Below are 139,406 nucleotides of genomic sequence, written 5' to 3' on the forward strand. Positions count from 1 at the left end.
CTTGTAAATGACTCCCTTTCTTCGTCTCACATGATCATTTATTTCCTGGACAGCACAATAAGTGTTGATGCAAACAAGGACTCAGTCTGCCGAGATAATGACCTAGTGCTATATTCATAAAAATGTCACATTTTTCCCAGATGTCCTTCGAAGGGTAAAACAATATGCAAACCAACACACCAAAGCAAACATTTCACTCCTGACGCGCTGGAGTAATTTGTCTCTGCAGTAAGTGACTGTGGGTGGTTCTCTGTACGAGAATCTCTAACACTTCCCTCTTCTGAACAGGCACGATTTTATCTCGATCTGAGTACCATTGTATTCACATGATGATAGCGCAGTGCAATTATTTAATATTTGAGTCACTGCATCCAGCAAGTTGTCTAAATAGAGTGGCTGTAATACATATGTAGATACGATGTAATACAAGAGTACTTAAGGATGCTTAAGGGTGTACTGTAGTGGAAACATTATAAATACAATGTCATTAGGAGCACCTTCTTTAGTTAAACAGGTAATAAAAGCTCTGACAATGCTTTGACTTTATACTCGTTTCCTCTTTGCAAAATAATGTGCAAATCTAATGTAAAGTAGAACAGAATATTAAACTGATTTAAAAAAAACGGCCACCAAACTTGTGCGTTGAGTGAAAACCTGACAGACGGAAAATCAAGGGGTTTATATATCGTCGCAAAGCGCTAACATCGGCTCTTGCTTGGCTGCCACCCCTGAACCCTGGACATTTGCCACTAAAAATCTCTAAATGGCAAGCTAAAAGGCATGCTTTAATTATGTCATCAATAGGCCTAAAAGAGGGTCTATATTCATCTGGAAAAATCAATACTATGTGCTCATGGCATGCATCTGTTTACAGCCCAGTGCAGGTCAGATCTTATCAAGTGTGTGGTGGGTAGCCCAGTATTTCTTCAAGATCTAGTACATTTTTCTTTAGAACAGCATCTTCTAGATGATGAGCTGAATACATTTGCATAAGGGGCAAAGATGTGTAAATGCAGCTTCCTTTCAAATGGTATCTCACGCCTCTGTGATGGTTAAAATCAAGTGGAATCTACCAAAATCCCCACATCCCTTCCTTGTACAGCTAAAAAGTGAGATGCAACATTCAGTACTTTAACCTGGACCATTTTAAAGTGTGTCAAATTCGAGACAATTGTCAGATTAGTGGAGTCTAACAAAAGGTTGGTGGCTGTCTCTTCATTTATTCTCTTGATCTTGCCAGAAGGTCCTGAGCAAAAAAACAATTTAGCCTCAGCTCCAGTGCTTATGTCCAGTTAGCACACCGAAGTTGTTTAGATCTTATAATTTTTTTTGTCTTAAAGATATACCCCAACTATTCCTCTTACTGCAGTCTAGGGGAGAAAATCCCATCCACAATGCAAGAAAACCCTTTCTCTTTACTCACAAGGCTCATACCACACATTTGAACTGGTCTGAAAGTGAAAGTGTGAATACATATCTAACACTAGCCCTACCTATTCCCATATATGGAATACTGGATCAGTTGGTACAACATTTTAATATGATGACATGTTTAGCCCCATCTGTTTTGCTATGAAACAATGATGCTACTGAACTTCTTGTGCTAAACACATGTACACTTGCTCAATAAAGGTCATAAGCTCACCAACTATGCGCAATACAAAACACACCATTGTAAATATAATCATGTGGCATAAAAATTATTACTGGAAATTGTCTTCTACACAACTGACTTGGGTCCATGGAATTATGATATAATACTGTATATGTTTTGTATACTTACTTACTGTATACTTACTTCTGTATAATCACATACTATGAGATATATCAGTATAGGTCATTGTTAGCATTCCAGAAGGCCTGAGTTCATTGTGCTTCAGGTCTTCACTACACCATGACAAGCCCAGAAAGAATTTGTAATTTATAGGTCTATGGAATACGATCATTGTTGCTCGTGCATGTGCTTCAAAAGAAAATGAGGACATAGAAGTGGCGGAGACATGGCTGAGGTCCATTAAAGTTGTTGCAGTATTGAAAGAAATCTCAGTCGCTCGGTGGCTGGCTTCAGGTAGAGAAACTAATCACTACCCTCAAATATGTTGGAAACAAGGACAAAGCACAAGATTGCGTTTGCACTGCCTGAAACACAAAGTCTGAAGAAGTTTCAGTGATGCCAGCTGACTATGCCAGTGCCATCGAGCTTTATTTGACAGAAACTGGTACACTGAGAGTGCACTGGGTTTTTTATCAGGAAAAAAAACTTTGCTAACAATTACTCTTCGCAAAAACCCACTAATTGCAAATTTAATGGAATCACTAACAGAAAACCGGTATTGGAAAAACCTTTGACCATGTTTTCCGAGCAAGAATATGCAGCAAATGAATGCTTCTGTGTGGCCAACTGAATGGTGAGACAACTTCTTCAGGGAAACGACTTCCCAAGCCTCCGTCTAATCGGCTCCGTGTCCGTGCTCTTGGTTCCCTTGTTCAGCCACAATGACCAAGCAATTTACGCTGCTGGCCCTTCCAGTCTCGGTCAAGTGAGCATTAGATCTGGTTAAGTGTCAGTTTGAACACTACCAAAGGGAAGGTCAGGCCTGGCCTGTGTGGCCTAGAGTTACAGAGCGCCCTAAGTGAGTGAATGTAATATTTGTTTCTCCCTCAGACAACACAGCTGCAGAGCAGTCGGAGGCTGATTGCCATAAAAGGGACATCAACAAGGTCCTGACCAGTGCAGGAGGAAAGCATTACAGAGAAACTCCACTCGTACACATTTTTAGTCTTGGCATTACGTCTGAGCAGCAAAAGAAGGTGGCTGTCAAATCGAACTCTTAGTGCTGAAAGTTATACTTTAGTCAGTGCCAATGACAATATTACCAGCATGTGGAAAAAAGAAAGCAAAAGAATGCACTGCTGTCTTTGAAATGAAAGCAGAAATATAACACGCCCACAAGGTGTCCGAATGAAATTTACAGTGACATGTTACAGTGTGCTGGTTTCTTAGAATCAAGTCACTGACATCCATTCTAAAGGAGAGTTATTACAAACAAAATGGATGAAGATTTGGCTACAACTCTTTGAACACGTTGAATACTACTGAGCCTAATTCAAGACAATACTCATGTGAATCTGAGAGGAAGTATGCTTAATTCATCTTAATTCGACGTTAATTATACATCCACCTTATATATACATCACTTTATTAGAAACACCACATTGTTATAAATACCTTGTAGGTGTACAGAGTTTAAAGCCAATGTGATTCTAGACAGCCTCTTGCACACATCTAAGGTCCGGGAGAGTGAAAGTTCAGTGCAATTTGGTGATTTCCCTGATCAAACACAAACCGAACTCAACCCATCAGTTTTACTATCAGGTATATATTGCATTCAGACAGTGTTTGTAAGCTTGTGATGTAATTTAGATTACACTTATTGTAATACAGAAACAGAAGCATCATTGATATAGAACCATCAATTTGGTACATGCATATCTTCTGTGTTTACATGATATCAGAGTACTGGCTGGTGATACAACTCATAAACAAGGATAATATCAGCCTTGTCCGACTTTACCACTGGCATTTATATTCTGGTGGGTTGTTTTGTTGCAGTTTCTTAGTGGTAAACTATGCAAGTTAAAGAGGGTTAACCAAAGGCATCATGGGTAATTGAGTAATCCATGATGCCGAATTAGAAAAACCACGCTGCCCTCTGCACTCCGGGGCCAGAGTTGGACACCCTTACTGCAGACCTTCATCAGCACTGATGCCACAGGGCTGCTGCTTTTGGGTGAGGGACCACTGCCACCCTATCAACACTGCTGTGCTATCTTACTGCCACCACCGTGCCAAGGTTAATGCTGCCAGTTGGCATTGTTCTTCTATTTAAATCCGAGCACTGGCGACTGGGGTAGTGCATGGCTGAGCAGTGTATATTAACACAAATGTGCTACAGTCTATAATTGTACTGTCACAATACGGCTCCTCCTCCCAAACGTCTCGTGTGTGTGTGTGTGTTTGACTCTATGGCCACGCCCTCCTTGTGTCTCACACCTGCTCCTCATGTATCGTTTGTGTGCGTGTATATAAGTCTTTTGTCTCTGTGAATGTGGTCGATGTTTAACTCTGATAGCCTGCATGCTATGTCTCCGTGGTTTTGTGTGAAAACAAACGTGTTTCAGTTTTACGTGGCTCGTCTCCGCTTCCTGCTCTAGCTCCTCATCCTGACATGTACAGACAATTATATTTTGGTGGTCAGTATAACACTGCTGTGTTTAGTCAACGTGAAGTTTGTAGCAATGGGAGGCTTTATATTATAGGTTAGAGACCTTGGGTCTAACCACAATGCACACACTGCTTGTGTTTCGGGCTCCCTTCAAAGACTCAACTGAGCAGGTGGCAAAAACAAAAAAAAAGCTGAGGAGTGTGTTTGCAATGGCTTAGAAAGGGTCAAAATGAAAAGAGACTTTGTGTGCACCCTAAATAACAAAAATATAGAGTTGGTATATACAGCTGTATATATACAACTAATGTGCCTACAGTTTGTTACATAGTCTGGTAGACAACCAGTATTGGTGAAGCAAAATACAAAAGAGAAAAGCTCCTTTCTCACCAGGCAGAGTAGGAAGCGGTTGAAGAGAGACGCTCTGTAATCTTCTCAAAGGTATCGGGATTAAAATATTAAAAACTCCTAACTTATTATTTAGTTACTAACCTTAAAGCACATTATTCAGTAACAGCTTTAAATCATGCAGCAGCTACATCAGCACTAATGATTTTTCAGTTAGCTCAAACAAGCACGTAGAATAAATGAGTGAAATGAGCTCGGAGACGGACATCATCGCGCCACATTTATTTTCACAAGCAGAACTTGTCCACCTCTGGCAAGGACGGAGAATCTAAACCCATTCTCAGGTCCTGAGAGTTGCGGGGGGCTTCAACCAGAGGAAGCGAGGCGAGGCACGTACACGCGGCTGGCAGCCAGAGGTGATTCAGCCTAGAGCGAGGTAGGCAGGTGGGACGGAGCAGGCCATTCAGCCAGGTTCAGCCATCAAGCAGCAGCTTCCCTAAAGCATTCGCTCACTAAAATCCTCTTACATCAACGTCATGACAAGGCTGCCCTGTCTGTACATGCAGAACACTAAGAGACCACAAGGGAAAGAATAGAGAAACCTGGAAAAAACAGGATTCTGATGTAGAAAACAAAATGGTTTTTTTTAAAGAGAGAGAGAATTAGTGTATTTCTAAACACTACATTATAAACACTTAAAAATCAGTTAGTGTAGGTAAAAATGAGGTGTTGAGTTAGTTTGACCAAAACCATTCATACAACCTTAATTGTTAAAAACCACAAGGTTGGTCCAATGGATAATCACCCTAGCAATGTGTTAGATTATTTGTCAGAATTTTTAAAAAGGGGGCGAGAGTGGTGTAATGCACTGCAAAACTCTAAATTCTCCAATGGCTGTCCATGCTGCTCAAGGAAGTAAACCACTTTACTATGACCAATAGCTGAAAACAGTTTCTGTTTCTGGATTGTTTATCTGGGGCAGACTGCATGAGGTTATACACTGAACCACACAGGCCTCAACTCAAGGGATAATTTTACTAACTTGAAACTTAGAATAATTTTGTGGCCGCTTTCATATTTACGCAGACATTTCATCAGGAGAAGTGTTTAGGCTTTAAACAATGACCTTTTGTAGTTACACATCAAAGCCTTGACCTCACCCAGGCATTCTATCTAAAGTAAATGTTGCTGATTTGAAGGCCCCTGGATCGCAGTACAACAGCGTTTAGTCTGATAGCGGAGAAGGGCACGCTTTGACTGAGGCATTGTCCATATTTTATTCATGGGAAAGGGATCTCAGCACAGCAGACAAGTCTCATTAGAATCCAGTCTTGAAAAATGTCACAGAGCTTTTTGACTATTCAAAAACGGGGCGTCGTGGAAGGTGCCACGTCCCAGCAGGCTTAGCACGCGGCAGATTGATTTCCATAGAGGCGAAGTCTCGTTCGGAGTGTCCTCGTTCAAGTAACTACACGAGTCAGTTGATTGGAAGTGTCATATTGGGTTAAGAATTAAGAGTGTGCCGGAAGGCAGTGCCAACAGGGTTATGGCCGTCCATTTCTTCACCAGTGCGTTCTGTTAAAAATCTAATCTCAGAGTGCGGCAGAGGAGGGTAAACAGTGGCTGTTGAGCATATCCAGTAGTACAAAGACAGTTCTTCAGGACAAATATAGGAAAATACATCAACATTGCCCCATAGTCCCCCATGTTTGTTGCTTTTCTCTTCGAGTAACCACCCTAACTCCTCGTAAGTGTAGTGTGTAGATGCAGGCAAAGCACAAGGCAGGACATTGCAGGCACAACTGGATATTTTATTTAAAACCAAAGGAAACAAAGGAACAAGGAATACAAAGGTAATAAAGCAAGAGGAAACAAACTGAAACCAAAGACGATACTTAAAGCTAGACACGAAATACAGAGTAGCACAAGGAACTAACAAGAACACTAAACCACCAGACAAGACAAACAAAAACAGACAATGAAACACAGGGTATAAATAAACATTAATGAGAAGAAACAAGACAAAGCTGGATTCAAATATAGGCGGGATTCAAACCACAGGATGAAGATGGAGACAGAAACTGAAACATAACAAAGAGCACATTGAGCTCACTGCCATGGGAACCACAACGCCAGAGTGGAAAACCCTGATAAAACCATCCCCAGTTAACCCCACCCCCAGATAACACGCGACAATACAATCCAAAGAGAAAAAAACAACAGGGCCAAAATTAGGACTCAAGACAGGAATAGAAACGTAAGCTGAGGCAAGGGCAGGGGCAGACACTGAGAGGAGGTGAGTGCCAGACTAGGATCTGGTAGGGAAGACAGGACACAGGACTGGACTTGGAACTGGTCATCCAACAGAAACTGAACTGAGGTTCTAGAAGGCAAGTTGTACAGGGGACAGGACGGGAGAAAACGACAAGGGCCTGAACCAAATTTAAGGCACGTGATTTCAACAAGTATGACAACAAGTGGTGTCTACCCTGAGGAATAATTTACAATAAAGTGCTGTTACAAACATAAAAAGTAGGCTATTTACATTCTTGATCTTAGAACTGCTAAAAAGCTAGCTAGCAAAACAATGTTTACAGACATCAGGCCCTTTCGGGTGCATATTTTCAAGATCTGCACTTGCTGCATCCGTGTTCTTTCGGTCGGATATTCTACAGCATGTAGATGCAGGCAAAGCAAAAGGCAGAATGTGAGTGCAACTGAACATTTTAGGAAACAAAAGAACAAAGAAACAACAAATGGAAAATGAACAAACTGAAAAGAAACTGAAATCAAATACAAGGCTTAAAGCCCAAAATACACACACACACACACACACACACACACACACACACACACACACACACACACACACACACACACATATACATACATATACACACACACATACACACACACACACACACACACACACACATACATACATATACACACACACATACATACACGCACACACACACACACACACACACACAGGTCAAAGGCAGGAAACAAAACACAGCTGGATCCAATAATAGGGAAGGATTCACACAATAGGATGAGGGTGGAGACACAAACCAAAACATAGAACACATGGTACTTTACTATGACCAATGCCCTTAATGTCTCTTAGCACTGTCAGAATGCTTCGCAACCAATCAGATTGTGAAGTCGGAAGTGTTGTAAGACAGAGTAATGACAATTGTGAGAAAAAGAACTGGATTAGTTGATAAGCCTTATTGTACTCAATATAGCCATTTTTCACATCACAGTAAGGCAAAGCCTAGATGGTAAAAACATAAAAGGTTTTGCTTAATGAATGTATCGATTAAAAAAAAATCAACATATTCTATTACAGAACCTGACAAAAATAGTAACAGGATGACTTGATATTTGCATGCTGGGAAACTCAGTAACCTTTTATCCACACATCACAACATATCACCTGATGAGATGTTCCATTACTCAACCTGGAATTTCTGTAATGCTGAAAACAACTTTTCTTGTTAGTAAAAGCATTCAAAGGTCATTGTCGTCTAACATTTCAGGATGATCTTATCATTAGTACTCTGTTCGAGAGCCATTGCTCAGGTCTCTGCCAAGAAACTCCTGATAAGAGTGAAAAGCAGTGCAGTTTCGGGTGCAACCCCAACCGTCTTTTAGGAAGTAACACGGTGATTTCAACCAAAATCTCGTTGCATTACACTTGACATATTGATGTCATTCCACAGTGACTACACGCTTGTGGGATAAGCCACATGCACTTACAAAAGGCTATGTTTACTAAAAAACACAAGAACCGTCCACACATTGTGCAGTCTGTCGATAGCAGGGCTCCTAAACACACCATCAAGTATTTCCACTGACACAGGTGTTGATTTCACCAGGAAGACACATCCTGTGTTTAACACTGGGGTTGAATCAACACATTCATGTCTATTAGACAAGAAAATATATTTTTCCTAGGGACTGCACACACTCTGCAAAGGAAAAACATGCTGTACTTTGCACAAACACTATATCAGTGGCTTCAGGAAAGTGAGAATCACAATCATTGTCCCTAAAACTGTGATGTAATATGATCCACTGACCTCCTCACCACTCTCAGTGTTCCTTTAACATCTGTTCTATGCAGGAGTGATGAGCTTGTTGCCTTATGAAATATCATGACCATCAACATATAATCTTTTGTTTAGATAATTTTCTTTTTGGTTCCAAACTCTTAAAGTGCTTAGTTTATAGTTTATGATGACAAACGATACAGATTTTTTTTTTTTTTTTTATGGCAATGAGACAATACCAGGAGAGGAAAAAGCAAACCAGTCCACTACGACAAATCAGACTAGCTAAAAAAAAAAAGAAGAAGCTTCACGGTAGCATGCAGAGCTGCTGTTAAGAGCTGAGCTCTGGGCTCTGCTAAAGGGGAGGGACGCGGTCCTGGGAGATTCTTGTGGATGGGAGCCAAACTATGCGGAGCACAGGCAGCCAAGCCATTGCCTCGGATGAGCACGCTTGCAGCATGCATGACGAGATGCCTCACTTGCTCTCTATGTGAGACTGAAGGCCCTAGCCAAAGGCTGTAATCTGAAAACACGGGGAATTGGTGGTGATGCCGAGTGCACCTTAAATAACCCTATACAGTAGGCCTACAAAGCATGCAGATCACACCAAAGTAGTGTTCCAGAAACTCATTCTGAAACAAGACAAATTGCTTCCTGACACGTTTGTCTCTGTAGCCACCACACTGGTGGCACCCACTAGCATGCTGTGAAGCAGTATTGTGTAGGTGTGGGACACATAGGAAGCTGGCACACACACAAAAACTTTCACTCTAACACAGTGTGCTTTTTTTAAAACAAAGGTTTACCAAATTTAAAGTAAACATAATGCACATGATTCAGTATTATCTTATAAAAAGGTAATATTAACAATTGTAATAATACTTTAATTAATTGTATTCAATATAAAAATACATAATTTTCATATTGTGGTGCTAACAATTATCAATAATAAATGGTAGAATACATCATAGTTAGCATAATGAATCTATTTGTCATTTAAAAATGTAAATGAAAATTTAAAATAAGATAATCAATGTGCACAGATTACACATTACTTCAACTGGAATATTGTGATATCTTTCCCTCCATGCAGCCTTTCTTCAGCTGGAGTTTTTACGAATAAAAGCATCATTAAATGCATGTATGCCACAAATGTTGCTATAGCTTCCCATTTTTTCATGATTTCTAATCTATTAACTCCTACATGCAATAACATTCAGGAGTTTCTATATTTATTTCATTGGCGTGTACAAAAAAGGCAGGACTGCAAGCTGTTAGCCAGAGTTGGTTCACCGTCTTAAAATCCACTCCCAACGGCGTCCAACATCTTCTGGGAGTTACTAATTTGTACCTCGCACAGCTGTGGAGGAATTCTCGCCAACTCCTCTGCTCATAACAGTTTCGTCTGTGCAACATTTTGGGAAAGAACTGCTTGTGCCAGGCCCTTCCACTGTTTCTGAACTAGGTTTAAAGCTGGTCACTTAGACGGGCATTTTACAACTTCAAAATTAATCTCAGTCAAACACTCGGACACCTATTAGTGCCTTGGCAAAGGACCCAGCCAAACTTTTATTTCCCATTATGGCTGGATAGATCTGCATTATCCGTAACTCAGGGCAGAATTCACTTTAGTAGTGAGGGTAGTTTTTAATGCAGCTGTTATTGATGGCTAACCCAAGGTTACACTTACAGCTCCCAAGCGTCACAGTTAATTAACAGTCACTTTTCTAGAGACATATATCATGCACACACACTCACAATTTATTGGGTACCCATATCTTTCAGGGGTATTTCAAGGATGTAGCCCATCTGTTCCCATTTGGTGAGTGGACCATTTTCAACAAAGCAATGACACCGATATGGTGGCACAGGTACTGATGGAGTTGTAGGATAGCTAACTCAGACTGTGCATGGCAGCAGGTGAGCTACAGTTTGTAAGTGCACACATAAAAGGTGTTTATAGTCAATAAACGTTTCTAAAAAGTCAGCTGATGATTCCCCAAAGAAGACCAGTTTTCCCCAGTCGGTTTCATATTCAAATGTATTAAAACCAAAGAAGTCAGAAGACTTTGTTTCTTATTTTTTCTGTTCTTGTTTTTGCTAGTGACAGCAGCTAACAAATTCAAGAAAAAATAATAAGCGTGGGAATAATATGCAAGAATGTAGAAAACCAGACTGGGTACATATTTTCTCATGGCACTTTAGAATCTGAGCAGAATCTTGTCAGGACTTTGACAAACTATCAGCGTGGTATAAGGCTGGTGAACCATGTATCTCACACATATACAGGGACCATGATGTATGAAGTCTTCTGTGGCCACTTGACTTTTCAAAGTCTCAAGTGTTTTTGTTTACAAAATGCTTAAAAGGTGCAATAAGTCATTTTTGCCACCAAAAAGTAGCATAAAATATTTATGAAAGTGAAAGTGTTTTTCATTTTGTCTATAAAGTGCAGCTCATATGAGATGAAGAATTCCATGTAGTCCTCAAAGGAATGAGTTTATGTTCAATTGGGCATGTTCCATACATGGAGGCAGCCATATTTAAAATAGATTTAGTATAGAAAAAGGAGCAATAAATCATTTTTTCACTGAACCTTCTTCACATCATGAAACATACATTATATTGACACCTAGTGGCCTGGATGTTTCAGAGATTCTTCATCCCATGTGAGCGGCACATCATGAAAACATTTAAAAATAATAGATAAACTGCTTTCATAAATATTGTTTCCTACTTCTTGGTAGTAAAAATGACTTGTCGCTGCTTTAAAGATGATCTGTGTGTCTCTGACTGAATTCAATGTCTAGGCTCTTGTTTACAGTGTTTTACAGCAGTGTAAGAGCTGAGCTGCTACTTCTCTGTGGCGCTTACAGGTATCACCAGACCCTCAGCATCCCTCACCTTGCAAGAGAAGCTGTGTACAGCGTGTCCAACTGACCAGCACCACTCGCACCACAAACAGGGCACAGACCAATGCCAGAAGAGCTTTGGATGGCACACACATGCACACACACGCACGCACACACGGATAAGTGAGAGATGAATGAGTGTACTCTGTGTGAAGGGGAGAGAGTAGAGCCTCTTCCTCCAGTGCCCTGTAATCAGGCTAGCTGGGGTCCATTCCTAGTCTGCTGTAGGTGTAAAACAAACTGGCCCCATCCCCAGGTCCTCGAGAGGGCAACAGCAGCCTGAGTTGTGGGCTTTGGTGCCAAACATACAAAACAGCATCAAGTATGCATGCATAATATGTGATCAGTATGCACGTGTTCCAGAAATTAGGCAGATATCATGTAGGTTACATAAAAACGAAACTATTAAAAAGTGAAAGAAAAAAAAAAGAAAAGCAAAAAAAGAAGAAGCAACATCTAGTTTTTGAAGCTATGCAGGCCTCTCTCCTTCCACCACATACAGTTGTAACTACTGGCTGCTTGAAAATGACTGAACCACATGTTTTTATGACAAGACTGCTGTGCGCAATTTGCTGTTTCTAGCGCAGCATGTTTTGCCCAACTTTCATTTGACTCACTCATCATATGACTGCATTGTGTGCACAGCAAATAAAACCGCTCATCTAGCAGACAGTTTTGTTTAACATTTTCAGTCTTTGTTGCCTAATTCAGGACTCATATACACAAATAAAACTCATGACATCATGATTACTATACGGTAATCCTGCTGCTCAGGTGAACCCAGTGTGGCCACACCCTCCAGGTGTTCTGCCAGTGAGGCCTACCCACAATCTGCTGTAGGTACACCTGTAAAGATGGCATTCCTACTTGCACCTGCAGGGTCCTAGTGCATGCCTTCATCCAGAGAGAGCATAGATGATTGGCCATATGACCCAAACGCAGTGCTGGTGCTTCTCCGTCACAAAGTTCTCAACAGTGAATCTGCACACACAAAAGTTTGAAATGAAATTACATGCTACACAAATTCAAAAAAAAATAATACATGTCTTTGCAGTCAAAACGGACATTACAAAAAGATTATACATGTATCGGAATGTACTGATCTGACAGGTAACACACCACAATAAAAGGATCCTACCATACTTCCATCATTTCCAAAAGGTGGCGGCAAAGAGAAGCCGTGGCAGTGTGGGTTTGCAACACTGATGCTATATTCAACACGATGAAGTTGAGGAGTGTAGGTAATGTCATCCACGTCACACAGACATAAGTGCCATTCTGGACACGAAACGCACATGGCATTCAGTTCCAATGGCAGCCGAGATCACCTGGCTGGCGCCACTATTCAAACCTGCACACCAAAAGCCAAAACTAAGGCTCTCCATCAGATGCTTCAACACTTTTGGTTTCAATCCTCTTATGAGCCATGCATGATAACAACAAGGGGCCCTGTTCCAGTGTACACTACACGGATCGTCTTTAGCTGGACATAGGCTGCTGCCCACATGCACAAGCACACGGATGAACCAGAGGTCTGCGGGATGGCGATTCCTGAAGCAGGGCCCTGTGCTCCCACAGCCCTGCACAGGAGAAGATGATGGTGAAGATAGCTGGTGAACGCAAGCAGAGAAAGAACTATTGGAGCTGGCATGTTTAATCCTCTGGGAAGGAGACAAAAAAACAACATATCAGATCACCAATAACCTGATATTACTGAAATGAATACTTTACCCAACAACACTAAAGTGCCCCAACAATAAATGACCTTCAGTAGGGACCTGTTAGCATGAATGTAGGTTGTCATTCATATCAAGCCATTCAACTCCTTTTTAGTTTGTTTTTTGAAGTATTCCTGTAACTTTGCACTGAAAAAAAAGCCATGTCTGTCTTAGAGTGCTCATCTATCACAATAAGAATATGACCAAGTGTTTGTATTCCAGCAGGTTCTCCATGCAGACCTAAACTCACTCACGGTCCCACAAAATGAGCCAAACATAGTTCAGAACCACGTTACCCGCCCAGAAGAGGAAAAACCATTAGGCAGAACTACACGACGGGGGCGCATACATCAGATTATTTACAGCAAGCAGTTATTCCTTTATATATATATATATATATATATATATATATATATATATATATATATATATATATATATATATATATATATATATATATATACTGTGCTATATAGTGCTATATATAGTGCTTCTTGTCTCTGCAACCCATCAGATTGGATTTGACATGAAAATAAAACTTTGATATTTAAGAGAATGCCAGATTTAATTCCGAGATGGCGGCGGAGGGTGAACTCGCCTGGCCATGCAGTACCTTTGGCTCCAGCAGTCTTTGCTTCCAAAGCAACAACCGGAAACGCGTCACTGTGCAATTACTCGCGAACTGCACCGTGTGCGTCAGGATCAGGCTGCAAGAAATCCTCCATTGGTAGAACGCACAGGCAATCTTATCCCAAATTTCTTTAGGTACGGGCCAGGCAATGGTTTGATAAAGTGGGGAAAGTCCAACAGGCAATCGCTGTAAATAAACAGGCTTGTGTACGTATTTGTATGGGACATACCTTCTGCAGATTCAAGTAACATTTTATATGTTCATCAAGAAAAGCCAGGTGTAGATAAATCCCCATATGGAGAAGGTCCGTGCAGCAAGGGTGATTTCCGACTCATACGGCCTACTTCGTCAAAATGGACCTACACAACGTCCCGTGTAATGCAGTTTGCCCCTTAACCAGGACGTGCGGTACCAGCTTGCTATACTTGCTATACTTACTTTACCTGAGCCAGGCAGCGCGTTCATTGCCAAAGCCACAACGAGCTACACGAAATACCGTTTGCAACCTAAAGCCAATAATGAAATACCTGTGCTTAGATATTTACCAAAACCTGCGACACAATAATTCATTATTATTCCACGTAATTTATATTGGCGTGGACTATACTACTTATTAAAAAAATCTATATCACAAATTTGTTTATTGACTCTTTTCAAAAGTTACATTAGCTAACAATCTCCGTTTACGTTACTGTGGCCCAGCAAGGAGCACGGGAGACATCTGCCGGTCTCCCCATTTAACATCACGGAACGTTTGCGTCCCTTGATAACTTGGATACGGCATTGAAAAAAAAAATGTAAATGGATGGTCTGCACTCTCCTGTTGCCAAAAATAAGAAAATCCATTTAATAAACGTCGACACTGACTGTTCATTCAGAACTGAAGTCTGTATTGGATTATTTTAATCTCACACAGCGTGCTGGTTTTCCGACTCACTCACACGGTCATATATTTTGGATCTGTTATGTTCTCTGTATCTGGCGCTCCTGTTGGCATTTCAGATCACAAGCTCTGCATTTTCCCTATAATCGCTGTGAAAATGCACGCAAATGTCTTTCTGTAGCATTATATCCATTGATCCTTATCTCTTTTCTCTCGGTCTTCAGACTTTATTTCACACTGGCTTTTGTAAATTCCCCTTTCCCCACGTCTTGGTTTCTCATTAAAGCAGCATAATTTCAGAGGCCCTTGATTATTTTACACATTTTACAAAAACAGGGTGGTACCTGACTTCACCCCTCACTCATGGCACACACCTGAACATAGACAGAAAAAAAGTCACTGGCAGACATCTGGAAAACAGATCTTACTGTCCATTGTACACTCTACTGTCCAGAGCTCTACACTCTGCACACCCTGAAATATCCTGAAACTCTCTTAATTCAGACCACTCCTCTTACTACTCTGCTGTCATAAATAATAGCATTAATAGCATTAAGCTCTTTTTAGGATTATAAATAAACTCCTTCAACCCTCTTCACCAGACACCATCAACAGCCCGGAACAATGCCAAGCTTTTCAACACTTCTTTCAGGGCAAATTTAGTAACCTATTTCAACATTTCCCAACAGTCCCCAAGTCTAACACCTTTTTTCATCAGATACCTGCCCTAGCTCCCCATGAGATGCTCACTAGCTTTACCGTGAACAATCTCCTTCATGTCTCTGAAATAATTAAAAAGTCCACCCCACCTTTTGTCTGCTTGACCCTGCTCCAAGTTCCCTTCTTAAGGTTTGCGCGTCTGTCATCCCTTCTCTTATATTCCACTCAATAAATGTCATAAATCCCATTGAACAAATTCCGATCTGTCATCAGATCGTGTCCCCATGGCCCTTAAGACAGTTACTCCCATTCTCAAGAAAACTGGCAGTGACTCAACCTGCCTGGCAAATTATACACACATTTCAAACCTTTTTTATTTAAAGAGATGGAAACAGTGGTTTCTGCCCAACTTCAAACATTTCTCACAGTACAGTTTTTATGAGCCCTGTAAACAACCTTCTGCTCACTGCAGATATTGGTCATATTAGTATAATTCTTACTCTTGATCCAAGTGCTGCTTTTGGTAAAATAAATTACAATGTATTCCTCTATCATTATCTCTTTCATTTCCTTCATCAGCATATAATGAACAGCATTAGCTTGGTTTTATTCCTACCTCACATCTATATAAGAATATGTTATTATTGGTAAACACAACTAGTCCACCGCACCTGTTGCTCAAAAGGTTCCTCAAGGACCTGTTCTTGGTCCACTCCTTTTCATTATTTATATGATACCTCTTGGTCAGTTTATCCATAGCCATAATATAAATTTCCACTGGTATGCTGATGACATCCAGATTTATTTTATCAAAAAATCATCTCTGAGTTTCCATTACAGTCCCCAATAGCATACATCCATGACTTATAACTGGATGAATGAAAACTTCCTACAATTAAATACAGAAACAAACTGAGGTACTATTAGTTGTGCCCAGAAAACCTGTTGCTGAAATATCTAATTAAACTGCTAGAAATGATGGCATGCAGTTTGATTCTTCATTCAGTTTTGAGGAACACGTAATGTCATTAACTCACTCTTTTTCATCTTCATAAAGTGGCACACCTCCAGCCATTACTGCTGCCATTGGTGCTCTGGTTCATGCCTTCCTATTTTCTCAAATGAATTATTATAGTTTCCTTTTTATTGGGCTTCTAGCCAAAACCATTAGAAAACTTCAACTGATTAAAAACTCAGCTGCCCACATTATCCATATTCGTTGTGAGTTGCACTGGTTACCAGATGGCTCACATATTCAGTATAAAATTCTCCTCATTACCTTCAATTACCTTAATTTGCAAGCCACATATTAACTTGGGGAACTCATCCATCCCTACAACCCTTCATTCCTTCAGTACCATAGCATCTATACTGTGGAATACTCCATCCATCTCTCTATGAAATTATTCTTTGTATTATTAATAATAAATATTCACAATGAATAAAAATATGAAGTATTATTCTATTTATTTGTCTTATCTACCACAACTACAGCACTACAATAAATAGAAAAATAATGTAATAGCACAGACCGATGCCTCCACGCATATAAAAAAGCTTATACCCTCTTAAGATGTGAGCTCAGCCAGCTCCACCATTCATTTCCTCCTGACCGTGCAGCCTGGTTGGGAGGAAAGAGGAAACAGCAGCTTCTGGAGGAGAAGTTACAGTGGTGCAGATCACACTTTGAGCCACATGAACTGCTAGTCTCTACCCTGCAGTCTACTAGAGAAACTTGTAAGTAAAATTATAAAACAGTTATAAATTATAAAAATAAAGGTTAACCACAAATCAATATAACAATAATAATTAGGATATATTTAAAGATTGTTATCCCTTGTTTTAATTTATGATTGTCTTAGGGGCATATGGGCATGGAGACAATTGGTAAGTTAAATGGCATATATGCTCATATTGTTCAATATAAATCAAAGGACCCGTATGTTCCTATAACATATAACACTGCAGTGGACACCATTGGTAGTGTATTTTGTTTTACTTGTCAGTGAGATGATAAATACGTTTGCGGTGTTGTAAGTAAGCTGTAATGGAGAGAGTCTCATAGCAAACACTGAAGGACAGACGGACAGAGCACTGTACAGTTTAGCGCCTTCGTGTCTTGTCCTGATGCGCCTATTCAGGTCAGGAAAGGTCAAGTCGTTAGACGAATGGGGTGCGAGTTAAAAGAAAAACAAGGGGGGTAAATTAAGGAAAGTGCTAAACTTTACAGTTTTGTGTCATTCAATCACCAGGGTGCAAGTCAAACCGACAAAACACTAAAATTATAAACCCTATGAGCTGGAGTATCTTGTGATATACGGGGGGGTTTGTATAAGGTATGTTTGTCCCTTCTGATGTTTCTGCAAATGGATTTGATTAAACTGTATTTATTTTCACCTTAAGGGTCTTTCCAAGGATGGTTTCGGTACTTTTTGTTCACAGTCTGGGTGATGAATGTCGCAATGCTGTTCCTGCTAACACACCTGGAAAAACAGGTGATGGTGATACAAATGCAATGCAAGCAAGCCAAGAGCAATGCTCCCAGAAGCAGATTTGAAGCCAGAGATAGCCATGCGGAGTACGAGCAGATATGAGAGAAACTGCACATGCTTTTGAAATGATGCTGAATCAAAAACAGCTGGTGTGGTTTTCCTATTTGTTTTTTGTTTTTTTCACATTTCAAAGAGATAAAAGAATAAATTATACCCCATAATGTAAACATTGTTGTACTTGAATGAATTAATTTGTAAGTTAAAAAAAATAATGAAAATCATTTTTTTTATCCAATTTGGCTGCTCTTTCAAAGAAGGAAATACTCATAGTTATAATTCAACGCATTCTTATGTGCTGTCATTTGAACCGCTGTACTTCATATTATTTTTAGAATCAGCAGCACAGGATGTGGCTTTGGTTTCCGGGTTTTAAAGCATAAAGACGTGAAGTCCATTTTATAAGTGATGCTTCCTATCAGAAACAAGCACATTTGTACCAAATCAGTTATACATTGATACAGTCTCTTTACACCGCATTCCACATAATTATGCAAACTGGATTTAAGTGTCATTTTTTGTTTTTCAATTAAACTCATGGATGGTATTGTGTCTCAGGGTTCTTTGGATCACTGAAATCAATCTCAGACACCTGTGATAATTAGTTTACCAGGTGAGCCCAATTAAAGGAAAACTACTTAAGAAGGACGTTCCACATTATTAAGCAGGCCATAGGTTTCAAGCAATATGGGAAAGAAAAAGAATCTCCCTGCTGCTGAAAAGTGTCAAATAGTGCAGTGCCTTGGACAAGGTAAGAAAACATTAGATATTTCATGAAAAACTTAAGCATGATCATTATTCTGTAAAGAGATTTATAGCTGATTCAGAGCACAGATGGGTTTGTGCAGATAAAGGCATAATGAGGAAGATTTCTGCCAGACAAATTCATCGGATTAAGAAAGCAGCTGCTAAAACGTCATTACAAAGCAGCAAGCAGGTATTCGGAGCTGCTGGTGCCTCTGGAGTCCCACAAACCTCAACGTGTAGAATCCTCCAGAGGCTTGCAGTTGTACATAAACCTACCATTCGGCCACCCTTAACCAGTGTTCACAAGCAGCAACGCTTGCAGTGGGCCCAGACATGCATGAAGACTAATTTTCAGTCGTTTACTGATGAGTGCCATGCAACCCTGGATGGTCCAGATGGAGTAGTGGATCGTTGGTGGATGGCCACTTGACCTCTTAATGCTGCAAATTCAACAAATGACCACTTTCAGTTTTGAAATTGTTATGCATATTGAATTTATTTTTGAAAAAATAGTTATCAATGTAAGGTTTGTTCAATAAAATTCAACTTACACTCTAACAGCTGATGACTTAAATTATACTGTCATTTGAATTAACCATTCAGGAAAATCAGAGAAAATATCATTTGTATAATTCTGAACATGGTCTATGTATAAAAAGGTTTATTACAAAGGCACAGGCATTTACTAAGCATGTGCTATTTGTTTAGACCCATGTATGGCAAACACAGCTGTAATATTGCTTAATCTTAAATTAGGTTGCAAATATTGGTCATTGTCATGGTGTTCTGTCTGCCATAAAACCAATAATATAAAGTAAATAAAAATCCCCATGATGAGAACCAGAAAAAACACACACACACAGCAAATCAGTATATAACTCAGCTTTATGCTTCATTAACATGTAACAAACAGATAAAAGAACTACACCTCTGGTCTCTGAAAACAGAGATTGCAAGATGATGAACATCTTCAAAAAAGAAACATGGGCTTCCTGTTCCTCACACTTTAAATTGCACAGAGGAACACTGCCCAAGGACACTGGAGCGCAGAAAGTTTTCAAATAAATTAAAAAAACGATTTTTAGCACAGTTGCAGTTTCGATTAACACAGGTCACAGCAGGTCTCTCCAATACTGTAGTTTCCAGGTGCCGTGAAACACAGCAGACGTCCAGACGGCAGACCTGGTGCACGTCCAGCACCTCGTGTACAAAGCTAAGGCACGTGACGGAGATGACGGTGGGAGCAGGCCGTCAGCTCTTTGCTTGCTTGCGCCTCTGAATCAGCTCTGCAAGCAGCTTGTAACGGATCATACACTCCTCCTGAAGAGAGCACAGGGCCAACAAGTAGCAACATTATAAAAAAAATTATAACTGTCAACTACAAAAAGATCTATTAATTTACTAGCCCAACAACTGACCCTTGTGTATTATGAATAAACACAATCAAGAACAACCATGACAAGCATAGGGTACGAATGCAACAGACAGAGATGAGGTTCACCCTAGCCTTCCAAACTCGTCTCTTCTGTACAATAACATTTTCATTTTATCAATATATAAATCACAACACTATACACTCACACACTGTACTTTATTATAGAACATAAATCTTTAGATCCACTGGTGAATTACACTCTCAAAGACTTTGCAACGAAGTGAAATCTGCTGTAAATTAAAAAGGTCATCAGACGATGCCCTGCGCTCAGTCTTGATAACTGCACCCACAGTCCAGTGGTTGGAGTGCATTTGGACAGTGATATCTAGCCTGATCATTTACTGACAGTACCTCACCTCGCTTACCAATAGCTCACCTTGCTTTTCCCAGGGACCACTTTAGCGATTCTGTCCCAGCGCTCGGCCGTACCTCGCGGGTACTGCTGCAGCGCGAGCTCCAGGAGTCTCTGCTGGCTCTGGGTCCAAACATCGTCAGCAACACCGGGCTTCTCCCTGGGTGTCACAGGGGCAGTCGCGGTTCTTCTCTCCTCCTCGCTATCCTCGTCCGCAACCGAGGGGTCAAAGTCTCTCTGCCGCCGCCCCTTGACCCCGTCCTCCTTGGCACCTGTGCCGGATGTCCCGGTCACAGGCTTCCTGGTTCGCCTCCTCAGGCTCCTGCCGTCCTGCTCCTCAGGCATGTCAGGTTCCTCCGCAGGGGGCAATGGCCCCAGCTCCTCCCGCTGGGTCATGAGGCTGTCGGGAACCACGGCCACCCTGGAGCTCTTTCCAACAGCAGCTGAGCCCTTTAGCTCGGAAAGCTTCACCAGCCCTGACAAGGAGTGGGGACAGAGATCGTGGTAAAGCCCCGTTATCAGTTATTAGGATATCCTTCCCGGTAAAGTCGCTTAGCAGGATAAATGCTTTACAGGCCTACCTGATGTGTTAGAGACATTGTCTTTGATTTGTTTTACTTTTGCTGTAACCTATGAAAAAAAAGTTCATAAAACGGTATGTTACATTTTATTCCCAGTTTGCTTTAAGAGCAATTTATGACAGCATCTTATTTTCTCAATTATGCTTTGGAGAGTTTCTACTTCAGTTATGTTACCCTAATAACCGCTCATCTTTTAACATCACCCTAATTATAAACAAAGCCACATTGCTTAAATATTGTTTGCATGGCTCAAACACATACATCAGCAACGGATCGACCCAGCTCGTGAGCGATCTTCTCCCAGCGCCCTGGTGTGCCTCCAGGGAACTTCGCCATACTACGTGTCAGCAGACTGAGGTCCTCCTCTGACCAATCAGGTGTCTGAAATAGAAAGAAGGAGGAAGAAAAAAAGTTAATTGGTTCAAAAAGCTCCAAGCCAAGAGCCCCGTCCATGCCAACTTCAAGTCTGACTCACTAACTATAGACTCACTTTCTTTTTCTGCTGTTTCCTGTCCTCCAGCCAATCATCCATTTGTTCCTCGATGTCCTCGATGGACGTCCCCTGGTCATACGCCGGCATGTACGCTGCCTCGCTGGGCTCGTACACGGGAAACTCCATTTTGGGTTTTTTCACCCTGGGACGTTTCTCTCCTGCACAGGACCACAAACATCACCCATTTTCCAATCACCTCTAACAAATAACAGCTAATTCATTTCCCATGTGCAGATCATGTCTCCAAATTGATCAATTATGACTTGCGGAGTGAACGCAAAAATGTATAAAACAGGAAAGAGCTTGAAAGGCTGGAACTGGAGCTCCAGATGGAGTCACAGAGGAACACGGAGGAAGCAGGTTATTCCTCCAGAGAGAGCAGCCAGCATGGAATAAATTAGCCAGGAGGGCGGCGCTACGGGCATGGACCCCATTAATCTGTAGTTAGGATGGCCGTACATGCAGAAATCCATGTTGATGACGCTAGTGATGAATGAAAGCTGGAGGGAGCCCGCTATGCAAAAGTGTGGCGGTCTGCTTCTCATTATCAACAGCGCGGATCCCTCCAGAACAACGTGAGCGGCTCGGCTTTACTTTGCTGCATTTCCTGCTCTGCGAGCGCTTCCGCTTGCTCCTGCTCCTTCGCCTTCATTTCTTTGTACTCCTTGTAGTACTGCTTCACATCCTAAAACAAACAAACAAACAAAAAAACAAACACGGCAAAAAAGTAAGCAATCCTGAACTCTGAAAAAACAAGTGACCTGTACTCCGCCTTTCTCCACAGGTTACGGCGAGCTGCAGCAAAATTGCGCCGTGCGGCACGATCGCAACACAACTGAAGCTTTGTTGTGGCAGGCAGGTACCTGTATGACATGAGGAAGAGACTTCAAAGAGTGGAAGAGCCAGATGCTGAGTTTGAGGGGCAAAATATCATGCCAGTGCGGTTTGTCTGATCTAAAAGAGAAGTGACGGAAGGGAACAAAATTCTATGAATTCACAAAGGATTCCACGTTAGGAGCGCATATCTAGCATGAGTTATTGTGATCACTAAAGTGTAGAAACCTGATTGCAGTATAGCAAAACCAGGCGATCCACAAACAGTAGCTCATATTTCTTAACTTCGAACCTCTCATTTTTCTCCGGCCCGGTGACTTTCAGCTCCTCAATGAGCTTGCTGCTTTGTTTCTTCTTCTTCTCCTTCTTCTTCTTGCTGAGGAGCTCATCCTGAGGTGCAGGAGAGGGTTAGGGTCAGGGCTACGCCTGCACAGGTGCAGCGATCATCGCACTGCTGTTACTCCGCCGCTCTGCTCATCCGGAAGGACCGTCTGCCGGATTTAGTTCAAAATGACGCACGTGCACAACAGAGGGGCTTACTGCTCACCAGTTGCTTCTCGAGGTAAATGGACCAGATGACAGCATAGTGGCCCACAGTGAGGATGAGGAAGAGGAGGAAGCCCAGTTCTCCATTGCTCATCTTCCTTACGCGCCGGTAATAAAACACAGGCTGTCTCCAGTCTGGGAGCCCATTCACCAGGATGTCATCATACCTGCCAGGGAGATGCCAGTAGATATAACACAGCCAAACCCTTTACACGGCATGCTCTATACATATGGAAATTAAAGGTAGCACACAAGGCAGACCGTATTCATTAGAGGCCCATGCTACACTTAGGGATCTACTGCAGTACCCAGTTCAGCTCTCTAATCTATCCCATCCTGTGAAACACACACATTCTGCAATATCTAGATACTGCATGCTGAATTAAAGATGGAATGAAACATGCCTGAGACAGAGATATAGATATTAGGTGATAATGGAGATAATAACTGTTACTCTACCTTTGTCTTCTTTCTTCATCCTTAAGAACCTCATAGATGGCAACTAGCTGGAAAAGTGCAATAGTTATTTAAATTAGTTATTTATTACGACATCACATGTGTACTATGACAACAACCGTTAGACATGTAAATATAACATGCAGCTCTATATGTGTACAGTACATTTTGTGCAAAAGCCAACGCATCACGGTGCACAGTGTGCTCAACCAGGTGATGTCTGCTTACCTGTCGAAACTGGGTTTCTGCATTTTCGTCTTTGTTTTTATCAGGGTGTAGTACGAGAGAGAGTCTCCTGTATGCTTTCTTGATCTCAGATGATGACGCATCCTATGACAGAGCAATCTTAGATTGGGGTTCCGATTAGGATGACGTGGTGAGTAAGCAGAGACTCAGATTAACTAATGTGACATGGGATGTATGTGACAACACTTTAAATGTAAAGGACACAAGACTGCTTGTTGTAGCACGTACCTCAATAGTGTATTATAACCTCGCCATCTAGTGGTATATTTTTGTTTAAATAAAAACGTTAGTGTATATGGACTACTTTTCCATGATTTCTAAAGCGTTTATGTGTTTAAAACAACAACAACCACCCTTTAGCATACCTAAGACCAATATACGGTCTTGAGGATGAATGACAATATGGTACTACAAAAATCCACATTTGCCAGATTAATAATCAAAGCAGAACATCTGGACAAAGCAGAACATCTAGTACAAACTAAAATAAAACGGACTACTGAAAGCCGTCAAAATGCACTTGGCTACAGAAGCAGCGCTTATTGTACCTGGTGCCTCTACACTAAGCTACAGAAAGACTTGGTTTTTGTCATCTGCCCTAGCGCGTTTGGTGTAGGCCTACAGCCTCGACGTTTCTTAGGGCTGCTAGCGCTAGGCAGGCGGACATGCGGGCGGTCCCCAGCTCCGGAGCCACTGCGACAAGCAGAAATGAGCTATACAGTGTAGCTTAGGTCAACCTGCTTCTTTACAGTACGACCAAATCAAAGTGTTCGTGCAAATTTGCACCACTGAAACGTAAACTTCCGATCAGATGGGCAGATACAAAGTTACTCACTTCGTTTAATATGCTGGACAAGCCGAGATTCTCCGGTTCTGCACTAACGTAGGCCATCGACGGGTTTTTGTTGGGAAACGATCAGCAAATAAACAAGGTAAACTTACTTGGTTAATAGACATGAACTCGTAGAAGCTTTGCGGGATCTCCTCAACCAGGTCGAACAGCTCCAAGTCCATATCCCACGCTGCTGTCGGCATGGGCCGACTACTGAAAAGGCCGGCAACCAAAACAAGCGTAACGACCGCTGTAAAAGTCATCGTTATTTCTATTTCTTCTTCTTCTTCTTCTTCTTCTTCTTCTAACGTAGGCTACTGCTGAAGCCTTCAAATGAACGGTCCGTTCCCGGATAGTCGGTAGGCCATCTGTGGGTTAGCCTTGCGTGCCTTCTCCTCTCCCTGGATCCGCCGCAGACGTGGACCAGCTGTGTCGGACTGCTGACGTCCACGTTTCACACACGGCCGCCACCACGACACCCAATCAAGGCTGAGTCGTGCAAGCTTCGTCGTTGTGCGAAGAACATCCAGGGATGAGTTGCAAGAGTCACCGAGCTATTCCCCAAGGCCGTAGCATTCATCTCGGAATCAAGAATCACAATTTGGGAAAAGAGCCAAACAATTCTAGCCTGGGTGCACTCATGCGCAGTCCATTTGGACCTGTGAAATCTGGTGGATTTAACCCCAAGCCCGAACAAAATGGCACAGGCAAGACAGAAGTCTTCCTCCAGGGTCGGTCAGTCGGTCTGTCTAGCAGAGGGGCGGTCTTGTGTGTTCATTGGTTTTTCATTTTCTTTGTGAATGAACTATCCATGGGTCTGGCGACGTCCGTCCGTCCCCCCCTTGTTCCCGTTTGTCGCTCATGCCATGCACCCAATCGACCGGCACCTCTCCAAGTACTTTAGGCCTGCAACTGTCAACTCGCAAACTGGAAAACCTCTTTTGCGCCATTCACTGGACATTTTGACGTGCAGTCTATATTCTGAGCTGATATCACTGATACTGTCAGCAGAATATATAGACTTAGAATGCTGTTTGCTTCATTTACAAAGCCAAGAAGTATTTTTGTTTGTTTGTTTGCTTTTTGTTTGTGTGTTGTTTCTCTCTTTTTTCGTTTTGGTTTTTAATCACGAAGACACTTTCCAAATAGCTAGGGAATTGCCAAATAACAGATCGCACAGTAAACTTTTAGTTACATCTGGACTCAGAGCTCAGGACATTCCTGACCTGTTAGGAGTGCCAAAATTAATTATGAGCATCGACAGATAATCCTGTCACAGACTGACTATCCGGATCACTAACGTGAGATGGAAAATGATGTTTGCTGTGCATCGCTGACGGTGGAATTTACATTTTCTGAGGTTGAATTGTCAGATTCGCTGCTTACATGAAGAGGAGGTTAAATCGTAGTCATGTAGGAATGAAGCCAGTCATTTTAATAACTCCTCTTAATAACTCCACTTATACTCACAAATGTGGTATTTGTTTGTTGTGTAGCCTACATATATTTTCGTGGCATGACGCTGGAGTCAAATAGTGCTTTGTGATTAAGGCCCAAGGGTTGACCGTCTAGTAGACAGCCACGTCTTCCCTTCTAAGGAAGAAAGTCAGTGCGGACAGCTAGATTATCCAAACTGAGCATAATAAAACATTATCTGACAGATCTACTCTGAGAAGCAGGGATGAAATAGATTGAATCAGTTTCGCCTTATCCGTCCGACGGACTGTTTCACCTTTAATAAGTTGCACGTACAGAATTTTTTTCATTTCCTGTAAGTTATCCTGTGTATTCTGTATGCACGTCTTAATAATACTTCCAATCAATAATGCTATGGCACAGAACCTTTCATATAACATTTAAAGAAAACAATTGTTATTTAAATCGCACGTCCATATTTGAGTAAGAACATGGGGATATTTATTTTAAGGCAGTAGGCCTAATGGTATTTTAAAAATATTATTAAAGGTTGTTTCACAATGCAGCCTATTAACCTACATTATTTCCCACACCTATAGTACATGTTCGGTTTATAAAATTTATGTTAACACAGTAAAACAAGACGAATCCACAAGAACGTTGCTTATATTGTAGACGGTTTTTTTCTGTATTTTTCCACCCCGTAACGACTTTTGTTCATTGTTTTTATTTCTGCATTTAATAAACAGTTGTGGTTAAAATAATTATAACAATACTAACAGCAATATTCTTACTATGAATATTAATCCTAACACTCACCATTACCCAATTACGATGAATGGACAATTAAGCATTTAATTAATTAAAAATATTATTAATAATTGTTCACTGTTCACCGTAATCGATTTGTGTGTTCCAAGCTGCGCGACAGTGTTCTGAAAAATAATCTAAAAAAAGGTTCATACTGCGAGTAAAAATTAGCTCCCGTGTATATGCACCTTGAATGTCGTATACAGAACTCAGGAAAAGTAATCTAATGTAAAAGGGTTTTAAGAACTGCACCGTTTTACCATCAGGAAACACTGATACAGGACGTGAGCCGCTTTGTGATTTTTATCTTTAAGCGATGCAGTGTGGCCTTTATAGACTGCTGCGCACTGCGTTCAAATATCTGAACATGTAGACCAAAAATGAGTTACAGATTTCCAGTTTAGCTCCTTTTCATATTTGTACTAAGGATTTTATTTGTTTGTTTTAAGAGATGAAGCTTAACATAAATAAGCAAACAAAATAAAACAAATAACTAAATATTTGATTTTATAAAATTAGAAGGCGCTTGCAGCATGAAAGAAGTGTGAAAAAAGGTCTCCTTCATATGTCTCATAACTGGTTATAGGTAAGTTAACATAAATCATTTCAGAGTATAAATAATTCGTTAGTGATAAAAGACCATAGTGTTCTTCTTGTTAATGTTTATTTGGGGATTTGTTTATGTGTAAAAGTGTAGGCTAAAGGGACTACGCATGCAAAGTGATTGGCATTCCATCTGTTTCACGTGCCAGTGTTTCTGAGATCTGAAAATTACAAAGCAAAGTCAGCGGCAGAAGTCCTGACCTCCATCTATCATTTAGGCCACAAATCAATCAGTCAATCGATCGCTGAAACCCTTGGTGAGTAAAGAAAACATACAGCCAACAATACATATAGCACCAAAAAAATAAAGAAATACATCGAAGGTGACCATTAATATAATCCTGTCTTGCCCGTTGCAGGATAGGATTATATTAACTGGCATTTCTATTTAGAATTTGCTAGAGGAAAGTTCTCTTTGTGCGTTAGTCTACCAAACGAGCACGGACCGTCGGGTCATTCTGATTAGTTGGCTATAGTCTGTCTATGTAACGAGTATGTAGAAAGACCATCTGTTTCTGACATTCGCGGTGATGTTAGAAAAGTGAAAAACGAAACGCAAAAGCCATCTATTCATTTGGCATACACCAGGCAACCCCTGTGTTTGTTAAGAGTGCTGAAAACGACAGCAAGCTAAAGTGAGGACAAAATGCGCCCTATTTGCGAAGTCGGGTCCGCTGTATGGGTGCCGTGCAGAACGAAATAAAAACCCCGTTAACCTTCGAGTTTTCGTATTTCTGCCCGTACAACTGCTTTCTTTGTTCTCGCTGAGCGAAGCTAGCGCGCGTGACGTCACGGCACGCCGTCGGTCTCGGAGGAAGGCCGTCGTGTTTGCGAAAAGGCCCTCGGACCGTCGACCGGCCGAGCAGTCCACCGGCCAGTTACCGACCACCTTCAGAATCCATGCGGTGATCGACTGTGTTTCACGCAGTAAATCAGGTGCGATAAACCTGTCGCAAGCGCGTTCTTGTTCAAAAGGTAAAAGGCAGGTAATGGCTATTAAAGAGGTTCAGAAAGAATGTTTATTTTTTTATTTTTTTTTTAAATATTAGAACTATGATGGGCGTAATCACACACCAACGCTGCATCCTCACAAAAGCAGCGCCATTATCCTGGGGAAAATCCCAGTATACCAATTAACATGTGCAGACCTGCCAGACATGTATTGTTTAATTAATCACGACTGCAGTAATGAATTACCATCTACAATGATCATATCTAGACACAAACTAACAGCCTATTAACAGTGTTCGATACATTTCAACGTCGGAAATTATGTGGCGAAAACTGCTATTAATATAAGAGTTCACAGATTATTTCACACACACCATAAACACAGGCTCAAACCATCCAAAATTTTGCTAGATACCAACTCATGTATAATTTCCTTAAACCGATGAATAAAATGTACGCTTATAAATTTCATCTCAAGTAAGACATATGTTAGGCTGCCGTAGGAGATCATGCGAGCAGCAACTATGACTATTTGGACTATTTTGAAAATAAAATTTGAGTGGCATGGCCTCGACGCATTGTGAGAAGCATATAACCTGTCCTAAAAAAAAAAAAAAAAAAAAGAATGATAGCAGCATGCAAGCCTATACACACCTAAAGGTAAAAAATCGGAAACTATTGTCTGTGCCTCCACGTCCAAACCGCTAATGAAGATTTCAACCGAATGAGGCTTTGGTCTAAATGCGAGAGTTTTATAGGAGCTGCTTCTTTCACTTTTAATCCGTGCCTCGAGATGGACTGAGAATGATGTTGCCGGTCAGTAACGTGCAGCGGTTATCAAACAACTTGACGTGACCGATACGACGTCTGGGAGCCTTATAACCGACGCAGTTAACTTGAGTAAACGTGCGTTAGCAGCCTTTAAGTCTTCACAAGGCGCCGTTTGAGCTATAATTTGCCGTCTTTTAGTTAGTGGTTCATAAGGCTTATGTCAATAAGACAACTATTTCTTTCGTCTTTTCTTTCTTTATTTTAAATGGCCGTTTTTCTGATAGTCGTCAGTTATGAGAACGGAATAAATTGGGAGACATTCAAAGCTTTTCTGACAAACATGTATCAGTTTTTACTCAATACAACGTCCTGTCATCACTTCGAGGTTACTTAAACCACACATTGGATCTCTCATTAAATAAGGGTGTTTGTTCGAACATTCAGTTACAGTTTAATGACTGCTAATGTTAAACGGTAATAACTAATAATAAATAATTTAATTAGTTTCTCTGTCTATTAAAAAAACGACTTAAAATACACCTGACCATAATCTCGTCCTGGTGTAGGACTTTTTTGTCCTAGACTTTACATTTTAACATAGTGCACTGTCCGCGTTAAAACTGAAACTACAGATTACGCCATATTTATTTATTTATTTGGGCTATTTATGCATTTATATGTTAGAATCCATAGCATATTACCACGAAGCCATTCTCTGTCATAAAAAGAAAGAAAGATTTTTTAAAAAGAAGAAAAAAAACGGTTATCAAAAACAAATAACTTTTTAGCATAGTCCTCAAATCATCACAGCAGGCAAACTAATATTCATCAGCTAAGGGGTTTGCTACGTTTTGTGTGCAATTGATATTATAAGTGAAGTCTTAACAAAGACATGCAGCGAATGGGGTGCCCTATTGATGATACCCCCCAACACTAATTCCCAGGCTACCAGTAAGGAATGAGACCACGTGATGGAGCGGGGCGGTCGAACTAAGCCATTTTGGGGACGGTGTCAGTTTCCGAAGAACCACCAGACGCGGCGTTTTTTTCCCAAAGCGAACACAAACAGGAGCGAGCTACGGGATTTTGTCTAGCGGTTTGTTTTTGCGTTCCTCGTGTTAGGAGTCTGCCCACTCGTCGGCTCTGCGAATCGAACGGTGTTTTGTCTCCGTGTGCCGTGTTTGCAGTTGCGCAAGAACGCTACAATAAGCACGGTGGTGGTGGTGGTAGAGCCATTGCAATTGACAGCGTCTGCAGTTCATTCCAAGATGGCCGCTTGGGTAGCATTCATTTTTTACTGATCGACTCTCAAGTTTCATTGTCTGCCAAAAACGCTGGACAAAGACCGTCGCGAAATAAAACGGGTATGTAGCTTATGCTTGAATGTACAAGAGTACGGGCTCGGTAGCCCTAAATGTGTGTTATCTCTGCCTGAAGCCTATGCACTCTATAACAATGTTGCCTCGTCCTTATGGTTCCGTGTACTTGCGTGCAGAATGTATTTAAATTTGTTAGACTGTATGCTAAATACACGGTTTTGCGATCTGCAAGCAAAAGGTTTGCGTTAGAAACAATTACATTATTACGATCACGTATTCGTTCATGCTTTTCACGTGTTGTGAACTGACTTAGAAATCAGCGCGCACACAAAACCAGAAGAGAGGTGGTGAAATATTCACGTCTACTCAGTTTCTTACATTTGTTCTCGGTAAAATTTCAAAGAATCGTTGTCTTATTTAATACAACACTGTTCTCTAGACAGTGCAGGTTTGGGGAAAATTGGCATAACTGTGTTTTGTCCTAGCCATTTAATTTTGTTAACTTGTCTTCTTAAGGTTGTCTGGTTTCTGCAACCAGCTAACTCAAATATTCGCTATTATGAACTGTGACTTATTGTTGTTCAGCTATACTGTCTTATCTTATTTGGCCTCCAAAAGATTTTTTAAACTCTTTAATGATTACACGATATGATCCAAAATCCAAAATAATTTGAGTAGATTACGCGCTGAAAAGCCTTTATAAAGTAAGAGAAAGAGTGGTGGGCTTGAAGTTGGTGTGTCGTGAGCAACATTTTTGAATCAGTAAAATTGTAAATAGGCAGAAATTTGGCAAACAGTTATCTATATGAAACTTCTCTCCCCCCATCTCTCTCTCTCTCTCTCTCTCACACACACACACACACACACACACACACACACACACACACACACACACACACACACACACAATAAGCAAGAAATAAGTTCCATTCGAGAAAGAAAACGGCGACTAAAATGTATCCTAATTTTCCCTCATATCTCAGTGAGATGTGCCGAAATATGGACGTTCTGGATGTCCACGTAAAAGTGAATTGCTACTTGGAACCTCACTGTATCCTTATCATGGATAATCATATGCACTGGGAAAGCAAATTATAGAAAGGTCTCCCTTAAAAACATAATGGCCATCCAGCTCTGAATAGCGGTGACCTGTTCAATACATCATCTACGTTCTCCTTATTACGACATCTGACACAATTTTTCGGCAAGCGTCACCTGTTCTATCTTAGCTGTTTCGAAATTCACCTGAATTTTCAAATGAAATATATCTGATTCAGCAAATTGCACAACAAGGCACTGAAAAGGTAGCCGACAGCAGCGGGTGTTGCTAACGTCCCCAGGCCCAATTTCAGAATATCCGCTGTCTTTGCATGGAGGTGAAGTTGCCAGTAAATGCGTGAACAGTAACCCATCAGTTATATGTCAGAACGAGAAACAAAATGTCTCAGAATGATAATAAACTCTATGAAGACATTGACACTGAAAGTTCTTATGTCGGGTGAATAAAACCTCTCATGTTAGGATATTGAGAAATTTTTTTTTTTTTTAATTTAAATAAAATAAAAAAATTAAAAAACTACAGAATTAGGCTGGCTCATGTGTTATAGGCTGCAACAAAGCATATGCTATTATTTTCAGCTACTTTGATCCAAGTTACTCCTAGAACCTGGAGAGTGTTAACAGACTTGCAGATTTGACGGACTACGAGAATGCTCTGACATTTTTATGAGCTTTTCATAGGAACCACAGGGACAACTTCTACTTATCGCTGTCGGAGATGGGAGCGCAAACTAGTTTTCTTCTTGCAGTTTCATGGCGTTCCCAAAATACTGTGCCGCCTTCAGATTCCGACATCGCTGCTGAAAGTCGGCGGAATCGCCGACACGAGCTCTTGGACTTCCGTTTACTTGGTTAGACTACTTCTGGGGGGAAACGGTGGGCAGGCAGACACCGCCGCCTTATCTGTGTTTTTTGTTTCCTCTAAAACGATTGTGATCGGCGTTGCATGTAAGCAGATGCCCGTCCGGGATGCCTAAGCGCTCGACGCGCCTTCCCACCAGCGTGCGAGATAAACAATGGAGCGCGTTTCTCAGGTCGCAGCCTCGGCCAACTCGGACGTGAGTGGAGACTGTCTGGCAAAATGGCAGCCAAGTTAACGCCTGCATGCCTTTTAGTCGGGAGACCTCGCATGCGAATATAGAGGAACGCTTCCATCAATGCTCCGTTAATGGTCATATGTCATAAACCGGTAGACCAGTGCATTTATTAGACCATGCGGCTCTGTGCTGACTGGCACAATGCCAAATATAAGCCGTCGCCATAGCAACAGTGAGCATTGGCATTTCAGCGTTCGCTCTCTCTCTCTCTCTCTCGCTCTCTCTCTCTCTCTCTCTCTCTCTCTCTCTCTCTCTCTCTCTCTCTCTCTCTCTCTCTCTCTCTCCTCTCTCCTCTCTCCTCTCTCTCTCTCTCTCACCTATCCTCATCCTTGGCGAATGATGAATGGAGCGACGCGTGTGCTGCGAGTCTTACTGCCCCAGACCATTTCTATTAGCTTATCCTCTGTTGTGCGGGTTTTTCATTTTGTGGTTTTCGTGTTTGGTGCGAAAAAACAAAAACAACCCCCCTCCCCCCAAAAAAACAAAACAAAAAAAAAACCCCGAGGTTTATTTATTTTCCAAAACGTCCCAAAATTTCACCACCGGCCGTATCATCCGACTGCAGAACAGAGTCTTTGCTGATTCAAACTGGTCTAATTATTCAAAGAAAACAAATCTCAGGGTGTCTAATGATTGTTTCTGTCTCCCCGAAGAGGCTTTTGTGTTCCCTATTTCAGCTGAGCTTTTTAATGGCCATACTCTCCCAAAGACCTTTATAAATTATTATACGTTATATAGGTTAGGATGTATGCTTTATTTTATTACCCTATTTATGTTTTTATGGCAGGCTTACGATGGTCAGAGAAGGAAAAACAACTGACATTATTTCTATTAATTTTGATTTACCCAACGTCGAAAGGTCAAGTTGTCAAAGAATACAGGGACCCGCACACCTATTTAAACGCAGCATATAAGTAAACCGATTTATAATATAAACTATTTAAAGTGGTCTAATTAATTGGATATTGGCGTGGTTACAGGAATTTGATTTTAAAGCGTAATCCGACTCTTCAGTAGTTATTAATTAAATGTCTCATATTTCCCATTACTCATGTTTGTTTACTCCTCAGCTTCTCAACCCTCATGACGATGCATCGAACAACAAGGATAAAGATCACGGAGTTAAATCCGCATTTGATGTGCGTTTTATGTGGAGGGTACTTCATCGACGCAACCACTATTGTGGAATGCTTGCATTCATGTAAGTTCCTACATCGTCCATATAATTAGGCTACAGGTACGTCTTAAATACGTTTATCGCTGTGCAGCCGTCGTCTGATACGTTTTTGTCGCTTGCAATTTTCTCCGCAGTCTGTAAAATGTGCATAGTGCGGTACCTAGAGACCAGCAAATACTGTCCGATATGTGACGTCCAAGTTCACAAAACCAAACCGTTGTTGAATATCAGGTAACATTCTTTCCGGATAAACGTATTTAACTTAAATACATGCAACAACTGAACTGAAACTCGAGCGCTCTTGCTCGTATTACGCGCGGACCGATGCGTGTTAATTATTCTTGAAACCTATCTATTTCTACTTGCCTTTTAAAAATATCACAGCAGAGCCTCAAATGTTATGTGAAGGATTAGAACCATTCATTATTTGACTCAGAAGTGTTCACAGAAACCAAGGACTGCGTTTAACCTGTAATTATTGTGCGTTCCAGATCAGATAAAACTCTTCAAGACATTGTATACAAACTGGTGCCTGGTCTGTTCAAAAGTAAGTGTTTAGTATTTTGGTGTTTTGTATGGACAAAAATCACAAGACTACTAATGCATCTTAAATATATTGAGTGTATCCCAAGAGAACATCTGTGCATGAGGGGGGGAAAAAAAACTACTTTTTATATGTTGGGTGTTAATTTATTTTGCATTGCTTCCATATAGTGTTTGGGGGGGGGGGCTATTGCAGCTATTAACGTATGCAGGTTTGTTGATGTACTGATCATACCTTTGGTTCTTAGATGAGATGAAACGAAGACGAGATTTCTACGCAGAACATCCATCAGTTGATGGTAAATGTATTATTAGTGTTGTTATTATTATTTATTATGCCTACTTAATACTACCTTTTTATTTATTATCTGTGGTATGTGAGTGAATCCAGTGGGAAGTACATGCAAATTAAGCAGCTATCATATGTTTTTTTCCCTCTTTGGAACACAGCTGCCAACGGCTCGAACGAGGACAGAGGAGAGGTGGCGGATGAGGATAAGAGAATCATTGCTGATGATGAGATCATCAGCCTGTCTATTGAGTTTTTTGATCAGAACAGGTGCGCCCACACCTGCGTCGTCCTCCTGCGGTCAGGTTGTGACCAGGACGCGGGTGTTCACACCTCCCCCCTAGTGCTGTTGTCGGGTTTAGCAGTATCATCTTATATCACTGTGCATATTAGTTCTTTCTTTTGTTAGTGGAATTATTCAGGTAGAATTGACTCTTTTAGATACTAAGAAGCCATTTATTGAATTTATTAAGACTTATTTTTCTTTTTCGCTTTTATGTATAATTTCAAATTTTTAATATTTATTTTTCAGATTTGAAACTGGTCATGGGGAAGACAAAGAAACCACAAAAGAGGTTACTATTTCACTAGTTCAAGTTTTCTGTTTTAAAGAAATGGTTATAAAAGTGGCAACCATTTGCTACAGTGTGTGCTGAAACTGAGAATCTTTCAACTGGTAATTATTTAATTTGCACAGGCAAATGTGAAACGATATTTACAATGTCCTGCTGCTATGACGGTGATGCATCTCAGAAAATTTCTCCGAAGTAAAATGGATATTCCATGTACCTTTCAGGTAAGAATTTACAATCTCTAACTTTGGCACACTCAACTTTCAGTCTAAATGAATATTTGGACATCTTGAGGTTGTGTTTTACTAACTTGTTAATGGAATTGGAACGTTTTGTAAGAATCATGTTTTTACTCACTGCCTATGGATGAATTCTAATCACACAGATTATGTGTGTGTGGTGTGGGTGGGTGAACAACAACTCTACTAGCACTTGGGAACTGAGATGTGTTTTCTCCCTGTTTTTTCAGATTGAGGTTATGTATGAAGACGAGCCGCTGAAGGATTACTACACGCTAATGGATATTGCTTACATATACACTTGGAGGAGGGTAAGGATGTGCTTCATTCCTTCATTTGCTCTCATTCACTTTTTTTTGTTTGTTTTTTTTTTACTTTACATCAGAGGTACATCAGTGCTTAGTGCCACTGTGCTGAATGCAAATTACTTTTACACCACACAGTAGTCTAATTGAAAATCCAGCTCACTGTTTACTTTAGTCCATGGCTAGGCCCCTATCACTGCCCCACAACGGTGATGCTGTGCACCCCTCCCTGCTGAGAGAGAGTAACGGGCTGACCGATGTTTTACAGAATGGTCCACTGCCGCTGAAGTACAGAGTTCGTCCCGCCTGCAAGAAGTTGAAGCTGAACAGCCCAGGGAGCGCTGTGACCGGAAGCACAAAGCCAGAGACAGAAAGCGACTCCGGTAGTGAGAAGCCCGGCAGCCCGGCCACCCCTGCCCCTGTCTCCGCGCACACCCACACCCCCACCACCTCCTCCTCCTCTGCCTCCTCCTCCTCCTCCTCCCTGGCCAGCCCGAGCACTCCAGCCAAGCCCCCACATCCAGGCTTTCCCCATGCGTCCCCAGTCAACGGAGTCAGCACCAAAGCCGCACCCAATGGCCAGGCCCCTTTCAGCAACAAAGCCAGCAAAGGCACTCTTAATGGCTCTCTGGGGTGAGCTGCGGACTTGAAGCCATCACAATCCAATTCAGAAGAGCTGTGCTGTAGATTATTTCTTTTCCTACCACATTGTTTTTGTATTTTATTTATATATATATATATATATATGTGTGTGTGTGTGTGTGTGTGTGTGTGTGTGTGTGTGTGTGTGTGTGTGTGTGTGTGTGTGTGTATATATATATATACATATATGTATATGCACACATTTTATATATATATATATATATATATATGTATATATACATATATATATATATATATATATATATATATATATATATATATATATGTGTGTGTGTGTGTGTGTGTGTATATATATATATATATATATATATATATATATATATATATATATATATATATATATATATATATATATATATATATATATATATATAATGTATGTATGTTTTGTCACATGTGGAATATTTGAAACATGGAAATTATTTGGTATTTGTGTTAATTACTAAATTTTTCTTGGCTGCAGTAGCCGACATTTTGTGGATGAAGGAGAATCCGTGAGTGAGGGGAGAATTCCACTGTGCGATTTGTATAAATTCCAAATCACTCATTTAGCTTTGAACATAAATCTTTAGAAACCGTTACCATCCTTACATAGAGAACAGCATAAAACATACACATATCAGGGTTCATAAACAGCTACGCTCCGAAGGCTGTGATGAGGGTCGTTGATTTAGTCTGTTCAGATGTTATCAAGGGCTACAGGTTCTGGACAACTGTGACATCTGCAAAGTTTTGCATCGAGCACTGTACTTCAAATGCTAACTTCAACACACACAAAAAAACGTCGTTAGTGTACGCTTAATGAAATATGACCTACAAGTTGTAGCTTCCATTTTTTTTGTCACTGGACATTACAGAATTGCAGATATTTGGTTGAATCTATTTCTCTTGTCAGGATATTTGTGTTTTTTGTCGTTTTGTGTAAAAGAGTGTTAATGTGCGCTGCGCTCCACAACTCTCCAATATCCATGACAATTCTTAGGCCGATTGCTTAAGGCCAATATATCATTTTGTTGTACAATATAAAACAGTTATCAAAATAAACATTTTACATTTTTATTACTAAATGTAGCCTTTTGCAGTTATTTAAACGGTTGGAACCTGGCGTATTCGTTGGCTTTAAGGTCGAATAGTGTTCCATTTCGGCTAGGCCGCTATGTGATGCATGACAAAGCGAGACCGCCTAGACGCTTTTCGGGGTTGCTTCCAAAACTTTCCCCTCGGTTATAGAAGAACCTCGGTTATGGAAGAATCAAAACTATGGATACTGGGCCATTTAGCTATTTAGACTGTTCTTGTTTATTAACCAAGGACAATACGTAAGGTATTAGCTATATTATAGGCCTAATATTACTGTTATGGGAAAATGGAAGTGAAATCAATATTCCAAAAATATGTTTCACGTACTTCCGCGAATTTCAGAATATTATACGAATATTACGCTTCTGTTGTGATAGGTCTGTATAGGTTTCCGCACCGATCTAAATTACCGAATCAATTTGTTATGTTGCATTTCATTAGCGATTTATTAAATTGGTAAATACGCTGCACACGTTCTCGACCAAACCGGCGTCAGTCTGCGAATGACTTCAGCTTTACACTTGGCTCCCTTTTTGCGCATAGTCAAATCATTTTCAAAGCCCTTAATTACCCATCTATTAATATTGTTTATAACCAATTTTTCTCTCAGGAACAGAATAGCACCACTTGGTTTAATCGGGCAGTCATCGGTTTAATTATCGAGGCCTTGCTTACAAGATGTGAAGTAGGCCCAGGTCTCGAAATCAAGCTTATTTCAATTTTATAACACTGGCCATATTCGTCTTACTAAACTATACCTATGTAAGAATAAATAGCGTAGCTTGCTGATGAAGAAAAGCCGACACGGTGTCTGAACGATTTAAAAGTGTTAAAAGTTTATTAAGAACACTTTGAGGCAGACTCGCATGACTGTAGGCTAAATTATTCATATTTAGCGGGTAGTGTTTTATTTTATATAGCCCTATTGTTTGTGATCATTCAAAGATTTAAAGACAGCTTTCATTTTCTCGGAGATAAGACACAGATAGTCTAATCAAAACGAGCGTGGGATTTTCAAATTTAACTAAGATTCTCCAATTTAATACGAAACTGGATTACGCACTGGTCATTCACTTTTCTGTTAATGTAGCATTTCCAGGTAGGCCTAAATAATTTCATATGTTAATACCTTAGGCAATTTAAATATGGTTAAAATAATATTGCTTACCGAACTGATAACATCCGATACAACGGCGCGTGTTTAGGTAGGCTATAAAAACGTTGATTAAAAAGTTTAAAGACATTCTAGGATCATTCACTGTTGTCCAAACGCCACGTAAACGTTTTTCTTGCGCAATGTGTACCAAGCGCCTGTAGCTTAACACCCTTATACACTGTAGTTACACCTGCGGGCAAACGCCGTGATCCGTGCACGGAGCCTAATGACTGAAATGCCTAGAGGCTTAACACCTCACAGATCCTGCCCTGACTAACAAAATGTTGTAACGATTTCCCATTTTGCAGGGCAGCGGAAAACATAGGTTACCTGAATAGCGTGGATGTCAGCCACGCGTAAGTGTCCGTACCCAATGAGCCGGTGCCGGTGCAATCTTTATATTCGTATGCTATCGAAAGTTCGGTCCAAGCGGAGAATCGACTTTCTCAAAATTGTTCTTGTACAGTTTACACAGACCCTATCAACAGGCTACATGCAGAGAGAATTAGACTTCCTGGGCCAAAGCTACACGGCGATGACCTCCTTGAGAGTAAAGACGTAGCCAACTAAAGATAAATTAACATCGAGCAAAGAGAACAGCTCTTCAGACGACCTACATGATGACCGATCATCTAAACGCTAAAGTACGCTTATTATAGGCCCTCCGCAACCATTTGCCAAAGGCCCCTAGGGGTTATGCGCCCTCTCCTGGTTATACACAGTGAAGGACAGGACCTCTGACAGTTATTGGGGGTCTAGATTTAAATATCTAGGCATGTAAATGATTTTCATATGTCAACGAAATAATTACCGAAATTAATGTCTAAGGCTATTGTTCTTTTTAAATTAAACGGTAATTGAAAACATTTAGGCCATAATCAGAATTTTATGCACTCACGTTTAATTAACTGTGCAAAAAGTATTTAGGTTTCATAACATATTTGTGAGTATGAATTATCTTGCGGGGACAAATAATGTTGAATAAATATGCATGCAAATTGGTGTTGCATCAAATAAACAGTTAGGTTGAGCAAAGCATAATTTTATTAAGCAATGCTGATGGAACAGTGCTTTAAAACATCGCTGCACATAGATATGAGAAAACTGTACGCAATCATGATGTAATTAACAACAACTATGACAAGTGAACTAACAGCTGTTCACACCTTATTGTGCATGTTTGACAGGATTCTCTTAAAGGGTTTATTCTGTTCCTGTTTATGAAACACTTCCCCGAATATTAAATTGTCAGTACACCATCATTTCAAGTCCTTCCACTTTAAACACGAGACTGAGAGAAGGTGTACACTTTCAGGAAAGAAGGTTTTTTTTTTTTAATACTTGAGATCTCATGGAAGAAAATGTAGTTGCCTCTATTCTAGCATGTGAGGTTCAGATGCAGTGTACACACGTCAGATTTATTAGGACCATGGGGCACCGGTAGGCGTAACAGTCCATGACGACACACTGCTTTCAGGCTTCAAAAGATCTGCCTTAAAGGTCACCTTCTTCAAAAATAAATGTGATTTATAGTCTGTATCTTTTGTGGTTGATCAATCAGACTCTCTGACAGTGATACAGAATAAATGTCTTAAGTCATTCTCAGAGAGATTTGTTATACTGGTGCTAAACTGCTACACAGCAAAAGCCCCCAGTATCTCTTTCAAAAGCAGAGAAAGAAAACATCTCACCTCAGTTAGAAAGATTATCTGAATTAGCTCTGATGGTGGCAAGTTGTACCTTTAGTAACGCAACATTCAGTCATAAGATCACAAATACTATATATATACACACACACACCACCTGGATTTAACTAAACAAATAGGTAAGAGCCTCCCATTGAATAATTACTGCATGGGTGATTATGTTTCAGCTGGCAACAAGTTATTTAACCCTAACTGATGCAGTGAGTAGCTTTTCATTTGTTAAACAACCACGTCGAAAGACATCCTGTGGTTGTGGAAAAGATGTTAATCTGTTTCAGAAGGGTCAAATTATTGGCATGCATCAAGCAGAGAAAACATCTTAGGAGATTGCTGAAACTACTAAAATCGGGTTAAGAACTGCCCAACGCATTATTAAAAAGTGGAAGGACAGTGGGGAAACATCATCTTCGAGGAAGGAATGTGGTGGGAAAAAATCTTGCATGATCATGATCGGCGATCAAAAATGTGTGGTGAAATCAAATAGTAGAAAAACAACAGTAGAACTCATGGATATGTTTAATAGTGAAAGTAAGAGCATTTCCACATGCACAATGCGAAGGGAACTCAAGGGATTGCAACTAAGCAGCTGTGTAGCCTTAAGAAAACCACTTGTCAGTGAGGCTAACCGGCAAAAACGGCTTCAATTTGCTAGGGAGCATAAAGATTGGACTCTAGAGCAATGGAAGAAGGTCATGTGGTCTGATGAGTCCAGATTTACCCTGTTCCAGAGTGATGGGTGCATCAGGGTAAGAAGAGAGGCGGCTGGAGTGATGCACCCATCATGCCTAGTGCCTACCGTACAAGCCTGTGGGGGCAGTGCTATGATCTGGGGTTGCTGCAGTTGGTCAGGTCTTGGTTCAGCAACATTATGTGCCCAAAGAATGATGTCAGCTGACTACCTGAATATACTGAACGACCAGGTTATTAAATCAATGGATTTTTTGTTCCCTGATAGAACGGGCATATTCCAACATGACAATGCCAGGATTAATCGGGCTCAAATTGTGAAAGAGTAGCTCAGGGAGCATGAGACATCATTTTCACATATGGATTGGTGCTATATATATATATATATATATATATATACATACACACATACACATACACATACATACATACATACATATACACATATATATATATATATACATACATATATATATACACACATACATATATATATACATACACACATACATATATAATGTGTGTGTGTGTGTGTGTGTGTGTGTGTGTGTGTGTGTGTGTGTGTGTGTGTGTGTGTGTGTGGACACACACACACACACACACACACACACACACACACACACACACACACACACACACACACACACAACAGGAACAGCAAAACCACTTTAGGGTTCCTCCCGTTCACCTTTCCCCCTTTTTAGAAAATAACATTTGCGAACTTTATTTAAAAAAAACAAACAAACAAAAAAAAAGATTAAAATACAAAATTAAATAATTCAGAGTAAAAAAAGGCACACCCTTGCACAGTGTAGAGATTGACAATGCGGACACATACAGTCATGTTTCTGGTTACTCTCTGAACAATATCATTTATGAAAAAAAAACCATATCCATTTCCATATAATTACATAATACTTAAGGTCGCTGGAACACATCAAGTTACAAGTTTGAGCGAAAGATAAACATTGACAGCAAAACCAAGAGTTGTAGGCATCTGTCTCCCAATCTTTGTCTGTACAGTGTCAAAATGCCCCACAGAAGTTAGGCATCAACCTCGCTGCACGTCTGCACCCACACCCCAAACCCACATTCCCGCTGGAAGAACGATCCATTTTAAAAGTTACACTGTCGCAAACAAACAGATGTAAAAATATATGCATATTTCCCCTCCCCCCACCATAGAAGGTCCTTTAATCTGAGTAACATAAGAACAAGAATGCTGTGTTCTTTTTCTGAGGATAAAAAAGTGGCAATGCTAATATTAGCTCTAATTTTCCCAATGTCTAATTCACTCTACATGCCTTATTTAACTCTTAACACATCTTAATATACACAGTACTATTGCATGACCCTCTGTTGAGTCAGTGATAAAACTGGTAGAATTTGCATAAATATTTTGGTGTATTAGAACATGTGCAAACAATTTTTGGAGGTTTTCTGTTTATACACTATTGGAGTTGGTGTGCCCAGGTCAACTCCACTACTGTGCAGCTGGTGCTAAACCTACATTTTCAAATAGGAAATTAACTAGATGGGTCTCAAATATCTCCGCAGTCTACATGGACTAGAGTAATGTCAAATCTCTCTATTTCTACTTCCAAATGGTACAAGTGCTTAATTAAAAACCCAGAACAACCCACAGTTACGTGTGTGTGTCCATCAACATGTCTGTCTTGCTGGACGCATGATTTGTAATCACCATTCGAAATGAAATTATACTCCATTTATGAATGTAATGGACTGCTATTTCCAGATGCATATTAAGCCTAGCCTTGGACTAATCTGTGCAGGCAATGGAGATCCTCCACTGAAAATTCCACAGTCCAGGACTAAGGTTAATCCAGGCTCAGGAAAGCAGCGACGTGATGCTTTCTTGCAGTAAACAGACGATAAGATCAAAAAAGCAGCTCTGAGGGTTTCAGTTAAATGCACAACACCACCACTCCATATCCAACTCAACAATACCCAGCACAGAGGTACAGCACAGTATAACACACAAACATACGACATTTGTCCATCCACTGCATGGCACCATAAACCTATTGAGATTTATTGAGAAAAAAAGTCAAGCACAGATAAAGAAAATCAACTGTAAACAAAGAGAGCTGGGTAAAGCTCCCAGGTTCACATCAGAAGCCTTTCTGCGGATACGGAGGCCTTACCCGAAAACCCTGCCCCTAATCCCAGCCTCTAATCCCAGCATCCTGACAAAGCAGCCTCAGGCAGCATTTAGGAGAGAATGGTGGTGATGAAGTCATAAAATCTCTTGGAATATTGCTCCGGATTGACGGTTGAGATCTCTGCTCCAGCCTGTGTTGAAGAGAAAGAAATTTGGAAAATGTTATAAACAGAAACATACATGAAATTTTGTGCCACCAGTGCATACAGAAGCAAACCGATTCAAAATGCTACGTTCTGTCCAGTAGATGGCACTGTGGTTCTGAGTCTCCAGACAAGTTCCAGACATAACACAGGCTCCAGTGTGTTGGCAAATGCCATGATTAAGCCGGTTATGACATTTTACACACAAAGCACCCCCTTGTCCGGCAATGTTTTTGTAGCGGACCTAGCCGAAAGTTGGACTGTAGTAGTTCTGAACTAGGAGCCGCGTTATGAACCTGTATAGGGGTGTGTCATCGTGTTAAAGCTCACCCCGTGCTTTACAGTCTTAGCGGCATGGGCCGCTTTTTTCTTGGCATCGTATGGTGTGAGGATGTCGATTATGGCCATGAAATAGACCTCTTTCTTGGGGGCGTCTGAAAAGAAGAATTAGTTAATTGGTAAACATTTTAATTGCACAGTCATGCTCTACAATGAGCTAGGTGCGGTTTTATTTGGCTCAAACTTTCTGCTACAACTTCCTGAAAAAAACAAACAAACAAAAAAATCCCCTGCTGCTTTGCAAAAAGCAAATCAAAAGCAAACGCATAAACAAATGAACAAACAACACAGCGACGCTGCGAAGGCACGCTCACTGTCATGGCTCCGGATGGCGTAGACGTCGATGCTGGGGTCGAAGTCGCCGGGGCCCAGCGGCCGGTTGCTGGGGCTGTCGGGTGGGCTGGCCGTCACAGCCCCGTCGCTTTCGCACCCCTCTTCATCGGCGCCCTCGTTCTCCTCGCTCTCGTCCTCGGCCGGCTCCTGCTCGCCGCGCTCTATGTCGTGGAGGCCCACCAGCAGGCTGTAGTCCATCAGCTTCAGCTGGGCCAGGAACTGCGCGCAAAGCCCGCGCCATGCAGGGTTGGGTTTCAGCAGAATGGGTCCAGAGGAGGGGGTTGGGGGTTGGGGGATGGAGGGTGGAGCAAAGGGCAAGGCAATATGGAGCGAAAAACATCAAGAAGGATGCAAATGGAGAGTTCAGTGTGGAAACGTGAAGGCCTACTCCCCAGGTATGCATGGAGCTGGAAACTCTGGCTTTGACCCAATCTAAAGATATCCACCATATTTTTAGACTGGCCTTTAGATTGGCCAGGTTACCGAGGGACAGGAATGTCAGATCAGGGTTGGAACTACCTACAGAAAGCCAGCAGACCTCCAGGAGCAGTGACTGTTCTAAAGTTCCTGGTGAAGTGCTCACTAACCTCCACATCATTCTTCAGTTTCTCCAGAAACATCTTCTTGTTCTCTCCGTCTATGAAGATCTTCTGGCCCTCGTTGATGAAGTCATTGTCTTTGTAAGTCGGGAGCTCCTTAGTCTGGACGACCCATTGAAGAAGTGAGAAAAAATGGGAAACTTCAGGAAAATAACGCATACAAGCAATCTACAAGCAAAAGGAACACGTTTTTTGATCTTAGACATTCATCCACCCACCCCCCGCAAGGCCCAACATTTTTACAACCTTTGCAAAGCAAATTACAAAGTGGGACCAGCGTTCACTCTCTGGCTTCAACCAGGGCACTATGTGTGAGGATCTGGTGTGGACACAGTTTTCTTCACAGGTTTTTAAGGATGGGTCTGGGTGCATCACTGTGCGACGGTATGCTTACTGTGCTCTCTGACACTCTTAGTAGTCATAGCAGTCATTTCTGTAACATGCTAATAACACCTGCCAGTGTCAATCATGATATCGCTTTTGTTTTATCCCAAATCTCAGGATTAATGAACTACTTATTGTTTTTATACAACAAATCAACCAACTATAAACCTTAAAATAGGATTATGGATCCAGTTCAGCCAAATATTCTTCCCGAAACAATGACTTCACACATCCCAATCTCTTCCCAGACAGCTGCAATAAGAGATGGCTAGAAATATACAGAAACTTCAGAGGTGACATGCATGTTCTTTCTTTGGTATTTAACAGATTTTCCAGTGTCACTGACTGCAAACCACATCTCCTAAAACACAAATAACCACTTTCCACACATGCACATCAATCATTGCAAAATCTGTCCTAAAAGAGTATTTTAAAACTCTGTGGCACAAAAACAGATCAGAACATGCAGGCAAATGTCAGTGTCTTAGTTTAAAATGTGCTTGTTAAAATTTGGTTAATGAACAGACTGTACACTAATCAGATTACAGGGTCAGGGTTAGAGGAGAACTTCATTCAAAAATGCAAAGTTTCATAAGAAATGATCACCAAAAGCTAGTAGAGGCCATTTCACACTTAGCACAGAAATTTCATGAAGCCTCAGGAAGCTTCATTCATAATCCCCCAAGCAGTACTTCCTTCGCAAACCAGGCTGTCTTTCTTGCCCATAAACACACTGCTCTTTGCGTCTGACATTCCTGTGGAAGAAGACGGCAGCTTAAAGCACGGGCGCTTCCGGGTGCTCAAAACACGAGGGATCCGGCGACGGTCGCGTCCGTCGGCGATGCCAGGCGCCAGGCCGCACGCACTGGGGGAAGACAGGGCAAGTGTGTGACAGCTCTCAGCTGGTGTGTCCTTACATGTCTGATGGCGCAGTAAAAGCGCGTGGCGATCCGGATGGTTTGTAGCTTGTGGCTCATGCGAGACTTGGGCGGAGCACCGTCTTCCGGTGGGCGTGGCTGCTAGACAGAGGGTGAGAGGCAGGCAGCTTCACTCGTGAACACGTCTATTAAACAGCTTTCTGTTACATCACACGACTGTGCAGACCAGATGAATGTCATCACTGTCCTTTAAAACTGAAATGAAATGACAGGTGTCCCAACTTCAGACAAGTGAACACAAAGGTTGGATTCATATTATACATGCAATGACAGGCTAAAAATAATTTAGAATTTAGACAATGACAATTTAGAGATCATTTAACACAATACATTAATAATAAACTCAACCCTGTATATCTCACACATTTACAAATATATGGAAATTCTGCAGAAGAGCATCGCATACAGTCAGACAGATCAGTAAAAATGAAATCTGCATGACAAGGCCCTAACACCATGCCAACGGTGTACATGCACATCAAGACCAGGGAACAGAGATATACATGCAGATAATTCACATGCCCTCATATTTCAATTATGCATGAGACATAACAAAGTAGCCCCTGACCAAATGCCTGATTCCCAACAGCGGACTTCAAACACACCCTTCAGTTTCACTGTGAGGAATTTCACGTGCTCATTAGCACTGGTGTAATGGTATCAGTGAACCGCTCCAACCGTGAAATCTGATGTCTAAAAAGTACGTGGATGGACTTCCCTGTTTTTATAGAAAACAATGTTGACAGTCTGCATATTAACCATCATGTTCGTGACACAACACAAAAGGTGTTAAGGAACAAATATTTGTGGAGCTCACTGTATCCAGAATCCTTTTTATTGTTTACATTGTTGATTATTAAGACAGTCTGCATTATTATCCGACTGGTAGTCAATGTCCCCTCTGCGCTGTTCCGGTTTTCCTAGACGTACATGCGGGTCGTGGCCCACAGTGACGACAATATTGCGCTGCTGGGTTCGCGTTCTCAGGCGAGTGCAAGGAGGGATAAAACAAACGGAATCATCCGGACACTGAGAAGGAGCACGGAACAGGAGCTGCCCAACACCGAGGGTCTCCAAGTGTCCTTTATTTCGGGGAGTCGAACGATGCAGGAACAAGCAGACAGGAAGTCACATTTGTGACAGTGGTACTCAGCTCGCACATGCAATAGCAACGGGTCAAGTGCATGCGGATCTGGAACAAGAACCAAAAAAAAAACCAAACACCCCCCCCCCCCAAGCAACCGGCCCTACAATTCACTGCACATGTATGGAACCTGAATGGTGAAGTTGTACTTCACTGTTCCACAACCCATACTGGCTCCTACATGAAATAAAAAATATTTTACCTTTTCTTTGTCACTAGCCTCTCTGGCCACAGTGGAGCCCTGAAAAAATTATTAGAAAGAACTTTTTGCATTTTTTCTCCATTTTTAAAAACGTTTTCCCACATGCTGTTAACTGATAAAGCAAATGATAAACAGAACACTTTGTTAAACTGAGCACTGGTATATTTATTGCAAGCCCTCCGTTCTGTTGAAGTGTTCCTGAGTTCTCACCTTCAGGTCGTATTTCTTGTGAACAGGTAGGCGGTGGCTGAACACGCTGCGCGTGACGATCATGTAGGTCTCATCTCCGTCCACCGTGAGGCGGTACATGCCTAGGAACTGAGGGAGCAGGGTGTTTCCATGGCACTCTACTATGTACTAAAACCAGAGCAGGGTGCGCAAGTGCACACACACACACACACACACACACACACACACACACACACACACACACACACACACACACACTTGTAAAATGCTAGCAGAGACTCTTTTTAGTATGACTACATTTATTGGACTTCTTTCAATAGTTTATGTACTGCTTTGGCTAAACTAGTATTATAACAAATGCCCCCAAGGCAATAAGCAGCTATCTAGAACCACCCTGTGCCACTGTATCATAGACTCCCACTATGAAGTGTTAGAGGAGCAGGGCCGACTGACCGGGCATGGAGCAATGGGGGCAAGCCCTGGGGACTGCCTCCTACCTGGTGGTACTTCTTCAGGATGTTGTGCATCTCAGCCACGTCCTCGCTGGTGATGATCTTGATGACGTAGCGCTTGTTGTAGGTGGTGTGGAAGCGGGCGCCACTGCGGCCCTGGGCGTCACTCGGGATGGGCGCGCTGCGGGTCAGCGAATTCTGCCGCAGGATGCACGCACAAGGGTTTCAGACGGGCAGCCGCGCGCATGCGCGCTACCGGACACGTGACACGGACACCTGCGTTTCCTGAGTGACGTGTGACTACTGAACCTTCAGACACCGACTATCGATACATGTGGATCAATTTACAATCCAAATGCATTCGTGAACATATGATCATGAAAAGAAAAGTCATATCATTTAAAAGTCTTGTTTACTCAGCATACTGCACCAGTCCTGCTGTTAAACATAATTGCAGTTCAATGTTCAAACGTACTTTCTTCACTGGCAATGTGTTTATTGATTTGGTGGAAGTTATACAGTCCTAAGAAACCCCAATCCCACTATTTCCCGATATAAAATCCATCCTGATATCTAATCATCAATAGTGGAATGGAGGCAATTTGGGAAACTGGCCAAGTCAATCCTGCTTCTTGCCAACAGCTCACCCAAGTTTTCTAAGCTTAAAGATCAAACTACAATCGCATCTACTGGTCCTGTGTTATATATTAATGGTTCATTACAAGCTACGAGCCTTTGTGGATTTATTATTTGCTAACAGTCATAACACTTTTTTTATTACACATTTCCGGTATTCATAACATAACATACAACATTATAAGGCATCAGCATGGAGTTGCATTTCTATTAGAAAATGTTTCTCACTATGCACTCTTTTTTTATGACACTACTGAATGACGACATCATCCTTTCACAGATGAAAGTGCTAATTCATGTTTTCCTTTAAGCAGAACCTTCTTCCACACTGCAAAAACATCAGTTCCTCTTTTAGATCTGCTCTTAGAAGACTATGCATCACCCACTTCAGATGAATCAAATCATATTGTAATCTACGTTCCACTTCACATCTGGTTAAAATTACGAGTAATGAGTAATTATGAAAAAGGAAAACAAATATTATGATATTGTGGGTGGTAGAAAAATATGTTAGTAAAATATCTGACTTGTGAAAGTGCTTCACAGAATGTATGTGAAGCTTTAGCGTGCGGAGTTGAAATAACTGTATTCCTTGATGTTATTTAATTCCAGGTACCTGATATTCCTGATCATCGATGGAAAACCTCTCCCTAAGATTCCGGAAGACAAGAGGACAGTACTCCTTAAACTTGAAATGGCTCGGCATGTTCTCTCTTTAAGGGAGAGAAGAGGGTGTCAGCCTGGGGGAGTGTTGGGCAGAGAGCAAAGCTAAAATAATCAAAACAGGTCTAACAACTCAGCAAGGCCTGGACTGCCAACGCACTCAAAACGACAGCCATACTTGTTGAAGAGGTGATTGTCCACTTTGATCTTGGAGTTTGCTTTGAAGTCATCGGGCATCAGCATAACTGGAATCTGAATGTGACTGAGTTCATTTATCTGTAACCAAACAAACAGAAGCAGGCGTATTGTTTAATACAGACACAAATAACGTAAACCGCAGATACACAGGGGCCTGGACACAGAGCCCCGTGGCTCATCTAAAAGACCAGAACTCTATCGACATTCCATTTCTTGTCAGGTATGCTGTTTGGATGATCGAAGGGGTCTCTAGACCGCCGGCGGCTGCCCGGAGTCACGCGCCCTTTCCCTGATTCACTTACGCCTGCATAATTCGCTCATGCGGCTGCGGATGTCCGCACAGAAGAATGCAGCGCGCAGTGTTTCTACGCAGGATATCGCCAGACAGATGGGTGCATTTTCTCCACCCTTCATTCTGAAATCCTGTCTTTTATGGCCCTTTATCATCTAAACTCTCTCTCTTCTCTCACCCTCTCTCTATGGCGCGGAAGGCTATTTCTGTGCAGTTTCCTCTGTGTTTCCATCTGTCCTTCACTGCGGTAGGGGGTTTTGCCCCGACTGTTAGCAAGCACCTCAGTCGACTCATGTTGTTGCATTCCTGTGATACAAGCTGCCGTTTCAGAAAAAAACCAAACCAAAAAAAAAAAATGTACATTAACGGGTTAGGTGCACACACAGCACATTGCAGACTTAAGATGTCTGCATTTCACAACGTTCCGACGGTTCTTCACCTAAACTTGACAACCCCACGTTTATACTTTCAAGCAAAGCAGAGAAAGGGAGTGATGAGTAAACAGTGCTACTCTGATTCTCCCGCTCTCCAGTGATGCCAGGAAATCTGCTTTGCTTACTAGGATAAAGAGAGAGAGCGAGAGACAGAGGATTTTTTTCTCAGCATCCAGAAGCCAGTCTGTTCCTTTACACACATCTCAGGAGATGTACAGACCAGAACAATTTCCTCCAGAATTTGTGCCAGTATGTCATAGCTCCCGGGACAGTCAGTAACACAGACGCTGGTCCCAACTCCACCCACCTTAACACACCAGACAATCCCTCTAAAAATATGTGGCCCAGTTTTTCAAGCAACAATACATCCTACACGGTCTCTCATCTTGCCATGTTCTTTGCGCTGCGATAAATCAATTTCTTCTTTTTAAAAAAAAAAAAAATCTAAAGTTGCTATCTTATGACATCACTTCCTCCCTTTGATTAAAGAAAGTTTTTTCTTCCATTCAAAACAGAATGGCTAATCACTAGGAGTATTGCAATATTATTATAACTGGACTGCATGTATGATCCTTCATCGGTCATTAACACTGATTCAGAGGAGCTATAAAATACATTAAACATGAACTGCTTAAAATGAACTTTTATTCTGTAGCAGCTTTATACACATCAAAATGATTTTTAATTACACTGATCAAGAGCAGACTTAGGTTTTGGTGCATTTTATATTACAAACGGTTCCAATATATCAATGCCAATTAATCAAAGGCTAGTCAGACATCAGATTAGATCACAAGTCTAACTGGTAAGAAACATGACGATCCAGCAGGTAAATCAGAATTCCTGATAATGGCACTAAACCGCTAAAACATCTTTCATCTCAAATGTTCATCTAAGCTCCAAACAGTACGTGTCTGCTGTAGCCAACACTCACTAGGAACTGACTATCTGCAGGTCACATCTTAAATACAATATAAGCTAATTATATTAATTACCGGCTGTTTCCACGTACATATAGACTTTACCTCACATACATCAAACTTGACGTTGTCAGCTGGTTCAAACAGTGTCATAGTGGAGTAACCTAGATGTCTGGTGTCACACGAGCTCCTCCCAGAATTTTGTCACGTTACTATAATGTTATTTTTCGCTGCACTCGTAAAACGTGTGAACATAGTATCTAGTAAAGATAAAACTAAAACGTTTTAAGTTTAATGTTCGAAAAACACACTTGGTTTTTCATAAGCTCTCTCATGAAAGTAGGTTTGAAATGTCTTTAAATACAGACCTTTGTGGTAATAAAACTGAACTTAATTGATTAGAAATAACTTAAAAACTATGAAAAAAAAAGCCTGAAGATAAACAAGGGCTGTGCAAATTTACATCACATGACCATTTGAAGGAATAAAAACTGTGTATTTAAACACTCATACACAGGGGTACAAATCCCTCACCTCCTCAATATTAAATCTGAATACAATTCCTTTGAAAAGCAATTAAATGTACCATGACATCTCAAAAAAAAGAGACTATTACAATTAAAAATTTATTTTTCACACTGTGAGGATGTTGAATAGCTAAACGTTAGCTGTAATTAATTCCAGCATAGGCTACTGAAGAATTATGTGCATGAAGGCTTTGGTGTTACGTGTTATGACTCATGTGTTATGTCTCATGACTCACAGGCAACTAGGGACTACACGGGGATTAAGTTTACAGTCAGGGTAAAATGAAAATGATACTATGAAGTCATACTATTATTTTATGCTTGAAAATACAAAGAGTGGGACTTATTTAGCAGTATTTTAATTAAGAGGATTTGGACTGGATTGTGTAAAAAAAAAAAAAAGACATATTATTATGTCCTTTACAACATAGCCAGAAACAAGAATTTTGTCATTTGAAATTATTAATACTGCATAATTTGACAAAGGACGAGAAGTAAAAAAAAGAGCTCACTTTGATTTCAGCTCATCTTGATTGGAAGTTTCTACTTGGTACATGAGCCAACTTAATGAAAAATATCTTGGTCATGACCTTGATGACATATGCACCTGTACGCACCGCGCGAAACGCACACGTTGTTACAGCTAGGATAGCACACTGGCAACGGCAGAGTGGAGATGATGAATTCCCTACGCGTCAGCAGTCCGAGAACATGATGACAGGCCTCCTGCCTTAGAGGTCTGCCAAACCCAGCACTGCAACGTGATGCAGAACGCGAAGGGCACGGCTCGTAAATCAGGTGAAATAGCAGGAAAGCGAGAAATAAATAAATAAGGCGTATGAGGTTTGGCATGAGATATGTACAAATAATGCTTCTGTTATTATAAATGTGGGAGGCAAAAAAAAAGTGTTAATTAACGTAGAAGAACCCACGGAGCACTTCCTATGCACGAAACGTAATTTCCATGCATCCTCCATCCACAAAACAAAACACAACAGCAACCTGTGAGTAATGCGCATGGAATTCTTAGTGGGTAGCATGCAGCCAACAATCAAACTCTACCGCATAAAATGTGGTAATAATATGAGCGGTACACAGAAGAATACAATATTACCCTATCACACAGACATGTCCCATTTGGAGGTGGGTTCATGTATTTGCATTCATAAATGATTATAGTGTCTCGAATCTGCTTTCATGGTACTCATGGTTACATTATCAACACTGTCCATATACTGTCCAGAGACACCCTAGGCTTGCTGACCACATTCGTAGGTGCACTTACCTCAAAGGTGTACGTCAGAAACGCACAGCTACAGTACGTAGCCCAGCTGTTTGGCTCACACACATCACCCGCCTTGCTACACCTCGGTCTGTATCTGACCACAGGAGGACTGCTGACCAGACAGTATTTGTGTGGTAGTCCATATTTAGTGCAGCATTAACCCTGACATGAGCTTTGGCTATGGATCTAAACACTGGGCTTGTTTATAAGTGTTGTTTTATGTTTGTGGGTTTTTTGGAGGGGGCAAAACACGCATGGTAACAGTCGGTGTCTCTAATAAAGAGGCTGGTGAATGTACGTGAAGTCCTGACAATGCCCAGACTTACAGTTCACATATACCTGCAAGTGTTTGCTCACAAAATAATTACTCTCCATACTTCCAATGAAAATAATAATTATTATTATTATTGTCACATAATAATTTGCAAAAAGACGATTGCAGAAGGGCTCCAAATAAACTAACAGCACAACACTACTAGATGCTGTGTGTGAACGTGACTCCATTGTTTCTTTGGATTTAGTATTTCTCCTTCTTGCCAGCTAGGAACAAACCTGCCACATGGGAGCCAGGCCTTTTTCATCCATTTCTAATAGGATGTCACTTCGGAAAGCCTTCTGACGCCCCTGCGTCGAACGAAGGATGGAAAAGCTCGTGTGAAAACAGTGGGAGGCAGTGAAGGAGGGTGAAAAAAGAGCAGGAGAGGGGGAGGGCAGAGGCGAGGCAGAAGGGAAAGGGGAGGTATAGCGGGAAAGGCGCGGAAGAGGAAATAAAGGAGGGAGCCTAATGGCTTAATTATGCTCGCAGCAGAGGCAATTAATCAGGATGCAACTTGGACTGCAGTCGGAACAAACCCACAGGCAGCAAGGGCCCTCGCTGATCTTAAGAAGGACTGGGGATTAGAATGTCTCCAGATATCAGTAAGATGGCCACAGTTAAAAATCAGACAAAACCTGGCTGTGCGGTGATGATGGAAGGAAGGCGCACGGCATACTGGGAGCGTGAGCCGCAGCTGCCTCTCGGGTTTCCAGGGCCGGGGAGAGGGTGAGTCAGATGCTCGTCTCCGCCAGCACTCTCAGAGTGGGCCAGGAGAGCCACCTCGAGCAGCCACCCAAGAGAGCAGCACGGGGAGATGGGAGAGGGGAGCGAGGAACCAGGAGCCGCGGTGAACCCCCCGCCCCCCCGACGCCAGGCTTAAAAGGGACCTCTTGTGAAGTGGAGTTCGGATCTTTGGAGCTGCTGAGCTGTTCCGTGCTAGTAAACAAAACAAAGCGCCCGTGCTCCGCCTACACGTCCTCTTCGGATCAGCCGCAGACAACAAACTTCTCAATAGCAATTTCTACTGCTCACTTCACTTAGTATCAGCCGTAGCGGAGCCGAAAACGCTTCAAGTAAAACTGATCGTTTCTTACTAGAGCCAGGAAGAAAGCTGAAGACAGGCTGGCACTTTCCCGACGGATACATGACACGAAGGTTACTACCAAGGGGTCACCTTGGACTGCTGGGTATATAAAAGGACAATGTTAAACAATGCTTAAAAAAAACAAAAACGCTCAGCCTCACCTCTTAAGCACCCAGTTCATTAATTTGTTATATTAATAAAGAAATATTAAGCCATGTTATTCAGCACCTACTGTGACTTAATCAGGAACTACACTGAAAGTAATATGAAAGGTATGAAGATACAGCAGTGAAGAATGAGACACCCAACGCACCGGCGGTAACCGCGAGGGGTTTAGGGGTTAACGGTGGTGGAGCAGAAGGCAGGGCACACACTTAGTCTTCTCCTGCCAAGGGTACCTGAGAACAACTGTCTACACTCTCTGGGGAGGGAGGAAGGGATGCCAGAACAGAGGCAATTCATCAACCAATCCAATCTATGTCAGCCACAGCGTAGGCTGCAGGGGTTAGCTGCAATGTTTAGTCATGGTCTATATATATATAATGTAGAAAGAATCCATAAAAAAGCAGAGTGACAACAAACACAACAACAAACAAATCTGACCCAAGACTTGCAAAACATTATGCTGCATATTACATCACATCCCACCTTGAGAGCCCTAGAAAGACACCAGAAGCAACTGTCTTGACTTTAATGTACATGCAAGTCTACATCCTCAAATAGCGCACTCACCGCTATTTTTAATCATTGCTGTTTGGTACCTGGTAGTGCAGCATATTCAGTACTGGGTCTGGTTTTGCTCCAGTACACATCCTTCACACCCTTTCAACTAAATATATCTCTTGTGTCACTTTTAAATGCAAGTGACTTTCAATCAGTCCAATCCAAGCCAATCCAATTCAAATCAGATTTTTTACCACACGTGTTGTTGTGAGCAGTTTTACGGGCAGGGTCTTTGCAGGGTCCAGATCCAGGGCCCCAGTGAGCAAACCAGTGACAGCGGCAAGGAACAACGTCCTGAGAGGAAGAGGATTCTTCTTTGCGGAAAGGAGCGGATTTGCCTGTTTGACAAGTTGACATTTTTACAATATGTCAAACAATATAAGACCGTAGAGTTTCCAAGAATAACACAAAGGTTTCCTTTGTGTTCGAATAGTAAGCACAATCTAATGTTCTATTCAGTGACATAATACAAAAGTAGTTGGGGATTCGAGCCCAGTGCCGCTTTGCTAGCAGCACTGATAGTAGATTTAGTCACTAAGGAACAATCCTCCTGACAATTTCTAATGAAACACAACCCCTTTGTGACCATGGCTGACCATTTGACACAACTACGATGCCTGGCACCACATGAGGGCAAAGAGAGGCTCTGCCAGTAACTCTGAACCTTTTTAATGACTTTTGTCCGCCATTACAGTACCGAAAACTGTCTGAGTCTTTACACTTTAATCAGTTTTAAAGTTGCTAGTAGCAAGTAGGCTGTAGCACCTGTATAATAGGCTAATTGCTGAACAACCTGCGGTTAGTCCATTTTCATGTCAGTCAAATGGTTTTAAAGTAGGCCATTGGTCAACAGCCCTTTCTCAAAGAGAGTGGGTGGAACCATTTGATTTGAATGCCCGCAAACAAAGTGAAACGTTTGCCGATGGTGCTGGCTAGCTAGCTAAAAGTGTGGACATCTGAAAATGACCTCCATCATAAAATATGGACTTGTTGGACACTACTTCATCATGCCATGGAGTGAGACGAGTCTGTCTGTTCATGCTTAACCTACTGCAATGATACGTTCATACTATTACTTGCAAACTATGTAAACATGTGCAACCAAGATCATAGTTTAGAATTCAGTTCATAAATAAACAATAATTATTTTTTCTTTTCTTCTTTTTTGCAAGTGGTTTTCCAAGAATGTTATCTTAAGCTGCAATTTAATAAATAAAGTTTCAATCACTATGATATAATATAGTACATATGAGAGTGAGAACACCAAAAGCTAAAATTCTAAGACATTTTGTGGGTTTTGTTTGTTTTAGTATTTGTGCTGTCTTTAGCATCCTTCTGCTGCAGTATTTTTTCTCTCTCCGTGTAATTTGGTTCTTCTGCACCATTCATCCCTCCCACTCTCCATTTAAAAAAATATGAAACCATTTCTCCTTTGCCCAGTTCCATTTTCTAAGAGGTCGGAGGGGAAAGAAAAGAACAAGCAGCCCATTGTAGACTTAATACAAAGACTTAGGAAAAATGATTTTTAAACAAGGCCACCAACGACACCTTGGGCAAAATCACAGAGCATTTTCAAACACATGCCTGTCAGACCTGTTTTCATACTGCTGGCAGAAAACTAAAAATTGATTGCTCTTTTTAGGGTCCACATTGGAAAAACGCATCTATCTCTGTTGCTTATGGTCGTGAAATCTCCATCCTGTTGTTTAGCATTGTGCAAAGAGCTAACTTTACTCATAATAATGCCCTGTCCCATGTACCTTCTAATGATTTTCATCTTGGGATCCGCACAAGGCTCACAGGCATTAGTTACCACAGCCTCCGGAGTCCAATTAGCTGGGAAATTTCCATCTCCTTGAGAAGCGCATACTACCTCGGAAAGCTATTAGGCTAAATATGAACAAATGCCTGTTTGAATGACAAAGCTGCTTATCACAAGATAACAAAAATTCTATGAAAACAACAACAACAATATGCCGCTCTCTATGGTATGCCTGTGTTAAGATTTAGCAGCAAATACACAACACACCGCAGCAAAGCACATGAGACCTTCTCTGACAGAATCAGGACTTCACCATATCCGACCCAGTGACCGCATGTATACCCTTATTTGAAATGCTTAACTTACAGTTGGAGGGAGAACATCTGTCAATCATAAGTGCTTGGCCTAAAGGCACAGCAACTGGCGCAAGCCTTGCCCCTAACCAAGCAGTGTACATTATATCCGGTACTATCACGTAATCCCAACATTATGGCATCTGTTGCAAAATAGTGTCATGCACGACATGTCACAGGCAAAACGAATGTCACGACTTACCGAGTGGTTAACCCCCCACATCAACACGCTGAGAAGTGGGTCGCTGGCACGAAATAATTTTACCTTCTGTGCCACGAAGTGTTTCTTTTTCGTTTTCGTTTTGCTGGCGATGGATGAAGCGAGGCTGCTGGCCGCAGAGGCCATGTTTAGCGAGGCTGGCAAAAAGACGGGCGAATGAATGGATTTACCCAATACTGGATGTGGCTCTACGCGAGAGGCTGCGACGCAAAGGGTTTACGCCTGAGGCTGCTGCGGATCAAACGTGTCGGAGCGTACGTCAACGAGCAATTCGCCACGTTCATCCCTCAGCAAATGTTAAATGAGCGTCAAACGCTGGTGCAGGCTCACGCAGATCTCCGACCGCGCGGCGGCACGCCAGCCCTCGGTGCCAGCTGTCATTGACGTTAGCTCGAAGGTTATAGCTGGTAGGGTGACGAGGAGCACTGCCAAGACACCCACTTCAAGATGCAGGCTTCGGGAGGGGTCGATGTTAAGTGTACCGGCATCTACGCTCAGCAGACTGCAGGTTAATTCTGTTCATGTCCGAAGAATGCCGAATGTCACGAGTAAGCATCGATCTTCAGCGGTCGTTGCAAAAATCTCGCATTACTGTAAAGATCGGCGACCGGTTTTCAGTAATGACGAAAAACCTTAGCACGCTAACGCTCTTAAGTGTTAGTTACAGATCCCCATGTCCCGGTATTTCCCTCTACGATGCACATCCGACGCGAGGCGCAGGTCTCCTCAGAACTGAAGTCAAGCCAGTCGGTGTGGTGGAGCGAGAAACGGGCATCTCAGCCGTGCCCTGCGATCGGGGTGCAACGACTGGACGGACGCGCAATGCATCAGTCCTGCAGCCCCCGCGCAGCACGTGGGCAAGACGAATCCTGCGTTTAGGGTTACGTCACGGCCCTGCCACCCATGTTCGACATGCAGAAATCGCATTTCCTTACCCCTCGGAAGGTGTAGGCCTTGTGGCTCCGTCGCATCCTCGTCGAGTGATCCAGATATAGGTTTTAAAAATGCACACTGAACATCTTTGTGCGGGCCGTGGTACCGAGCGCTTGCGGCAGTGGGGCGGCCGCGGGTTACGAAAGGTGACCTACAACTATCCAGCTATGACAATGGCAATACTGTCGGCAACTGCAATCTTGCGGTGCGTTTTGCAATACTACCCTATATGGGATTAAAGATTAGCATGCATTACTCTGACTACTTTTTTTTTTATTATTGTTGCGTCCTTTGTGGTGATTCGTCAAAACTACACTGAAATTACGAGAAACACCCCGAAGTCCTACCTCCAGCCCAAATGACACATTTTTCACCTGCTCTGGGGTATATAGTTTTCTAGTCCGCCTCTCTTCAAATCAGGGAATTCGCGAAAATGACATATGCATACCTGAATAGGGTATATAATATTATATCTGATATAATATGGCATGGATGTTATGGACGTACAAGATTCATAACGGTTATTCTTACTTATTAGACATACGTTATCTATACTGTTCACTATCTGAACACCATGTGAGACCATTTTGAGATACTATATTAATTCAGTAGTTAAATCTAGAGCTAAATACACTTCTCGTATGTTACAGCACAACTTTTACGATCTAGGTATATGTGGGTGCCAGAGTAAGACTTGTTATTCCCAAGAGTGGATGTGGTGTTTTTGGTGAGTTTTAATCACCACTACCCCCATCTGGCCTGCGAGGAATACTACAAGTTTGACTCGACTGTACTTTTTTGTTGTTGTTGAGTGACTCGATATTCATCACACTCGATTCTAAAGTGCGCTACTGCATGTAAGGTTTTATAACAGAAGACACTAATAAATTAACTGGCTGAACTAACCTGACATCTACATTTTACGCTCTTATTCAGAGCGACTTACGCATGCTACAGAGGTGTGTGTGTTAGTATTAGGAGTTTTGCCCAAGGACTCTTCATGGGATAGCACAGAGCACTTGTCCTGGTGGGGTTTAAATCTGCTCTAGAGGTACTATTGTTATCCACTACACTATACCAGCCACAGGCAAACAACAAAAACCGAGGTTACAGCCACTGATCTATAATATAGTTCCTTATTATAGATCAGTGGTTACAGCATCCAGCTTCATACAGTATACTCACCATGAAAGCTGAAACAGCTCTTATTGTCAACTGTACCTGGATTTCCCCTTTGAATAAAAGTTGAAACTAATATTTCAATTTGCGGAATCTAGACACATAAGTAAAAAATAAACAAAAAAAAACCTATTTTAAAATTAAAAAATCGTGCATTTCCCTGCAGCTAATCAATTTTCTTTAAATTTGCCAACATAAACAAGGCGCTCAGGGATCCAAAATGTATTGATTTAGTAAAGCCCTTAATTGTGTTGGATGAAGGCTATTTCTCTATTACAGTTGCCCATTCTTTATTTGAACTCGTCTCGACGGGGTACAGCTTGGCACCGATTCCCGCTAGTAAGCTATTCCTCGTTCCCAACGCATTTCAAAGAGTCAGCCCCGACAGAGAGACTGTCCGCGCAGTTTTACTCGACTGCGACACAAGGGCAGACAGCGCCGAGTTTTGCACAGTGTCGGAGTAGTTCCGTTTGGGTAAGCTCAGCGTCGCCAGAAACTGAAAGTTATGTGGATCTAAGCGAAGGCTTTAAAAATGAACCCTCATTGCGCACGCTGTGGGAAAATAGTCTACGCAACAGAGAAAGTGACCTGCCTGGATAAGGTATTTCTCTCTTTCCCCCTCCGACACTATTAATTGTACCTTTGTGAATTAGGCTACTTCTCCTAGTTTCAGACCGTACCCTAATCGTAAAAATCAATGAATAGATTTTAATCGTGATTTTTCTGCATTTTATCGGCTGTACAATACGCTGATGCCCTCTGTCTGTTTTCTAGTACTGGCACAAAGGATGCTTCCATTGCGAGGTTTGCAAAATGACGCTCAACATGAACAGCTACAAGGGATATGAGAAGAAACCTTACTGCAATTCGTATGTTGTTCTCCATCCAGCTCTATAACCCTGCAAAGGCAATCCTTATACCGTCACTTAACACGTATTTTTAATTACATGGAAGTTACATGGAGAGGTCCGAGGATCGATACTGAAACATAATTCCAAGTGTTCTACTCTTTCAGATTTACAAAATGTTTACCAAATATATCCCAGTCACATTCAACTCCTTTAAAGTAGGTTAATGCAGCGATCCCAACAGATTGTCTCTGCCCTGAAAGGCACTACCCCAAACAGACGTTTACGAGCGTGGCTGACACCCCGGAGAACCTGCGTTTGAGACAGCAGAGCGAGCTGCAGAGTCAGGTATGGGCTTTATTTCAGGCTGCACCAGGAGTATGAATCTCCTCCGTGTTCTACACAAAATTCAATTTTAAAGACACACATGCCACTTAATTAATAGGCATCGGTGTCAATCTTGTAAACAACGCTATAAAATTGCGTTTAAAAAGCGGCAGTTCAAGGTGCGGTGGGGGTGGGGGTCAAAACGGGGAAAGAAAAACTTTGCAAGCGCGGAGAATGCTTCGATTGCCGGTGTGAGGCTGGGCGTGACAATTCGAGGTCAGCAGGGAGGAAAACAGGACAGCTGTCTACTCCGCGGTGTAGTGACAGATCCCCCTCGACTCTCCACCTGCTTGCCCCGTGCGCGCTGCCAGGACCCTGCTGTGCAGGTCCCAGCCCTCGCGCTCGGCTCCATGGAACAAGCAGAAAAACAAACAAACAGACCCCTTAAGTGTTGATACCGTACAGGTGTAGCTGGAACCCAACCTTATCCAGCACGACATTGGCCCATACCCTCAGAAATAAGGTAGTCTGCACATGGCTTCTGGAGGCAGAATTTCTAAAGGCCTCTGGGCAAACAAAAGGACAATGCCCGTTATTTTTTCAGGTGATGGTGTTATTAACACCTCCAGTGGTAAGACGCTGGGCAAAAATACAGTCCGTAAAGCAGCAGTGAGATGGAAACCATGGTAACAAAAAAGAGAGTGCTTTCCTCTGGCTACTTGGATGATGTGCTGAATGAGTTCTGCAGTTTGTCTTTGCAAAGGAACTGAATCATAGTTGCATCATGCAGCATGACAGTAAACCAGGTCCACAATAAAAATGTCTCAAGAGGTCCTGCTCTTCATGATAAGTGCAGCCACTGTTAAACACAAGCAGGAGTTAAACAGTTCAGGTGAGCAGACCTACGAATGCCACATAGCTAATACAGATTGATTCATTGCACTAAAAAGCATTCATTTGTAGTTTTATTTCTCCACGCTGGGCTGTGTTTGTATTTGTCCTGGTACAAAATGCAGTACATGCTATATGTTTATGTGATCTGGGAAATCATGTAGAGGAAGCCAGAGCAAACAAACCCTGTTTTTCCTATCAGGAGAAGCCGATTATTTCATCATGCAGGGGGTTCTCTGAAGTTTCTCTGAATCTGAGTTGCCGTCTCTTCACAAACATGTAGGTGAAGTATAAGAAGGACTTTGAGGAGAGCAAAGGGCGAGGCCTCAGGTTCACTGTGGACACACCCGAGCTGCAGAGGCTGAAGAAAGCCCAGGATCAGATTAGCAACGTAAGACCCAGCCAGCTGTCGAACACCTTCCGTTCCCTCAGTTTTGTCATTTTAATAAGTTCCTCCTGAAGACAACAAAATCTCCTGCCTATATCCATGGAAAGAGGGCTAAAACGCTGGCCAAAGACACATGACAATACATATTAATTATATGAAAATGTTTATATATTGTCTTTTAAAATATTCTCCAAACATCTCTTTTAGTATCCAAATGTGTGCACCCTTTTCCTTTGTGAAGGCCAAGTATCATAAGGATTTTGAGATGCCAGGTTTGCATGGGGTCACCCAGGACATGCGAGGGGCATATCTGGTGCAGGCACAGGCCAGACCCAACTATCAGTCCATGGAGAGCAGCAGGGCACACAAGGAGGCGCACCAGTACATCATGGAGATGGATCGGAGGCCGGGTGTCATTGTGGGTGAGTGCAAGTCAGGACATCAGGCTTCTGGTAAACCAGTTGGGGTAGCTGTGGCGGGTTGTGTGTAATAAACAAGTTGGGGGTCGGGGGGTCGGGTGTAGTAAGAGTTGAGTGTAGTAAACCAGTTGGGTGGCTGTGGGGGGTTGGGTGTAGTGAGGCTTGAGTGTAGTAAACCAGTCGGCTGGGTGTGGGGGTTGAGTGTAGTAAACCAGTGGGGGTAGCTCTGGGGGATTGAGTGTAGTGAGGCTTGAGTGTAGTAAACCAGTTGGCCAGGTGTGGGGGTTGAGTGTAGTAAACCAGTTGGGTGGCTGTGGGGGGATGACTACTAACCCGTTTGGTGAGGGGGGGGGGGGGGGTTGAGTGTATTAAACTGGTTGGGGTGGGTGTGGGGGGTTGAGTCTAGTAAACCAGTTGGGGTGGGAGTGTAGTGTGAACTTCATAGTGTGACAGTGCAGACCAACTGAACGTACTCCTGAACAAACCTGACAGAGGGCCTCAGGTGAAATAGCTCCAAAAACATTGACGCAGAAGTACACCGACACCAATTAAAATACCAATTCTGCATTGCATGCAATATACAAGAATCCTGTGTCCTTCTGCAGCGCCGGTGCTTCCAGGGGCATACTACCCCAGTGGGTCCAGTCAGACACACAGCTACATGCACCAGGCCAGCATGCACTCACTGAGGTCCATGCAGCTGCAGTCACACCCAGCCACACTGGTAAGCCCTCATCCCAACCACCACACCCATGTGCTTGGATCCAATTGGTTTTATCACCATTACTCTGCAATGTTCTGTGGCATCGGGCAAGATCATTACACTGTGCTTATTGGAATCATTTAAATCACACACAACAGGGCTAAATTAGTGTTAAATGTTGAATCCATGCAAAGGGCAGAGTAGGACTTCTGGGCGTGGAATGCTAGCGTGTTTAACCTCACCCCCTCCTCTCCCTGGCCCCTCCCAGAGCATCTACAGGGCCCTGTACGACTACACGGCCCAGGACCGCGACGAGGTCTCGTTCCGCGACGGCGACGTCATCCACAACGTGCAGCCCATCGACGAGGGCTGGATGTACGGCACGGTGCAGCGGACCGGACGCTCAGGCATGCTCCCTGCCAATTACGTGGAGGGCATTCAGTAAGCTCCACCCCATGCCCTGCCCCTGGCCCCAGCGGCTCCGCTGTCTCACCTCTAACAGAGCATCAAATTAAACCTCTTCACTGCGATCAGCACCTTGTAAATGGAGAGTGCTCTCTATTTTGGTAGTAAAAACTGTCCGTCTTTATACTGGTGGTCTCATACTTATCCAATAGCACATTATAGCAAATCCTTAGTGAACGCATGGCACGTCATCATACAGTATTGAACCTACATGGTGATCTTAATTTAATATAAAATAAATTGTAAATACAAGTCTCACACATTGGGAAGTAGATAACTAAAGGCACTTTATGTTACTGAAGTTACATTCTGGAAATCCCACATTTATTACATTAGTTTTTTGTTTTTTTGGGTTTTTTTTTTTTTGCAATCTGAAAATGAGTCTTGTCTCACTGCCCAGAAAGATGTAAAATGTTTCAAAATAAAAAAAGTGTTTGTAGCATGTGTTGGTAGCGTTTGATAAAATGTGGTAACAGAGTACTTTCAAATGAGTATTTACAGTATTAAAGCATATTGCTGTTCTAGAACTTTCTCTGCCCAATGTTGTGGAGTCTTGTTCATATTTTTGCTGAAAAACAAATTCAAGATTATACACATTTAAATTTTATGGCAGTTTATCAGACGTGTTCATCAGACAGACAGTCTTGGGTGTGTGCAGCCCACATGCTGCCCTCAATGGCCACGCCTCCTGCATGGAATACTGAAACTGGTGTGAGTGAACTGGCCCCCTCTTCACTCATCTCCCCTTCTTCATCTTGGCCACTTTCTCCTTTCGCTTCTTGACGTGTTTGGGGATTTTGTTCTTTCGTTTCTCCCTCTGAGCTTCCTTCACCAGCTTTTTTCTTTCCTGGAAGCAGGAGGAGGGAGCAACACACCGAACGTCAGGACATTGCTGAGACAACAAACTGACCTCCTGCTCCGTTCTGTGCTCGCGCACCTTTCTGTCCAGCGCCTGGTCCTGGTCCCCTGCGTCTTGCGTGTCCTCTGCTCTAGACTCCTCCTCCTCCTCCTCCTCACTGCTGGAGCTCCCATGCTCAGTGCAGCCCTCCAGTAAGGAGGGAATCTGAAACAGTGTGGGCCTCTCCATCACACACTCCACCTGACAAGATTTCATCCTTCCATTCTATTCTAGTTGTGCACCGAATAACAAATAGCGTCATTCGACTTCCACTGGGTACTAGACAGACTGAATATCACAGATAATCACATGGAAGCTGAAGGGCTGGTCCATGGACAAGCTCAGATGTGTTCAGTTCTTTGTTTTACGCATCTCACCGTCTGCACTCCTGAAAGGTCTTTTTTCAGGCCTGTCACTGTCTGGTACAGAATCTGTAGTGAGAAAAAAGAAACACTGTAACACACACACCCAGACGCACACTGACACACCCAACCACCCACAGACACACACACCCCTCCATCTCTCGCCCTTTCTCAGGTCAAACGTCTTCGAGGACAGGGGCACTCACTCTGTCGTCCTGCGCGGTCTTTGATTCCTCCTGCTCCTTCTTCATAGTGTCCACGTCTCGCTCGTAATGGCTCACTTCATTAAGCGTGCGCGGGATGTAGGCCTTCTTAAACACCTAGCAGAGTGCCGATACACGCGGCAAGATATTTACTCATTTGCGCCAGAATGACGGCAAACACAGCCTGCTGGAAGCGGAACATCATTACCTCTTCATCCACTTTGTCCTGGTTGGATCTCTCCTCCACTGTCCTGGCTGAAGCCACTTCCATTGCCTGCAGTTCCATAACAACAATACAGCCAACAGGGATGCAGCACGGTGGGGGTGTTGCAACAAAAACACAATCAGCTGCTATTATTAAACGAGAAATGGTACAAATATTTAAGCTATACTGCTTACTGATTATGTAAATTTAGCTACACTTAATACACGCAGCCCAAGAACTTTATTTGTGCGCGACAAATGCACCTGCTTGCGTGTGTATGTGCACGCCCATCCTCCCAAATCTGCAGTGTCACAAACCTTTTCAAGGTACTGGGTGATGTTGTCGCATGTGATGGAAGGGTCTGTGACGAATTCAAACAGCTCCCGAACGGTCATCACTGCAACGCGGTGTTTTTGGAAGAAGTCTGACGAGAGGCCATACATTTAAAAAGACGCAACACAGCATTATTGATACAGTAATTACGTCAAACGCAAAAGACTTCTGCTACACAAAATGCGGGCCTGGCCCTCCTCAGGTAATGAATCTGTCACAGGAGCCTTGTTGTCAAGAGTGTCGTCACGGTTTCCAGTTCAAATCTGCTCTTGGTAACACACTGATTATTTTGACTTAAACAGCTCCCAGATGCGCTGATGCCGCCCGAACCCACAGAACAAAACAGTAAAAGCTTGTGAGATTTCCCCCCCCAATGTGCCATGCCTACCGTTAACGTTGCTGCAGTCTTTGCGGAGAAATTCCAGGGCGTGAGGATGATCATGCTCTACAGACTGGGAAACGTCGATAATGTATGCGTCTCCGTTGTGATACCTGCCAAGAAGTTCCAACCAAACAAATAAGCCTGCACGAGTTTTTATACAAACGTGAACGAATTGAAGAGACACTCTGGCTTAGGGTCAGGATCTTCGAGCAGAATGTCGGGACGGCTTACAGCATGTTAAACTCGCTGAGGTCAGCGTGGACCAGATGCGCCTCCTGGTACATCAGCCTCATGTTGTGAATGACCTGCAGGTACAGCTCCCGAGCTTTGGACTCTGATAGGGCCGCGTTCTTCAGTAAGGGAGCGGGCCTGGATCGGACCCACACGAGCGCATACATGCCACCACACAAACACAAGATGCTGATCAGTTTAATAACTTCTTTAGCAGTCAACATGAGGTCATTTACAGATGTACGGTACAATGAAATGTAGATTTCATGTGTCCCAGCTATTTGAGAGTCAGAATGCAGGATCAGCCATCGGATGGCACCCCTGGAGCCAAGAGGGTTAAGACAACAGTAGGATAACAGGAGCTGCACGGCAGAGCCAGGATTCAAGCCCACAACCTTCCGATCGAACCCTGCTAGGCTTCCACTAGTGGTTATCCACACAGTTTTATTAAAAAACAAACAAACAAACAAACAAACAACAACAACAAAACAGCTGAAATGGGTGTGCCCATACATGTCATCTTTTCCAATGAAGCCCATGAGCAGGACGTGACTGCGGAGCATGATGGGTTCTGGACTGGGAATTCCCGCCGTCTGTAGCCTTGAATGGAAAAAAGACGCAGGGCTTAGGGCCGACTCGACACCAGCAGCTCACCGATCCACGGGAGCTTGGTCAGTTCACACTTTTCCTTCCAGCAGCTGACTGGCGAGACTTCCGGGAACATGACTGGCTAACAGCACATACAAAGGTGAGGGTCCCCGGCACTGGAGGTGCAGTACCAATAACATGAGCTCGAAAAAGATACCCTCTTACATAGCAGCGAGATGATAAGATCGCTGTTCGAGTCTAGATGGGTCAGGACATAAGGTCGAAATTAACGAGAAGGAACTGTTTAGCGGGGTGTATTTAGCGGTCTGAGGGGAGTCTTTTCCTGTGCAATGGTCCAGCGAACCTGATCAAGTTCCTCATCTCCTTCTCCGCCCAGGTCCGAACCATCTTCCTTGGATTGCCTTTGCAGTAGCCGTGCCGAAACCTGCGAAGAATTCCACGGGTGGTCAGCGGTCGCGTGCGTCGGCAGAGACAAAAGCTAAGCTCCCTTACAGGGTAACCCGGCTTACCTGAACTCTCCGCTGACGTACTTATCCCTGTCCTTGAACAGCAGTATGGAGGTCTTATATATCTTGATGGCGCGACTTTCTGCCTTCGCTGTGGTTGCGTGATAGACGTTGGCCTGCACGATGGAGACGACGACACTGATCTTAATCATAAAATGTCTCGGTAACACTGCAGGACAGCACTTTAAGTACAATTCTTAACGTGACTTTTTTGCCAATTTAAAGGTTTGACTATATCCTAGTTGATCAGAAATTGTAGACAATGTGTTTCATGTGTACCTCTTTGCCTGTGCTGATGCAACCATTAATCTCTGAAATGATGCCTCTGCTCAGCATTTTAAAGAGAATCATGCGAGTTCTGGGGTCCAAAACCTTCATCAGTAATACAGGAAACATTTCTTTAAAATTTTTCCAACAAAAGTCAACAATAGCTATGCCATCAACTGCCTAAATAGTTTACTGGACCATTTATCGTAAACAAGAGGCTGCCAACTCCAGTCCTGGAGATCTAGTGTCTGGTTCAGTTTAGTTCCAACTCAGCTGGCTCAAATATGTGGATGTGACCAAAAGGATTGGTTAATTGGATTGGGTCTGTTAGATTAGGTTTGGAACCAAGTTCTGACACGTAGTAGATGTCCAGGACTGGAGTTTTGCACAGTAAAACAAACCTTCACATGTCAGAAGACACACACACACACACACACACACACACACACACACACACACACACACACACACCTGTTCCACTGTCGCCCTGTCCGATTTATCCTTAACCCGATACCTGTGCCACCAACAGAAGAGGTTGTTTAAGTGTCTAAATGCGTAGCCACGCGAGTATGGAAAGTGTGGAAGGAAAAGATAACAGAGATGAAACTAACGTGTCTGCATCCCTTTGTTTATGCATCGTGGTGACTTTGTTGATAACAGAGTCCGCATAGTTCAGCTTATCTGGGGAAGAAAAGCAACAGAAAAGGCTTAGTCCAAAAAAAGTTTCATTTATTTAACCTCCAAACCTCTGATGAAAATGTGATGCCCATCTTACCCAGATTTATTTTGTGCTCAAACCTTCTTAGAGCCTTGTCTGAAGGAGTAAACATTTTGTCTGACTTTGAATCGTGCGATATCTGACGATTAGCCTGGGAGCAAAACAGACAACATTCGATTTGAATCTTTACCAATTTAGGAGAGAACAGGAGGAATGTGTCTGGGAGCTCAAAATGAAGAGAATATTCCAGCAAGCAAATCGCTAGTGAATCCACTTAAACTACCTGTTGACTGTTTCCTGCCTTGATTGCTGCATAGCGTTTGGTAAAGTCTCCCCTAGACAATTCGTTCCAGTCCCATTCATCTTCATCATTGTCATCATCGTCGTCGTCATCCTCGTCCTCCTCCTCGTCCTCATTCCTATCTCGCTTGCCATGTTCAAGGGATAAGGGCTGTAAAAGTACTCTGCTGATGTCTTCTGGTGTTGGACATCTGTCCGTAAAGTGAGTCAACTTTGTGTCACTGGAGAACATCACATTTTTATTAGCCACCTTCTTGAGGCAAAATGAAGCTGCTGTACATAACAAATAACAGATTATTTTTGCGAGATATTAATATAACACTCAAAGTGATCGACTTAATCGATCACGGATCTATTCATGTTCACAAAAATTATAAGGTGAAGAATGTTATTTTAGGACCAGCAGTCCGTAAAGACATCACCCTGGTCTGAAACCACTCCCGCTGTTTTAATGGATTTCACAAAGGGCAATCAATTGAACCACTCAGATGAAGCGACAAATTTAGAAGCTCCTCAGACAAAAAATATTAATATAACATCAGCATTTGTCGCATTAATTGCCTAGCTAATTTCGTTTAGCATATGTACCAGTTTCACAGCCATACTCATAATCGATCTGCTACAGCAGGAAGAGAGACAAATGCTGATTTTTATTTCCACAAAAGCAAATGTATCTAACTGCTTAACGCTAGCTAAGGGAGTAAAAGAGGGAAGAATATTTAGTTTTATTATAACAATAAGTGAGTGAGTGAGAAGTGCGCAGCCTGCCTTATCTAGCTCCGAAGGTCATGCCAGGTCGCTACTAACCTGTCCGACTCCTCCGCGTCCTCAAACTGCTCCGCTACAACCCGGGACATCGCAACACGGATTCGTGCGTCCGGTTGGCAGGGCGGGGGGGAATTAAGACTGCAATAGCGTACTGTAACGTGAACTGCAACGTTAAACGGAATCGGCCACGCTTAGTTGCTCTAAGTGCGTACTTCCGACACGTGTCTACGGATACCGCGGAGGCTCATTTCTAAAAAAAAAAACCCAAAAAAACCCCCCAAACAAACAAAAAAAACCCCAGCAAAATACGAAACGCGACTCACGCCTACGTCACGGCGTAATTCCACCATAAGACGGCTCATTTAGTGACATTTTATAGCAAGAAAGAAATTGATGAATATACGTAGAAATACTTTTGCAACAATTGTTTCCCTCTCTATATGTACCTTGAGTAAGTTGCGTATTTATATCATTTATTAGAAATGCACTTGGATGCAAAGTGTATTTGTATTTGTTCAGTCACTGCCGCTACAAACCCACCCAGGACCCGTAATGTCAACGCCGGGCATCTTAAGGCTCAATTCTTTGACAAACGCTCCTCTGTGTTCAATTTCTCAGTCTCTTAGTGTACGTTTATTGTTTGAATATTTTTGTCATATAACATTGAATATGGTGGTAAAGGGGGGAAAAGACACTAGCTTTCTAAAACTGAACAAGAACATTAGACAAACATGTGCAATCCCTTTAACAAATGCAACCCTTTGACAGTGAAAATAACCATCTGAATGGGTAAAACATGCACTATTACAGAGGATAAAGAAAACGAAAATAAGAACAGCATTGAGATGACACCAAAGGCAGCTGGTTTCCTGAAGAAATTCACATTTATGCATTTGCTGTAAGTGTAGTGATTGCTTTGCTTGCTTCACAATTGAGAATCTTCCAAGCACAAAACCCAGAGTAAATATGCATAATCTGAAGAGCCCCTGAGAAAGAGAAGAGTTGGTAATCATCAAATGAATTAGACATGCAAAAAAAAAAAAAAAAAAAGTCAAACTCAACTGAAACTACTCAAGATTCAGTAAATATTTCATATTCAGTTAACGCACGTGTGTATTTGTGGGGGCTGCATTATGCAAACAAAAGACAAAATAATAAATGTAATTTGTGGCCAACATCTCAGCCGTCAGAACTGCAATCTATAAAAGATCATATAAAGAACTTCAAGATTGTTCAGTGCTACAGTCACTTTTATCTCCAAGTAGCATACAAGGGAGTCCACATGGCTTTTCTGATTAGCTCCACCCACTCTATTCTGGATCAATAAATACATAAAATATTCAGTGTGTTCTTTGTCGCTGATATAATTCTGCACACATGCCATAAATCATAAGCAAGCACACACGCAACTCACAAGCACACCATAGTAGGAGAAATGATTTGTTTCCGCAAATATAGTGACATTTTCATTCACCGTGTTTCCTAGAGTAAACAATGTTTCTCAAGTCCCATCTGGCTAAACCAAAACCTGTGGACCGTTTGGCCTTGTGAGGGCTGGGGGTTAAAGACCTTACGAGAAGAGAAGGTTGACCTCGCTGTGCTGTTTGATCGCATTCTTGTGCATCTGCAACGTTGCATAGTTGTGTTTGGCTCTGAGAGTCCCATCGCTGGTTCGGGTGAAGCGAGTTCCGTCTTTAACCTTGCGAGACACTGCACCCTCGTCTGAGGACAATTTGGGAGTTCAGCTTTACTGTGCCCTGGGTCTCAGGCTGTTAAGTGACATCAGGAGAACCTCGAGCCACATGGGTGAAGTCTGTGAGGTTAGAATCACCAAGTGCTGAGGTACTGTTATGTGATGTGTAGGCCGCAGTGTGAACAGTGCTGTTGTAGAACGCCGGGGGCACAACAACAGGGCGATTTCAAGTATAAACCCTCACGAATTAAGCACAAATAACATGATACTGTGATATAAAATTGCATTTGGATTCACATTGTAAATATATTCAAAAGTGTGGTGGATATCATACTTCTGTCCGGTGCACAGCAAGGACACTGTGATGGTGGGTAAAAGCTTGCATGTTCTACCGGTTTCACACGGCTTTATCGGAACACTTCTTTGGAGTGCAAGTGTGAGAGGACCCGACCAATCCAGCACGTCTAGAATCTAGTACACTGGACTTCAGTGTTACTGTGATACGGAATTCAAAGTACTACAAAAATTACTGCAGTGCTCCGGTTAATTATGACGGTGGAAATGATGGCAAAACGTCATATTTGAGTTTAAGTTCCATGACACGATGCAGAAGTACGATCGTATAGGCATTTTCAACATTTTCAACTCATTTCGGGAAATATTTGCATTTCCTAACTAACTATAGTTAAAAGCATTATAAGTGTGGAATTGCAAGCTTTTGCTCATACCCAATGTCTTAATGTCAGGCTTTACACCCCAAACCACCAGGGGGAACTGTGTCAAACTGCCAGCTATGATCACCACTCTGCAAGTGAGGTTCAAGAGAGAAAAGATTAAAAAAAAAAAAAAAGCAGGCAAATATTGCCAATAAATGATTGACCAATGATCACCCAAATCAATAGCAAAAAGTACAACAGGTCATCGAATTAACCGGCAACTGTTCCAAAACACAAAGGAGCCTAACGTCAGAATTCTCAGGAGAAATGCACAGGCACTTCAGTTGCAGAATTTAAGCAAAACTCATGTAGACTAAAAACAAACTGGAATTTACCCAAGAATAACACATTATAATGTTGCTAATATAAACCATTGTTTTTTTCATACAAAATTTTTAGTTTGATATAAAGACTACGACTAATTTTTAAAAAATCACAGTCATATACATTTGATTCAAAATTATGCTGTCCAGTTTCACACTGATCCGAATCTTTGAAGAAAAAAAATAATAATTAAGTGATCAAGAGAAAGAATTATCTTGTGCTGCAAAAATTAGTCTCCATTTTCGCATTCTGTATGCAAGACGAAACCTAGGTGGATGCCAGCCTTTCTGTGTCTTCATTTAGTGTTTGTGGAAGATCACGGGAGTATGGCACCAGATCCGCAAAGTCAACAAGCCCAAGTCTCCTGCTCACACGGTGGGTCTTTGTGCAGCTCCAGCGTTAGCTATAAGACTAGAAACACCCATCGCTTCTGGGTTGTGGGTCTGCGGAGGCTGTCTTGCGAGTCTCCTCTGCTTCCGATTCCGCATCCCGAGTCTCCATAGCTTGACGTCCTTTGGGAGCTTCTGCTGTGGAATCTCTCTCCTCCTGGACGCCGGCGTCTTCGTCTGCTGCCTGGCGCTTTTCCGCGGGCTCCTCTGCGGAATCTCCTTGTCCCTCCTCCGCCTGGGATGCCCCCGTCTCCCGGCTCTGGGGCTCGATTTTGGCAGGGGCGTCTGCCTCGTTCTCGCTCCCTGAGGAGCACAGCACCTCCTCGTCCACGGGGCTGGCATCTCTCCCTCCGTTGGCTTCCTCTGGGTCATCCGAGCCCTCTGCCCCTCGGCTGTCTGGGGCTTTCTGGTGGATGCGCTGATGTCTCACCAGGCTGTGCTTCAGGGTGAAGGTCCGTTCACACGTTGGGCACCTGTATGGCCTTTCTCCTGCAAGAACCAACATAAAAGTCATCAAATGATAAAGTTTCTTTATAAACAAAATAAATATTCTATTCCAACGACTAGGAAATGTGGAGACAGCTCTACCTGGTGGTGACCTGAAGCTATTAACCGCAATAAATCTGAAATACTGGGGGGGTTGTTATATTTGAACTTACCGGTATGTGAACGCATGTGCCTGGTTAAGTCTTGCAGGCTCCAAAAGCGTTTGTTGCACACACTACAGATTTTCTTCCTCTTGTCAGTTCTACCTCCCGCCATCTCGTTCTCCTCCTCCAAACCCCCGAGCCCAGAGAAGCTGCCATCTTCTTCTTCATCGCTTCTCTCCTCTTTCTGAGCCTCCTCCTTCTCCTCCTCTGCGCTGCTCTCCACGGCACTGCCGCTCTCCTCCTTCTCCGTAGCCCTCCTCTCCTGCTCCGGCTCGTTTCCTGGCGCTGCCCCGGCACTGGGCGGTAGGCAGGGCTCCGGGAGCTGAGGCCTGCCCTTCCTGCCTCTCTCCGCCGGCTGGCTTTCCCGAAGGTGAATCTTCACGTGCCGGCTAAGGGTGGCCGCGTGGCGGAAGGTCTTCTTGCAGGTCACGCACGTGTGAGGAAACTCCTTCGCCACGGCGCCCTCGGCTACTGATGGCGGTTCCGTGCCCTCGGGCTGCTGCTGGGCGGATCCCGAGAGCTTGAATTCTATGAGCTTGCTGGCAAAGTCGTTATCCAGGCTCTTGTTGCTCTGCGAGTCCTCATCGGTCTTCTCTGTGTTCACTGTACTGCAGACAGGAGACTGCGAGTGCTCCAGGTCCGTCTTACCGTCCAGCTGCTCTGCAGCTGAGTGGCTGGGTTGCTCGGTTGTGAGCTTGTCATTTTCTGTGAGTTTCTCCTCCTTTTTTGGACCAACAGCATCTCCAAGCAAAGCAGGATCAGTATCAGAAACACCCTCTACAAACAAACAGAGGCAGAGTTCAACTAATTGCCCATAACACATAAATGTCACATCAGCTAGGTAAGCCAACTGGTCTTTATGTCAGTATAAACCCTGAGAGGGTAAATAGGTCTTGTAAATCAACATTATGTCATCTAATTGTTCTCAATTAATTTTTTTAGCCAGATACTTTTTAATAGCAAGTGTTTACTAAGAGACCAAGTAAGAAAACAAAGTAAGAAAAATTCTAACAATGGCTGCTTAAAGCAGAAGACTGTTACAGACTTTGCCAGTCTGATACTGAGAGATAACAGACAACTGAATGCATCCAGTGAAATCTCAGAATCCAGTACGCCACAGAGCTATGCAACAATATGAATGAACTCTATTCAGTGTTTTTATGTCTTCGCGACAAGGAAGCAGGGGTTGCTATGGGGCTCTATCACGTATTTGGAACTAAGCACCTGTACTTCCCAGGGACCCCTCATCAGCCTTGGGCTTTGGGCGTTGCCCGGGGGTCTGCAGCGCGCTCCGGCTGGATACACCATGCTTTCGCAGTAGGTGGCGCTCACAGTTAGACTTGGTGGAGAAGAAGGCATCACACTGAGGACATGGGAATGGCTTTTGGCCTATGAAAAACATCAGTACAGTAGAACTGTTTAAGATGGCAGCCTTCATCTATATGTAATACATTAGCAAGGAAGAACAACTGTTGGTTGTTCTCTCCTTGGGGGGGAGGAAACTCAGAATGTGCGCACTTAAAGGTCTGAAATGTACCACGTGCAGTACTGAGCCAACGAGTGGCAGCAACAACTTCTCCCTACACTACCCTTCTTTAGATGTTCAAATTTACAAATAGAATAAACTTCCAAAACTAAACACTTTACAGGTATAAACCTATAAAGCTAAAACGTCTGTGTAGTTGCATACATGCTCTTTACAGCCAAATGCATTAAAATGAACAATCCAGCTATATTTTCAAGCAAACTACTACATACAGTAGTACAGTACTATAAACCAGCAAAGCGTCTCTGACCTGTATGTGTTAGCATGTGCCTCTGTAAAGAACTGGTCCAAGGGAACACCCGTGGGCAGTAGGGACATTTCATCTTCTGCACAGAATTTGAGTATGCATTCTTTTTCCCTTTGCTTTGCGGCCGCGGCTTCGGCGAGTCCCCTCTTCCCTCTTTCTCTTCTTCGCTGGCGGACAGTTTCTCTTTTTCGGACTCGTCCTTGGCCGAGTCCACCTGGCTGGACTGCAAGTACGGGATGAACTTGTTTGTGTCGGTAGTGGCCAGCATTTTCTCCACACTTGGAAACTCTCCGCTAGACTCCAGGTCGATCCCGCCGGCGGCCGCTGCCAAAGGATCGCACGCGTCTTCCTTGAAGGGCCTCTTCTTGCCTCTCCTCTTTAAGACAGAAAACTTGGGATTAACGGTGCCAGCAGAACTCTTCTTGCCATTTAGTGTTTCACCGCCCATCGCTCTCTCGCTTTTCTCAGTATTAATCCCCGGTTTGAGCAGCACAGGGGCAGCAGACACCGAGGAGATGATCTGGGCAATGGAGGCCAGAGGGGGCATCTCGGAAGTACTGGTGGCGGCAGCTGGTTTGGGCAGCAGCGGCTTCAGGCGTGTGGTGAGGGGCTTGGACAGGTCCCCTGTGAGAGTGCAGGCAAGGCGAGGCGTAGAAAGTGGCAGAGGTGCATGGACCCCAGGGTCCTTTCCCGAGGGCCTGTCCGTGCTTGGGGAAGGAAGCTCTTTCTTTAGCTCCTGGGGATACCGTGACGTGGCACTGACCGGCTCTCTCTTCACTTTCTTCCCTTCGGGAACCTTAGGAATAGAGAGATCGATGGGCTCCATTGAGCTCTCATTCGATGATAGCTGGGAGGAAGCAGCTGTGTCTAGTTTTATGTTTGAGCCAATAGTTTTCAAAGTCTTGCTGGAGAAGTCCAAAGGCTGGTCTTGGTCATCCGCTCTTGAGGGGGTGCTAAGGTCCTGCTTGCCAGATTGAGGCTGAACTGCGTGTGGAAGCCCATTTGAAGCCGAAGCAAGAGAGTTGGCCACCACAGCAGAGGTAACGGGAACAAGAGTGTTTATCTGTTCCTCGATCTCCCTCTCTGGAACTTCTGGGTGTTGCTTAAGCAAGTGATTAATACAGTTCCGCTTGGCGAGAAAAGCTGCCCCGCACTGGCTACATTCAAATGGTTTCCTCTGGCACCCGTTGTGAGTCCGCAGGTGAATCTGGAGGGCTCTGTAGCTCTTCAGGTCTTCTCCGCAATAGCGGCAGGAGGTGTTACCAGTACAAGCTGAATCCAGGAAGTCCTGTGTAGTGCCGCCAATTAAACCACTTGCATTTGAGGAGGTGGCAACGTACTCAATGTTCTTCTCGATCTCCTTCCGAGTGCTCTTCATGTGTTTCTTGCGCAAGTGACGCTCACAGTTGGCCTTGACGGTGAAAGGGTAGTGACAGAGTCGGCAAATGTACGGGCGCTCGCCGCTGTGTGTTCGTAAATGCCGCATTAACGTTGCATTGTCCGGCGCAGAGTAGGTGCAGATGCTGCACTGGTATGGAGAGACTCCCAGGTGATGGCGCATGTGAGCCTGAAGGCCTCCTGCGAAGGAGAAGACTTGAGTACAGAAACGACAAGGGTATTCAGTCTTTGGGATTTTCTTCCCACCTGGCGTCCTTACATCTTTCTCTTTACCCCTGACATCTTCCTGCTTGATATTTTCAGTGGACAGGTTGTATGTCGTAATCATTGCTACAGTGCCATCTGCCCCCAGATGGGTGTTCTCCCAGCTGGTTGGAGAGGATGAGTTTGAGGAGGAAGAGGAGTCTGTGGACTGCTTGGAAGTCACGAGCAGTTGGCCGGCAGGGGGCGGCAAGCCAGGGCTGATGCACCCCGAAGACGCCTGCTGGGCGTTCATGACGGGTGGAGGCGGCGTGGAGGTTCCCATGCTGGACCGAGGTGTCACGGGTGGCCTGGGTTTGAGAGAGGTCATCTGCCTGGGGTCCGCCTGCAGAGGACCTCCAGGGGCTTTTGGAAGCAGTGGCATAGATGCAGCCATCTTTAGGATCTGCTGGATGTCAGCCAGTTCCACTCCATTTGGGCCGCTGACAGGCCGGACAACCAAACTGCCCTGAACTGGCTGTAGGGAGAGCAGGCTGAGACCAGTGTTTTTGTTCAAGCCTTGAACAGACACGGGATCTAGAAGGCAAAGGCCAAGACTGCTGCTGGTCTCCTGAGGTAGATTTGTTGCAGGAGGCTGGACGTGAATAAAATGGATGCTGTCAAAAATTGCCTGATGTATCTCCTCCTCAGACCGCTCAGGTTTGGCCAGTGAAGAGAGCTGAAGGCCGAGCGCCTCCATGAAGCCTTTCTTCCCGTTTACAGCGCCGGCGTCCTCGTGGGGCACTGGTTCGGCTGTCCCTTTGGGATCCACAGCACCTGAGTCATCGGCTTCCTGGTCCTGGGGGTCAGCTGAGGCATCTTTGTCAGCTTTGTGTGACTCTGCGTGTAGATCCAGAGACACCTGAAGAGGGAAGGCCTTATTGCAGACTTCACAAACAAACCGGTGGAACTTGCTAGAGCAGCGTCGTAGGTTCGTTTCACACCAGACCTGAAAAGACCAAAGTTCCAAAGTTAAGATTCAGACACCCTGTGCATCGAGAGAGTAATGAGACCTGCTGCTTGACTTGGGTGCAATATTTCATATCATAGCGTTAAGAAGATATAAGCATCAATAGTCTGGTATTGAAATGTTTTCAGTGTGTGTATAACTGGGTAAATGGACTTCAGTTTTCAGTGATATTTCCTCAGGTATCCCCCAGGGGTCAGTGTTGGGTCCCATCTTATTTATTATTTATATGTTTACTTTGGGTAAAACGTTTGACATTTTACCATCTCCTTCCTGGGGATACACAGCTTTATTTTCAAACTGCCAAATTCACAGCTTGCCTTTTTACAGGCTACTTGTTGCCTTACAATACACATGAAATGAGGTCATTTGAGGCCCTGCTCATTGCTACAATCTGTAAGACCTCTTTATACCATCTACAAAACATATCAAATATATATATATGTATTAGACTACTGTAATAACCAAATGGTTAGAGTTTCTAAAAAAAGTCCAAAGTGTGCAGCAAAATTACCAACAAAACCATGTCACCTACACATATTACTAATGTATTAAAATAAACCTTAAACTGGTTTCCAATCAGTGAGAGAATTAAAATCATTTTACTTGCTTAAAAATGCATGAGGAACACTGCAGTTAAAGTACGCTATAGACATACTTCTTCTTCTTCTTCTTGTTATTAAAATCATTAATATCATTCGGTCTTCTAGTTCAAGCATGTGTTTTACACAGTTGATACCTGAGCGATTTGAGGAAACTTATGGCAGGAAAAGTCAATGAAGGACAGGTCACTGAAGCCCAGGGGGACGGAAGGGTTGCTCTGGATGAAAGGTCTTCCCTCGGGATCTGTGGGCAGTTGCTTATGAATAACGGAATTATGACGGAGGAGGCCTCGGTGCGTGCGGAAGGTGATGCAGCACAGGTTACACCTAGCACATGGGACACACACACACACACACACACACACACACAAAAAAAAACCACCACTTGTTAACACGACCTGCTTGCATTTCAAGATAAAAAAAAAATCTGGTGCATGGGTGAGGGAATCTACATCCACAAAAAACTCTAAAACTAGTTTCAGGTGCAAAAAAACCTACATGGGTCCTTGTGCCCCTACCTGAGCGCAGTGTCAGGGTGCGTCTCCATGTGCGACTCCAAACCATATTTACAGATGAACGTCTTGAAGCAGATGGGACAGTGCAGCAGTTCTTCCTCACGTTTGACAAGCGATGGCTCTCCCGCCTGCTGCACCATTCAATAATTCAACAGGGAAGATGGACGATGAGCTAAATTTGCCCGCGAGTTGAGACGCGGTGCAAGGAAAGAGCTTTCCAACCGAAATATCCCCAATATAGGATTTTAAAAAGAAACAAAGCGAATTTAATCATGTCGACTGCTACCCATTTATTCACCGCTAGCTAATTAGCACTTTGAGATAAGATGCTAGTCGAGCACATTTTGTGATATTTGGAAATGTGAATTTGGGATCAAAAAGGTGTTGTAAAATAGAGAGCATCTTAGGATCACACCTTTTTATTTGGTGGTTCGTCGATCGTCTCCCCATCGTCTTCTATGCTTGGCTTCCTCTTGGTTGTGGGTCTGCGGCGCTTATTTGGGGAGGCAGGACTGGAAGCCGGAACACTATTTGGGTCTTTGTCATGGATTTTCATGTGCCTGTAGGAATCAACAGGCAGGTGAACAATCTACTCCAATCAGACTTCCCAAAGCAGACATTCCAATGTCAACAATGACATATTTTAGTCATTTGATTCTTCTTAAGATGCCACAAGACTGAAAAGTGATATGTCCAAAAAAGAGGACTATAATCACGACTGATCTAGAGGAAATAAAATCTAGATACATGAAGGTGAATCATCTTTGACCAATCAAAAGAGTGTGTATTAATTATCAAAGCTGAGTGGATTATCAAGATCATGTTCTCATCTTTTTGTAGCATTTAATACATGGCATTTCCTTGAATACACACCAAGAGGTACAAACCAAGAATTCCTGAATTCCTGTTCCACTTTGAGTGCATCTCAGACAGTAATGGGGTTTGTTTGGAGGAAAAATTTAAAAAGAAAAGCTTACAAAAGCCCCCACACTGTGACCACATGACATGTAGTCAGAATGTCAGGCATGCTATAACAGGCATGTTGACTTTTTTTTAATGTGATGGAAAAAGAGTTACCTGTTGACCTGCTGCCAAACTATTCTTTCAGATGAAAGTGTTTTGGGAAAAACATCTAGGCAGGGCCATCGATGCAGGCTTAGAGGCAGTACATTTGGTCTTGTGGAACAAACAAACGTTTGAATTCAACCCGACGCTTCCTCTCTCCTAAAGCCGGCCCAGTCGTGCGAGGCCTGCCTGTGACCAGCAGGGGGCTTTCTTGCCCGCCCCTGAGGGGTCAGACGGGGAGGGTGGAGGGCGAGTCGCGTTACGGCATGCAGCGGCGTGCACGGGCCCCCCTTTTCTGCCAAACAAACCCACCTTTCAGGTTCCACGGGATACGAGCTTCCAGACGTTCGGGTGTAGCCGTGGGCTAAACGAGACCCGCTTGCTTCTGTGTTAAACTGTACTGTTTCTGAATGCAAAGGGGGTCGTGTGTGTGTGTGTGTGTGTGTGTGTGTGTGTGTGTGTGTGTGTGTGTGTGAGGCCCACGCACAGGTCAGCAGCAGTGGAGCAGTGTACATTACATGAACAATACCGTAATGTTGTTTCTAAAAGCACATTTATTCAAACACAAATGCCGTCTGGACGCACCGGCACTGTGATGGAGATGAAAGTCCATCTAACTGGATGCTGAACCTTTCCATTCGTATATGGATCGAGTGCCATTGTTGAAATACATGTCTTTACATGTTCATTACAGCACCTGCCAAACTGCAACTGGCAGAATACCAATCGGGTATCTCTTGCTGCATCCGAGCCTTGAGGTTTGGATACCGGACAGTGGCAGGATCCAACAGCACTCTGTAGCACACCTGCAGATGCACTGGAATGGGTCGTTTATTTTCCGGGTTTGTCAACAGCTTCACTATTCCAGAGCCTTGCAGATTTGCACAACGAGAAGGCCACAGTCTGAGACAAGAGAAGGCCACGACTACCACCAACAGCTGTTTTAATGGAACCAAAGTGCATCCTGATACTATCACAAGTACATTAAATAAATCTAATCGGTGTTCAAATGTGCACAATTAGTACCATTTCTAGGGTCGTTTTTAAATGCACAGATGCTTCGGTGGAGTTTCAGTGGCGGTTTCTGGTCCGAGAGCAGCGGCCCTGTGAGAGCCTGCGTGATTGGGAGCAGGAGGGTAAGCATCAGTGTGTGCGATGCTGGGAAGCTTTTTTTACGTTCTGCATTCGGAGGGTTATTAATAGTACGGCGGAGCAATGGCCGCCCATATGTGGCCCCGGCCCACCATATGTGGCCCTGACAGCCTGAATCCTGTTCCGTCTCACATCTCGGGTTTGAGAGAGCTGTGCGTGTTCTATCTCGGGCTTCCAGCCTAAATCACGCTTGGAACAGAAACAGACAAGCAAAGGAAAAGACGGAATGGCAGTGCTGGCAAGCAAATGGGCTCGGAACCGAAGCAGGGAAACGGCACCGGGATTGTGCGTGGAGCCTTCTGTCCTGCTGCAGGAGGAACCAACACGGATCTACTGAGCTGATCTCTTCTCTAAAAGTCTTCCTGTGTTTCAAGTTACTTGTTGATGCACATGAACACATCCTTCCCCATGCAATACCTCTGCAGTTCCGCCAGAGGGCACTGTGGAGTACGAGGAAAAATACAGTTCGCCAAATTATTGGTTCCAGCAGCCGCGCGTTTCGCAACGATGGTACCTTTGGGCTTGCTAGACTTTTACAGTGCTTTTGATTACTGAACCTCTGGTTGGATGAGCAGTCTGTGAACAGAGAATGGAGGTCTGCATCCCTGCGTGTGTGCTGCAATTGGCCCGCAAGCGCAGCCCGGGCATCCAAAAGACGCTGCACATCCTGTTCCAACCCCCCAACCCTCCCCCCACCCCCCCGCTCACCCAGATTCATTCCCACCCCCCTCTGGAATGCCTGCGTGTCTCAACGGGACAAGCGAGGCCTCCTCCGTCGCCCCTGGATGCGGTGTGAGGCCGCGAAACACGTCGCGCACAAATCAGTGGGCACAGACGCCCGACTCCCCGTGCCTCAGAGCAGGACGCGGGAAAGCAGGTTCCTGCATCAGCAGTGGAGAGACAGACTGCCACTCCTCTATGTTCTCTCAGCTCAAGCTAGTAAAAGCAGAGTAACCGAAACATGCTTAGGCAGTAACTTCCTAAAACGCTGTGATCTTCTGTCGGACTTTTATCTTTGCTTATAAGGAATATACGAATGTGATTACAAAAGTGACGTTTGTACACACCATCGAGGCAAGTATCTGAATACACAGTGAGACCTGCTGCTGACCAGGGGAAAGAAGACGGTTACTGTAGGTCAACAGTTCCTAGACTGGGAGGCGCGACCCCTGGGGGGTCGTCGAAAAAAAAAAAATGGGAGGGCTCGTGAGATGATCTAGATGGTCTAGAGATGCACAACTGAGAGTGTTTCCACACTGCACCTCCGAGCGGAAGCAACGGCCCAGACGGCTCTCCGTAAGCAAAACGCAAAACGTTCCCAATTTCTTACAGGAGAAAGAACACATGCTGAATGCTGCACTTGCTAGGCAGCTCAGACAAAAACGACGGACCAGTGGATCCACTGTGAAAAGACCAGTGAAAAGTTCTAAAGAGCCATCTTCAAGTGGGTCTACTGTTCCAACAGGCCTACGTAAAACCAGTGAGAACATGACAGAGGCTTCCACTAAGTGTTGGCACCATCTTGACAGAAGGTGACGAGACTAATTTCCCTTTTTCCTAGGGGGTTGCAAGGCTGCTGATACATTCAGGCTGTAGTCACTTCAGGGATTTTCTTTTTCTGTCAATTTGCTGATTTTGTTTTGCTGATACCAAGAAAATAAGTCAGTGTTAATGGCTTTTGGTTATCTGAGTCATTTTGGGTGAAAAGACTACGAGTCGAGTTCTTGTTGGCCATAATCAATTTGGATTTAAAAACAGAAATGCTAGAAAGGTAGAAAGCTCAACTGCTAACATTAGCAAACAAAGCCGCCCAGCTGGAGAGGACGATACGAGAATTGCAGACATCTCCGCCTCCTCTACAAAACCGAAGAAACGGAACAGCCAATCCGGCACTTTTCTCGTGCAACCTGTAACCCTGAAATCTCATCGTAACACGCTACAAAAGGTTACGCTGTGACGGCCCCTGGAGAAGTTCCGCGAGCCCCTCCCCTTTTCGCTCCCCACGCCCCCTCCCTCAGGCCTGGACGCGGGAGGCGCGCACGCTACCTGTGCATGTTGCCGTTGGTGGTGAAGGTCTGTCCGCACGCTGTGCACTTGTAGGGCCTCTCGCCGCTGTGCACCAACATGTGACGGTCCAGCGAGCTGGCCGAGCTCAGTGCCTTGCCGCAGATGCTGCAGGAATGGTCTGTGCCTCCATTCTCTGTGTTGTGCTGAGGACGTGTGGGGGACAGAAGAGCGTTAGGGGTCGACATCGGTGAGCAGAGGTCTTGGGAGTACCAAGGACCCGAATTTCAGTGCTGGTGAGCCCAGTCTCGCACCGGATGCAACACCCGTCGTCACTGAGCCCCGTGTTGCTAAGGTTTTGGTCGCCATGGTGCCTTTCGGTTCTGTACCTGTCTTATGTGCATGGTGAGCTGGTGCTGGGTGACGCAGTTCTTGTCGCACAGGGGGCACAGGAAACTGGAGCGTTCTTTCACTTCCTGTGATGGAGAGAGACAGGCATGCCTTAGAAACAGAGTGTTCAGACACAGCGCACCCACGACCCCAGGGAGCACTTCTTACAAGGGCAGAGTCCGGGCAACAGTCACTGGCCTGGGAGGTTAAACTCTGACTCAAGCGCCCTGGCAGACTGACGGCGACAGGCGACTCCTGGACCACTGTCGGCCAGGACTCCCTCTCGCTGTGTTGCACAAGCCAAACAAGCTTCAATAATACATAAAGGGCCATCGCACTCTGTTTATTTCAAATCATAAAACTGAAGTAAAATGCTGTTGTAACACTGAGACAATTCAGTACACAACACTGTATTTTCTTTATATTTTCTTTTCACAGTATTTTCACAGTATTTTCTTTATAAAAAAATTAACATTTACTCATTTGATCATCGCAAGGTGACGGCTTGCTGCTTCCCCTGCTCTGATAAACCGGATTCAACAGCTACCAAACGATTTTTAATCTAGACAGCAGGGAAATGACTAGAGACCATCCCCTACAACTACAGTCCTGTGTTCAGCATCGCGGCAATATCACACGAGAAGACCCAAGAGGCTTCTGAAACACGGGCGCCCAGTCTGAGCGAGAGCAGAACCGCAACAGGTGGAACAGTTACGCGGGGCAGTAAGACGGGGAGAGGAGCCCGTCTATAAAGGCGCTGTGTTCCCCCGGCACCGTGCTCCGTTTGCACGCCGCAACAAGTGTCCCGCGCATCTGTCTCTGGGGACCCGCAAGGGCCCTGCAGCGAAACGGATTGAGAGGCGTTTACAACTGCTGTCGAGGAGGTGGGGGGCCCGAACACCTGTTTTTCTGCCCCACAGAGGAGCGTTTTGGCTGAGGCTCTCAGGGCTGTGGACAAAAGGGGGACTAAGAGGGCATAATGAGCGCGTGCTGCGGCTCATCTGTTGCAGAGCGGACCGCGGCCTCAGACACCTGAGCAGCGGGACCTCGGGAGCCCCTCCAAGAGGAACCAGAGGCTGGAAAAGATCATCTGGAGCTTTTTTCTGACCAAACGTGTTCTTTTCTTGCTGTAATAATAATAATAATAATAATTATTGTTGTTGTTATAATAATAATAATAATTATTATTATTATTATTATAACAACAACAATATCATCTCCCTGCTGTTTGCAGTACACGCACTGTAAATAAATATTCCATCGTGAATAAGAAATTGCCCTCTTTAGTGAATTCAATCTGCAGGTGTTAGCATTTAACACGGTGCTGTTGGAACACATCTAGCAGAGGGACAAAATGCCACAATCCGAAGAATTTAGCAGACCGACGGGGGTCCGAGCTCAACTAGTCTCAGTTCCCATTCAGAACCACTGAACAAAGGAGATGAAGGCAAATGACTCAAAATACCTGATTCTTCCTGCCCGTGCGATTGGCAGAGGGCGACTTGCTAGGGGTCTTGGGGGAGGGGTTAGAGGCGGCCGGCTCCGCCCCCCCGTTCTCTTGGCCTGTGTTTGTTACGCTGCACATCGTGGAGTTGGCGTGGCACCCCTCGCCTTCCTCTCCACCACCCTCTTCCTCCTCCTGTGCGGCTCCCTCCGTCGCCTTCCCTTCCGCGCTTCCGTTCTCCCCTCGTGGCGTTCCGACGCGGCCCAGCTCCCTCTCGGGCTTTCCTGCAAGAATTCCGTAATTAACAAGGAGGTTGTCAGCACGGGCTGCAGGTGAATGAGAAGGCGGCTTGACGATGCCGTGTGGTTCTACCTCCTGTCGGTTCGGAGCGCCCTGAGGGGATCTCCCCGCCCTGGCGAGGGGGCTCGCGGCCAACAGCCAACACGGCGCTGTCAGTACCTCTCCTCTCCTGTAGGGTGCTCTCCATGTCTGCAGAGGGCAAGAGACTTAACGCTCGGCGGTAGAAACCACAGAAGAAGAACAGTACCGACCGAGGGATACATCAGCAGCAACGTAATCAGTGATGATAGCACAGTTATAGCCTAAACCTCTAAACATACGGGTTCGGTAGGCAGTCCCTGCGCCAGAGAAGCTCTGACGAGCGTGAACAAGGGCGCTGATTCCAAAACGGCCAGGAATGCGGGGTTGGAGGGACCAGGAGTGCCCACGAGCCCGGGAGCCGTGGCGGGCCCCCTTTGGTATAATGCTTTTCCCCAGTGGCTGGAAGTCTCCTCCCTCAACGCGGATGCATTCTGGTGTAATTCCTCCATGGCAGAGGCACTGCAATATAACCTTTGACCTGTTTATCCAGAACTCACTATCCCAGGCGACTTATCTGCCCTGTCCAGAGAAGTTCAGCAACTGTGTTGTGGTCTTTATTGAGAGCAAAGGTTAAAGTCTGGAGGTTAACTTTGTAGTCTGCCCCTCCCCCGAACCGCCAAACCCCACACTGTGGTTCTTCAAAATTCCTCCAAGCACCTATGTTTGGCGGACCAATACGGGCATTTTCCCCATTAGTAAATCTGTTATACCTTGTGGTGAGTGACTTATAACCCATCTTTAATCACATGACCCTACAGAATATTCATTCTGTGGGTTTTTGATCGTTTTTTTTTTTTTTTGTGACTTATTTAAGGAGTTCTGGCTGCAATTGCACTTACATTCAGTCACACACACACACACACACAAAGTACACAGATATACAGAGATGCACACATGCATACACGAACACAAACACACACAAAGTACACAGATGCACACATGCATACATGCACGCACACACACACACAAAGTACACAGATGCACACATGCATACACGCACGCACACACACACACACACACACACACACACACACACACACACACACACACACAGGGGCTAATGTGAGAGTGATGGTCTGAAGTGAGAAGCTGAGGGATCAGAGAGACACTTGCGCTCGGCTTGGCTGCCTCGCACCTCGGGAGGACCTGATCTGTCCACTTCCTCTTTAAGCACATGCACTAGGTTCACATCTCCCACGAATCTCGCTGCTGGCGAGCTTCTGACCCACACTTAAAGGAGAGGGGGCAGAGGACAGTCAGGGGGACATCTCTTGGGGGAGGTTGGGGGTGACAGCGTGTAGGGGAACAACGACTACAGCCTCCACAGAACCGAGCCCAGGCTGGGACCCTGCGATGGTATACGTCCTCTGTCCTCTGACTTGCGGCACCTGCCAAATGTGCGGTGCCTGATTCTGACCCATAACATTGTGCCTGTACCTGGACTGGTTTGCAGCCACGGTTAATTTTAATGAAGATTTGATTCGATTGAAACATCTGACTTAATCTGAAATTATTAAAACATTAACATGAACAATTCCATTGCAGTGAGGCCTGTTACTTAAATAGACCAGTATCTGTCTCTTCACACACACACACACACACACACAACGGTTTCCTTTTTGCAAAAACTAAGCATGTCTTTACTTGTCTTGCTCGATGCACTGACAACAAACAGCGGAGCCTTTGTGTGTGTGTGTGTGTGAGAGAGAGAGATCGCAGGTGTTTGAGACAGCACTAAAGTGGGGGACAGATGCAGAATAAGCCGTGTCTCTCTGTCTCTCCCAGACAGGGAACAGACTGGTCAGCTGGAGCAACCTGACTAATTACCATGTGACGACGGGTCGTGCGCTGGTCCCCTCCGCAACGGTTCTATCGAGAGATTAGTCTCTTGGCCTGGGCTGCAGCGTCTGTCTGGTTCTTCTTGATTATTTATCAGAACCCGGCAGACTAACCAGCCATGCACATCCCGTGGCTGATCGAGCATACGAGGTCGTTATAGATGGTGGTTGATGACCTTTCGTTTTCTGCATCACCGAGCTATCCACGTCGGCTGAACTGGAGGGTAATTCTGGATGTGTGTGTGTGTGGGGGGTGGGGGGGGGTGTCTTTGGTGGTTCTCTTATATTTGGGGAAGTGATAAAAAAAATAATTAAACACTACCATGCTCCAGCAAAGGCCCTGAAAAGAAACAAAGTGTGTCAAAGTAGCCATAGAGTATGTGTGTGTGTGTGGGTGTGCACGCGTGTGGACGGGTGTATAGAAGCTGAAGAACAGACACCTCTGGTGTGTAGCAGCTGTGAAAGACTGATACTAACAGCCAGCAGAGTGAGAGAGCGAGGGGGGGGGGGAGGGGGCGAGAGAGAGGGTGGGAAAGGAAGAGGCAGGGAGAGACAGAGAGACAGAGAGAAAGAGAGAGAGAGCGAGAGAGAGAGGCCCATCCCTGAAACCGAAGGGTGGGGCCTCCAAGCAAGAGAGGCAAGTGGGATGAAGCAGGCCTAAGTGAGAACAGTGGAAAAAGACAAAGAGCAGTAATGGAAGAGAAGAGAAAGGAAGAGCAATAACAGAGAGTACAGGAGGATCGCATGGTAGAGCGAGCGAGCGAGAGAGAGAGAGAGAGAGAGACAGGAAGAGAGATGTGGGAGACGTGCGCGCACGAAGGGGCCAGGCCGTCTGTTGCCTGCTGGGTGAAATCGGCACGCAGACGGGGATAAAGGAACAGTCATGGGGGGTTGGGCTCCGACTCAAAAGCAGGAAGTGGCTTAGAAGTGGCGGAGGAAAGATTGCTGCTGCCCTCTCGCTCTCTCTCTCTCTGCTCCACTGTGTGTGTGTGTGTGTGTGTGTGTGTGTGTGTGTGTGTGTGTGTGTGTGTGCGGGGCTCTGCGCCCACCCCACCCTCAATTTAGAATAAATGAGAGCCGTCACGACGAGGCCGTGTCCGCGTTTCGCAACGCGCTACGTGCGGTGGAAAGGCAAGCAGGAGACTGCCGCCGCGCCCATATCCATTACAGGACAAAAACCAGGAGCTTCGGGCCCTCGGACGCGCGCGCAGTGCCGCGTGCGCCGTCGGCCCGTAACGTGACCCTGCCGGCCGCCCAATTAACCGCTCCTGCAGGGAGAGGCTCTCGAACCGAGCGGAAAAGCCACGGGCTGCAGCTGGAACCTGCCTGGAAGGAGCGCGCGTCCCCGGGGCACGCCGCCAGGGCCGGCCCAGGGGACGGGAGCACGGAGGGGGGTGCGGATTTGCAGCCGGATTGACGCTAGAAGAGGCGGATTGAAATCGGCCCCCGGGGCCAGAGCCGAACACGACGGATGCGGGGATAGATTCTTGGCAGGAAGGGGGCGGGGCCCAGGGTAGAACCTGCACAGGGATGCAGGAGGAAAGTGAGCTGCCTTACGGGAAAAGATGGGGTGGGCAACCGGAGCAGTGTCGTTCTGCGGGGGCTCGGGAAAGACTGGGCGGGAGGTTCAGACGGATACTGTGCAGACCAGCAACTCCGACAGTCCAGAGCTATCAGGTTTGTGAAGGACAAAAGGATAGAACGTGGTGCTAAAACACACATACCCACCCACCCACACACACACACACACACACACCCGTGCGAGTCAGCAGGACTCACATACAGGCACTATGGACACATTCTTTGAATCTTCCCCAGGAGATGGAAAGACTTCCGGCATATCATAGAAAACAGCAGCATTCCACACCATACCTCTCACAACAACCCCCACTGCTGCTGCTGCTGTCATTCTGTTGCCTGAATGTTTTCTAACAACACAAAGGAAAGTCTCTCTCTCTCTCTCTCTCTCTCGGTGTGTGTGTGTGTGTGTCTGTCTGTCTGTCTGTCTGTCTCTCTCTCACTCTCTCTCTCTGTGTGTGTGTCTCTCTCTCTCTCTCTCTGTCTCTCTCTCTGTCTCTCTGTGTGTGTGTGTGTGTGTGTGTCTCTCTTTCTCTCCCTCCACACAGAGTAGGGAACTCATGCACTTCCTGTTTGGTGTGGTGGCAGTCTGTGGAATGCCTGAACCATTCTCCTCCTTCTCTTCCTTAGCCCCGCCTCCTCGTCACTGCTGGTCGGTGACCTCGGCCTGCGATCCTCCTCCGTCCTACCGGCCATGCCCCCAGCTCAGGCCCACCCGTGTAGCCCCTCCCCCAGATGTTCCGAGGGGGCCGGCTCGCTCGCAGACACCGTTCAGTGTGCTTACCGGTGCTGAACACGGTTGGAGGTTGCGGAGTAGCAGCGTCGAGCTTTGCTCACGCGGTGTGTGCCGAGAGCCGCGTCGAGCAGGGAGTGGTCTGGAATGCACAGTTGCCAAGCACCCACAGGCATGCATGCACACACGCACGCACACAGCAGATCGGAGGTTGAGCAACACCTTGTGAACATCCAGAGAGATAACTCTCAGGCAGGCTCAGGGCCATCACCCTCTGGACCTGCACCTACACACTCACACTCACTCGCTCGAGTGTCTGTCAGTAGTGTCAGGTGGTTCTGGCATATTTACCCGTTTTGAGATCAAGGCTAAACACGTCAGTGGGGCAGAGAGGCAGTGCCAGAGAGTGAGGGAGTGACGCAAGCTTCTGCTCATACTGCAACAGAACCACACACACACACACACACACACACACACACACACACACACACACACACACACACACATGAAATGAAAACTCAGAGAGAATCAGTCCTGGGCATTTAGCACCAACAGGCTACAAACTGCACTAACAGTCTCAAACAACAGACACGTTATGATTATGTTATGATTATGACGATTACATGATTACAGAGTGGTCTGCGTGGCCTGCATTGTTTTTACTAAACTCACATCTGTTGGATCACATCAGTGACAGTGTTTGCCATAACACCCGGAATAAAGGTTCATAACGCAAGTTCATAACATCTCCAGGGCTTCTGGGTAAAGGATACATGCTTATTTTCACCCAATAGCTCCAGAGCAACCAATCTGAAAAGGCTGAGAGAATGAGTGACATCATCTTAGTGCGCCGGGGTTTTGTGGGGTGGTAACAGGAGAGCGCCAGCTCCGGGCGCTCTTGGCCCTCCCGTTAAGGCGGTAAGATGAAACTTCCTGCCACTGCACAGCACTTCAAAGGCAGGTGGGTTGCCGAGTTTCCTTTTCTGGAGGAGAGGCAGGCAGCTCCAGGCATGCTTGGCGGGACCTGCCGCTTACAGGTGGGGCGGGGACGGCCGAGAGTACGGACAGAGGGGAGGAATGCGTGGGGGACAGGATGGACGAGATTAGGGGATTAGGTCTAATTCAGCCCCAATCCCAGTCGAGCTCTACTGACCAGTAACTAACAGGCAGGGCTTCAGCGTCAGCTCAAGGGGCGCAGAGACACACACGGGGAGAGTGATTTAGTTTAAAAAATCAAAAATCAAAAATAGCACCTGGCCGTTCGCCCGGCTAGCACCCGGCTCTCGCGGCGTCTGGGAGGGAAGGGGAGCAGGGAACGAGCCGGGCCGGGACCTCTGCTCACCGGCTCCGCGGACGGGAGAGGATGACTGGCACTGGCAAGTGCAGAGTGGGGGTGGGGTGGAGGACGTGGGCAGGTGCGGGCTGGGGGCCGGGGGCGGGGTATCACGTTCCGCTGGCTGTACACTCCGCCCAGCCGCTGGATCGGTTTCAGCGGGGTGGGGGTCGCGCCATTGGGAGCGTCGGTATGGGGGTCTGAGGCTCGCTGGACTTTCAGAGTCTGCTTCGGGCCATGCGGGGGAGGGTTCAATACTATCCTCCATCCTCTCCTCTTGGAGTTGATCTCCGAGCACCTCCTCTCTTCCCTGATCTTGCCCTCCTTTTCCTGCAGTTCCGCGAACCCCCTCGTGTGTTCCGCGCCCCTCAACTAAACCAGACAGCCCTGGCGCTGCGCGGCTCATGTGAGCGTGTGCCCTGTTTGCTAGGCTACGTGCAGTCAGTTGGGAATGAAGTGCGTTAGACACCGAGATAAGAAAAAAAGAAAGAGAAAGGGGAGGGAGAGAGAGAGAGAGGGAGGGAGAGAGAGAGAGAGGGAGGGAGAGAGAAGGAAACTAAACCAAAAGGGAAAAGCGAAGAGAACAAGAAATAAGAGTATATTTACACACTGGGCGGGCCGTCCCTGGTTAACAGAGAACAGTGAAGTCAGCGGGGGTGGGGCCAAGAGCCCTGGGCAAAGCTGCACTCAGCTGTCACTTCTAACAGGTGGCCCTGACATGACCTTTGGCCTCTTTCACATACAGCAGCCATGTTCTTCGAGGCAGCTTGGCTGAGGTGCTCTGGTTTAGCGCACGAGGTCGCCGGTGCGGGGAGCAGGGACCCCCGCCGCCGGGGGAGAGAGAGTGTTAGTGACCTACACCGCCTGAGCATCAGCAGGAGGAAAACGCAGTGGCCTGCGTGAACCGCTTGGTTGATCCTCGGTGAACCGCCAACATCTGCTACTTTGGTTTCCAACTGCCGGGCGTCAGAAGCCATAATTCCAGAAGTGTGTGTACGTGTATGGCCGTTGGCCCATGGGCGGAATGCGTTTGGCACGAGGGGCGTGCGTGGAGAATCCCAAAAGCACGAGCGAAACACTTCCTGCGTTCACGCCGCAGGAGGACTGGCACCCGAGCGGTACACACCTGAGTCTCACACACACACACACACACACACACACACACAGACCCTCGCCCGGCAGCCCAACACTGAACTCCCACCCACTCCTAGCCCTCCGCATTCCAGGCTATTTAAAACTCGGCCCTGGCGCACACCTATCCCAGCGTGCTCATCGTTTCGTGATCGTCGGCCCGGCACTCTCTCGCTGGCTCCTGCCCCCTTGTCTGCACCGCGCCGTCTCTTTTAAAAGGCGGGCGTGGGCACAGCCGCAGACGGACCCCGCACGGGGCTGGACGATGCAACCGGACTGGGCCAGAAAGGCCAGAATGCGTTTGGCATCAGAGTGCATGTTTCCGACCAGATTCCACTGCAGAGCTCCTGGCCTCTCGGACGCCTTTCCGACCAGATTCCACTGTAGAGCTCCTGGCCTCTCTCTCTCTCTCTTTCTCTCTCTCTCGCTGTCTCTCTGTCTCCCTGTCCTCCTATTGAAGTCTTTATCTTGCACTACAAACATTCTGTCAACCCCCATTCACTCTCTCCTGCTGCGCACACACACGCGCGTGCACACGTAATTTTGGATTTACGTCAGAGATAAAGGTGCTGTATCGCAGAGCATCCTGCAGTAGGACAGAGCACCAAAAAGAACCGAGAGTTTATCAGGACGGATTCCTGACCCGAAAAGCCAGGTCTCTTCCTCCTCAGGTGCTGGTGATGTAGACGGATCTTAGGGTGAAGAGACCGTGAAAAGAGTGAAACGTAACTTGTTCAACCGCCACGCGAATCGGAGGTTTTACATTACAGGCTGGGCTTAATGATAAACTGAGCGTGTCCGTCACATACGGGCAGCAGGACGGCAGGTCACCCTGCCAGCTTCCGACCAAAGTACGGAGCCACATCGGCACCCGGCGAGTTGCCCTGGGAACAGCCATTCACGGCCTGGTTTAATCAATCCCACAGGGGCCCATCCAACGGTGGCCACCGCTGGCCGACCGCCCATCCGAATGCCCACCCGATCGCCCCGCCCATGGCTGGGAGGGACGATGGACCCCTGTGTTGTTGAGCCTTGATGTACGGTGGTTACACGGGACACTGTACGGTTGTGTGCAACCAATCATCCCCTGGAATTAGCAAGGGATCTTCAAAAGTGTTACTGGCACCAACAATAATTTGGTTACACACACACACACACACACACACACACACACACACACGTGCACACACACACACACACACAAACTCACCCACTCCCCCACACGCTCACGCAGATAAGGCACGTGTTCACCATATGAAAACCCACTGGAATAAGAGTTGCATTGTGCCAGTCTAGGGTACCTCATTAGGAGCCCTCGAGAGACAGCCCCCCCCCCAACTGTACAAGGGGGCCGTTCATTCGCCGCGGAAGGGAGCAGCATAAGAGCTGGGTCGCTGGCTGGGGCCCCTCACCGTGGCCCCCCAGCCTGGTCCGCTAGCCATCCAAAACACACCGATCTTGGACTACCTATCTGGTATCTTGGGACTACCTGCACTAGCTTTGAGAGACAGAAGCTTCCCGGAGTCCATAGGAATCTATGAAGTAACCTGTGTCAAACGGGCTCCTAATCATTTGGACTTTGGCCCGCTGCTGAGATTTAGGCAGCAGCCCCAACAGAGAAATTCATTTGCAAATGGTTAAACGTGAAATCTGCACGGTCTCAAGACAGCTAAGCCACATCCAGAGCTTCAAGGTAGTCATGGCAACTCTGTACTGTGTGTAGGGAAAAATAAGCATTACTCAGGCCATTATGTCGAGCTTGTTAGTTTTGCCAATCAAATCTCGGCCATCAACTCAATTTAACACTTTAGAGACAAGGGGAAGGAGACGATGAAATCACTGTGCATTTGTGTTCGTAAGGAAAACTGCTCCATTGTGAAGACGCTCGGTAGTAATTCAGTTTGCTCAAGTTGGCCGCGGGGTCATTAAAAGATAAGGTGACTGCAAACGTCCTCTGGCCGGAAGTCAAACACCGCGTGCAGTTGTCTGCAGCCAGCGGGAAGATAAACGTGTGGCGAATAGCACCCTCGCAGGCGGGTGACCCCAGCTGTGCGTGCAGGATCACACTGCAACGCCAGGCTCTGAAAGGTCACGGGGGTTATGAGGACATTCTCAGCCCTGGCCAAAGCTCTTTAACTTAAGAAAAGTGCAGTATAAACTGAATTATTATTTTTATTATCATTACTAATTCTTCCTTCCACCGTAGAGACAAGCACGGCCCTGCGCACAAAGGCTCGCTACTGGTCGCCATGGTAGCAGATGACGCAATGATTGGCTTGCTTCATGTGAAACCAAATCGCCTGTTTGTGGCAAGCCAGGGCCGAGTTCACCTGCTGTGATGGGTAGCGCTTCAACCACTGGGACGCTTTTGGTTCTGTTTTTTGGTTTTGGCCTGTCTGGGAGAATGTGGCTTATTCTCTCTGATAAGAGAGTTAATATTTACTGCAACCCCGAGGTGAACCAGGCTGTGAAAGAGCTAGCGGTGAACTTTGCCTCGGCGCTGTGTTTTCTTTTCTCTGGGCTGCACCGGCATGTTCGCTCGAGTTGCTAGAACTGCTCGGCATTTCAGCGTTCATGTCGGGTAGCGAACCGGAGCCCTGGCATGTGAACGCCCGGGTCTCCGAGGATGAGGGGACATGGCGCGTGTTGTTAGATCAGAGGTGCTGTCCTGTGTTCTCACGGAAGGGTGGGCCAGATGAACTGCACAGCTGCAGCCGGGCGTTCATGGGATGGCGACCCCACCTCGCACGCGAGTGACCTCACCTTGTGTTGCTCTGAGTCAGGTCGCTACTGAGTGCATCCGAATTCCCTTTTCAGAACCACCGGTAGGTGTAGGCCCCCAAAAAAGAACCAACCAAACAACCACCACCACCACCAGGTCTCCGTTTTAACCTCATTAAGGCCGCACGCTCGCGGCTCGGCGGTGCGCGGCTCTGCTCGGGACAGCCCGGCGTGAGGGAGGAGGAAGCGCCTGTTCCCAGCTGCACTGCGACTGGCCAGTATCGCGTTGCTAGAGGACGACACAGCCTGCCTTTCACCCCTCTGAAAGGAGCCCTGCACTTATCCCATTGTCTGCGACACCACGGGGCGCTTCGCAAAGGCGGCTAACAGGCAAGACTGGCTCATATGATTCTCTGGGGATGAGGGCAGCATACTGGCATACTTTGGCTAGCGTGCCTGTTCATTTTCTCCGAGTACATTTAGCCCTTTGAGTGGAAACAATAGGTGTTAAAGAAACAGACTGCTAACCATGACATTCACGCCTGTGAGCGTCTGATGGATGAAGACCTAAAGTCTGTGTGAAATTACATTACATTACATTTACGGCATTTAGCTGACACTTTTATCCAAAGCAACATACAATTATGACTGAATACAACTTGAGTAATTGAGGGTTAAGGGTCTTGCTCAGGGGCCCGACAGTGGCAACCTGGCAGTGGTAGAGTTTGAACTAGTCAAGTACCTCAACCGCTGAGCTACCGCTGCCTGTTGGCGATGCAGAGAAATCCAGTCGTACAGTACAGGAACATATAGATCCGTGGATTAGATTAATGAAATTGGGACCAGCCATGTTACAGCCGAGCCAAGCGCCAGTTTTAAATTGCTTACGAATAAATAAATAGAATAAAAATGATTAAAATTGTGTCTGAATCTTAGACAAACTGAAAATATATTATGTTAAAAGGTCTATGTTACTGCCATTATTTTTTGCAGTTTAGTGTTAATCTGAAGCAAGAGCCCAATAACATCAGTGTATTCTTACACTCTGAAACTTGGGAAGAGCCATTAAATGGCTCGGCAACAGAGGCCATGCTGAAAACGAGTTAGCCAAGTTGATAAATTACTGTCCCCGTGCGAATAAAGTGAGGAATAATTCTGATCGCCTTATAATGCAAATCTGATGCTTTTCTAATTGCATCCAAACATCCAACTGGAGGCTGGACGAGTCCTCATGTGAGGCAGGGAGCCGGAGCTCCGCAACATCTGTTTCCCACTGCCCACCTCGCTCGGAGACACGGAGCGGGATTTGGCCAACCGGTGAGCTGCCTTCCCTACACTTCTCGTTATATCCAGAGCAGCCACATATACACATGCTGAATGACTCATTGTCCAATCGGACCAGCTGTACGATGCGCGTCCGTGGACATCCGAGTGCTGGACGTGTTTGGCTTCGCCCAGTAAAGTAGGCCCGGGTTTTACGACTGTGCTCCCAACACCTCCGGTCTAGTCTAAGATTGGGCTGGGTGATATTTCAATGTAATTATCGTGATATGTTCTTGTTAAAATATTACGATAGACGATATCGGATGGCAAGATGCACTGTCACTCTTTTACGACGTGCCTTAAAACCAGTGACCCTAAACAGGATCGTCTTTCTTTGGAGAAACCTCCTTTAAGATTATCAATGCATTTGAAACAGAAAAATAGTTTCTTTAGTTTTATTTCATTCCATTTAAGCATTTTTTTTTTTGCGATTGGGCTTTCTTTTGTGTAATATGAATCCATATGCCACCAAAGCAAAAACATTTTTTTATGTTTTTGATGGAAGATGCTATACGTACAAATTAAGTAATTTCACAGCATCGGTTTCAGTAAATAACTTAGTTAAGATACAACCCCTCCTATCACTGCATAATAAAGGTAGACAGACGATGTTTCGAAGTTCTCAGATAATGTGTCTTAATTGTGTTAATAGCATTAGAAGTTTGAAATTTTATCTGCTGTAGCCTATTGGCTTGATATCAATGTACCATTTTACACATACAACACCTTATTTGTCAGAATGGAGCTCTCTCAAAACTAAGAAGTTATTACAAGACGCAAGTCATGGCAGGGTTACAGTGGTGTTTTCTCCCACCATGCCACATGGGCGTGTTGGCAACGGGTCACGTGTCATTCATCGTCCATATCCAATTACTTCGCCCCACTGACCAGGCCTTGTCCATGCCCACTGCTGCAATGAATATTATGGAAATATGACGTCTCACAAGAGTGACTTAGTCCTACTTATGATCACCACTACTCCCTAACGATCAGCCCTACTAATGATCACCACTACTCCCTAACGATCAGCCCTACTAATGATCACCACTACTCCCTAACAATCAGCCCTACTAATGATCACCACTACTCCCTAACGATCAGCCCTACTCCCTAACCACCACCACTACTCCCTAACGATCAGCCCTACTCCCTAACCACCACCACTACTCCCTAACGATCAGCCCTACTCCCTAACCACCACCACTACTCCCTAACCACCACCACTACTCCCTAACCACCACCACTACTCCCTAACGATCAGCCCTACTCCCTAACGGCCTGAAGCCAATGGCCAGTTTCAGTTCACTCCACCTCTCCTCAGCAGCCAGAGTGGCATGCAGGCTTCCGCGTCTCCCAGCTCGTCTGAATGCTGTGGGCTGTGTGAGCTAGTCGGAGGCAGGGAGGCCTAAGGAACACAGACTGCCGCTTCAGGAGAAACAGGTTCTGCTGTGCTCTCACACACACACACACACACCCACACACAGGTTTTCCTTCCGCTTGGTCCGCTTTTCCCTGAGCCTATGTGTAGGTCTGCACGACTGTGACAAAAATTGTAACTGCAATCACTGCGAAGGGTTAATGATTCATTCTTATTAACAGCGCGAGTAGCTCGGGCTGTGGCAACACCCATGGCTCCTCAGGTTGAGTCAGCACCTGCGCCTTGTCAGAACGTCTACAGCAGGCTTACCGGGAAAACCCGCAACTGGTCACAACCAAACGGCGCTGGATTTCAGAGCATTTGTTTGTGTACTTCAACTGTAACTGGAAATGCCTGCTTGTGCCTATAAGAGATACCTCTAACCAAAAAAGATTAACTAACAGCAAAGCCAAAAACTACATTCTAAAATCACTACCCTTGAGTAAAAAGGTGGAGCTTGCCAACACAATCCCACTCCCACAATGCTAACAGTGCTCCACTGGTGTTTGTTTGTTATTAGAAATGTTTCATTATGCTGGGCGAGGTACCACAGTGAAACCGCACAATTGAATTAAGCAGCACCGCCTAACTGCGCGACGAGCAGGGGGTCTCCGGCGCCCTCCCTCTGCGGCCGGCCCCGTAGAATCCATCGCGAGTCCGCAGGCCGGGATCCACAGGCAGCTGACAAAACCGCCGAGTCAGCAGCAAAGCTCAGGCTGAGGAGAGAGGCCCCGCGGAGCCGTGTGGACTCCAACTTCCCTCTCGCATGCAACCCTCCTCATCCTGAGCAAACACAGAACGAGCAAGAAATGAAACGTTTTGAGTTCTTGGTAAGAGACTGGAGATGTTTACGGATCGGTTTCGACCCTTCAGCTGCTTTTTGAGTTTATAGAAGGGGGTTACTGTATCCATTGTTTGGTACTTCCTTCATTCACATGTTCCGCTCCAGTTCCTGTTATCCTTCTCCAAATTCTACCGAAATTGACGCCTTTCTCCCTGCTTTGGCCACCGGGACACAGTCTCGCACATCTGCGCAAACAGATGCAGTCTCGCACATCTGCACAAACAGATGCAATCTCTCACGTCTGCGCTCTTGCGCCACGCGCATTTCTACACTTTCACATGACGATGATTCAGAATATGCTGAGATTTCTGAAAAGGGGTGACAAGTTACCGTGTAGTCAAAATTAGTACGTTTGCAATTTACAACGCACTGCATGACGCATATTTAGTTAGCCAACAGGAAAGAAAGACCAGGTGGAGGGATATGGGAATACTGCAGGTCAAAAAGTCATTAAAATGAGCATTTCTATTCAAGATTGCACCACCAAAAACGTAAATGGAGAACGGCAGTTCTGAGAGGAGTTTTCAGTCCATTTCTCCATGCTGAACGTCTGAACTTCCCAGGTGCAGTGACTTGTTGTACGCCCCAGTACCTAACCAGGCCTCCAATCCCCTACGAGGGCGAGGGAACATAATCTTATCTAAAATAGACATGTTAAAAATAGCGCCCGACCGAAACAGGATGCCTGTCTCTACCCTGAGCGAGTGAGGAGATCACCCATCACTAGCAGGGAAGGCTCTGAGGTAACCAAATTATTTCCATCTCTCCATCCGTTCCTGGGTTTATTAACCAGTCAGTCTCGGATATGGGCTGGATAATCACCATGGATGTGAGGTTCTTTTTTCAATTGCAGCTTTATGCTTTTAAAACAGCCAACACTGACTTTGTTGTGCTATATTCAGCACACATAAAACAAGACTACAACACACAAAGCAACAACAGGCAAAGTTTAACGGAACAGGTCTGAAAATGCCATAATTTTCATATGCAGCAGGACAACCAGTCAGGTTAAATCAAGCTGTGGAAAGGTGTTCGCCTCGCGAAACAGGAAAACTTTCTGGGCAAACTGATATCTGTTATGCCTAGTTAAAAACTACCACTCCATCCAGACGGAACGTGAAAAGTCAAGCATCGTGATGAAAATCTCATTTTATGCAGATATTTTCCTACGCTCGAACCTGCCTGGCATGCAGCGAAACGACAGGACAGTGAGTTCTCGGTCAAAAGAATTTCACTGGAGTATGCAAGACAGGGAATTGAGAAAAGGATACAAAACAATGACTTAACACACCAAGCCAACATCAGAGGGTTCTTTTAATATTTTTAGACTGACACTGACTTCCTGTTCAGAGCTCCACCGAGGTGCTGGCACGTAATGGGTGCTTCATGACCAAAAATTGAAGAACAAGTCAGAGATCCTCCATTGCAGTGCAAATGAAGACTACAGGAAGCGCTGTATGATGGGCTGTAGCCACTGTTGCTAACGATGATGCTACCAGTCATGCTTTTAAATGCCTGGATCAACTACTGAAGTAGTGCATTAAGTGTGTACTCGCCCAGAATCCCCTCTAAACCCAGGACTTGGCCCTCGTGCGTCAAAGGTGTATAACTGTGTAAAAAAACGAAAACCTCTCACACTTGTAAGGACACTTCTCGACCGCATCGGTGTCCATACAGAGGCCCCGATTCTCATCCCTGCCTTCTCCCTAGTGGGAAGCCTGGATGTTACAGCGCAGACTGCTGGTTGAGCTCTCTCTCTCTCGACTTGTTTTTTTCCAGGACTCTGCGGGTTCATCACGTCTGATTCGTAATCACACAGAGAAAAGAGTTCTCCACCCCACGTGGACTGCTGAAACCCAGTTTGCATAAGTGGAGAACAGAAGCCATAGGAAGGACCATACACTCCTGACCCCTTCTATCCAGTCTAAATATAAGAAATACAGGCATCGCTTGTGTATTATTAAAGAATAAACGTGTATCTAACTAGAGAAACCGGGGTTAATATGATAAAGTTACAGCAGGTCGAAATGTCACCAAATATCCCACCATCAACATGTCTTTTAGGAGCTTCCCAAGCTTTTCCCGCAAGCTGTGCATTTCTAAACAAACAAACAAAAACACAATACATCTATGGACGGGAGGAAGTCAGTCTGTGGATGAGGACGCATCTGCAGACCTGCCCGAGAAGAGTGTAGAATTTCGTAATGGAATGTGAACTGCTCGTGCGGATATGCCGTCTCTGCCTCTCCAAATAGCAGCGAGAACAGGCCGGTGACGGGAGGAGAGTGCGGGCAAGGCTCGCATCAAATATGATGCGTAACCAGCCGAAGCAGCCAGTGTGGCACTCCGCCACGTCGCTTTAAACTCGTCTGCGTCGTTTGGGCTGAAGCTATTCGAAGCGTTCCTTAATGATCGGCCCGAATAATCGACCGGGGCCGACACCGCGTTGCAAGTCAAAGTCACACCTCGTGAAGTGTCGACAGTACTGACTTCCTCTTTCAAATTTATGACATTCCCAGTAGATTAACTACATCAGACGCGTTGAAACGATACAATCCTGCACCACTACGACAACCTAAGGATGCAGACCCATCTGGCGACACGGACGAACCGAGACGACAGATAAAAACCGCAAATGTCCCGACAAGGTCAGAATATAAAGGGACGCGTGCTCGAACCCCCCCCCCCCACGCGTCGACTCCGATCAAAGTACGAAGATGCTCGATCGCCCGACGAAACATTAACTTTTCGTGCGTGTCGTTCAACGCAAACCGAAAGAAACCTCGAGCCCCCCCAGACCGCGTCGTGACAGCACACCCCGCGTGTAATTAAAAAGTTCGTGCCCAATTCAACAGGTAGGCAACGCCGAATGCACGCGCGCGAGGCACGGGCTCACACGCGAGCAAATTCCTGCACGCGTTCGAACCTTTTGGATGAGAGAATGAAACTAGGAAGCGCGAGGAGAGAAAAAAAATCGACCATCATCTTCACATCTTAGGCCTCCCGGTGCAAAACTTCTCTTTCCTCCAATAAAGTTGCACTCGACCAAAAGCGAAAACGCAGCTAAGCGTAAAACATTACAAAGTTGCTAGTTGAACACTTACGTCTGAGCTCGACCGGGCTGTGGAGTCTGCGCCGACACATAGTGATGATGGTGAAAAGATGATGGACTTTGAAGGGGGGGAAAAAAAATGCAAACTTGTTCCGGAGAGCGAGCAAAATGGCGTTTTAGAGGATGTACAAAGTTCGTCAACTAAGCGTTTTGCATCACTCTCTTTCTTAAGCGCCCGAAGGAGAGAAAACCATCGACCGAAACGACGAGCGGGAGTCAGAAAAGTCACTTTTCCCCCTTTTTTTAGCTTCCAAGTCGCTCCAAAGCGCAGCTCCCTAACCCCGAGAAGTGGACGCGTCACGTGTCTCTCCTAGTCTCCAAGGGGACGTGTTGTAGTGAGGCTGGGAGCATCTCTGCGGGAGGGGTCTGTGCAGACGCGGCCGGAAAACTTCCACCCAAACTGTTCAGAAGCATTTCTGCGGTTGTCGATCGTGTTTTTGAGGGGAGGTGCAAGCGCCCGCGTGGAAATCTAGTGAGGATGGCACGCGGTGTTGATGGGTTTTACATTTCTCGCACTCGCGTATGAAAAGGGCGGTGGGGTGTGTCTTATGTTTGACTTCAGCCGCGTAGGGAGCCGAAAAGCCAACAAGTGCAAATAAAAGAACATTAGATGTATTTAAATATTACGACAATAAATGTAAGGGGATGATTAGCGTCTAGCCATCGCGAGGCCCAATCAAACACCATTATCTGAAACTAGCCTTCATTGATTACCCAAAAATACTTTAAAAGTGATTCATGCATAATGTCAGTCAGATTGTTCAACTTTGTACTTTACCATTTCAGTTTTGAACAAGTTTATTATACAGGCTAAAAGTTTTATTTATTTATTTATAAATTTATATTTATTTATTCATCTATCTATCTATCTATCTATCTATCTATCTATCTATCTATCTATCTATCTATCTATCTATCTATCTATCTATCTATCTATCTATCTATCTTCATTTTTCCCTAAAGTTTAACTTATCAATAACTAATTCCCAGAATAGTAAGCGATTCTGCCACTGTCATCACTGACGCAATTCCAAGAGTTTAAACACCTCCATACGTCTTCTTTGATGTGTGTGAAGCTTAACACGGTTTATTTGCTCCCAGCCTTCCAGCGAGGTTCAGCACACTCCCAGGAGAACACTAAGCTCTCAGACCTATTAGCCCACACAAAAAATAGGGGAGCGAGTGAAAATGTGTCCCCAGTGACTGCCGTGGGCGACACATTACACAGCTGAATCCCGAACCTGAACTGCTCTGATGGACTCTCATGTTTGCTTTTTGCGAGGGTCCTTAGCATAATGTCATTCACACAATCGCTTACATGGTGTGAAGTAAGAGATGATTGTCGGATGGAGCTATCAGATTTGAAAGCATTATGTTATTTGTAATAATTCTAAAATATTCAACATAGAGTTTGTGTGGCAAGTGGCATAAGTGTGTCATAAGTGTGGTACTTAGTTATTGCTAACTGCTTCTAGTCATATTTTATTCTACTAATTGTGGCAAATGTTGCTGCAAAGTTTATTTTATCTTTACATTTTGTTGCGCCACACCCTATACAGAGGGGTCTCATTTAGAAATAAAGAAGCAGCTCTGAATGCAAAGGGAATAGCCTAAAGTGAAATATTGTGCTTCTGTGTTCTGAACAGGGCCTTTACAATATATTGTACATTTGCAGAAGTGTCAGATGTACCTGTTTGTAGCCCGTGAACCTTCCTGTGTTCTGTAAGGTGCCGTAACCATATCTGTGATGACATTTTAAAAGTATTGCCACAAACCATCTGATTCTAGCAGAGGCAACTGCTACACTTCAGACCCCAAATACTGTAGCCCAGGCACATGCCTTATGTGGAGATCTTGGAATATCTGTGTGGCAAAGAGCTGTAGCATTATTTGGAACAAAAGCATGTTACATCACTCTTTGTTATGATACAGGTAGTAATCAACACGAAGTTCATAACCTGTCACATGCAAATGCAGAACTGAGCCTGTCCTTTATTTATGTAGTTTCCTTTAGTTTGAGGCGATGCTTAATTTGCAGAGTCATTAACATGTGAACATGCCAGCGCAAGCGTTTGAAGACGTTACTGAAATACCGATATGACTTCTTGTCATTAAAGCTCATTTTACTGAAGGGAAACGCGGCGCGCTTGGCATGAATGGATAATGAACGGCGAATAATGGAATGAATAGGATAAACAATGAGGGTGTAACAGGTCTCGGCATGTGTGAGTGTGAGAGTGTGTGTGAATGTGAGCGTAAACTGCCACTAGAGTGCAGTCTCTCCACAACAAGTACCCTTACATAACCATACAAACTCGACCTTGCGTTTGTACACTAAGCAATGTTTTCAACCCAGAGAGGACTTGATAATTACCTCTGATCTACACTAGGGGTATTTAAAAAAAAAAGGCTTTCAAGACTAGTGCTTGAGTTGTTACACGATTTTTAAATGACACCTGAATAAGATAAGATGGACTAATGTGATGCATAATTCATTCTTGGCCAATCAAAATCCAGTGAGACCACCCTGTATAAATGCATGGTAGCATATAAATGGATTTTGACAACTGTAGTTCTATAGACTGCAAACAACCCAGAGACTACAATCAAAATACACCATGTGTGATATCATGCCCAAGTAGGAATGTTAGCTTTTGTTCTGGCATAGAGAACAATCTAAATGATACCTATTTGGATTGCAATGAAGTACACAAGTTTTAAGATCTGAAATGAAATAATGAGTCAGCAGTGTGTTTAAATTGCTTCACAATGCTGCCATCTGATGGCGAAACTGCATCACCAGCGCTCACTTATCTCAGTCCGACTCTTCCTCATTCCGGTCCAAAAGCTCTTGCATTTCTGTTTTTACACAACTTCCCATCTTCATGTACATTAAGCACCCATTAGATTGGACATTAAGTTCAACTGTAATATGAATCATTCCAGAAAGGAGCCCCCTTCTTGAACCTAATCCCCATGACGGTGGGTGATTGATGTATCTCCCAGACATACCTACCAAATCCTTGATCCACCCATCAGTTACAGTCTTCTGTGAGGAAACAGGATGTGGGGTAACATCTTTCTCGGACTTCGTAAACCCACCACCTTAACTTCTCTTCTTCTAGCTCCTTTTTCCAAAGGTTTCGACTGGAACTGACTGCTGACCCCTACTGCCTTAAACAGCAGGGAGAACTGAAACAGATGCTAAGGGCTGATACAGTTCATATGTTAACGTCTGAAGTTGAATGTATAAACTGGAAAATCAGCAATGAGATGAAAAATATCTTAGCAAAGAAAACCCAGACTCTTGCATTCCAGAGTAGAAACTGAAATGAAAATAGTTGCAAGTAAATAGTTTTTTTCATCTCCACTATTGTTTGTGTCACTCTTATAAAATCTCCTGATCCAAAAGCAGAAAAAGAGAAACAAACAAACAAAATCTAACTAACTAAATAAATAAAACCAAACTTGAAATATGTGTTTTGCAGACAGTCTTTGGCAGGGGTCTCCTGTGGCTTTCTCCACCCATGATCACAGCCACGCCCACCAAGAACCCCCGACAATTTCATGAAGCTCCCTGGGCTGGAGTGAGACTTGTCTAAGGACCGATTTCCTCCTCTCACAGAGGAGAGCGGAAAACAATGGAAAAGAAGAAAAAGTCGGATTTCAAGAGGGGCATGTCACGGATCCTTCATAAATCTTTGTTAACATAGCTGGCCAGAGTCTATAGGAAAAATAGATGATGCATTGTGCCACATGAGACATATTGTTGAGTTAATAGCGGTTAAAGTTAGTGATGGAGACAGATGGCGTGCAATACAGTGTACAGGAAATACAAAAAATATATATATTATATGGGATAACCATACTGGTTATGTTTTCTAAACGCTACAACAGCAGTGGATGGAATGTGTGGGTGTCCTGGCGAAACAGCTCTACCTGGTGGCGGTCGTGCATAACGCACTCCCCGTCAGCACCAGGCGCCATATAAAGGTGGAGCTAGAGAGAAGAGCCTTGATGAGGCGCTGAATTACGACTTTGCTTCAAGGGCGACCCAAACGAGAGCTGTTGACGAAAGATCGATTTTCATTCCCTCTTCTGCCCGGTCCCAGGTTATTACCAGTTTCATTAAAAAGAAACGGTTTGGCCATATTGCCCGCGTGTTCGAGTTTTTGTCCTCTTCGACTGCACTGTGGGAAGGCGGTGAAGTGAGCACGTGCAGACTCCACACACGCACACACACACACACACACACACACACACACACACACACACACACACACACACACACACACACACACACACACACACACTTGTGTTTTCCCAGGATGGTGTCAGCTGTAAACCAGCATCAATCAATAGACCGAAACGTTCAGAGAATAGTGAATTTAACATCTTGTTTCATTAGTTTGATGCCTTTATGTTAGACGAGTAGAAAGGGCAGGCCTTGCAGAGTAAAATGTTTGATAAGGATAGCCACTGACCATGTCACAAGGAGGCCCACTGACCATGTCACAAGGATGACCACTGACCATGTCACAAGGATGACCACTGACCATTGTATCTGACCACGATATCGTCTGACCATGGTATCGTCCCATCCAGCTTCAAGCGATCCACCATCATCCCCGTCCCGAAGAAACCTCGACCCTCCGACTTCAATGGCTACGGCTCTATTGCTCTCACATCGGTCGTGATGAAGTGCTTTGAAAAGCTAGTCAGAGACTTCATCACATCTTCACTGCCAGCCTCCATGGACCCACTGCAGTTTGCATACCGCCACAACCGCTCCACTGATGATGCAATTGCACATCTGCTCCACACTACACTGACTCACCTGGACGAAGGGAGGGGAAATTATGTTAAAATGCTGTTTGTCCACTACAGTTCAGCATTTAACACCATCATCCCCTCCCTACTCACTACTAAGTTGGGGGATCTAGGACTGCATACATCCCTGTGCGACTGGATCTCCAACTTCCTAAAAGACAGACCACAATCAGTACGGGTGGGCAACTGCGCCTCATCCACCCTCACCCTCAGCACTGGAGCTCCTCAGGGTTGTGTCCTAAGCCCCCTGCTCTACTCACTGTACACCTGCGACTGCGCAGCCACTTCCAGCTCCACCATCATTGTCAAGTTTGCTGACGATACCGTCGTCATGGGCCTGATCTCGGACAATGATGAGAGGGCCTACCTGGAGGAGATTAAACACCTGGAAAACTGGTGCCAGGAAAATAATCTCCTCCTAAACGTCAGCAAGACAAAGCAGCTGATCGTGGATTGCAGCAAGAAGCAGGAGCGGCACTACCAACCTGTGAGGATCAATGGAACCACAGTGGAGAGAGTAGATAGTTTCAGGTACCTTGGTGTTCACATCTCGCAGGACCTGTCCTGGTCCCGCCATACCAACTCCCTGGCAAAGAAGGCTCGTCAGCGTCTTTACCACCTCAGACGCCTAAGAGACTTCAGACTGCCCTCCAAGGTACTGTGAAACTTCTACACCTTCACTATCGAGAGCATCCTCATGGGGAACATCACAGTCTGGTTTGGGAACAGCACCAGGCAGGACAGACCAGCACTCCAGAGGGTGGTGCGTTCAGCAGAGCGCATCACTCACACGGAACTTCCTGACCTGCAGACCATCTACTACAAGCGGTGCCAGACCAAGGCCAGGAGGATTGTGAAGGACCCCACCCATCCCAACAATAGGCTCTGCTCTCTGTTGAGGTCAGGGAGGCACTTTTTCTCCCTGAAGACCAAGACAGAGAGACTAAAGAGGAGCTTCTTCCCACAGGCCATTCAGGCCCTGAATCAGGGAAACTGATAAACTGTGGAGACCACCACCACCATGTGACTGTAAATATGTCAATTATAAGCTGGAACTGTACATTGTGTACATACATATACATATCCATATATACATTGTACATTGTGTATATAAACATATTATACCTATATTGTACATAGTTAATATATTTTGCATATATATATAGATATATATTTCCCTGTGCACCCCTGTCTCTTCCTCAGTTTGGACAGAGCACTCTCCACCATTTCACTGTGAGTTATACTGTGTATGACTGTGTACGTGACAAATAAACAACTTGAACTTGAACTTGAAGCATTACTCTTGAGAGTACATGCCACTGGAATCTGTCCAGCCAAACCACGTAAATGATAGCAAGGACCTCTATTTCTCTGTAAACCTTGTGTACTTCAAACCTTGTGTTCTTCAAACCTTGTGTTCTTCAAACCTTGTGTACTTCAAACCTTGTGTACTTCAAACCTTGTGTTCTTCAAACCTTGTGTTCTTCAAACCTTCAAAACTTCATTGCATCTTTGACTACCTCTACATCTTTGACTACCTTACACTGCAGTTACTCCCTGGAATGTTCACACACACACACACACACACACACACACACACACACACACACACACACACACACACACACACACACACACACACACACACACATACACATGCACACACACACGCACACACACGCACACACACACACACACTCACACACACACACACACACACATACTCACACACACTCACACACACAAACACACACACACACATACACACAGACAGAATAATGAATAACATTTTCTATTATTCATTATGTAAAATATTATCTTTAAAGTTGTACACAAGAAGATACCTAATTTGAAACAAATACACTATAATAGTTCATGTTTTTAGCTGTAAAACAGTACATTATCTATTAAATATTCTATAAAATGTAAAAAATAATAGTGTAACGTACTATGCACTGTCTCATAAGAACAAATTAGCCTTTTACTCAAATGTTAATTCTGCCCTCTTATGTTAAGATGTCAATATGGTATTTAACAATACTGTTCACAAGCCATGCAACTAGTGATATTGCAGGGTTAAAGTCATTAGGGTACATCTGCATGTGTTATAATAGCAGCGCACAAGTAAGGAACTAGTGCATCATTTATGAGAGTGTGGTATAGGTACGAAGATGAGCTGTTTCTTTGTAATAAAGTGGTAATGTAGACTATACTTAGTTCAAAGCAGATCACAAATCTATAAAACATTTTCTTTCTTCCTTTCATGTAACAGAACTTAATTTCCTTAAACATATGCATGCAGTTCACATTGGCGTAACTTTGCTTTCGCGAGGTGGGCTATCCCAGTTCTATTTGCGAGACCCAGGGGACCTGCCCCAGTTTTCTGTTCTGTTAAATTTACTTTCAAAGATGGGCAGTAGTGCAACAAATACAGCATTATAGGCCTCAGACACATGCTGGAATATCTTTCGTAAAAACCGCTTACGGAGTATCAGCTGGAACATTTTACGTGGGAGATATGCAGCTGACTCAACAGCTGCAGTGTTAATTTATGACCGCCTGGCCATAAATGAGCACTGTAGGGGTAATTCCACATCGTAGGTGTTATGCTGCCTCATCTTTACATGGTGGGGGCCAGGGGTTGGGTTGGTCACCCGTAGTCGCAGATCTCGCTCAGCTTTTCTCTGTAGTCCTCAGACAACTCTCCTGACAACTTTCCTGGGAGACAGACAGCTCTCCTGACACCTTTCCTGGGAGACAGACAGCTCTCCTGATGGTCCCACAAATCACAGGATGGAAGTTACATTAAATGTTTTATGCAGCTCAGTTTTCACTTTACCAGAATTAGGTAAGCGATAAAATCGATAGGCTATCGTTGCGATCACTCTTTTCAGATCACAGATAGCCAGCCTGAAAAAAAATGTAAGCACAAGCACCATAAATCAAGATTATGGATCATCATTCTATTATATCCATTCTACAACATGTCATGAGCATTACACTGTATTAATTTTCAATGAACGCAACCCTTGTATATTAACCTGTGTTGATACAGACAGTGGTATGTAAAACAGGGCTCAAAGGTAAATAAAGCACTGAGGTCTAGTGATTTTTCTCATCTGTGGGACAGCTAAGTAGACTGAAAACTCTTAAACTCACTGGGCAATCAAATGATCATGAAGTCTATAGCAATACAGACTAAAACAAGGCTGTGTCACTGTTTTGGGTGAAATGAAAGGTGCATTAATTTTATGCAACAGTATGAGTATCCAGAGTGTTATTTGCTCCCACCTTCAGTATCTTTACTTCACCTTATATAGTGACTTCCACAGGGACATGTGAGACTGTGTTATCAGATGATAACACATCCAAATGATCTGTTTATGGGTGTGTGTGTGTGTGTGTGTGTGAGGGCATCCCACTTATCAGCACTAAGGACAAATTCCCTACTCATGTGGAATATCTAATTTTGTTTTGCATTATTTTATTCAGGTCAGTAGCTATTTTTTTTTCCTGATGGATGTAAATTAAGATTATCTGCTCTTTTGGTCCATAGGTGGGGATTCTGGAAGTTATGGAACTCATGGATTCTGTAATTTATGGGCTTTGGCCAAAGTTTAAGAACGATACTGGCAGACTTGTTAGTTGCTATAGTGTTGAGTCCATTTTGAATGCATCTGTTATCCCAATACGGCTCACAGACCTTGCAGGTTTCATATGTAATTGATACAATCTGCAGCTGGCGCTGATAACATTTCACAAACCCCAAGAATTCCACTGGTGTCCATCCCTTCTGAGCAAGCGGTGTTAGGTTCTGGTTAGAATTACAGTCATGGTTGGTTGTCTAGAGTTGACTGTCAGTTATTTTAAAAATGTACTGATATTATCCTAAAGAAAGATCTCAGAAAAAATTATACATTTTTGATCCACTTTCGGCATAAACCTAAAATAATGTAAACCATTTAAGTGTTGTAACCATCTACAATGTAAATGTAACCACTTACATTTGTAGGCTCTTCCTGGGTACCAAAGCAAAGAATGCAAATCTCTTTTTACCTCATAATCTGTCATGTTAATCTGTCATGCTAATATATCCTCCATACTTTTAAAGACTTTTCACAGACTTTGCACATGTCTAAACAGTCATATATTGCAAAAATTTAGTGGCTCACCATTATTTTATGATCAACAGCTTGACATTGCTGGTGTGAATTTACTAATAAATCGCACATGGGTTAAAACAAAGACTGCAGTTCATTATTATATATTTGAGTGGGGGACATTGAGGTGATTTGAGTGAAGAAAAGTCTCTCTCTCTCTCTTTGAGTAGATGCTTAAAATTGTATACATATTACAATCTGCAGTGTTCAGCGTTGATATGGCCAAGTTGTGATGATCAGGTAAACCCTGTTTCAGGAATCATGGGTAAGGAGGAAAGTGCACATGTAGTCTTTCCGTCTTTGCATGCAGTACAGGGCTTCTCTCTAAAATACAACTTTCCACAAGTGTCTGAGGTAAATTTAGCATGGCATATATGCCCACAGAACAGCCTGCAGCACCGATGACCAACTCACCTGTCTGGACCAAGTTATGCATGGAAAAACCCAGGTGAAATTAAACACGGACATTGCTCAATTAAGAGCAGAGGGCTCAGAATGGATCTCCAGTGGAGGGGATCTCCAGTGCACATGTTCCATCTTCTGTAGTTTGCTGCCTTTGATGGGAACTCATGGATTAAGCCTTGGATTAAGGAATTTGTGGATTAGCCCTGCCATGAGAGGTAAAGCAACCACTGATCGATTGCTTCTAGGAGCAAGAGCACATCTGTCTTTGTATAACCATGTTTAGGTTATACAATACATGGTTAGAATTTTTGGTTTATTTATTTTTTAACATACATATATATGAATCAATGTGTACAAATGATAGCACCTCAGGGCATAATGTGTCTTAAAAGAAGTGGCTGAGCGGTAGCTATGTTCACTTTTTGGTATCTTCCATTCACATCAGCTCGAGACAGCTCCTTTGAGCTGAGGGAGCGCGTGTGTTCCCCTGATCGATGTAATTATACGCCGCCAGCGCAAGAAGGATATCTCAGCGTTCATGGCCCGTCTGTGTAAAAGGCAGCAAGCATCAGAACAGAGGCAGAAGAGACACACGGCTGTTCAATAATTCAAAGAGCGCCAACTGCAAACAGCATCCCAAACACAATAATCCAGTCAGTCTGACAGGGGCTGTATCCACGTGCTGGACTGCAGAATTAGCTTTCTCTCCAATATCTTCTCTGCAGGCTCCAGCAGTTTCCCTGCAGACAAGGAGCTTGAGTTTAGATGTTTAGCGTTGCTCCTGTCTGAGCAAGCAGGATGTAAACACAGAGTGCAACCCGTAGAGGAACACAACTTCAGTGCTAGCCATTTTCTCCCTCATTTATTCAGTACGTCCTTCTGCAAACATTTGGTGCATAGGAAAGATGCATTTTTTCCCCCTTTTCTTATTGTACTAAGGACACAATAAGTTAAAGTGTGCTTCAGCTGGTAGATTCTGGACACTGTCCTAGCAGAGGAGAGTCCTCTGGATCAGTGAGGAGAGAACGAAGCCCCACACGAGGAAAGCACTGCTCCTCACGGAGGCGCGGGGAAGAGGCCTTGACGGCGCTAATTGCTTTGGCCTCCCACAGGTCCGTGCATGCGAAAGAGAGGAATTGTATTCGCGCGAAGCTCCCGCTAGATCGCCGTGCGCGGCTGGAATAATAAACGCGTGACGAGGGAGAAGTTGCGGTAATGACATGGCCAGATGTGTCGGCCTCGCCAGAATCCTTTGCGTTGAAGTTTCAGATATTTTAGCTGACAGAGTTTCATGATGGATGAGCGCATGTCATAGGATCACGGGTCGCGACAGACGGTTTTTGTGCTTGAAGTGCTTGCTGGCCTCCGGGATCTTGACTTATTTTTCACCACATTTAAGATATGAATGCATTTATTACCATGCCAAACAAAACAAACTCAACATCGTTCAGTTTGAAAAAGAAAATCTGCATTTGAAGAATTAGTCCTATAGGAGTATCACATGGCCATGTTTGTGACTGCGAATGTCGTAAAAACGTTTGCTTAAACAGAGACAGATTGAGAGAGAGAGAGAGAGAGAGAGAGAGAGAGAGAGAGAGAGAGAGAGAGAGAGAGAGAGAGAGAGATCCTCTACAACCACACCCTCTCACATATGCTCACACAACCACATAATCGTCTTTTGGGTGTTAGCTACTAAGACCCCATATGTTTTATATTCCTCTGTGTGCTAGTAGAGCTATATATCGTTTTGTCGTTACCCAGGCCTGTCACTGACTCTAATCTTTGAAAACAAACCATAATCTTGTGCTCTTCCCCACATGCCCTAGCAAAAAAAAAAGTTTTAGAACTGTCACAGTGTTCATTTTCCTATCGTTGCGAGAGCATCTGGTCCCCACTAAGATAGCAAAACGGTCTTAGGCTTGACCATGTATTTTTGTAAGAGATACACAACGCACAGGGGGCACAGCCTCATGCTGGCTAGGCGCTGTGGGTCTGGATTAACCAGCATGGTGGACGTTATAAAGCCCCCATCTGCTGTGCTGGGTCATATACTGGCTCCTGGGACGTGCTGTTCAGATGTGAAGAGACTCTCTTATTTTTGTTTTTCTTGAGTATTTTTCTCTCTTTCTCCGAGGCTACCAGATATCAATTTCATAACATAGAAACTCTTGGCAGTGGTCAACACTGTATTTTTTTTTTAATCTGTGAAAAAAAGAAAAAAAGACTTCACAAGGTCTAAACGCTATCTTCTGCCATCTGCTGGGGGTAAATTTCACTACAAGTATGGTTGGAGATATTTATTCTCGTTTCTTAAAGGAATATTCCAAGATTAAATTTCAGAAATATATTTGATCATGTTCAGGGTAGTTTAAAAGGAATTGAGGATCAGTTTTATCAAAGGCTTCGCTTGCACGGCGCAATACTCACCTGGGGTATGTAATGCTATGTAATCCTGTTTTTGTCAAGAACAGATAAAGAACGCAACACTTGTAGTTTTTTTTTTTTTTTTTTTTAATTACCTTTATAAAGAACCACAGGACATAAGCTCTGTTATGTTACACAGTTCTACACCTAACCCTCAAGAGTCTATTCTATTTATTTAAGTTTATTCTATTCCATCATATTACATTCTTTTATAGTATTGCACGAATCACCTCATAAATGCAAACCAGAGGCCCTTCACACCAGCCACAACTTCAGATGTAAAGGCCTCTGTACATAGAAGCCTGACATATGTCTTTTTCTATGTACATATAGCAGGTAAATGTTGATTTGTATGATTGGAATTTCTGTGAAGTATCAACATCAAATATTTTTTAAATACATTTTTTTTCTTTTTCTTCTTTTCATCATTTCTTAAATGAAAGTTTATCCATTGAAATCTTAAATATCTACTTATCAAAGCAGTGTATAACTACAATCTATTTAAAAATAATATGTATAAGGCAGTGCACGAAAGTGCAAAAGTAGGCTTTGGAATAACAATGTGTGCTATTTTTTAAATAGCATGTGTATGTAGAAATATTAAAGGCAATCTTGCAATCTTACTTCGAAATATTAACGTATTTACAAATGAGTTATTTTGGTGTGTTATTTCAATGGAAAAAAAGTTATTTTGGTGTGTGAGAACCAGGTCTAAGTCTTGCGCCCTCATTTAATCTGCATTTCTTTTGGAAAAAAGACCAGGCCCATGTGGAAGGACTGATGTGTAATATTTGCCTTAGCCACGTGGTGGTGCTAGAGTTCAGATTGTTGATCTCAATTTATTATTTTTTGTGGAAATTTGAGTTCTGTGCATTATAAAATGCTAGCAAAGAAATGGAAATGTGGTTGATTGTTTCATTCTTCCTTGTATTTTTAGCTAAACATCTACAAAATAATGTTTAGCTTAAAATATAATGAAGAAGAAAACAAAATGATGATGAAAGCACAACAGAGGCTCAGTGTGAAAAGCTTATTTAAGTGACAGCTATAAAAGCAAATGTCTATTTTCTAGTAGGGATACTAATGATGCGAATGTAACTATTAATATTTTAATATATAATACATGATTGCTGATACTTCTTCTGTAAAAGTAATTAAAAATGGCAATTGCTTCATTCATTCATTCAAAATGTTTAATCCTTTTGAGTAGATCTGACAGCCTGAGAAGCAGCATTTCAGTGCGGCAAGAAATTTTTCAAAAATTATAACAGAATATATTTTTGACAAAAGCAAAGGTTTACATATATAGTCAAGAAAAATAGTTAAGATGATAGTTTAACAAAAACATCCTCTTATAACCACATTGCATGCTCCAAGATGTTCACTGTGGTCTTTTTCGAAAATGAGTCCTCCCAAGGAACATGCATATCTTATAGTGGCATACTGATGCTGTGCTAATGACTAAAGGCAAGCAGTCCTCTTAAAATTGATACATCCATTCTCTGCCACTGTAGTTCCATCTGTATACTGTATCGGCTGAAGTTTCTATCGCTGTCTGCTCTTTTTATGACCCTCTTAATACAGTTCTCCCAAATGAGTGTCTTGCATCCTTTAATTTTAGCCTAGTATCCTCATAAACATTGTCAGCTTTTTAATTAAGAAACAAATCAATCCATTTTGTGCATTCTGCTACCCAATAGTCTCTTCCTCTGTCCCTCTTGTGGTTTTCATGTTAATATGAAATGCTTAGAGAAGCTTTCTAACTTCAAAGAGTTTCACCTCACTTGGTTGCCCACGGTGATGCTGAATCTCCTCGTTTCAGGGCTAGTTGATCCCCCTCCTGCTTGTGAGGGGCTCTTTGTGCAAATGTTTCCCCACGCGTGTCCTGAGAACCCTGTGCTGGTTGTAAATTCTGCATAACAAGCTCTGCTATTGCAGTTGCTGTCAGGTGACTTGTTGCACAGAAATGATAAATGAACTCAAAACACTTTACGGAAAGCAATCAGACCCTTTAACCCATTTAGCTTTTTTTTTTTTTAATCTCAAAGCAATAAACATCCCATTGCCTGACATTTGCAATAAAACTTTTTGGTATTAAAGTCTACAGTGCTTGTAGACAGTTTGCAGGCTTCTGTCATTATGCTTCCTTCTCAGTGTGACTACCTTGACATATTTAATAGCCAGAATGTTTGGATAATATTAGTTTCACCTGGAAACAATAGCCATGTCTCACCAAAGTTGCAGAGTTAGACTGAAACACTTAACATGAGCTTATGGCAATAGCAAAACAATTAAACCTCTGTCAGCAGCTGCATCCAAACTAAAACCACACAGGAAAGCGTCCACTGTTGAAAGGGTAAGAAATGCGCGAGTAACCCCTTTTGCCAAGAGGTTATCGGGTCATTTATGTTTAACCGCTGGCCAGCTGGAGTTTCACTCCCTCCTCTGTTCACCCCCAGCTGATGCTGCTTAACATTCTGCGATTTGCCCCAAGAGTGGCGCCACGCTCTGGTGCCCCCACTTACACCCCCCCCCCCCCCCCCTTGAAGTGCTCTCTGCACTGTGTTTGTTTTGATGACATCATCGGGCTGTCAGCTTCATCTACGGCTTGTCCCCTAAGGCCCCGAGGTGTCACGCGCTGCCGCACACCAATATTGCGGTCCGGACGCTTCTCCAGGCTCGTGCCGGCCTACAGTCCTTCGTTCGTTTGTTTGTTTTTTTTTGTTGTTTTTTTTTGGCGGAAGCAGCTTATGGCTGACGACTTCATCTTAATCACATTCGGTTCATTTCCTTTATCTGTCCCCGGCTCTTCCGCAGGCGGCTGCAGCGCTAAAGCCTCGCGCTCTGCTAGGGTTCCCATTCCGAACGCGCGTCTTCCTTACGGCTGTTCGCATTTGGATGACATTATTGCTACTATAGGTTAGATCCTTCATCTTCATTATCCTTATCCATGTCCTTTGCGAATCTCGAGTGAGGAGCTCTGGAAAATGAATAAACTGCATGCTCTCATTGCCATGCAGGTCCTTACACTGATCGTTTGGGCGATGTATGATGCTCTGGTGTTTAAACGCCGGAAAGCAGACCACACACAAATAAAGTCTAGAGATTTTGTAATCCAACGAATTATCTGTGTAGCTAATGACACACACACACACACACACACACACCTGGGCCCGACTGGCCGTAGCTCTTATTCCGGGCCGCCAGCCAGGAGACTTGTTCAAATTTTAGCCCTCCGAATGCATCATGCAGTTCGGATCAGGGGCAAAACAAAATCATGACAGATCACGCCTCATTTGTGACATTCGTCCAGCTGAGACGCGATGATTTGCTTTTCTTTATTTGTTCATTTTATCTTAAACCCCCCCCCCCCCCAACTCTGCTTTCCAAGGTTGGATTACGTTGAGGTGGAGGACACGATGAGTAAAGACCGAGAGACCAAGCCCCCGTCCATCGTGTCCATAAGATAAGAAGAGATAAGCCCATGCTGTCCTTTACGAAAAAGAAATGTCAGTTCGAAATTTAATACACAAATCCAGTGAAACCTTAGCAAGAGTCCAAATGAAATCGTTTCGGTCTTTTTTAAGTAAACTGACCTACCACCAAACCGGGCGACGCGAGCTTGCATCAGTAACTCGGCACTGTCTATCCTGTGAATTAAAAACCTCCCTTTATGGATACTGTCAAGTTATACCCCGGTATCCGCTTGCTGACACCAATCCTGGAAAGGAGGTGTGATTCCAGAAACGGTACGGGGAGCGGGTAGGCTCGACGGTGCACCGACGCCTCAGTCATTTCTCTTGAATATGGAGGTTCTCCATCTCACCAGCTATCACCTTACATCATGGGGGAAAAAAAACCCTTCTTTTCATTAGGCTAATGGAAGCATATCTGAAACGGCAAACTCTTTTTCTTTATACGGTATGCGACCCAGTCTCACAAAGCGGCGTTTGAGGTGTTTTAATACCTAATATGACGTTGCACGAATTACTCCTCTCAAACGAGTTTCACAAATCATAAGACATGCACGGACGTTTCTAAAAAGTATCTGATTTCTGCATTGCGTGATCAGTGTGAACCTACTAATGAACCCAAAAGAAACTGGTTTAAAAATAAACCGTTAGTAGGTCATATATGCCTCAGTCATGCAGACGAATTACACTAATTACATTAAAATTCAGCTGGATCTTACATGCAAAAAAATCCCTGCAATTTCTGTTTCACTTCATGTTCATGCTGTTAAACATCTGTTCTGGACTACAACTCCCAAACAGTCAAAAGCTTCCGCAACAAAACGCCACAACTCACTTTTATTCCTTAATAGGCAATTGCATTGTAATTGGTCATGCAACCATGCACACATCTATAAAATACGACGAAATTGTTGAAGTAGTTTAATGCGTATCCTTAGGTATTGCTTGGTAATTGCTTGCTCATGTTATGAGACGTGAAAATAATGACCAGAATTTATCAGTCTTGGGCGCTAATCTGAGCTCATCCTACTGAGCTCAGATTAGTGTCCATCTCGTCATCCGTGGATTACACTAATACTGCGTTAAACGAGTTAAACAATGCCTGTGGATAATCACATTGATAATTTAAACCTAGCTCAGATAGCCGAACCAGAATGATGACGGTACATTTTCGGTCCATGTCTGTATATTTCCAGCAGGTGGCGATTTTGGCTAAGATATGCAGTAGCACGCGTCTGCCACACGCTGTTACCTCTATCCTTGGTTAAAATATGAAAGATTTTAACAAATAAATGCATTAGATTTTTGCCAGACTAGAGAGAATTTAGATGTGCCAAATGATTGGCCGACGGACCAAATATTTGTCACCATTTCTATTGCTCTTTTGGATTAGACGAGAGTTGCAGAGCGGGAAAGTTAAGTGTCTGAGTGAATCACACGATGGCCCTTATCTGTAGGTCACCGTCCTCAGCATTAGCATCAAAGGTGCCATGGACTTTTTACACACACTGGACCGCAGTAACAGCCGTCGATGTGTAAACGCAGCCAGCCGCACATTCATTTCCCACGTACGTCCAGTTTTGCATATGCTCTGACTCCTGTTTCCTCGGCTCTGCAGAGTAATTCAGTGGTTTTTTTCCCCCTCTATATTGCTTTATTGTATTTCTCAGTCCCCGTGTATACACAGAGTCATTACCCTTTGGCGCGCGTGTGTGAGCGAAGACCGGCTTGTCCAATTACGGCGCCCCTGCCTCTCTATTCGTCTCCAGAATGGGCTGAAACAAATCAATAGCACTGGGAAAAGCGGTTTTATATAGGCAGTTATGAACTCATAAGCTACAGTATGTCTCATTTCATTCCAGCAGCAGCTGAGACCTCTACCCCCCCACCGTCCAGCTGCCCCTCCCGCCGAGCCCTGCAGGGACTATTATGAGAATCATAAATAATACGAGCTAATGAGATATGAATTGATTATGTGGGGAAAAGCTCGACGTCTCCCATCCATCACTCTAAATGATGTTTAACAATGGATTACCAGCCAATAATTCCCCCAATATGAGATTAAATAAAATAGCTGGGGCTGTTTTCAGCAGGATCTCTCTCTCTCTCTCTCTCTCTCTCTCTCTCTCTCTCTCTCTCTCTCTCTCTCTCTCTCTCTCTCTCTCTCTCTCTCTGCCTCCCTTTCCATGGAGGGAAAATAAATCTGTTCAATTACTGTACCACCGGTCCGTTTTTCACCGCTAAGGATATTATTATTTCATTTAGGACTTGTTCATGCATCATAGATTATTTCGTTTCGCTCAGTCAATAAGGAGAAGTGCAGTATTTTATTTTCTCCGCCGGGGCCCCTGGAGGAGGCGGGGCCGTAGCACGGCGGCCCGGCCCCGTGCGGCTCGCGTCGTTGGCTCAGGGGTGCCCAATGGCAGCACGAAAACTTAAAAAAATAAAGCTTCAACCCCCACAATAAAAAGTAGCCTTTATTTCTCCATCCATATTACTTCGGTCCATTCCATATGGTGCTTTTATCAGCCTGCGCTGTATACGGGACCTCAGGCATCTGACAGAACCAAACTACTAGCCCCTTCCTCAACCAGTGATCAATCGAAACTGAATTATTGGTTCCTATAAGGTGATTTGGAACATCACCTCAATTCCAGGGAACACTGGAAATTGGATAACGTTTGTTTCCCTGACCAGCAAACCACACCCTCCCAAATCAGGTTAAGGCTTCTAGTAGAGCAGGTACTCAGATTTCTTATTTCTTATCTAATGACATCAGTGCCTGACTTGAAGGGCCTTGGTCCTGGTGCTAATGCGTGTCTGGATGTTACTGCAGCTGAGCTGGGGAGCAGAGCTCCTCACCCTGCCTGCACAGTCATGCCATCTCCACCCAAGATCCACATATACTTTAATGTGATCAGTTATGCACATACGCTTGGCCTTCTACATATTTTGTCTGCAGTTTGAGAAAACTCATCACTCGGTCATTAGTTCTGATTGGCGTAACCATTTTTCGCAGTGCAATAAAGACTTAGGCAGAACACTGGCTAATTGTTTTAGCCATATTGCTCTTTGCTTCAAATGTTAAGATTACTTCTTGTTCCACAATACCATTCTATTACCCTGGTACTACAAATAAACAAATGAATACACATTTTCCAATTTATTCAGAAGAGACCCGTGGAGACCACGTTGTACTGGTAGTGGGAACTCATTGGTTAAGGTATTTGCCTAGTACTCAGAAGGTTGCTGGTTGGGCCCCTCAGCGAGGCCCTTAACCCTCAATTGCTCAAGCTGTGTTCAGCCAGAATTGTAAGCTTTTTTTTTTACGGATCAAAGCGTCAGGTAAATGTTGTAAGTGGCTGGAAGAGCTGAATATACTCTCCACCATGAAACCCACTCCACAGCCCCTCACTGTTTACACCAAGTTGCAGGGAGGATGTCAACATGCAATAAGAGTGCCATACAATGCATGTCAAACATCCTTACAGCACGGCGTGCATACCATGGAGATGATCTGATAGCACATAAAATACCATAGAACAACGCAGCCACAGATGTCTCTGCACATGTTTGTTTCAAAACACACAGCAGGTTCTTAGGGGATTGTCATGGCAGCCAAGTAAACCGGGCAGTGGTAGCTCAGTGGTTAAGGTAAGGTTGTGGTTAAGGTTGCTGGTTCAAGCCCCACCATTGCCAAGTTGCCATTGATGGGCCCCTGAGCAAGGCCCTTAACCCTCAGTTGTAAGTCCCTTTGGAGAAAAGCGTCAGTTAAATGCTGTGAATGTGAATGTAACTAATCAGAAGGTTGCTGGTTCAAGCTCCACCACTACCACTGCTGCTGGATCCCTCAGTGAGGCCCTTATCCCTCGATTGCTCAAGGTGTATTCAGTCATAATTATAAATTGCTTTGGATAAAGGTATAAGATGAATTCGTTGCCAAAAAAAGTTTGCAAAAAAAATCCCTCCAGAACCAAAAAGAAATAACTGCTTTCTGTAGAATTGTCAAATATCCTGCACGGTGATAGCAGCCTTTGAAGCTTTCGCACATGGTGCTGAGCCAGTAAATGTTTGATTGCAAGTGCTAAAATCAGTTTAATGATAACCCTGTTTTGTTTCTTTAAACTTGGAATTAAAGCTCTCTTTTATGGCGATATTTTATGGTATGACTATGTCTTGCTGTCCAAACATTACCTTTGTCATCAAGCGTTAGTAAATGTAATCTCAGAGAAAGAAACCTCGTCTATCACGTAACTGCACCATTACGAATACTGATGCCAGTGCAATTGCCAGTAAAATTGGTTACATGCTAACCAATGCTTGCTACAACTGGTTGCATGTTAAAAACAAGATGATGCAAATTCATCAGGTTATTGATGTCTTACTGGGTTTGGCCACATAAAAGCTTTAATATTTAGGTGATCTTAACTATATGCACAGAGGAGACCCTCTTACACATGCAGTGTAACACACACATTTAAGATCCTCCAGTTGTTTACCGGAAATCTTATCAAAGCAGAGAAGAGAAAAGACTAACACATGGATGCAGTTTTGGATGACTACAACAGCACTCTCTGCTTCGAAACCTCCGGACCACTTGCTGGACTCCAGGAGATGAGCAGCGAACAAATACATTAACACATTGCCCAGCTCTTACGTATCTAGGTAAGCGTGCCGATGTTTAATTCAGCCCATGTAATATAGTTTGTTTTTTTTTTGTCTCTATCAGAATGACAATGTGCCTTAGTGAACAGTCATTATTATTACAGGCAGCTTCATGGCACTGATAACGTTTAGATGTGTTTGGGATGGTGTAGCAGAGACAGTCTGCCCCTGTCCTGTGTTACCCCCCAACACCATGCCTCTATGAGCAGACACCAGTCCCTTGTTTCCAAGTTCTTCTGAGTTTCCTTCCACAAGACTTTCTTAACTGGACTGTTGGTTGAGGCCGTGGTGCTTCTCAAGCTTAGAGAGGTTGAGTTCTCGGTGGGTTGAGCTCTTAAATGTTTGTAAAATGATTTAACCGGTGGGAACACTTACAAATCCTCTGCTCGATCACTACGTTTAAATAGAATAAAGGGTTTTGGCTAAACATGAATACTTATGTGAGCACAGCATTGTGAAATCACAGTGATATACATCATCCTCAGTGAGAGATAACAGAAATTAGAATGAGCCGGACACAATCCTGTTGGGAAGTTATCTAATCGAGTACCCTTTGCATGGCTTAACGTGTTGATTGGGAGTGATCGGGACACTGCTGTTCTCCTGTAATGGCATTAAATAGTCATTAATCAGCATCACATGCAGTCCTTTAACAGGATGTGAGGTACTACAGCTAAATAAGGGGGATTCAAATTAGGAACCCATCAGCTCGTGTTATGTCCAAATGAGCATGAATGACAGAGTAGAATCAGAGAGGACACACACACACACACACACACACGCGCGCGCGCACGCCTGCCCCCCAGCCCCTGTGTGACTTGCAGGGGGACCCCCCTAGATCAGACACCACTTAACCAGCAGGGCCAATTTGTATAGATGAGTTTCAGATGTTGCCAATCAGCAGGAATTTAAACAAAACAAGAGGGCTTTTTACTGGAGCCCGAGGAGAGGTGGCGTGCGCGGTCTTCCCTTTCACCCACCATCGTCACCTCCGTCACACCTCCACCACCTCCAGTCACCTCCAGCCACCTTCCTCCTCACCTCCCCTGCTCCCGTCCCTGTGTTCTACCTTCGCTGCTCGCGCCCCCCCCCCCCGACCCACCGGCCTAGCGGGGGGAGAGGTGGCTGTCACTGCGTCTGATTAATGACCCGTCGGAGGCACGTCCAGCCGCATTAGGGCCCCATGTATCTCGGCGAGTCCACACCGGGCCGGGGGCTTTTGTTCTGGGAGGAAATGGTGTCAGCGCCCCACGGCCGTTTGCCCATAAAAAGATAAAGATTTACTGTCATCAGAGGGCCAGATTAAAGCGCACAATGCCGACATTGATTTTTACCAAAAAATTCACGTTTTGGGAAAACTCATTCCAGGGCCCTGACACGATATGATCAGCTTATTTGGAAAGGGATAATATGGAATCTTCTCCCAGAATGAACTTTGAAAGAAGTAAATTGTAAATATTGATTTCTGAAATGAACTGTCAATCTTGGTTGTGGCAGATTATTCCTATCATCCAGGCCGACCCCTAGTGACGGCGAATTCAAAACTGCTGACAAAGTGGATCGTATAGGATTTCTGTTAGGAGCGCTCGGCCGGTCTGAGCCCGCGCCGGTAATGGCTGTTCAATTTTATCAGATAGCGGAGGAGATCTCATCAGAGGCGAAAAATGAAATGAACTGTGACTCCGAATCAGGATCCAACCCCCCCCCCACCACCCACCCACCCGCTCCGCTCTTATCCCGGCGAAAATCATCCGAGCGGGGCCGAGGGCTTTCCATTACTCCGGGTCACTTCATTACGGAGAGGCGCGGTGGGCCCAATCGCCGCAAACAAAGCAGCCTTTCCTGTCTCACCCAGGGGTCGAGTGCGAGGGCGCACCTGATAGGCGTGCGACGTGTCTGAGGTTATCCCATTACCACTTAAGAGTGATGGTGAAAGGCAGCAAATCTTGACCACTTGTTTGTTATCCCTTCCCCAACCTTTTTATTGTGAGTCTTGTGTGTATGTGTGCGTTTGTGCGTGTGCATGTGTGTGTGTGAAAGGAGGAGATTCTATTATTTCCCCCGTTGTTCCTTATGGACGAATATAATTCATCTTTTCCACTGATTGTTTGAAATTGATCCCCCCAACCCCTCCCCCCCTTCTGGACACACTCGATCGCACGATTCGAGGTTCCAGCGCCTCCGAACGCGGACTGCACAGAATATTAAAGGCACCTTGAGCTCGCGGAGACTGATTAGGAGCGCATACCGGATGCGAAGGAAAGCTTGATCCCAAAAGCAAAATGTTTGTTACCCGGACGCAAAACAAAAACCCAGGAGTTTCTATTCGGAAACGCTGTGCAGGAGGGTGCTGTCGGGACAGTGGAGTAATGCTCCCCCGCGTGACTTCCTGTTGAATAAACAGCCGGTCATAAAACTCCGCCCTTCAGAATGATATGTGCTGCTTGTGTGTGTTATTTTTATAATCCTACTGAAAGGAGTCTCATATAATAAGAAGGGGATTTTGGCCATGACTGAGTTATGTCTTATTTCACCTTTTTTAAGGACAGCCACCCCGTATTGATTTGGAGGGGCGTTCAATATGCAAAGGAACTGGCACCTGATGGGTGCTCGGTTGAAGAATGTGGGCCTGAGAGAAGAGATTTGCACCGCGGCGATAAGAGGAGAGGAGGCGGAAGGACCCCGCATTCCTCGAGATAAACATACAACTGGAATCGCACCGTTTGTTTATTCGCGGCCCTGTCTGCAGGGCAAGAAGTTAGATGCCTTAGGAATTCTCGAGACTGTTTTCTTTGTGCTTTTTAAAAATATTTTTTATTTAAAAACAACAACAACAAAACAAAACAAAACAAAAAATAAAGTTATACGGTAAGGTGAGAGTTTACTGTTCTTTTTCTAATTGGAGGTCACATGAACATATTGTAATACATTATGCGTCACTTGTGACAAGACGGCAACGGTGCCAAAGCAAATTAGTAATGAGAGATTTTTGAGGGTGATGTAGAATAAAATCTCATTGTCTCTTTGGAAACCACAGCGTACTCGTTCGTACCTTAGATGAACAGGAATTCCTCTTGTTTATCATCTTAATTGATATTTGCATATATTGCAGCACTATGATAATTCTATATTCCAATTTTCTGGTTAAATATCATATACTGTGCACTGCCCAATAGTGGTTAATTAAATTTAAGATTATTTTGCATTTACAAAGCCAGATGCATCTACCTCACAATATGGGGATGATCACAAGATTCAGTAATATGGTCATAAAACGCTTAGTCACACACCATCATGGATCCTCCAACAAAAGAGAAGTCTTATCGTGTGTGTATATAAATAAAATATTGAGTAGTACATTTGTTACGGCTTTCTTTTCCTGGTTTGAAGTGGAAAAGAGATTTGGTGATGTGGCTCGCAGACAGGATCGCAGAGGGGAGATTGCTTCTGATCGCGTCTGATTGCAGAGTCTGTCGTGTGGGTCGCTCATCACTGGCACAAAGGGCCCAACCAATGGTGGAGTCTCATCTGAGGGAGCTGACCCGTGCCTCAGACTCCTGGATCCATACATCGACCCAGTATACTGTTACAGCCACCCAGCATATGGCATACTTAGATGACACTGATATTAGGCCCTGCTCGCAGCCCTCTGCTCCTGGAAGACAGCCTCGAAATCCAGCAGAATTGTGGCCCTTTTGTGGCCCTTGTGGCCCTTTTGTGCCCTAACCGCTGACCCGCACAATCAAGTGCGGCGTTCGCCAAAATCCTAACTGGGCTTCATTGCTGCTGGAACAAGTGTCACGTGAATTTTTGGTTTTATAGAAATCTTCAGCCAACAGTAGCTGGTCCAAGACATTGCTATCATAGATCAAACTCAGAATGCATTACTTGAAACCAAGTTTCTCTGAATGAACTTATTCCAGTTTCGTTCATGTTGTACCAACTCCAAATTTTCGATGACTGTGGTTAACAGCATCTATGAGATCGGGTTCAGACCGGACGCAAGCAGCGAAAGCAGTGAGATAAAATTCCGGGTGAATCATCAGAGTGTGTTTGTGTCATAACGGCTGAGCGCGCCTCCGGAGGGGAAGGTCACAGCAAGCCACGAGGACAGACGGGACGCGTGACTCACACATGTGCGATATCACCTGCCATGCGATAGTCCCCGTGAAGAACGACGGGCACTTACGCTAATTAAAGCGACGTTGACGCTCAGCGAAATGTCTGTGGGTCATCCGTGGCACGTAATAGCAGGTAAGGGTTATACGTGTGTGTTTCCACGTGCGCGTGTGAGAGAGAGAGAAAAAGAGAGATTAAACCGCACAAAAACGTGATTTCGGATCGACACGGCGGCATAGACTTTGGAGACGAACAAAGTTTAAATGGGAAGAAAATAAAAAGGGGACGAAAATGAAGAGAAGGGCGACTAAGTCGGAGCCTTCAGATACGTTCCAGAGCACAGGGCAATTTAAAGCCCTGCAGGGTGGAATTAGAGGGGATTTGATGCGTTTCAAATGAAAGCGAGAGGGGCACTCTCAGTGGCCCGGTATCTTCAGGCATTACTTAAGTAACGTCTTCTGGCACATTTGATGCATGGAGGAAGACGAGGGTCAAGAAACGAGGGATTCTGGGCCGCATTCCCCGCACGTGGCTTTATCTGCCACGTGCCACTCCCGCCGCGTGCTCCGGCGGCACTGAAAAAACAAGGGCGCGCGCACGTCGGTCCGGATCGTACGAAGCGTGCGTCGGAGCCATCTGGGTATTCACTTAAGCAACGGCTGCATCCAGCGTCACCCTGGTGGACCTCATTCGGGCCTTATCAACCCGGCACCGCCGTCAGATAACTTGATTTGCTTAAAGGGGACAGAAGAGAAAGGAGGGTGGCTCAAAAAGATATTCACGCCGCTCGCGGAGTGCCTCGATCCTCCGCGTATTAAAGTGGCTCCCTCTTCATTATGTCCTCTCTCTCAGGAGACTGTGTACAGTGCCACTTTATCTCTCTCTCTGTCTCTCTCTCCCTCTGTGTCTCTCCCTCTCCCTCCCTCACTCCTTCTCTCTCGCTCTCTCTCTCTGATTCCTCGCGCCTCTATCTCTGTTAAGTCGAAAGCGCCGGTGCAGCTGGGAACGTCATCAACATGCACGATTGAGTGGGGTGTCATGCAGATAGCCCCTCTTTTTGGTAATGGAGACAACAGGGATCGATAAGGAGCTGAAGATGGCCACAGCCACCGAGCAGACCCCCCCCTTCACCTGGCCTCATCCCGATGAATAATGCGCCTGTCATAAAAGCTGGGATAATTTAATGCTGACACTTAACTGGTGTGATGAATAGCCTGGGGGCCGGCGGCACTGACACAGTCTCGCCAACCAGGCCGGGCTCGGGTTCGGCCATATTCCTTACCTGCCACCCAGTGACTGGTGAAAAGAGGATCAAATAAATGGACAAAAAGATGCAACATAAACAATGCAAAAAACAAACAAACAAATCAATCAAATCAAACAAGAAAAGAAGTACAGTCATGAGTTTGTTCATGAAACAGGCATTATGGAGATCTGATCTTTTTGTCTTTCGTACGCTTTCAATAAAATGGGGAATGAAATTTCCCAGAGTGCATTGTGGCAATAGCTGCAAGCCAAGTGACCTCATGACCTCCCCAGTCCAAACCACTTGCTGTGAGCGTGGGAGGAGCTTCAGTCTAAATACCTAGAAGTCAACCAATCATACAGCGGTATGCTTGCGCAACACTTCCTTCCTTCCCCACTGATTATTTTATTATCACCACTTTTAACGTTTCTTTTCGGTCATCGTCAATGGCATTAAAATGCTTCAATTCATTGCTCTTCCTAACTGAACTGAATTATGGGATGCGTAGTTTATATTACAGTGCATTTCCTCACAGAGAAATACTGGCCTCAGTGGACATGTCTTTGCAAACAGGAGACCCCCCCCCCACCTCACCCGAGGTGGGAGTCCCTCTATAATACCTTCACATTAGACTTCCAGGACACTCTGGCTCCTTCAGCCTGCGTGCACTGAACACAGGAGCTTGGCTACAGAAACTGGAATTGATTTGATTCCTAACTCCCTTATCTATAAACGTTTAGGAACCGAGCAGTTTTTATGATTTATTACTTCAAAGCAATAGTCTCCTGTTGACAAAAAATAATAATAAAACCTCACTTCTTATCCATAGAAGCTCATCTGTATCGTGGCCCAGACGGAGTGCTTCTTCAAAAATATATTTTGATTTTGTTGACAGAAAAAAATGAATAACAGAACCGATAAAAACTGCAATTATGATTTCCCCCCCTCAACCAAGCAGACGGCTTGACAAATGGCCTGCACTTGGATGTGTCAGGAGGTGGGCCTTTGGAATGGCTTTTGGAAGGATAAAGCGGCAGACGGCCTTTCCAAAACCCAGTCGTCGGATGCCGTGATGTGGCAGAGAGATATGGAGCCTTAAAATGATATGAGTCACGATACAACGGCTTTGTCTACGGAATCGAAATGGATCGTAATCGCACTTGTTATTAAGAAAGATCGTGCCACTCCACATCTTTTATTTCCCGAGCGAAGGCGTGACACGGTGCTTGAAGAAGAAGAGATGAATTTCCAGATGGGAGATGCTAGATGGGGGTTGACATTGCTGTGGATGAAGCCCATTGCCTAACCCCTCCTAAATGTTTACCTGTCATCTTTGATCCCCAAGTAAGTACCAACACATGAAACGATGTTAAGGCAGCGAGGTGCTGCAGAGCTGTCGGGGGAAAGCAGCTCGCGATGGCGTTTAGGACGACGTGGGAGACGATTTGGCCCGCGCGCTCTTGAAAAGTTCTACGGAATGCACTCGGAACGTCGAAACCAAAAACGTGTAGCAATGCAGAGGAGTGCATGAGTGACGGTAGATTAATAAACCTTTGTAAAAATTGGTCAATAGAACATTGTTCCAAAGCGTAAATTAGGCCACAAAGCTTCCGGTTTCCCTTTAGTGACATTAATGCAGGCAGCAGTGAGTCAGAGGTAGAGAGCACTGCCGGTAAATTCACGCCTGACCAGTGGTTTTCGTGCAGCAGACGTACGAACACAAAACACCTCAGCATCTCTAGCCTCGATAGGAAGGTTCTTTGTTGCCTTTCGTTTGAAATTTCTTTGTAAAGCACCAAACTTCGAGGAAAGGAAGCAACAGCACTGAATGTCATATATTTCCAGTCCAGTGGGCTTTAACAGTTTCTGTATAAGTTTATATGGCTCGAATGAGATCTTTTTTAATAGGCCAAATGCACATATTAGAACTAAATTCTGCTGTGGGCTGTGATAAGCAGAAAACATTGTTTTGTTTTAAATATGGCAGTTCAGGCCAAATCAACGGACTGGACTGACAGCACTGATCGTTTAAGCCATGTGTGCAATAAAGATAAGGCATGTACAAATGTATCTGTTGTTTTTAAATAATACTTCATTTTACTTCATTTTAATGAAAGCTACAGATTGTTGGAAAGAACTGGTGTTACTTTCGACAGTGACTTCTTCTGTTTATTATTATTATTATTAGAGGTCTGCTATGGATGTTCCCACTATGACTTCATCTCGCTTTATTTTTTGCTTTAATTTTGGAATTGGCCTTTGAGGGGTTTTCTCGCGTTAATTATGAATAGTGTGTGCAGTGGGACCCTCTGGGCGTGGCGAGTATTCATCAGGTTGGCGAACCATGGCACTGAGCAGAAACGGGCAAGCAGTCCGGGTGACGCGACCCGGTCGACGCCCACTCCCGCCCCTCCCGTCTGCGGTTCTCATGGCTGTTCACCTGAGGGAACGCTGATCCCTATTTCAGATACTACCCCATCATCTCTTATCCTTTACAGCTGTCCGCCAGCAAAGGACTAAACAACAAGAAGAAGAAGTGAGAACTGCTCAGCAGACAACTTTCGCTGCCGTTCAGCTGTTGTGCGCTTAAACGCACATCCATTTTCCCGCGGACGGGGAACCAAATCAAGCCGTTGTCCATGGGCTACTGTCAGTGATTTAAACCGGAGGTCCAAATTGACTCGTTGCAGCTCCTCTTATCATCCGCGGTTGACTTTTTTCATTTAACTTGGCCCTCGGGGTCAAAGCCCGTTAAATAGCGCGAGTCGTCTGGAGGCTGTATTCTCCGCCGGCCACCATCGCCAAAGGTTTGTCTCGAGCTCCGGTGCTTGAGCAAACACGCAGTCCGGACGCACCCGAGCTCAGCGCCTGTGCCTGATTATTATAACAGTAATATAATAAGATAACAGCGCATTTTAACTTTGCCTAATTGGATCAGTCATTTTACTGTTCTAAACGTTAGGTGCGCGAAATGGGGAGCGCTAATTCCTCTGACCAGACTAAGGGGCCCCGGCTGCAAACAGACGCGCTAATCTAATTAGAAAGCTACCGGAGCCGAACGACTACATTTTCTCATACTTAGCATTCGGGAGTTGGGCTTCGCCGAGCAGATGTGCTGGGAAATTAATTTCCTCTGGTGTAACCGGAGACGCTCTCTCCGTCTCTGTTATGCAATTTCCATTTCACAGATGATAACCTATTATCACTTTATTCAAGGGAAACGTGTTAATGGCCGGGGGGGCTGAATTATTCATATTCCGGCTCATTCCTATTCCGCGCCGGGAGAGGGCTAATGTAAACATGACCAGATCCTTGTAAATTGGCTTGTAGAGGAGGCTGTTAGCATAGCGCCCGGGGACCGATGCTAGATGTGGATAACGGCTGATATCTGTAAAGTACAGCCTGTGCCTGCGTGTGTGTGTGTGTGTGCGTGCGAGAGTTTGGGTGCATGTGCGTTCGATGTTTCAGCACTGTTACCAGGTGCTAATGCAAGCTCCTGGGAGATCTTCATAAGTGGCCCGCATTTTCTCTGCTGCTTAAGAGCTTTGTCGCGTTTATAAAATGTCGCGTTTATAAAGTAGAACCGAATTTTCCTCACGCCGGAATTTTCTCCAGAGGCCACAAAGGGGCTTCGTGGGGTTTGTTCCGAGCGGGTAACTGGAGGAATCAAACACACAAAAACAAAAGATTAAATGTACGGCATAAATCTGCGTACACTTGGTGGAAGTGTTAAATGGCTCTTACATTTCTAACTCTCAATTAAGAGGATCGAGGGTTAAGAATGCACAAGAGACAGAAGCCGCTCGGCTGGTTTATGTGCCGCTATTGTCGATGTTTTGGGGGAAAACGCTTCAGTATGGCGGTACAGGAAAGGGGCCAGTTCGGCTGTAATGAGCCCCTCAGAGTGACGTCGGCTCGGAACAAGACTAACGAGATTAAAGTCCCGCCTCGAGGAGCCACGGGGGCGGTCGGCCTCGTCGGGGCACAGATTTGTCCCCGGGCTCCGGTGGGTGCGCGCTCCTGGGGTGAAGGAAACTGCTGGGGTGGGGCTGGGTTGACTCCACCAAACGGAACACACACACACACACACTGAGATTTGCACAGGTATATGTGTAAGTACTGTCGCTTGCAAGCAGATAAAGACAGAAGACAGAAGGATATGTTGTTTGACAGTAAACCACAGTTTGTCAAAATGTTTTATTGTGAGTGTGTGCTGACCAGCTGAGCGGAGGCTGTCCAGCGCAGGGACCTGTGTAGGCAGCCCTTACATTCGCTCGCGATACATTTATGCATAAATGCAGAGTGACATGTGAATTACGATGTAATTATCCATCATTTACTGAGCAAAGAGAAGCGCTGTTTGCCTTGTCAAGCCACCGACTCCCAGGAGAGCGAAAGGAAAGGGTCAAGCTTCAGGGCCAAAATTTTATACATTTTTTTTTCAAGTTTTACATTCAACATCCGGACCCTCTACCTGTCTAATTACAAACCTGAGATCTAAAACGCTGAATTTAATTTCAAAGCTATTATTTGGTTGTCAATTCAATTTTATTATTAACATTTAAAAAATAACAATAGCAACAATAACAACAACAATAACGGTTGTAGCAGCTGTTGCGTTTTTTTTTGTAACTTTTTGTTTTCTCCTGTTTTTCGTTTCTTGTGTTTTTCTTGTGTTTTTGTTTTTTTGCCACATGCTTTTTGAATGGAAGCCTCACTCTTAGTCAACCAAGATATGGCTTTTATGTGCAGTTGTTGGTGAATCAATGCAACTATTTCTCTTAATCAGGAGTTCATGGCTCAGTCAACGACACTCCGATGTCTCATGGCAAACGCACATTAAGATTTCATTTCCGCTCAAACCCTTTTATGGGAGACGCTAAGAGGCTCAAAATTCATGGTAAGCATTTCTCTGAAAGCTTTAATCGAGACTCCTTCTTAATTTTTACGAGCATTAATTCAATTAAATTTGACCCGAAACGCAGCTGTCTGGCCAGCTCTTCGTCGCTGTGGTGGTCTTTCACCTAATTATGAGACAGTCATCTCCTACTGGGGAGTGGGCTCCACTTCTACTGAAGACGAACAATCTTCAAAATTATAATACGCATCAATAAGCATTACGTTAAAGGGGATGCGTTCTTCTGGGGAAAAGTTCGTTTGTTTTTGCGGAAATACAGTTTTAATAATATTTGTATGAAGGTGGCATTTAATGACAACATAAAAAAACATGCAGATATGCAATGCATTTTTTAGTGTTATATGTTATAGTAACGTTTTATTGTAATTTGTATTATGGAAGAAATAAAACAGCGAAACACAAAACACCTATAGTCTGCATTAATTTATTAGACAAAAAAGGTTAATTTTCTAAATTATCTGTTAATGTGAATGCTACACTGTGAATTCATCCAACTTACTTAACATCAGATCTGTAACTGTTCAGCGGAGCAATACACGTCGCGTCTATGATTGTCAGGGGTCTTGTCTCCAGAACAAGCTGAATACATTTCTGTTGCCACTAGATGGCAGTACATTACTCCAGAATCTCTAACGTTCCCACTGGCCCTCCACTGTGATCACCGTACCTGAACAGCGTCCTACTGGTTTCCAGACAGACTTAAAGGCTCACACCCCGGGCCCTGTCCAAAACCATACAATACTTCCAGCCATTCTATTTTACTCATTTTAACTCATATTACAAGATTCCATTTTTAATTAAGTTCATAATGTAATGAATATGTAATTATGTAATTTATGTAATAATGTAATTTATCTTTTGTGACAAAACGCAATTAATGTATGTTTATGATATTAATTTATGTCAGTAAGCTAGATTTCTGAAATGATAAATCTCTTTTTAAGCACATGACACCGTAGACTGCAGGATTCTTTATTTGGCCTGCAGGTATAGCAAGTAAATGTATTAAGTATATTTAGTATTTATTAAAGTATGATCACTGAGCAGATGCCGACATATAAATCTATTAATACTATCATCACTATAATAAATATATAATGATAGAATATTATAATAATATATTAAACAGATGTATAGTTAAAAACAGGTGTGTAAACTATTTGGTTCATTTAAAATAGACTCTCTGTACATAGGTATGACTATCAAGTTACTTCAACTATAGTACCCTTTTTTCTCCTTGCAACAGTAACACAATAAAATACGTCTAAGACCTCATACCAAAAAACTTGCTTCAGAGACCAGGGGCAGAAACACAGGCAGGTAAGTAAACAGATGATGAGACCAGGGGCAGAAACAGGCAGGTAAGTTCACAGATCAAGAGACCAGGGGCAGAAACAGGCAGGTAAGTTCATAGATGAAGAGACCAGGGGCAGAAACACAGGCAGGTAAGTTCACAGGTGAAGTTAGTCTCCGACCGCCATGTGTTCTGAAGAGTTCTTTCTTGTGCCTGTGCCCAGTCCTGATCCATACCAATTCAAATCCATATCAATATCAATTTACTCATATCAATATCCATTCCGCTCTCACGGACTTCCCTCAGACAGGCGGTGCTTTGACATTGGAGGCCCTTTAGCTCCCGAGAAACCTTCCACCTCGACGCTTAACACACAAACAGGCGCATGCGCACAGAACGCAGCCCGTCTGACTGGGGCGTCGATAAGACTGACTGTCTTTGAGAGAGTATCGACAGTTATCAAGAACGCCCTTGATGTAATTTCATGCCTGTCGACACTCACGGGCCATATGTCGAGCATTATGAGGAGTGTAAAGTGCTCTTGGGTTAGAGCTAAAGGGCTCGCACACACACTCGCACACACACTGAACAGCCGAGGGTGTCCTAACCAGTATATTAGGACCTCTTCATTGCCCTCCCATACACATCACTATCATCCCCCACTTTAATATCACACTCTTGAGTGCACATTCACAGTTACTTGTGAAGTTGAATTTTGAACTAACATCCAGGGATTCATCAAAGCCCAGAATGTTCGCACTGAAAAAGCTCTTTGTGAATGACACGTTGAGGGAATGTTTCTCTCCGAAGAGTGGGAAGTTATTAAATGGATTGCTTTTGGTTCTCGTGAGTCTTGGCAATCCATGGAAAATTTAATTTAATTAATACATATATTTTTAAAATATGACTTTACTATGAAGCAAGACCTTCTTCCATTTAAAGCTAACAGTTTGATCAAACACCCTGTCACAGTACTCGGCACAAAGTTTCTATTCTTTTCTATTCTATTCCAGAATAAACCAAAACAAGCCTAATTTGGTGTTGTGATTCTTATCATATTTGATATTTCTCAGTTTTGAAAATTTGTTTAAAGTGTTGCTCACTCAGGCTCCCTTTAAGGCGAACTGCAGCAGCAATTAACACACAACCTTCACGTTCTAAACATAAACCCGGTGTGTTTGACTGACATGCTTAACATGTTCTCACCACGTATGCTCTTCGGACCACACAAATGCACTATTTGATAAAATGTTCAACTAAACCATTAGCTCAGTAGCTTAATTCCACCACTACCTCTCAGACACACAATCACATGTGTGCACGCAGACGGGCGCGCTAACACGCACACACATTTAGTTTTTAATATGCATGATGGTTCTTTTCTAATCACTTCTATCAATAAACATATAAATATATCTCAGTGGTTACGTTAGCGATCAGAATCAAAGATCAGTACTGTGCAAATGTCTTAAGCCAACATTAGATTTGCTGTTTTAGCAATGCTATTAAGACCATATATAATTATTTTTCAGTCTCTTTATTAGGATACAAACAAAAAATACAGAACAATTTGTACGCAGTAATAAAAAACTGAAAAAAACCCCCAGCTTCTATAGTCTACAGAGGCATGTATGTAGTGTGACGTCCCCTTACACCTGAACAATATCTTAAATCTAAAAGAAGAACTCTGGGAAGGGCTGAAAGAAGCCTGGTATGTGAGGAGAGTAGACGACTTCAGAAAACCTTAGCAGTCTCCCCAGAAGAGTTCAAGGTGTGCTTAATGTCAAGGGAGGTCACACTAATCACTGACATTTGCCTGTAGAAGTCATTTTTTAAAAGGTTTGTGTATGTATTTTCTGCTTTTTTTGTTTGTATCTTAATAAAGAGACTGAGAAATAATTATATATGGTCATTACACCATTACTAAAACAACACATCCAATAGCGGCCTAAGACTTTTGCACTGTACTGTATATACGTCTACAAGCAATAATGTTTGCATAGTACACCACTGTTGACTTCACACGTAAAACTCCGCATTGCCATGTAAGCTCAATTTAAACATAAAGGCAAATAAAAAGCCAAGGACAGGTCAGCATTGTCTCTTACAGCACGACAAGCAACAGTACTGCAGTGTGTGTACTAACGACCCACAGCCCAGTGCAGAAAACCGCAGTCGGCTCCTGCCCAGAGAAGCAAAGGGACTGAGAGTTATGGCTTCATGGGGGAGTCCGCTGGGTTTGTGATCTGAATGAGAATGCGGCTCTCTTCTGCGACGCGGCTCATTTGCGCAAATGCAAATCCAGGCCCCTTGCCCCGAGGGCTCTCTGTCTTTCCGGTAGATTTGCCATGCAGCACATGCGTGGCTTTGAAGTCCGTGCATTGACCAGCCCGGGCCCGTTTTAATAAGGAATGATATCTCTGCGGATCTCCGGCCTGCCAGGGCCTCGCACAATATACGGCGGGTCGTTCCCAACTTTTTCACGCGCCTCCGTCGTCCGCGTCCTCCTCGGCACGCCATCGAGCAGTCCCCCGCCTCCGCCAGGTGGCGGTGGCGCTCGGGGTGGCCGGCGCTCCCGAACCGCTGCTGTTTTGTAAGCATGTGCACATCCCGATCTCTCATAATATTAGTTAAAATCAATGTGCTGCTTTTTTAATTATTGCTCATGGTACAAAGCGGGGGAAGGCTCATTTAAGGAGCGATCGATCGAGGAGAGCGATTGGCGGACGGCGGAGCTGTACATCAGGTGGTTTGATGTGAAAATCATTGGGGCCTGCGCAGACTGAGGCTGAGGCTGATCAGGCCGGTTAGGCCACCAGCTGGCTCCAGGGCCTGGGTAATGGGTGAACCCTACGTGAACCAGCATCCACCTTACCCCCATCCCCCAACCCCACTCCCCCTGAAAAACACATCATACGCTGTCTATCAGAAATAGAACCAGGGAAAGATGGGAGAGAGGTAGAGAGAGAGAGAGAGATGGGGGAGATCATCCTTCCTTTCCTGCTGAATCTCTCTCTCTCTCTCTCTCTTTCCCCCTCTCCCTCGCTTCATCTCGCCATTGATTACTGGCGCTTGCTATTTTTCTCTCTTTATTTGTTCCCTTCATCCCCGTCTCATCCCAGGGTAGAGGAAAGTACACTGCTTGCATGTACACCTCTATCACCTCCCTCCTATCTATCCCCAGACCGTGACCGAGGCTGCCTGAAACTCTGCCCTTCCTCTGCCTTGGCGCACTTTAAAAGGTTAATAACTTGGGCCTTTGGGCATTATTTAAGCGGGCGGGGCCATGAGAGGAAGCGTATTGTGCCTGTGTTTTCTGGTGCTTGGGGCTCACCTTTGCCCCTGCTATATCCCCAAATCGTCTGAAGGCTCCTTCCTCTCCACCCATCCCCTATTCCGTCTCTGTAGTTCTCTAAGTTTATCTGTGGCAACGTTCAGATCTCCTTTATCGTGTAGTTTGGCTCCTCCGGTTCTTAAACTGATACAAATGGCACTAATCTCTGGAATGTGTGAACGGTAGCGTTTTGTCCGTGATACGTGTTATTTGTCACTTTCTCCACCCTTTGCTAAAAAGGAGCCATTTTGCGGAGAGACACTTGAGCTAAATGGTAAAATAATTGTTTTCATCGTTTACGGCTCTCAACATCCATCAGGGAGTTTGTACATCAACTTCCCACTCACAACCTGATGATTTATACTGGTCGCGTGGGCACTGGGTCTAAGGCATATCAATCCCAATATGCGCTGGTCCACTGGACCAATATCCAATCAGGCTAGGCGTGAAGCAGCGTTGCACGCGCAATGTTCCAAAACGAGGAGGGAAAAAAAAAAAAGCTTCAGCTTGGCTCTCACTCTTCTGCCTTTCAGTTCTGTCGGGAAGTTTGTGCAGAGCATGACTTTCCAGAGTACGTTTCTACGGCTACTTCAGAACTTTGGGCCATCGAAAATGCTTTTCCTCTGGCCCTCATCTATTCTGCATTCTTCGTGACCCCCTGATTTCTCTGAGCACCTGCCACTCAACCTGCCGACTAACTTTGATGTAATTGATGTAATGCCGTGTGATGTAATGCCGTGTGATGTAATGCCGTGTGGACTTTTGCAGGGTCTTCAGTCAGGTCTGACTGGGCTTTGATGAAGGCCCACGTTTCATATTCTGACATCACATTCACTTTAATGGATAAGCAAGGGCTTGTTGTGGGATCCTTTAAATCACTTACTAAAACATGCCTGGAGTCTCCGGGGCCTGCTTAAGGATTGTGGCTAATGCCTTGATAGATTTGATCACTAGGTCTTGTCTCCTTCTCTTGTGTATTAATGAAATGGCTGTATGTGTTGTCTATGTGTTTTATGAGATTTATGTGTATCCAATGTATGAACATGACACACACACACACACACACACACACACACACACACACACACACACCCACACACACACACACAATTATTGCTAAATTAATCATTAGTCCATAAGTGAGGTTCATTTTCTAATTAAAATCTTAAAAGGGGGAAAATTGACAAAGCACGAAATACTTAATCACAATTTTTGAGAGGACCTCTGACACAGCAATCCAATCCCAGATATCAATCAAGCTGTGGTCCAAACTCTGTGAAGTTCTTATCTCCCCCACCGCTGTGCACACCTGTGCTCTCACAGAGACGAGGGAGGTCATGTCAGAATGGTCACTGTCGCAGTACATCTGCACAGATGGTCGGTTCTTATTCAGGTCTGGAAATCAATGTCGTACGCTCAGTTGCTGTGGCTGTTGTCCTTCGGGCTAGGGTGACTCCAGTATGTGGTTACTTTTGATTGGTCAGTGGTGGCAAAGTCAGCTCTTGGTCAGGGTAAGGCTGAAGCCGTGCCGCGACTGGGGGTGGAGGGCTTCTGAAGAGGTGGAGTGGACCTGACAGTGGAGCTTTAGAGGTGGGTTTGGACAAATCTCTCTCAGGGGCTTGCTCTCTCTCTCTCTCTCTTTCTCTCTCTCTCTCTCTCTCTCTCTCTCTTGCTTTGTCTCCCTCTAGCTCTCTCCATCCATCGTTTAGGTAACATTCAGGTGGTATTTTGTAATGCTGCATTTCTGTCATTTATAACATGTATTGCCTCATTAGAATGTCTAACCGATTATAATGTGTAATTAATTGGTTTGTATTATATTAATAAAGCCTGCGTTACTTTGCACTCGCTTGAAGCTCAGCTCTTAAAAGATCATTACATAATATTAATGCTTCGATACCAGCTAACTAGAGTAAATAACCAGCTGTAGTATTATATACTGCTGACACCACTTCCCTGTAACGTATCGAATCTGCTGTAGGCCTCTACTAGTTTACACCCGATATTACACCTCCCACAAAGCAGCTTGTTTTAGCCTCAAAGAACTTTCTAAAGCTAGCTACACACACACTTATTACTTGGCTACACAATAGACATTGGTCTTTCTAACAGATTTGTTCAATATAATTTGGAGTCACATAAATGTAAGTTTTTACACAAATTAACCTAAGTAAGTAAACGCAGTGACAAAACCCTCCTTAACCCCCCTATAGGCCATGCAAATTGTCCTATATGAGCTGAAACGCTTACCTGAAAGCCAAGGTCATTTATTACAACTTTAATACCCATTTAAGTAAATGGTATCCAGTCATCCAGACTGTGTAGCATGAAGGAAAACGCGCTGCCCAGCAACCTGCTGACGATGAGACATGACGTCAAATGAAAAAAAATTTAAGAAAGAAAAAGTTTATATTTATGGTTGCCAGGTTTCTATAAATTACACACATGGTTAATTTCCCAAAGTATGTCATTCTACCAGTGTGTCAATTCAGAAGAGTATGCACGTGATGTGGTTTATTATAACGAAGGGGGTACAGTCTCCACTATATCATCTGCTGACAGTGCTTTCCTGGGCCAGTTTCAAAATGAAATGATGCATTCAGATATGAGGTTCCGTTTCTATGGACATGATCCCAAGGACATAAAAGTTCTATCTAAACACGGCGAGGGACTGCATCCGAGGCACCGCCGAGTTGGCACGTAAGGACGCCGCCAAAATAAAATATGATTAACGTTCGGCCAATCTCTCAGCTGAATGAGATCCCCATGGTACCTGATATATAAACAACTGGCTTGCTAGAAACACCTCTGGTAGTCTCAGTAACATGTGATTTACAAAAGTTCACAGTAAAACCTCCAGAACACAGTTTTGTACTTTTAAATTTGGTTTTGCTTTTATCCAGAGCAGCTTAGATGCATTACATATGTTAGTACGATAGTGTGCCTGCTCCCTTGACCTTGACCCCATGACCTTGGCCCCATGACCTTGGTGTTACTAGCACCTGCCCTACCAAGTACAGGAGCCTACCCTCCCTCATTAACATATTTCTAATCTATTTCTGCTTCCAGATCTCATTCACGTTTGCTGTGGGAAAACACTCAAGTAAATGAATGGCATGAACATAATTGCTCAGCGTAACATGATTACTAAGCAGCATGAGTCATGGGTACGTACGGAGACCAGCAATGCTCTGTGCTTTTCTCGCATTAGATCTGCGAGCAAGTCTGATACAGCCGGACTGTGCTTGCAAATTTACGGCGGGACTGCAGCGGCTGTGAGCACTTCTGCACTCATCACGCTATGCAGATGTTTCACACGCACACGCGTCTTCTTTCATAATATTAGCCTTATGCATGGCGAAAGGACCGAGCCCTTTGGGAGGGGAAAATGAGAAGAAATACAACCAGTATCTTTATTCATTGGCTGTCGTCTTTCATCCCGAGGCCCCCGATTCCCCTCACGCTCCCGTCTCTACCTGTCATTTGGCCTCCCAGCGTCGTAACAAATCCCTCATATTCCGCCCACTCCTCTTTTATTTCATTATTTCTCTCCCTTCCCCTAGATTAGCTTATTCATTCTTCACA

At 44.3% G+C, this 139,406-nt stretch overlaps 6 protein-coding genes and 1 long non-coding RNA gene across 14 annotated transcripts; 3 read left to right on the plus strand and 4 right to left on the minus strand.

The window, feature by feature from the left end:
• Positions 1 to 17,053: 17,053 nt before the first annotated feature.
• On the plus strand, positions 17,054 to 18,152 carry LOC113571971. Its single transcript, XR_004776328.1, has 3 exons — positions 17,054 to 17,170; positions 17,296 to 17,320; positions 17,837 to 18,152. It is a non-coding gene; the product is annotated as an uncharacterized LOC113571971 (long non-coding RNA).
• Positions 18,153 to 19,596: 1,444 nt separating this feature from the next.
• dnajc1 (DnaJ (Hsp40) homolog, subfamily C, member 1) lies at positions 19,597 to 26,590 on the minus strand. 2 transcript variants are annotated; one of them, XM_027017052.2, is made up of 12 exons: positions 24,615 to 26,590; positions 23,655 to 23,756; positions 23,430 to 23,476; positions 22,972 to 23,137; positions 22,717 to 22,814; positions 22,454 to 22,544; positions 22,185 to 22,275; positions 21,588 to 21,748; positions 21,359 to 21,478; positions 21,098 to 21,146; positions 20,530 to 20,992; positions 19,597 to 20,049 (listed from the first exon to the last, which is right to left on the minus strand). In XM_027017052.2, the coding sequence occupies exons 1-12, from the start codon at positions 24,765 to 24,767 to the stop codon at positions 20,037 to 20,039; spliced, it is 1,554 nt and encodes a 517-aa protein (XP_026872853.2). In that variant the 5' UTR covers positions 24,768 to 26,590; the 3' UTR covers positions 19,597 to 20,036. The 2 variants fall into 2 exon arrangements, with proteins under 2 accessions (XP_026872853.2, XP_026872852.2); XM_027017051.2 differs by having other exon boundaries at positions 20,541 to 20,992; positions 24,615 to 25,573.
• A 3,461-nt stretch (positions 26,591 to 30,051) lies between these two features.
• Positions 30,052 to 36,415, plus strand: bmi1b (bmi1 polycomb ring finger oncogene 1b). Its single transcript, XM_027017021.2, has 10 exons — positions 30,052 to 30,419; positions 33,601 to 33,731; positions 33,842 to 33,938; positions 34,199 to 34,254; positions 34,499 to 34,549; positions 34,701 to 34,809; positions 35,072 to 35,114; positions 35,237 to 35,335; positions 35,581 to 35,661; positions 35,924 to 36,415. The coding sequence occupies exons 2-10, from the start codon at positions 33,614 to 33,616 to the stop codon at positions 36,290 to 36,292; spliced, it is 1,023 nt and encodes a 340-aa protein (XP_026872822.2). The 5' UTR covers positions 30,052 to 30,419; positions 33,601 to 33,613; the 3' UTR covers positions 36,293 to 36,415.
• Positions 36,416 to 41,536: 5,121 nt separating this feature from the next.
• pip4k2ab (phosphatidylinositol-5-phosphate 4-kinase, type II, alpha b) lies at positions 41,537 to 58,555 on the minus strand. 6 transcript variants are annotated; one of them, XR_003411096.2, is made up of 12 exons: positions 57,248 to 58,155; positions 49,330 to 49,427; positions 49,105 to 49,201; positions 47,898 to 48,050; positions 47,422 to 47,568; positions 47,212 to 47,250; positions 45,845 to 45,946; positions 44,532 to 44,645; positions 43,926 to 44,163; positions 43,603 to 43,706; positions 43,113 to 43,260; positions 41,537 to 42,989 (listed from the first exon to the last, which is right to left on the minus strand). XR_003411096.2 is itself a non-coding variant. In XM_027017047.2 (11 exons), exons 1-11 carry the CDS (start codon positions 58,234 to 58,236, stop codon positions 43,180 to 43,182), a joined length of 1,209 nt encoding a protein of 402 aa, XP_026872848.1. In that variant the 5' UTR covers positions 58,237 to 58,555; the 3' UTR covers positions 41,537 to 43,179. The 6 variants fall into 6 exon arrangements, 5 of the variants coding, with proteins under 5 accessions (XP_026872848.1, XP_026872846.1, XP_026872844.1 ...); XM_027017047.2 differs by lacking the exon at positions 57,248 to 58,155 and adding an exon at positions 58,201 to 58,555 and having other exon boundaries at positions 41,537 to 43,260; XM_027017045.2 differs by having other exon boundaries at positions 41,537 to 43,260; positions 45,845 to 45,943.
• A 1,164-nt stretch (positions 58,556 to 59,719) lies between these two features.
• On the plus strand, positions 59,720 to 63,942 carry nebl (nebulette). Its single transcript, XM_027017039.2, has 7 exons — positions 59,720 to 59,978; positions 60,152 to 60,246; positions 60,489 to 60,573; positions 61,727 to 61,834; positions 62,073 to 62,253; positions 62,856 to 62,974; positions 63,222 to 63,942. Exons 1-7 carry the CDS (start codon positions 59,910 to 59,912, stop codon positions 63,396 to 63,398), a joined length of 834 nt encoding a protein of 277 aa, XP_026872840.1. The 5' UTR covers positions 59,720 to 59,909; the 3' UTR covers positions 63,399 to 63,942.
• Positions 63,762 to 69,411, minus strand: riok1 (RIO kinase 1 (yeast)). The gene is made up of 17 exons (XM_027017033.2): positions 69,240 to 69,411; positions 68,416 to 68,653; positions 68,190 to 68,283; positions 68,026 to 68,095; positions 67,886 to 67,928; positions 67,427 to 67,519; positions 67,151 to 67,263; positions 66,985 to 67,065; positions 66,546 to 66,632; positions 66,033 to 66,170; positions 65,808 to 65,911; positions 65,404 to 65,510; positions 65,090 to 65,155; positions 64,885 to 64,998; positions 64,694 to 64,747; positions 64,356 to 64,481; positions 63,762 to 64,265 (listed from the first exon to the last, which is right to left on the minus strand). Exons 1-17 carry the CDS (start codon positions 69,287 to 69,289, stop codon positions 64,155 to 64,157), a joined length of 1,689 nt encoding a protein of 562 aa, XP_026872834.2. The 5' UTR covers positions 69,290 to 69,411; the 3' UTR covers positions 63,762 to 64,154.
• Positions 69,412 to 69,820: 409 nt separating this feature from the next.
• rreb1b (ras responsive element binding protein 1b) lies at positions 69,821 to 101,330 on the minus strand. Of its 2 annotated transcripts, none has more exons than XM_035528448.1 (14): positions 100,946 to 101,330; positions 89,424 to 89,508; positions 89,124 to 89,214; positions 84,915 to 85,031; positions 84,564 to 84,826; positions 83,098 to 83,184; positions 82,751 to 82,914; positions 78,903 to 79,047; positions 78,491 to 78,615; positions 78,110 to 78,299; positions 74,769 to 77,352; positions 74,197 to 74,361; positions 72,982 to 73,749; positions 69,821 to 72,811 (listed from the first exon to the last, which is right to left on the minus strand). In XM_035528448.1, the coding sequence occupies exons 4-14, from the start codon at positions 85,027 to 85,029 to the stop codon at positions 72,345 to 72,347; spliced, it is 5,073 nt and encodes a 1,690-aa protein (XP_035384341.1). In that variant the 5' UTR covers positions 85,030 to 85,031; positions 89,124 to 89,214; positions 89,424 to 89,508; positions 100,946 to 101,330; the 3' UTR covers positions 69,821 to 72,344. The 2 variants fall into 2 exon arrangements, with proteins under 2 accessions (XP_035384341.1, XP_026872830.2); XM_027017029.2 differs by having other exon boundaries at positions 78,491 to 78,618.
• Positions 101,331 to 139,406: the final 38,076 nt, after the last annotated feature.

This window comes from Electrophorus electricus, chromosome 7 (assembly GCF_013358815.1).
Source record: "Electrophorus electricus isolate fEleEle1 chromosome 7, fEleEle1.pri, whole genome shotgun sequence".
Lineage (NCBI taxonomy): Eukaryota > Metazoa > Chordata > Actinopteri > Gymnotiformes > Gymnotidae > Electrophorus > Electrophorus electricus.

Bases quoted from the DNA above. Each gene is read 5' to 3' on its own strand.
- rreb1b (XM_027017029.2), bottom strand. From the start codon at position 85,029: ATGGAGAGCACCCTACAGGAGAGGAGAGGTACTGACAGCGCCGTGTTG. The intron at 82,915-83,097 runs GTACAGAACCGA...ACACGTCCTCAG, and splicing joins TCACCATGCACATAAGACAG to CACAACACAGAGAATGGAGG. The intron at 78,619-78,902 runs GTGTGATCCTAA...TGAATGGTGCAG, and splicing joins ACGAACCACCAAATAAAAAG to CAGGCGGGAGAGCCATCGCT.
- pip4k2ab (XM_027017043.2), bottom strand. From the start codon at position 57,391: ATGGCCTCTGCGGCCAGCAGCCTCGCTTCATCCATCGCCAGCAAAACG. The intron at 49,428-57,247 runs GTAAGTCGTGAC...GTTTGGTTACAG, and splicing joins TGTGGGGGGTTAACCACTCG to ATAAATGAACTCAGTCACAT. The intron at 44,646-45,844 runs GTAAGGACACAC...TGGGTCGTCCAG, and splicing joins TTTACTGCGCCATCAGACAT to ACTAAGGAGCTCCCGACTTA.
- riok1 (XM_027017033.2), bottom strand. From the start codon at position 69,289: ATGTCCCGGGTTGTAGCGGAGCAGTTTGAGGACGCGGAGGAGTCGGAC. The intron at 64,748-64,884 runs GTGAGTGCCCCT...TTCTCACTACAG, and splicing joins AGACCGCGCAGGACGACAGA to ATTCTGTACCAGACAGTGAC. The intron at 64,482-64,693 runs GTGAGATGCGTA...ACACTGTTTCAG, and splicing joins ACCTTTCAGGAGTGCAGACG to ATTCCCTCCTTACTGGAGGG.
- dnajc1 (XM_027017051.2), bottom strand. From the start codon at position 24,767: ATGACTTTTACAGCGGTCGTTACGCTTGTTTTGGTTGCCGGCCTTTTC. The intron at 22,276-22,453 runs GTACCTGCCTGC...TGTTTGTTTTAG, and splicing joins CTCTTCCTCATGTCATACAG to GATGTGAAGCAGTACTACAA. The intron at 20,050-20,540 runs GTGAGCTATTGG...TGCTCTCTTCAG, and splicing joins TGGTCCCTGGGAAAAGCAAG to GAGGAGTGTATGATCCGTTA.
- bmi1b (XM_027017021.2), top strand. From the start codon at position 33,614: ATGACGATGCATCGAACAACAAGGATAAAGATCACGGAGTTAAATCCG. The intron at 33,732-33,841 runs GTAAGTTCCTAC...TTTTCTCCGCAG, and splicing joins TGTGGAATGCTTGCATTCAT to TCTGTAAAATGTGCATAGTG. The intron at 35,662-35,923 runs GTAAGGATGTGC...GATGTTTTACAG, and splicing joins ACATATACACTTGGAGGAGG to AATGGTCCACTGCCGCTGAA.
- nebl (XM_027017039.2), top strand. From the start codon at position 59,910: ATGAACCCTCATTGCGCACGCTGTGGGAAAATAGTCTACGCAACAGAG. The intron at 60,247-60,488 runs GTATGTTGTTCT...CTGCCCTGAAAG, and splicing joins AAGAAACCTTACTGCAATTC to GCACTACCCCAAACAGACGT. The intron at 62,254-62,855 runs GTGAGTGCAAGT...GTCCTTCTGCAG, and splicing joins GAGGCCGGGTGTCATTGTGG to CGCCGGTGCTTCCAGGGGCA.